The following is a 112,357-nucleotide window of genomic DNA, read 5'->3' as shown; positions in this document are numbered from 1 at the left end:
CGCTGTGTACAACATCAGTTATGTACCGCTGTGTACAACATCAGTTATATACCGCTGTGTACAACATCAATTATGTACCGCTGTGTACAACATCAATTATGTACCGCTGTGTACAACATCAATAGTGTACCGCTGTGTACAACATCAATTATGTACCGCTGTGTACAACATCAATTATGTACCGCTGTGTACAACATCAGTTATGTACCGCTGTGTACAACATCAGTTATGTACCGCTGTGTACAACATCAGTTATGTACCACTGTGTACAACATCAGTTATGTACCGCTGTGTACAACATCAGTTATGTACCGCTGTGTACAACATCAGTTATGTACCGCTGTGTACAACATCAGTTATGTACCGCTGTGTACAACATCAGTTATGTACCGCTGTGTACAACATCAGTTATGTACCGCTGTGTACAACATCAATTATGTACCGCTGCGTACAACATCAGTTATGTACCGCTGTGTACAACATCAGTTATGTACCGCTGCGTACAACATCAATTATGTACCGCTGTGTACAACATCAGTTATGTACCGCTGTGTACAACATCAGTTATGTACCGCTGTGTACAACATCAATTATGTACCGCTGCGTACAACATCAGTTATGTACCGCTGTGTACAACATCAATTATGTACCGCTGTGTACAACATCAGTTATGTACCGCTGTGTACAACATCAATTATGTACCGCTGCGTACAACATCAGTTATGTACCGCTGTGTACAACATCAGTTATGTACCGCTGTGTACAACATCAATTATGTACCGCTGTGTACAACATCAATTATGTACCGCTGTGTACAACATCAGTTATGTACCGCTGTGTACAACATCAATTATGTACCGCTGCGTACAACATCAGTTATGTACCGCTGTGTACAACATCAGTTATGTACCGCTGTGTACAACATCAATTATGTACCGCTGCGTACAACATCAGTTATGTACCGCTGTGTACAACATCAATTATGTACCGCTGTGTACAACATCAGTTATGTACCGCTGTGTACAACATCAATTATGTACCGCTGCGTACAACATCAGTTATGTACCGCTGTGTACAACATCAGTTATGTACCGCTGTGTACAACATCAGTTATGTACCGCTGTGTACAACATCAGTTATGTACCGCTGTGTACAACATCAGTTATGTACCGCTGTGTACAACATCAGTTATGTACCGCTGTGTACAACATCAGTTATGTACCGCTGTGTACAACATCAATAATGTACCGCTGTGTACAACATCAGTTATGTACCGCTGTGTACAACATCAGTTATGTACCGCTGTGTACAACATCAATTATGTACCGCTGTGTACAACATCAATTATGTACCGCTGTGTACAACATCAGTTATGTACCGCTGTGTACAACATCAATTATGTACCGCTGCGTACAACATCAGTTATGTACCGCTGTGTACAACATCAGTTATGTACCGCTGTGTACAACATCAATTATGTACCGCTGCGTACAACATCAGTTATGTACCGCTGTGTACAACATCAATTATGTACCGCTGTGTACAACATCAGTTATGTACCGCTGTGTACAACATCAATTATGTACCGCTGCGTACAACATCAGTTATGTACCGCTGTGTACAACATCAGTTATGTACCGCTGTGTACAACATCAGTTATGTACCGCTGTGTACAACATCAATTATGTACCGCTGTGTACAACATCAGTTATGTACCGCTGTGTACAACATCAGTTATGTACCGCTGTGTACAACATCAGTTATGTACCGCTGTGTACAACATCAGTTATGTACCGCTGTGTACAACATCAGTTATGTACCGCTGTGTACAACATCAGTTATGTACCGCTGTGTACAACATCAGTTATGTACCGCTGTGTACAACATCAGTTATGTACCGCTGTGTACAACATCAGTTATGTACCGCTGTGTACAACATCAGTTATGTACCGCTGTGTACAACATCAGTTATGTACCGCTGTGTACAACATCAGTTATGTACCGCTGTGTACAACATCAGTTATGTACCGATGTGTACAACATCAGTTATGTACCGCTGTGTACAACATCAGTTATGTACCGCTGCGTACAACATCAGTTATGTACCGCTGTGTACAACATCAGTTATGTACCGATGTGTACAACATCAGTTATGTACCGCTGTGTACAACATCAGTTATGTACCGCTGCGTACAACATCAGTTATGTACCGCTGTGTACAACATCAGTTATGTACCGCTGTGTACAACATCAGTTATGTACCGCTGTGTACAACATCAGTTATGTACCGCTGTGTACAACATCAGTTATGTACCGCTGTGTACAACATCAGTTATGTACCGCTGTGTACAACATCAGTTATGTACCGCTGTGTACAACATCAGTTATGTACCGCTGTGTACAACATCAGTTATGTACCGCTGTGTACAACATCAGTTATGTACCGCTGTGTACAACATCAATTATGTACCGCTGTGTACAACATCAGTTATGTACCGCTGTGTACAACATCAGTTATGTACCGCTGTGTACAACATCAGTTATGTACCGCTGTGTACAACATCAGTTATGTACCGCTGTGTACAACATCAGTTATGTACCGCTGTGTACAACATCAGTTATGTACCGCTGTGTACAACATCAGTTATGTACCGCTGTGTACAACATCAATTATGTACCGCTGTGTACAACATCAGTTATGTACCGCTGTGTACAACATCAGTTATGTACCGCTGTGTACAACATCAGTTATGTACCGCTGTGTACAACATCAGTTATGTACCGCTGTGTACAACAAAGAGAGGTCGGTACAAAAGTGCCACCCTGGCCAACTCCACTTGTGGCCAACTCCACTTGTGGCCAACTCCACTTGTGGCCAACTCCACTTGTGGCCAACTCCACTTTTGGCCAACTCCACTTGTGGCCAACTCCACTTGTGGCCAACTCCCACTTGTGCCACTTGTGGCCAACTCCCACTTGTGGCCAAACTCCCACTTGTGGCCAACTCCACTTGTGGCCAACTCCACTTTTGGCCAACTCCACTTGTGGCCAACTCCACTTGTGGCCAACTCCCACTTGTGGCCAACTCCCACTTGTGGCCAACTCCACTTGTGGCCAACTCCACTTGTGGCCAACTCCACTTGTGGCCAACTCCACTTGTGGCCAACTCCACTTGTGGCCAACTCCACTTGTGGCCAACTCCACTTGTGGCCAACTCCACTTGTGGCCAACTCCACTTGTGGCCAACTCCACTTGTGGCCAACTTCCACTTGTGGCCAACTCCCACTTGTGGCCAACTCCCACTTGTGGCCAACTCCCACTTGTGGCCAACTCCCACTTGTGGCCAACTCCCACTTGTGGCCAACTCCCACTTGTGGCCAACTCCCACTTGTGGCCAACTCCCACTTGTGGCCAACTCCCACTTGTGGCCAACTCCCACTTGTGGCCAACTCCCACTTGTGGCCAACTCCCACTTGTGGCCAACTCCCACTTGTGGCCAACTCCCACTTGTGGCCAACTCCCACTTGTGGCCAACTCCCACTTGTGGCCAACTCCCACTTGTGGCCAACTCCCACTTGTGGCCAACTCCCACTTGTGGCCAACTCCCACTTGTGGCCAACTCCCACTTGTGGCCAACTCCCACTTGTGGCCAACTCCCACTTGTGGCCAACTCCCACTTGTGGCCAACTCCCACTTGTGGCCAACTCCCACTTGTGGCCAACTCCCACTTGTGGCCAACTCCCACTTGTGGCCAACTCCCACTTGTGGCCAACTCCCACTTGTGGCCAACTCCCACTTGTGGCCAACTCCCACTTGTGGCCAACTCCCACTTGTGGCCAACTCCCACTTGTGGCCAACTCCCACTTGTGGCCAACTCCCACTTGTGGCCAACTCCCACTTGTGGCCAACTCCCACTTGTGGCCAACTCCCACTTGTGGCCAACTCCCACTTGTGGCCAACTCCCACTTGTGGCCAACTCCCACTTGTGGCCAACTCCCACTTGTGGCCAACTCCCACTTGTGGCCAACTCCCACTTGTGGCCAACTCCCACTTGTGGCCAACTCCCACTTGTGGCCAACTCCCACTTGTGGCCAACTCCCACTTGTGGCCAACTCCCACTTGTGGCCAACTCCCACTTGTGGCCAACTCCCACTTGTGGCCAACTCCCACTTGTGGCCAACTCCCACTTGTGGCCAACTCCCACTTGTGGCCAACTCCCACTTGTGGCCAACTCCACTCGTGGCCAACTACTGTCTCCTCTAAAACATGTCCATAACGTATTTATTACTGTAACTTTATCTCGTGTGTGGCTCAGGTAGTTGCTGTGGTTGTGGGGATGTAACAAACGTCAAACAAAGAAGATGATTGTACTAGGTGTGGTGTAAATCTAAGAAGATGACTGTAATAGGTGTGGTGTAAATCTAAGAAGATGATTGTAATAGGTGTGGTGTAAATCTAAGAAGATGATTGTAATAGGTGTGGTGTAAATCTAAGAAGATGATTGTAATAGGTGTGGTGTAAATCTAAGAAGATGATTGTACTAGGTGTGGTGTAAATCTAAGAAGATGACTGTAATAGGTGTGGTGTAAATCTAAGAAGATGATTGTAATAGGTGCGGTGTAAATCTAAGAAGATGATTGTAATAGGTGTGGTGTAAATCTAAGAAGATAATTGTAATAGGTGTGGTGTAAATCTAAGAAGATGATTGTAATAGGTGTGGTGTAAATCTAAGAAGATGATTGTAATAGGTGTGGTGTAAATCTAAGAAGATGATTGTAATAGGTGTGGTGTAAATCTAAGAAGATGATTGTAATAGGTGTGGTGTATATCTAAGAAGATGACTGTACTAGGTTTAGCGTAAAAATGATTTTATTTTTTATTATAATGTTTATTCAGTCCGAGATAGATTCAGTGTCTTTAATCTGAACACAAATCTAAACCAAATCGAAGAAATCGATCTCAACTGTAAACATGACCTGATCTGTAAACATGACCTGATCCTATCAGAAAATGGAACATGAACTCTGCAGACCATGAAGAAAGTAGCTGGCATTATTTATTGAACACACGTCATGAACCACAAGTCTAATTAGTTACTGCAAGTCTTTGATCGAACTGGTTTGTTATCGAACTGGTTTGTCATCGAACTTGTTTGTGATTTAATCTACACATGCCACGTACAGAACAAAGCAAAGTTGTACATTTTTAATCACATTTTCTTTGACAGATATTTGTAGTTCGAGTTTTGAGATACATCAATGATTTATTTCATATTTTTAAAGTAGTTTTATGTTAAATTTCTGACGATATTGTAATGCAACCTTGTCAAATTTAAGACGTGATGTAATCTTGTTTTATATCTACAGTAGCTGCAATGTAATCTTGTCAAATATCTGAGGTTATTGTAATGTAATCTTATACTGCTTACATTTACACGATATCTTAGTCAATGAGATAGGCCAATTCGCACCCTCGGGCCAGGCTCGGTACCTGGAGACGACAACCAACCTATTCTATTTCAGGTTGTTACTAGCAACAAATGTTAAAAAAATATGAATTCTTAAACACTTTATTAAACACTGATTTCTTAAAACTGTATTTATTAGAATATATTAAAAAACACGGTGCACGTATAAAAGAATTAATCAGTCAAACACATTTAGCAGAGTTTAATTTCTGTACATTTTTCAATTTGTCGACTAGTCTTTATGTATAAATCAAGCTCAAGTCACTTTAATTTTCATCTCCTTTTTATTCCAAAGTGTCACTATCTGTTTGATTGCCTGTCAACAGTGTTTCTTCCAGACTTTTCTCGGGGGGTGGGGGGGGGGGGGCGGACACTGTTAAATGTATATATTTTCTATATAAATTCCATTTCGTTCGGGGGGGGGGGGAGGGGGTAAACTTTTTTTTTTGGGGGGGGGGGGATGCCTGTCATTACCTAATCTAAAGAGGTCTAATTTTCATCTCGGTTTGGTCTAAACTTCCATAGTCTCCAGTGATAGCCAGCCATTCCATCCCCTTGCCGAACTCCGTACTGCCGTAGATACCGTTAAGGTTGGTGTAGTGACAGCCGGCGTACCACCAGGCGCCGTGGAAGTTCACGGCACAGTTTCTGGCGGCGTCAGCGTCATTGTCCCTGTCGAACGTTGAAAATTTCTGGTTGTTGTTCAACAAACTGAGAGAGTCGCTGGTGTTTCCGGTAAATCCTTGCACTGACAGTTTATAGAAGTCAACCTCCGAGTAGAACTTAAACCCTGAGTACAAGGCGTAGTAGCCTTGACCTTTGTACTTCATGTCAATCCTCAACACGTAAGATTTATTAGCAATCAGACAGTAAATGTTTTCGTTGCCCAGGTAAAATTCCCCAGCGTCGAAGTCTCCGAACCCGTGTTTGTATTCCTCCCAGTTGCGGTAAAAGTCCACGACACCGGAGACGCGACGTTGGAAAATTGTCCAGCCCCCTCCATCTGTCACTGTGTCACACATGACGACAAGACCAGACGACAGTTGTAAAAGTTGTCTGGGGTTGCTGGAGTTCTTGACGTCCGAACAGGATTTATAAATAGTTGGGTCATAGAGCACATTTGAATTCTTTCTTGCTATGTTTTGCTGTTCTGTGGTTGAAATATAAAATAACTTGTCAACGCAATCTACTAAGAGCTTCATATTGAGACCTGATGTTATAGGTTACAGAACTAAAGATGTATTACTGTGGCCAAACCCTACCTAGACAAGCAGCAGTGTTACAAGATCCCATACCTAGACAAGCAGCAGTGTTACAAGATCCCATAGACCAACAGCAGTGTTACAAGATCCCATACCTAGACAAGCAGCAGTGTTACAAGATCCAATAGACAAGCAGCAGTGTTACAAGATCCCATACCTAGACAAGCAGCAGTGTTACAAGATCCCATACCTAGACAAGCAGCAGTGTTACAAGATCCCATACCTAGACAAGCAGCAGTGTTACAAGATCCCATACCTAGACAAGCAGCAGTGTTACAAGATCCCATACCTAGACAAGCAGCAGTGTTACAAGATCCCATACCTAGACAAGCAGCAGTGTTACAAGATCCCATACCTAGACAAGCAGCAGTGTTACAAGATCCCATACCTAGACAAGCAGCAGTGTTACAAGATCCCATACCTAGACAAGCAGCAGTGTTACAAGATCCCATACCTAGACAAGCAGCAGTGTTACAAGATCCCATACCTAGACAAGCAGCAGTGTTACAAGATCCCATACCTAGACAAGCAGCAGTGTTACAAGATCCCATACCTAGACAAGCAGCAGTGTTACAAGATCCCATACCTAAACAAGCAGCAGTGTTACAAGATCCCATACCTAGACAAGCAGCAGTGTTACAAGATCCCATACCTAGACAAGCAGCAGTGTTACAAGATCCCTTACCTAGACAAGCAGCAGTGTTACAAGATCCCATAGACAAGCAGCAGTGTTACAAGATCCCATAGACAAGCAGCAGTGTTACGAGATCCCATACCTAGACAAGCAGCAGTGTTACAAGATCCCATACCTAGACAAGCAGCAGTGTTACAAGATCCCATACCTAGACAAGCAGCAGTGTTACAAGATCCCATACCTAGACAAGCAGCAGTGTTACAAGATCCCATACCTAGACAAGCAGCAGTGTTACAAGATCCCATACCTAGACAAGCAGCAGTGTTACAAGATCCCATACCTAGACAAGCAGCAGTGTTACAAGATCCCATACCTAGACAAGCAGCAGTGTTACAAGATCCCATACCTAGACAAGCAGCAGTGTTACAAGATCCCATACCTAGACAAGCAGCAGTGTTACAAGATCCCATAGACAAGCAGCAGTGTTACAAGATCCCATACCTAGACAAGCAGCAGTGTTACAAGATCCCATACCTAGACAAGCAGCAGTGTTACAAGATCCCATACCTAGACAAGCAGCAGTGTTACAAGATGACATACCTAGACAAGCAGCAGTGTTACAAGATCCCATACCTAGACAAGCAGCAGTGTTATAAGATCCCATACCTAGACAAGCAGCAGTGTTACAAGATCCCATACCTAGACAAGCAGCAGTGTTACAAGATCCCATACCTAGACAAGCAGCAGTGTTACAAGATCCCATACCTAGACAAGCAGCAGTGTTACAAGATCCCATACCTAGACAAGCAGCAGTGTTACAAGATCCCATACCTAGACAAGCAGCAGTGTTACAAGATCCCATACCTAGACAAGCAGCAGTGTTACAAGATCCCATACCTAGACAAGCAGCAGTGTTACAAGATCCCATACCTAGACAAGCAGCAGTGTTACAAGATCCCTTAGACAAGCAGCAGTGTTACAAGATCCCTTAGACAAGCAGCAGTGTTACAAGATCCCATACCTAGACAAGCAGCAGTGTTACAAGATCCCATACCTAGACAAGCAGCAGTGTTACAAGATCCCATAGACAAGCAGCAGTGTTACAAGATCCCATACCTAGACAAGCAGCAGTGTTACAAGATCCCATACCTAGACAAGCAGCAGTGTTACAAGATCCCATCCTGCCATTGCCGATGAAGTTGACCGTCTCATTGACTTGACAGAACTTGCCCAGCGAGAAGAGCGTTGACTCAGCAGCTGACGGTTGTGGCACTAATTCATTGACCGAGTCTTTTGGTAGAATCCAATGACCTTGGAATAACTTTATGCCATTATTTTTTTACTTGTCTGACATGAAACTAATTTCCCATTGCTAGTTCCTGATAGCACTGAACCCTAATTATAAACCCCTTTAGACCGGTGACGTTGCTCCCTCTATAGAAAACTTTCAACTGTTATCAGCCAGGTTTCGTAACCCTGCCTAAAAACCTACATAAAACCTATCTAAAACCTACCTTAAACCTATCTAAAACATATCTTAAACATACATTAAACCTACCTTAAACCTATCTTAAACCTATCTTAAACCTATCTTATACCTACCTAGACTGCAGGTTCCGGTTGCCTGATCAAACATGAAGTTCTGGCAGTCGTTCTGGCTGAGTGAACACAAAATGGCACAGTCAAGGTCACCCTCGGCATGGTGAAGGTCATCCAAGGGCAACATTCTGACGTCAGTTTTATTTCGCCAGCTAAAGTCCTTGTCTCTGGTCTCGGCACAAACCAGTTCACCTAGGGCAGATTATTGTTAGTCTAGCACTTCCCCTTTCCCTCTACATACACCCTACTTACCCACTCTACTTACCCACTCTACTTACCCACGCTACTTACCCACGCTACTTACCCACTCTACTTACCCACTCTACTTACCCACTCTACTTACCCACTCTACTTACCCACTCTACTTACCCACTCTACTTACCCACTCTACTTACCCACTCTACTTACCCACTCTACTTACCCACTCTACTTACCCACTCTACTTACCCACTCTACTTACCCACTCTACTTACCCACTCTACTTACCCACTCTACTTACCCACTCTACTTACCCACTCTACTTACCCACTCTACTTACCCACTCTACTTACCCACTCTACTTACCCACTCTACTTACCCACTCTACTTACCCACTCTACTTACCCACTCTACTTACCCACTCTACTTACCCACTCTACTTACCCACTCTACTTACCCACTCTACTTACCCACTCTACTTACCCACTCTACTTACCCACTCTACTTACCCACTCTACTTACCCACTCTACTTACCCACTCTACTTACCCACTCTACTTACCCACTCTACTTACCCACTCTACTTACCCACTCTACTTACCCACTCTACTTACCCATTAGAAGCCACGTCAACACTACCACTAAAGGACACATATCACAACCTTTTTGTTCTGTTGGCAAATGGTAGATATAGAACCAGAAAAGAAGAGTCGGTTAAAGTAAATCTCTGGGCAGTACACAAAATCTCTGGGCAGTACACAAAATCTCTGGGCAGTACACAAAATCTCTGGGCAGTACACAAAATCTCTGGGCAGTACACAAAATCTCTGGGCAGTACACAAAATCTCTGGGCAGTACACAAAATCTCTGGGCAGTACACAAAATCTCTGGGCAGTACACAAAATCTCTGGGCAGCACACAAAATCTCTGGGCAGCACACAAAATCTCTGGGCAGCACACAAAATCTCTGGGCAGCACACAAAATCTCTGGGCAGCACACAAAATCTCTGGGCAGCACACAAAATCTCTGGGCAGCACACAAAATCTCTGGGCAGCACACAAAATCTCTGGGCAGTACACAAAATCTCTGGGCAGTAAACAAAATCTCCGGAAGGTAAACAAACTAAACACAGTATCAAGCAGCTCTTGCACGTCAATGCTCGTTCAAACTTTTCTCTGACAGAATGATCTGTTTTTGTTTCTTTAGCTCGATGTGAAGTCTAATCAATCAATATTAGCTGTGAATGTGAAGTCTAATCAATCAATATTAGCTGTGAATGTGAAGTCTAATCAATCAATATAAGCAGTGAATTTTTATTTTTATTTTATTTGCATTCAGTTGATTCCCCTTGACACTTTATCGTGAGATCTGTGGTTATTATTTATTAGTTTAATCTATAGGCCGACTCACTGTTTTTGTTGCTCTGGCTTGACGCGTGTATGCACAAACATCAACACAAATCATTCGGTACAAAACACAAACACCCATCACAAACCACCATCTTTGTGTGCGACATTGTTTGACTTCAAGTGCGCCACTTCGCTAAACAAGGACTCAACTTTTACCAGCCACTTCTCTAATTAAAGAGACAACTTTTACCAGACACTTCTCTAATTAAAGAGACAACTTTTACCAGACACTTCTCTAATTAAAGAGACAACTTTTACCAGACACTTCTCTAATTAAAGAGACAACTTTTACCAGACACTTCTCTAATTAAAGAGACAACTTTTACCAGACACTTCTCTAATTAAAGAGACAACTTTTACCAGACACTTCTCTAATTAAAGAGACAACTTTTACCAGACACTTCTCTAATTAAAGAGACAACTTTTACCAGACACTTCTCTAATTAAAGAGACAACTTTTACCAGACACTTCTCTAATTAAAGAGACAACTTTTACCAGACACTTCTCTAATTAAAGAGACAACTTTTACCAGACACTTCTCTAATTAAAGAGACAACTTTTACCAGACACTTCTCTAATTAAAGAGACAACTTTTACCAGACACTTCTCTAATTAAAGAGACAACTTTTACCAGACACTTCTCTAATTAAAGAGACAACTTTTACCAGACACTTCTCTAATTAAAGAGACAACTTTTACCAGACACTTCTCTAATTAAAGAGACAACTTTTACCAGACACTTCTCTAATTAAAGAGACAACTTTTACCAGACACTTCTCTAATTAAAGAGACAACTTTTACCAGACACTTCTCTAATTAAAGAGACAACTTTTACCAGACACTTCTCTAATTAAAGAGACAACTTTTACCAGACACTTCTCTAATTAAAGAGACAACTTTTACCAGACACTTCTCTAATTAAAGAGACAACTTTTACCAGACACTTCTCTAATTAAAGAGACAACTTTTACCAGACACTTCTCTAATTAAAGAGACAACTTTTACCAGACACTTCTCTAATTAAAGAGACAACTTTTACCAGACACTTCTCTAATTAAAGAGACAACTTTTACCAGACACTTCTCTAATTAAAGAGACAACTTTTACCAGACACTTCTCTAATTAAAGAGACAACTTTTACCAGACACTTCTCTAATTAAAGAGACAACTTTTACCAGACACTTCTCTAATTAAAGAGACAACTTTTACCAGACACTTCTCTAATTAAAGAGACAACTTTTACCAGACACTTCTCTAATTAAAGAGACAACTTTTACCAGACACTTCTCTAATTAAAGAGACAACTTTTACCAGACACTTCTCTAATTAAAGAGACAACTTTTACCAGACACTTCTCTAATTAAAGAGACAACTTTTACCAGACACTTCTCTAATTAAAGAGACAACTTTTACCAGACACTTCTCTAATTAAAGAGACAACTTTTACCAGACACTTCTCTAATTAAAGAGACAACTTTTACCAGACACTTCTCTAATTAAAGAGACAACTTTTACCAGACACTTCTCTAATTAAAGAGACAACTTTTACCAGACACTTCTCTAATTAAAGAGACAACTTTTACAACAACCTGTTGGAACTTTTTATTTTTTGCACACTGGGAGCACAATGAGGGACCAAAGCAGTTTTATAACAAGCGGTAGCTACGTCAAAATGTTTCACTCATACTTGAATGATTCCCTTGTCCTAGTCATACGTGAGTGATTACCTTGTACCACTCATACCTGAGTGATTCCCTTGTCCCACTCATACTTGAGTTATTCCATTGTCCTAGTCACACGTGAGTGATTACCTTGTACCACTCATACTTGAGTGATTGTCCCACTCATACTTGAGTGATTCCATTGTCCCACTCATACTTGAGTTATTCCATTGTCCTAGTCATACGTGAGTGATTACCTTGTACCACTCATACTTGAGTAATTCCATTGTCCCAGTCATACTTGAGTGATTCCATTGTCCCACTCATACTTGAGTGATTCCATTGTCCCACTCATACTTGAGTGATTCCATTGTCCTAGTCATACTTACACCCTTATGTCAGTGATATATGACTGACAATGATATACCCTTACTGACACCCCACATACGCTTACTTACACCCCACATACCGTTACTGTTGTCTCAATAGGATCTTGACGTGATCCTCTTGACGTGATCCTCTTGACGTGATCCTCTAGACGTGATCCTCTTGACGTGATCCTCTTGACGTGATTCTCTTGACGTGATGCTCTTGACGTGATCCTATTGACGTGATCCTATTGACCTGTTCTGGTTTGTTACTTCTGAGTATAGCGTTTAAAATTTTTCAAGGTTAGAAACCAATGTCAAGGTGACTTGATAAGAAACCAAGTTGAAATACGCTAATGTTGCCGTCGATTTTATCATCCATTTTCACAACATTTAACTTCTAAACATTATAGAAATAAAACTAGCATAAATACTTTCATAACAACAAGTTTTTAAATGTTTTTAGAGTTGATGCAAATATAACAATAAGCATTACTTACTTTAGCTATAAAAATAAAAACGTTGGTCGTCATGGCAACCGATCATTCTCCCACCATCCCTTCTATTGTATAATGACAGCCAATAAAATCGTCTGATTATTTTGTTGTGGTACATTTAAAAGCAAGTTATTATAAAGTTTTTTGACTGGTTTTTTAAATAATTTTTTGATCGACGATTTCCATTTTCAAATCAGACAAGAAAACATGAAATGAAAGGGGAATAGGTGCCGTGTGGAATAGTAGGTTCGGATCTCGTTGGTGTCTGACTGCTAATCTTTACTTGGACTGTTTTCTGTACCTTTGTCTACCCTTGGCGTTGAAATATCATTTTCTGTTAATATTGCTATTTCAGTTACAACGCCTGCTTCCACCCCCTCGACAAGAAAACATATAGTCTTGTTGTTTGACTTTTTCTTTTATCCCCTTCAATTTTTATATTGACCGTTTAGCCTCCATTAACATCTAGTAATATAAGTACATTATTCTTTTTATCATATATCAATGTATATTGTGTTAAAGTTTTTTTTATGTTTTTTTCCAAAGCTCTAAAATTTCCCATTTTATAAAGAATATATATATATATTTTTGTGCAATAAGTATATGGTTACTTAGCTACGTTTAAATTCTTAAGGCAGCGTATTCAATTATCTCTTGATTGTAATAAAAAAAAACTCGACAGTATTTCAAGACTAGTGCCCAATTAGATTTTATTTATGTGATTGGGTGGGCTGACGTCTAAGGCGGGATGTCGAGGGGGTAGAGGTGATGTCAGGGGTGTCAAGGGGTAGAGGTGATGTCAGGGGTGTCAAGGGGTAGAGGTGATGTCAGGGGTGTCAAGGGGGTAGAGGTGATGTCAGGGGTGTCGAGGGGGTAGAGGTGATGTCAGGGGTGTCGAGGGGGTAGAGGTGATGTCAGGGGTGTCGAGGGGGTAGAGGTGATGTCAGGGGTGTCGAGGGGGTAGAGGTGATGTCAGGGGTGTCGAGGGGGTAGAGGTGATGTCATGGGTGTCGAGGGGGTAGAGGTGATGTCATGGGTGTCGAGGGGGTAGAGGTGATGTCAGGGGTGTCGAGGGGGTAGAGGTGATGTCAGGGGTGTCGAGGGGGTAGAGGTGATGTCAGGGGTGTCGAGGGGGTAGAGGTGATGTCAGGGGTGTCGAGGGGGTAGAGGTGATGTCAGGGGTGTCGAGGGGGTAGAGATGATGTCAGGGGTGTCGAGGGGGTAGAGGTGATGTCAGGGGTGTCGAGGGGGTAGAGGTGATGTCAGGGGTGTCGAGGGGGTAGAGGTGATGTCAGGGGTGTCCATGGGGGTAGAGGTGATGTCAGGGGTGTCCATGGGGGTAGAGGTGATGTCAGGGGTGTCCATGGGGGTAGAGGTGATGTCAGGGGTGTCAAGGGGTAGAGGTGATGTCAGGGGTGTCGAGGGGGTAGAGGTGATGTCAGGGGTGTCGAGGGGGTAGAGGTGATGTCAGGGGTGTCGAGGGGGTAGAGGTGATGTCAGGGGTGTCGAGGGGGTAGAGGTGATGTCAGGGGTGTCGAGGGGGTAGAGGTGATGTCAGGGGTGTCGAGGGGGTAGAGGTGATGTCAGGGGTGTCGAGGGGGTAGAGGTGATGTCAGGGGTGTCGAGGGGGTAGAGGTGATGTCAGGGGTGTCCATGGGGGTAGAGGTGATGTCAGGGGTGTCCATGGGGGTAGAGGTGATGTCAGGGGTGTCCATGGGGGTAGAGGTGATGTCAGGGGTGTCGAGGGGGTAGAGGTGATGTCAGGGGTGTCGAGGGGGTAGAGGTGATGTCAGGGGTGTCGAGGGGGTAGAGGTGATGTCAGGGGTGTCGAGGGGGTAGAGGTGATGTCAGGGGTGTCCGAGGGGGTAGAGGTGATGTCAGGGGTGTCCATGGGGGTAGAGGTGATGTCAGGGGTGTCGAGGGGGTAGAGGTGATGTCAGGGGTGTCCGAGGGGGTAGAGGTGATGTCAGGGGTGTCCGAGGGGGTAGAGGTGATGTCAGGGGTGTCCATGGGGGTAGAGGTGATGACAAGGGTGTCGAGGAGATAGAGGTTGTGTCAGGGGTGTCGAGGGAGTAGAGGTAGGGCCGGCTTATACTTTTTTTTTTTCAAATTATAATTTTTACTTTCTCGTATATACGTAGTATAGAGAAAGTATTGTAATCGTGCAAAAAAAAAAAATCGAGATTTTTACAAATCTCGACGTTTTACACCTCACTGATACGGAAAAACATAATTTTGCAATCTTGTCCGTATGTCTGTGTGTGTGTGTGTCTGTCTGTCTGTCTGTCTGTCCGTGTGTAAACACGATAACTTGAGTACCGTTACAGCTAGGTTGATGAAATTTCATATATAAGTATTTTATCAAAATCGTAGATCCGTATCAACTTTTGAGCGATTTCCGATAACCGGAAGTGGTACTTTTCCTACTTTGAATTTTTTAAAAGCCTATAACTTGAGTACTATTTCAGATAGATAAATGAAATTTCACATGTAAGTAAAAGATCTAATTCTCTACCTTCTGTTAAATTTTGAGTAATTTCCGTTGACAGGAAGTAGTAATTTACGCTACTTCCGATTTCTCAAAAAACTAATGTAAATTTTAAAAGTACTAATAATATTGCGCACTATTATACACACCTTTATTAGGCGTTCGCTTGGTGCGCAATTGTTTTTTACTGAGATTCTATTCTATTTTTAAAAGTTTTAGTATTTAAAATGGATTAAAAATCATAACTATATCCCCAGTTACCATCCCCTGTTGTTTTATATAAGAATATTCGAGAAAGTTTAGGGGAGATCACTACCGGTTTATTTTTATAAATAATCAAAAATTCTAGCAATGTCTAAGACAGTTACCCGTGTTTGATATTTTTGAAAGGCGTCCCTTTATTTATGGGATCTAAAGTACAAGACATTACCTCTGAAGTGTACTATAATTTATGTCATGAAAATTGAATCTAAGTATCTTATAATAAAGCTACCATTTTTAGACTTTCAATCAAAACCTGCAATTAAGTATTCAATATGTAAAGTATACTTTTTCACAAGGTTACATAGGTAATATAAAAGATTTGTTATGACTATTACGTAATGAAATTTAGAGCGTTTCGTTTTATTGTGTTTTTCAAGCATGTCTTAGTTACACTTGGTTAATTTAGCTGATCTTGTGAAAGTTATTTCCCTTGATTAAAATTTCGGTATTTGGATTTTCAAATGGGAGATAATTCGTTGCTTAACTTTATATTCATTTCAAACTCCTGCAACTTAGGTTGACCGCTTACATATAAATACAACTTTAAGTTATTATTTGCTATTGTAAAAATTATATAGAGCTTAAGTTCTAAACAAAATAGTTTGGTAGGTTTTTTTAAGCATTATCAATTTGAAAAACAAATACATCAGTAGCGTTATATATTGCAATATTAAATGTTAGTAGACATACAGTCTTAGTTGTAAATTAAACATCTAGTTAATTGTCTTTTCAATTTTTTAACCTCTCCCAAAGGATTCATATATAACAATTTTAGGCTGGAATCTATAACATTTATAACCTTTTATTTTTTTTTAAAAGTCGTTACATAAACACACAATATAGACATTTTACAATTATAACTAAAGACAGTCAAGCTTAAAATAGGTAAGTTCCGTTTTGGAACTCACATTAGGAGGACTGCAGAGAGCCCAACCTACAAGAACTTTTTTAGTGGGGTTTTTTCCAGACTTTTTTTCTCCCTGGAGAGGTGGGGGGGGGGGAGGATGAAGAAATCCGCTCAAAGTATCACCTGATGATATACGAGATATATATAGAGATATACGAGACAATCCACATGTATACCCGACTACCCAGAGATATACGAGACAATCCACATGTATACCCGACTACCCAGAGATATACAAGACAATCCACATGTATACCCGACTACCCAGAGATATACAATCCACATGTATACCCAACTACCCTTAGATATACGAGACAATCCACATGTATACCCGACTACCCAGAGATATACAAGACAATCCACATGTATACACGACTACCCAGAGATATACAAGACAATCCACATGTATACCCGACTACCTAGAGATATACAATCCACATGTATACCCGACTACCCAGAGATATACAATCCACATGTATACACGACTACCCAGAGATATACGAGACAATCCACATGTATACACGACTACCTAGAGATATACAATCCACATGTATACCCGACTACCCAGAGATATACAATCCACATGTATACCCGACTACCTAGAGATATACAATCCATATGTATACCCGACTACCCAGAGATATACAATCCACATGTATACCCGACTACCCAGAGATATACAATCCACATGTATACCCGACTACCCAGAGATATACGAGACAATCCACATGTATACCCGACTACCCAGAGATATACAATCCACATGTATACCCGACTACCCAGAGATATACGAGACAATCCACATGTATACCCGACTACCCAGAGATATACAATCCACATGTATACCCGACTACCCAGAGATATACAATCCACATGTATACCCGACTACCCAGAGATATACAATCCACATGTATACCCGACTACCTGGAGATATACAATCCACATGTATACCCGACTACCTAGAGATAGACAATCCACATGTATACCCGACTACCTAGAGATACACAATCCACATGTATACCCGACTACCTAGAGATATACAATCCACATGTATACCCGACTACCTAGAGATATACAATCCACATGTATACCCGACTACTTAGAGATATACAATCCACATGTATACACGACTACCCAGAGATATACAATCCACATGTATACCCGACTACCCAGAGATATACAATCCACATGTATACACGACTACCCAGAGATATACAAGACAATCCACATGTATACCCGACTACCTAGAGATATACAATCCACATGTATACACGACTACCCAGAGATATACAATCCACATGTATACCCGACTACCCAGAGATATACAATCCACATGTATACCCGACTACCCAGAGATAAACAATCCACATGTATACACGACTACCCAGAGATATACAAGACAATCCACATGTATACACGACTACACAGAGATATACAATCCACATGTATACCCGACTACCCAGAGATATACAATCCACATGTATACCCGACTACCCAGAGATATACAATCCACATGTATACCCGACTACCCAGAGATATACAAGACAATCCACATGTATACCCGACTACCTAGAGATATACAAGACAATCCACATGTATACACGACTACCCAGAGATATACAAGACAATCCACATGTATACCCGACTACCCAGAGATATACAATCCACATGTATACCCGACTACCCAGAGATATACAATCCACATGTATACACGACTACCTAGAGATATACAATCCACATGTATACCCGACTACCCAGAGATATACAATCCACATGTATACCCGACTACCAAGAGATATACAATCCACATGTATACCCGACTACCCAGAGATATACAATCCACATGTATACCCGACTACCAAGAGATATACAATCCACATGTATACCCGACTACCAAGAGATATACAATCCACATGTATACCCGACTACCCAGAGATATACAATCCACATGTATATTGACTACCCAGAGATATACGAGACAATCCACATGTATACCCGACTACCTAGAGATATACAATCCACATGTATACACGACTACCTAGAGATATACAATCCACATGTATACCCGACTACCCAGAGATATACAATCCTCATGTATACACGACTACCCAGAGATATACTAGACAATCCACATGTATACACGACTACACAGAGATATACAATCCACATGTATACCCGACTACCTAGAGATATACAATCCACATGTATACCCGACTACCCAGAGATATACAATCCACATGTATACCCGACTACCCAGAGATATACGAGACAATCCACATGTATACCCGACTACCTAGAGATATACAATCCACATGTATACACGACTACCCAGAGATATACGAGACAATCCACATGTATACCCGACTACCCAGAGATATACAATCCACATGTATACCCGACTACACAGAGATATACAATCCACATGTATACCCGACTACCCAGAGATATACAATCCACATGTATACCCGACTACCAAGAGATATACAATCCACATGTATACCCGACTACCCAGAGATATACAATCCACATGTATACCCGACTACCAAGAGATATACAATCCACATGTATACCCGACTACCAAGAGATATACAATCCACATGTATACCCGACTACCCAGAGATATACAATCCACATGTATATTGACTACCCAGAGATATACGAGACAATCCACATGTATACCCGACTACCTAGAGATATACAATCCACATGTATACACGACTACCTAGAGATATACAATCCACATGTATACCCGACTACCCAGAGATATACAATCCTCATGTATACACGACTACCCAGAGATATACTAGACAATCCACATGTATACACGACTACACAGAGATATACAATCCACATGTATACCCGACTACCTAGAGATATACAATCCACATGTATACCCGACTACCCAGAGATATACAATCCACATGTATACCCGACTACCCAGAGATATACGAGACAATCCACATGTATACCCGACTACCTAGAGATATACAATCCACATGTATACACGACTACCCAGAGATATACGAGACAATCCACATGTATACCCGACTACCCAGAGATATACAATCCACATGTATACCCGACTACACAGAGATATACAATCCACATGTATACCCGACTACCCAGAGATATACAATCCACATGTATACCCGACTACCTGGATATATACAATCCACATGTATACCCGACTACCTAGAGATATACAATCCACATGTATACTAGACTACCTAGAGATATACAAGACAACCCACATGTATACCCGACTACCTAGAGATATACAATCAACATGTATACCCGACTACCCAGAGATATACAATCCACATTTATACACGACTACCCAGAGATATACAATCCACATGTATACCCGACTACCTAGAGATATACAATCCACATGTATACCCGACTACCTAGAGATATACAATCCACATGTATACACGACTACCTAGAGATATACAAGACAATCCACATGTATACCCGACTACCCAGAGATATACAATCCACATGTATACCCGACTACCCAGAGATATACAATCCACATGTATACCCGACTGCCCAGAGATATACGAGACAATCCACATGTATACCCGACTACCTAGAAATGCGTGTTCTAATGCTGTACTTGAATGTCTATTTAAAGATTGGATTATACGAAGTTTTTTACGAGATTACGTCATATTCTATTTTAGTCACCAGACAACACAATCATACACAATCACTGGGTTGTCCTTAGTTTTTTTTTGTGAGTGATTTGTGTGAGTTTTGTTTGAGATTTGAGTGGGTTTTGTGTATGATTTGATTGGGTTTTGTTTGGGACTTTTGTGTGTGATTTATGTGTGATTTCTGTGTGTTTTTTGGATGATTTCTCTGAGATTTGTGTGTGATTTGTGTGTGATTTCTGTGTGATTTCTGTGTGATTTCTGTATGATTTCTGTATGATTTCTATATGATTTCTGCGTGATTTCTGTGTGATTTCTGTGATTAGTATATGACTCATATCTTGAGATCATCAAATCACAAAAGACAATCGGCGCTAAAAATATCTTTCTGACACCGACAAAAATGTAACCACAAAACAAATTATTTGTATTAAATATTTTAATAGATCAAATTATATTTTAATTTTAAATATTTAGAATACTTTCTCACTCAGAAGCGTAGGTTTTTTGTCTGAAATTTTTTTAGACGAACAGATATATTTACAGTTGAAGAAAAAATGCTGACACAATATTCTCATCAGCATGATCGTCACACACAGGCAGACGATAGAGGGTATCAGAAGACTGACACCTCAAAACGTTCTGGAATTTTCCAGCTATTAAATATGTACAGGGCTTAGAGAGTCGATTACAGGAGATAGATCTGTCAACCCTTTTCTAGAAGAGTCAGCAGAGTTTCAATACTTGAGATTGATTTCGTGGGGGTCGAACAGTTTAAACTTAGAAAATGTTTAGTGGGGTCGAACAGTTTAAAGCTTAGAAAATTGTTTAGTGGGGTGAACAGTTTTTAATGTTTGATTCACTTCATTTATTAATTTTGTTTCTCAGATTTAGAGAAAACATCTGGGATGTTTGGAACACAAATTTACAATTTTACACACCATTGATGGCGTTTTACATTTATTGTACAACTCCAAAAAAATTATATAATGCAACTATATATTAATATATATATATATATATATATATATATATATATATATATATATATATATATATATATATGATATAGATATATATAGGTATAGATATATATATATAGGTATAGATTGAAGAGCGTGTAAAGTTGTGCAGCGCATCATTTTGTAAAAGGCATTGTTGTGTTACAGTTGGGCGATCGTGTACACAAATAGGTATGTGTACAATACATGTACAGATACAGAAATCAGTACACAACACAGGTATACGTATACACAGGTAAGTGTACAACATGTACAGAGATACAGAGGTTACTACACTGCACGTACACATATACACATGCATGTCTACAACACGTGTACACAAATACTGAGGTTAAAATACAGTACACATATATGCCCATAACAGATACACGCATACACTGGTACGTACACAGCACACAAACATACGATGTAGCTGACACATGTTTGTTGATTTATAAAAGTTACTTGTACATAACACATTCTGTAAGCCAGAAGTCATAAGTCATATTATCCATGATAACATACATAAGTCACAAGACACCAGCCGTAGTCTCGTCATCTGTCATTCGTCTCAAATCATGTGTGGTAAAGTCATCTGTCATTCGTCTCAAATCATGTGTGGTAAAGTCATCTGTCATTCGTCTCAAATCATGTGTGGTAAAGTCATCTGTCATTCGTCTCAAGTCATGTGTGGTAAAGTCATCTGTCATTCGTCTCAAGTCATGTGTGGTAAAGTCATCTGTCATTCGTCTCAAGTCATGTGTGGTAAAGTCATCTGTCATTCGTCTCAAGTCATGTGTGGTAAATTCATCAGTCATCCCATCCGACAAAGTCAGCTGCTACTGTGTAGAGCTGTGACAGTCCAACAAAAAAATTGAGAGTCCATCATAAGCCCGTGTGGTACACACGTTACAGCAGGCAGATCACGCTGTGATATCACGTTGTCAGATCACGCTGTAAGATCACGTTGTCAGATCACGTTGTTAGATGACGGTGTGAGATCACGTTGTCAGATCACGCTGTGAGATCACCACATTATTCTCTGTTGAAAACACACACACCTTGTCTAACTTCCTTAATCAATTGTCACATAGTTAATTAGTCAAGCGACGTTTCGGCATCGACATCAAACTGTTCTCATCATCATGTATCAAAATACCGTGGACTTGTATCGTCCCACATAATACTCGAGTATCCTGTAAATTTATCCTGTAGGTATCGGTATCGTCCATGTGTATGAGTGCTGGAGTATCGTCCAGATATTTTAAGATCGTGACCCAAAGAACATACCATGACACATGTAGACTGGGGGGGGGGGGGGCTGTACACAAACGATACATGACGTCACCATGATAAAAAGTGTGGGTAACCACACGTCGTGTCGTGTGGGTAACCACACGTGTAGTGTCACGCTGCTGGATGAGGATGTCACGTGAGATGCAGTGACGGCGTGATGTTGTCACGTTAGCAGGTGAGCAGGTAAAGTGGTGTCGAGGGCTCTCTCCCAACAACTTTAAACTCCCCTCACGAGTAGCAGGTAACTTCAGGCAACTGCAGGCGACATTCTACAGGTAACAGGCGCATCTACACAGACGACTGGTCTCGTCACCTTTAGTCCCTAGTCACATCGAGTCACGGTTGTGTCACTTTCAATCGCGTTTCAGCTCTAGTCACGTGTCACCTCTAGTCAATGTCACCTCTAGTCACCTGTGTCACCTCTAGTCCCCTGTGTCACCTCTAATCACCTGTGTCACCTCTAGTCACCTGTGTCACCTCTAGTCACCTGTGTCACCTCTAGTCACCACTGTGTCACCTCTAGTCCCGTGTCACCTCTAGTCACCTCTAGTCACCTGTGTCACCTCTAGTCACCTGTGTCACCTCTAGTCACCTCTAGTCACCTGTGTCACCTCTAGTCACCTGTGTCACCTCTAGTCACCTCTAGTCACCTGTGTCACCTCTAGTCACCTGTGTCACCTCTAGTCCCGTGTCACCTCTAGTCACCTGTGTCACCTCTAGTCACCTGTGTCACCTCTAGTCCCGTGTCACCTCTAGTCACCTGTGTCACCTCTAGTCCCGGGTCACCTCTAGTCCCGTGTCACCTCTAGTCGCGTGTGTCACCTCTAGTCACCTGTGTCACCTCTAGTCACCTGTGTCACCTCTAGTCACCTGTGTCACCTCTAGTCCCGTGTCACCTCTAGTCGCGTGTGTCACCTCTAGTCACCTGTGTCACCTCTAGTCACCTGTGTCACCTTTAGTCACCTGTGTCATCTCTAGTCACCTGTGTCACCTCTAGTCACCTCTAGTCACCTGTGTCACCTCTAGTCACCTGTGTCACCTCTAGTCCCGTGTCACCTCTAGTCACCTGTGTCACCTCTAGTCACCTGTGTCACCTCTAGTCCCGTGTCACCTCTAGTCACCTGTGTCACCTCTAGTCCCGGGTCACCTCTAGTCCCGTGTCACCTCTAGTCGCGTGTGTCACCTCTAGTCACCTGTGTCACCTCTAGTCCCGTGTCACCTCTAGTCACCTGTGTCACCTCTAGTCCCGGGTCACCTCTATTCCCGTGTCACCTCTAGTCGCGTGTGTCACCTCTAGTCACCTGTGTCACCTCTAGTCACCTGTGTCACCTCTAGTCACCTGTGTCACCTCTAGTCACCTGTGTCACCTCTAGTCACAGACGTGTCGCCTGGGCTGCTTGTTACGTGAGCCTGTAAGGTGTGTCGTGTTTGTGGGTGAACTGTTCCTGCGGTTCAGGAACCTGCACCTGTGAGACAAACAGCAGAGGTCAAGGTCACTCACTAACTAAATAACTGACTGATATAAAAACCGTTAATTACTTAAACCCACTGTCCCTGCAAGCGATCACGTGACCACAACCTGAGTGGCCAGGGTTCAAACCAAGGATTTATCTGAGCCCATTTAGCCCTAATCAGTACTCGTCAATAGCCTATGGTGGACTAGGATGGGGACTTTTTAAAAAAGGTGAATGGAATTTGAGTGACTGAGTCGAAATACCCCGCCAACTTTTCGTATCGACTCGTACACGAACCACTTATAAACCTAAAAAGTCTCGATTTATTACATTTATTCTACGAAAATTAAAATACCCTTCTTTCATTTTTTAAATTCATTCTATAGTTATTTCTTAAACAATCTTTTTTCAAATTTGAGTGGGTGGGGGACGGATGGATGTATTAGTTACCGTTTGGTGGACATCGTGCGGGTGGCCGTTTGCGCTAGCAATGTTTCTCTCAATGCTCTGCATGTATCTTACAACAATCAGATAACTTTTTTTTTTTTTTTTTTTTTTTTATGAGATAACTTATCAAACAAAAATCAAGTACCACATGTGATTTCCTTATTCCTATCATTATTACATGAACATAATTTTTTAAATTTAAGTTAGTTGCCATAAATCGTACAGTCGATAATTACATGAATTATAGTATAATTTATACCCTGTATTTTATTTGTTTATGGGAATTTTAAAAAAAAAGATAAGGGTGTGTATTTATCAAATTTGTCTCGTTTAACAATTTTTTGCTTTTCTTTTTAATCGATAGAGCAGAAGAATTCCATTTTTTTCTTCATTTAATCTTTGAAATCTTGTAAGAGTAGCTTCCCTTTGAGTCCCGCCTACGTGCGGCCAAGTGGGGGGCGCTGGTGGTAGATAAGGGGCGAGCATTGCGTGCACAAAGTTGGGTAACTCTTTATCCTGTCCGTTCAATTTGGTATATGAAAAATGAAAGGGAATCAACTCTTCCCATGAGTAGCACTAAGAATAAGACTATTTCTCTGCCGCTCTGTTTGAGTTGGCTCGACTAAAATTTGCGAAATTCGTGGTAAAATGCGAAACTAGACAGGACAGATGTACGGGTTGAACGTGTAGGAATTTCCTTGATTATCACATACAGCGGGGAGGGGCGGGGGAGGAAATATCTCAAGTTATCTATTTAAATGTCGAAATAGATCTGTGCAAAAAAATAATAATTCCGGGTGTTTAATTCAATTGGTATTTTTTAAAGTTGATCATTCGGTCGTCTTCCATGTCTGATCTACTTTATAATGGGGAAATCCAGCTATCTGGATCTATCCAGCTTCACCAAGGGAGGTAACAATTAAAATACATCGTCCGTAGGGCATAGGTTGTAACGAGATGGTGGGAGGACGGAGTTAACGTTCCTGTCTTTTGTGCTAGATTTATACAAGTCAAAACTAAGTCATTTTTGTACGTGCTATTTAAAAGGGTAAATATTTTAAGTAAACAATTCTTGACTGGAAGTAATTTTTTTATGCACGTGTCTTTCTTTACCTATAAATCACGTGTACGTTTACCTCTAACCTTTAACCTAAGGTGAAAGGTCGTATACTGACCTGAAGAGGTTGACGCACATCTTCGTGTTTACCTCTAACCTTTAACCTAAGGTGAAAGGTCGTATACTGACCTGAAGAGGTTGACGCACATCTTCGTGTTTACCTCTAACCTTTAACCTAAGGTGAAAGGTCGTATACTGACCTGAAGAGGTTGACGCACATCTTCGTGTTTACCTCTAACCTTTAACCTAAGGTCGTGGACTGACCTGAAGAGGTTGACGCACATCTTGGTGTTGAAGCCGGCGTAGATGATGGGGTTGGCGGCCGAGTTGAGGGGGGCCAGGCTCTGGATGAAGGTGGAGAGGGCCACGGTGTCCTGGGTGTGGGGCACAAACCCGTACACGGTCAGTAGGTCGTACACAAAGTAGGGCGACCAGCAGATGATGAACACTGGGGGGTGGGGGGGGGGGGAGAGTTAGAGAACAGACGGTCAGCAGGTCGTACACAAAGTAGGGCGACCAGCAGATGATGAACACTGGGGGGGAGGGGGGGAGGGGAGTTAGAGAACACATTACTTGCTGACATAATATAGTCTCACGTTAGAGATACTAAAGGCGACTGAGAAAAGTGCTGACCACACTATATCCCTGTATGTCGAGGTCATTTAAACAGTTGAACTCTACTTCATCTGCCCCATGCACAAAGGGTAACTTATGCTAATGATTCCATGTCACGTGAGCTCATCACATCGTACACCCTGTCTACAGCCACCATCACATCGTACACCATGTCTACAGCCACCATCACATCGTACACCATGTCTACAGCCACCATCACATCGTACAACATGTCTACAGCCACCATCACACCGTACACCATGTCTACAGCCACCATCACATCGTACACCATGTCTACAGTCACCATCATCTTTGATACGACCCATTAAATGTCAGCTGTAAACAAAGCCTAGCAAGACAACATTTAAAAACCCGACTTCTATCTCGGCTTGCCACGTGACTCCCGTATAGAGTTACCACGTAATGTACTGCATACGTCACGTACAAGGAATCAGTTTCAGTCTTTCAAATTCTGTTTAGACCATAAAATGTTTGGTGAGAAATAAAGCTTTTAGAGAGAATAATGGATGCGATCAGTTGTCTCCCACTCACCAGTAACGATAACCAGTGTCATTTTGATTGTCTTGATCTTGGCTCTTGGAATTACGCCCCTTGAGCTGGTCGAACAGTCACGAAAGCGAGCATTGTTGGCTGCTACGTAGAGTTGTCCCCCTGTAACACAAGTACTGGGGGATTAGGGTTTTCTTCACGCTAATCCACTGGAGGATTAGGGTTTTCTTCACGCTAATCCACCTACTCTTATTTCAAGTGGGATATATATATATATATATATATATATATATATATATATATATATATAATGTGTGTGTGTAAAGCCAGATTTGGATAAAGAAAACTATATTTCTGTACGAGACAATACAACTGTACGTCCCAATCCCAGGGGCTGGGGACCCCAGGGTCAAATAGAACACGTAGGTCCCAGAAAATCTTCTGCTAAGATCCTGCCGGTGCAAGAAATGGCGGGCTGCCGTGGACAGACAACTCAGCAGACGGATAAGTTGCAAGGTTAAGGCCCTTGCTTTGGTTAGACTCACGTGTGGGAGACCCGTGGGGGTTATGTAGAACTTGGTGAGTCGTTTCTCTTTCTGTATCGGCGCGATTTGTTCTTGGGCAGACGACGGCACGTCTGCTTCTGTCTGAAGGTTATTTGATGGCAGGGTAGGGTAGTGGGGTGGTAGGGTGGTGGGGTGGTTGGGTGGTAGGCTGACGGGTTGCTAATGAATTTTTTGTTAATTGACTGCTTAAATCTCATTTTTTAATGTACATGTGCTAAAAACTCAGAGTCTTTTTAAGCCAACCTTACAAAGCCGAAATTTACCTGCAATATATAGTCGTATTTAACCTATCACATATAGCCGTAGTTAACCTACCACATATAGCCGTATTTAACATACCACATATAGCCGTATATAGTTCTATTAACATTGAGGGGAGACAAGACACATTTATCAAACCCAGAGTTACCGCTCTTGACTATCCTAAAAAACAGGAACGTGACTTGAACAAACAAACTTACAAAACACATCTTCCCACAAGTAATTGACTTACTATAATAACAAACTTACAAAACACATCTTCCCACAAGTAATTGACTTACTATAATAACAAACTTACAAAACACATCTTTCCACAAGTAATTGACTTACTATAATAACAAACTTACAAAACACATCTTTCCACAAGTAATTGACTTACTATAATAACAAACTTACAAAACACATCTTTCCACAAGTAATTGACTTACACTAATAACAAACTTACAAAACACATCTTCCCACAAGTAATTGACTTACTATAATAACAAACTTACAAAACACATCTTTCCACAAGTAATTGACTTACTATAATAACAAACTTACAAAACACATCTTTCCACAAGTAATTGACTTACACTAATAACAAACTTACAAAACACATCTTTCCACAAGTAATTGACTTACTATAATAACAAACTTACAAAACACATCTTTCCACAAGTAATTGACTTACACTAATAACAAACTTACAAAACACATCTTCCCACAAGTAATTGACTTACTATAATAACAAACTTACAAAACACATCTTTCCACAAGTAATTGACTTACACTAATAACAAACTTACAAAACACATCTTTCCACAAGTAATTGACTTACACTAATAACAAACTTACAAAACACATCTTCCCACAAGTAATTGACTCTAATAACAAACTTACAAAACACATCTTCCCACAAGTAATTGACTTACACTAATAACAAACTTACAAAACACATCTTCCCACAAGTAATTGACTTACACTAATAACAAACTTACAAAACACATCTTTCCACAAGTAACTGACTTACTCTAATAACAAACTTACAAAACACATCTTTCCACAAGTAATTGACTTACTGTAATAACAAACTTACAAAACACATCTTTCCACAAGTAATTGACTCTAATAACAAACTTACAAAACACATCTTTCCACAAGTAATTGACTTTAATAACAAACTTACAAAACACATCTTTCCACAAGTAATTGACTTTAATAACAAACTTACAAAACACATCTTTCCACAAGTAATTGACTTTAATAACAAACTTACAAAACACATCTTTCACAAATAATTGACTTTAATAACAAACTTACAAAACACATCTTTCACAAATAATTGACTTACTCTAATAGCCGGTCAAGGTTAACAACAAAACGGAAATGCTTCATCTGGCTATAAATAGATGCGACTTCAAGAACTCACAAAAGCCTTGCTACTCAGTGAGGTAATTAAGTCAGATGGGTCATGTTTTATTGGGAAAAACTTTGACCCAGGTTTGTATCTAAATACTGGGTCTGGGTCAGACCAAATTCAATTTCAGCACTCCCCCCCCTTCCACACACACAGACACACACACACACACACACACACACTTTATCCTCTGTATTCACATCTTTTCTATTTTTTGAGTTAACTTCTACGTTAAAAAAGCCACTAAAAGTTAACTTTCAAGTTTGGATGGTCTTGGGGGCAGGTGAAGTAGACTAGACCTATTTCTACGACGTGAAAAGCAAAAGTGGTCAGTTCGAATCCCAGCCACCTGAGGGCAGGTGAAGTAGAATGTGATAAGTTCAAATCCTAACCACCTGTATCATCCCTGGTGTGTGCGCTGAATTTTGTTTTTGGTGGATAAAAGTGTAGGTCAAGGACATTTCTGGTTTAATTAACGAGACTTCTGACCTAGTTTATGTAAGCTATGACCTAGTTAACACAACCACTGACCTATTTTATACAACCACTGATGACCTAACCAACTGATAAGATTTGTATTGTAAATGACCAGCCTGGGGCTTGCTGCGTCATATGTGAGGTGCTTGTGGGGTGTGTGAGGGAAGTGTGTGAGTGAAGTGTGGGGAGGAGAGTGTGGGGGAGAGAACGACGTGGGAGGTAGTGTGTTGCGAGACGATGGGGGGGGGGGGTTGGGTTCAGAGGGGGGAATAGCGTTAGGGTGTGACGTGTAGGGAAGGGGGGGCAGTGGTCCAATATTTCTTTCAGACTTTTTTCTCCGAGGGGTGTGGGGACACTGGTAAAATTATAAATTTTCTGTATAAATTTTATTTCGTTAGGGGGGAGGGGGTAGACATGAGGGGTGTTGAGGTTAGACAGATGGTCTAATGTGTACTCTAGCTGTTAGTGGGGTTGAGGTGAGACAGATGGTCTAACGTGTACTCTAGCTGTCAGTGGGGTTGAATGGAGAAGATCAAAACACTTTATATCCCACTTTAAGACGACGGCCCTACGGTCATCACGTGGTCAACTGGTGTGGTCAGTTTTTTGTGACTGGTTACTTATGGACAGTGTACTTTCGCTCAGGGCAGCAACTATTTTTAGCTCTTGAACTTCAATTGCATTTCATTTAAATGTCCATTAGATTATACACAAATTTACATTACATTATTTACAAATTTACATACAGCGGATATGGTGTTATAACCTCTCGCTTTTTTCAAGCGAAAACGTTGAATTAATGTATTAGGCTAAAAGGTAGCCTAAATGCGTGTGCTACCTCTTGCTTGCTTCAAGCAAAAAGGTAGCCATAATGCGTGTGCTACCTCTTGCTTGCTTCAAGCAAAAAGGTAGCCTAAATGCGTGTGCTGCCTCTTGCTTGCTTCAAGCAAAAAGGTAGCCTAAATGCGTGTGCTACCTCTTGCTTGCTTCAAGCAAAAAGGTAGCCTAAATGCGTGTGCTACCTCTTCAAGCACTGAAATCTGTCTTCGAGACAAGGGATTAAAATCTCGCGTTAAATTACGACATTCCGCCATATTAGTTTTTGTCATTTGACCAGCTTTTAAACGGTAGATTTTCCTCTAAAATCCCCGGTTAATGTTTACTAATTATTAAATATTCAACGATTTCCTTTTATCATGAGATCAACACTATTCTAATCCGTCATTTAATCAAAGTATTATAATTCTCCGACAAAAACACCCAGCCACTAAATCTAAGGTTAGACATTTGTACAAAATATCCGCCCATCCTAGCGCGTTATTTTGGCGGGCGCATTAGAAACTGCGGCAGACGTCGCTAGGAAGCGCGCGCCGGTCCGGCTGATCGCCATTTGTAGATGACCTGACTACTTAAATCTCTGAATAGCCCCTAGCGGTGAAAGCCAAATTTTGTTTCAATCTTCCCATGAGAAAAACATCCACACCAGCGAGTCTAGCTGGAGCAATATCTAGCTGTAGAGATATCTAGCTATAGAAATATCTAGCTAATTCAATCAATGAACAGCGATAGAGTGTGTTCTCTTGATAGATGCTTTTGGGGGGCCTCCAGCTAGGGGAGGTAATTGCTTCACTAGATCTACATACATTTAGACTTCCGTTTGTGAGGATCGTCTCCCCGAAATAAGACCACCGTCAGCCATTTCAAGGTTGTGTCCCCTTAGACAGAAAAACTAGATCGCTATTTATTTTGATTAATCGTGTTTGAGTCGATTGAATTAATCACTTGAAATTAGCTTTAAGTGGACAGATACGTGTGTGGGTAGCCTCCCCTGATACTGATCATGCACAGGCCGATGTGTTTATAATCCATTAAAATTATCGATTTTTTTAAAATGCCGATGTCCTCCGTTAACTCAATTTATAATTTTTTTTTTTAAATGACTCGTACAACTTGACAATGTTATCTAGTTATAGGTCATGTTTCTGGTCTAGTCTAACTCCCCGTAGACGGTGTCTAATTTGTAATTTTGAAGACCGGTGTGAAGGTACTCAATAGACTTTTAGAGATTTGTCAGCTTGACTTTTTAGAGCGGTGTGAAGGTACTCAATAGACTTTTAGAGATTTGTCAGCTTGACTTTTTAGAGCGGTGTGAAGGTACTCAATAGACTTTTAGAGATTTGTCAGCTTGACTTTTTAGAGCGGTGTGAAGGTACTCAATAGACTTTTAGAGATTTGTCAGCTTGACTTTTTAGAGCGGTGTGAAGGTACTCAATAGACTTTTAGAGATTTGTCAGCTTGACTTTTTAGAGCGGTGTGAAGGTACTCAATAGACTTTGAGAGATTTGTCAGCTTGACTTTTTAGAGCGGTGTGAAGGTACTCAATAGACTTTGAGAGATTTGTCAGCTTGACTTTTTAGAGCAAGCAGTGGCCGAGGGGAGGGCGGAATACAAGGAAACCAAACGTGAATCTTCCTTTATAGACACTGGTATGGGGAGTAGAAAGGGTTAGTTTGGCATACATCGGATAACTATGTATCCTTGACTTTGGGCATATTACATCAGTATGAACGTCATTATCAATGTCCTTATGTTTAACTTTGTTTGTCTATATTTATCTGTGCGTAGGAATAGTCGTTGAAACTTGTTTTTGTAAACCCGTGTAAGTTTGTCTGTCTACGTCAATGTAAGTCTGGTCTGTATGTCTGTATGTATGTCTGTATTTCTAGACATACCACCCAACACAATCTACCCCTCACAAACCACCCAACACAATCTACCCCTCCCATAAATTCTAAAGACTTGTCGTGATGCCGAGCTTGGAAACGCCGTGATATAATTTCTCAAAATGTTTGTGATAGCCCATTTCTGCGGGATTCTCTTTTCTTGTGCGTGTGTGTGTGTGTATGTGTGTGTGTGTTTTTGTCTGACGGGTATAGATGTGAGGCTATCTACACAACAGTGCGAGCTATTTACACACCCATGCTACCTCTCCCTCCCCCGCCCATTGTACTCTAAAAACCAATTTGCTTAGAGGATTATTGTCTGTAATTGTTTCCTAACATTCAAATGACAATCAACCTGTTTACTGTTGCGTCACTATAGTGTCTCCCTCACAAAATGTGAAGCCGTTACGTTACGCCTGTTTGTCGCTGCTTTACGTCTGTTTGTCGCTGCGTTACATCTGTTTGTCGCTGCGTTATGTCTGTTTGTCGCTGCGTTACGTCTGTTTGTCGCTGCGTTACATCTGTTTGTCGCTGCGTTAGGTCTGTTTGTCGCTGCGTTACATCTGTTTGTCGCTGCGTTACATCTGTTTGTCGCTGCGTTACATCTGTTTGTCGCTACGTCTGTTTGTCGCTACTTTACATCTGTTTGTCGCTGCGTTACATCTGTTTGTCGCTGCGTTACGTCTGTTTGTCGCTGCGTTAGGTCTGTTTGTCGCTGCGTTACGTCTGTTTGTCGCTGGGTTACGTCTGTTTGCGGCATGTTTTTTGACATTGGCTTTGTCCGCCTACAAGTTTGGGCGAGGAAATTTTTTTTTAAAAAGAAATAAAAAATATTTTTTTAACTTTTTTTTTCAAAATATATGAAAATTGCGTAACTTTTTGTAACGCTATAGAAAAAACGTTTGTCGCTTATAAAATATATAAAGTTCTTTATTATATAATATAGCAACCTATTTTTTTATATTATATAAAAAGTGCTTTATATATTATATTTTTAAAGAAAATATATATTTTTTCCCTTTTTTTTAGTGCACATATCAAAGTTTGTAGTTAGTGTTTCTTCCAGACATCTTCCACCCCCCCCCCCCTAACGTAATGGAATTTACATAGAAAATATATACTTTCAACAGTGTTCGCCCTCTCAAAAAATTTTAGTCTGCCCCCCTCCCCCCCCCCCCTAAAATTTCAAGTGCCTCCTCCTCTTCCCCCCCCCCCCTCCAGGAGAAAAAAGTCTGGAAGAAACACTGTTTGTAGTCATTAATGTTTTAATGATTACTTTCTTTTTTTTTAGAATCTTTTTCGCTAGTACAAAAAGTTTGTATCATAACCATGTCCTGCACTTTAGTACCGGCTTCAGCATGTCCGGCACTTTAGTACCGGCTTCAGAGGCTTTTGTGTGGGCGGTGGGATGTAAGATTAGCCGGCATTCGGTAGAGTAGTACGGTATTCATGGCTTTAGCCGGCATTCGGTAGAGTAGTACGGTATTCATGGCTTTAGCCGGCATTTGGTAGAGTAGTACGGTATTCATGGCTTTAGCCGGCATTGTGTAGAGTAGTACGATATTTATGGCTTTAGCCGGCATTCGGTAGAGTAGTACGGTATTCATGGCTTTAGCCGGCATTGTGTAGAGTAGTACGATATTTATGGCTTTAGCCGGCATTCGGTAGAGTAGTACGGTATTCATGGCTTTAGCCGGCATTGTGTAGAGTAGTACGATAGTTATGGCTTTAGCCGGCATTCGGTAGAGTAGTACGGTATTCATGGCTTTAGCCGGCATTTGGTAGAGTAGTACGGTATTCATGGCTTTAGCCGGCATTGTGTAGAGTAGTACGATATTTATGGCTTTAGCCGGCATTCGGTAGAGTAGTACGGTATTCATGGCTTTAGCCGGCATTGTGTAGAGTAGTACGATATTTATGGCTTTAGCCGGCATTCGGTAGAGTAGTACGGTATTCATGGCTTTAGCCGGCATTGTGTAGAGTAGTACGATAGTTATGGCTTTAGCCGGCATTCGGTAGAGTAGTACGATATTTATGGCTTTAGCCGGCATTCGGTAGAGTAGTACGATATTTATGGCTTTAGCCGGCATTTGGTAGAGTAGTACGATAGTTATGGCTTTAGCCGGCATTCGGTAGAGTAGTACGATAGTTATGGCTTTAGCCGGCATTCGGTAGAGTAGTACGATAGTTATGGCTTTAGCCGGAATTCGGTAGAGTAGTACGGTATTCATGGCTTTAGCCGGCAATCGGTAGAGTAGTACGATATTCATGGCTTTAGCCGGCATTTGGTAGAGTAGTACGGTATTCATGGCTTTAGCCGGCAATCGGTAGAGTAGTACGGTATTCATGGCTTTAGCCGGCAATCGGTAGAGTAGTACGGTATTCATGGCTTTAGCCGACATTCGGTAGAGTAGTACGATATTCATGGCTTTAGCCGGCATTGTGTAGAGTAGTACGGTATTCATGGCTTTAGCCGGCAATCGGTAGAGTAGTACGGTATTCATGGCTTTAGCTGGCAATCGGTAGAGTAGTACGGTATTCCTGGCTTTAGCCGGCAATCGGTCGAGTAGTACGGTATTCATGGCTTTAGCCGACATTCGGTAGAGTAGTACGGTATTCATGGCTTTAGCCGGCAATCGGTAGAGTAGTACGGTATTCATGGCTTTAGCCGGCATTCGGTAGAGTAGTACGGTATTCATGGCTTTAGCCGGCATTCGGTAGAGTAGTACGATAGTTATGGCTTTAGCCGGCATTCGGTAGAGTAGTACGATAGTTATGGCTTTAGCCGGCATTCGGTAGAGTAGTACGGTATTCATGGCTTTAGCCGGCAATCGGTAGAGTAGTACGATAGTTATGGCTTTAGCCGGCATTCGGTAGAGTAGTACGATAGTTATGGCTTTAGCCGGCATTCGGTAGAGTAGTACGGTATTCATGGCTTTAGCCGGCAATCGGTAGAGTAGTACGGTATTCATGGCTTTAGCCGGCAATCGGTAGAGTAGTACGGTATTCATGGCTTTAAATTTAAGCTGGGATTAGAGTTGTTCGGAGTTTCATTGATGAGTTGTCTTCCCTCACACCGACACATTAGAGTTGTCTTTCTTCACACCGACACATTAGAGTTGTCTTCCCTCACACCGACACATTAGAGTTGTCTTTCTTCACACCGACACATTAGAGTTGTCTTCCCTCACACCGACACATTAGAGTTGTCTTCCCTCACACCGACACATTAGAGTTGTCTTCCCTCACACCGACACATTAGAGTTGTCTTCCCTCACACCGACACATTAGAGTTGTCTTCCCTCACACCGACACATTAGAGTTGTCTTCCCTCACACCGACACATTAGAGTTGTCTTCCCTCACACCGACACATTAGAGTTGTCTTCCCTCACACCGACACATTAGAGTTGTCTTCCCTCACACCGACACATTAGAGTTGTCTTCCCTCACACCGACACATTAGAGTTGTCTTTCCTCACACCGACACATTAGAGTTGTCTTTCTTCACAACGACACATTAGAGTTGTCTTTCTTCACACCGACACATTAGAGTTGTCTTTCTTCACACCGACACATTAGAGTTGTCTTTCTTCACACCGACACATTAGAGTTGTCTTTCTTCACACCGACACATTAGAGTTGTCTTTCTTCACACCGACACATTAGAGTTGTCTTTCTTCACACCGACACATTAGAGTTGTCTTTCTTCACACCGACACATTAGAGTTGTCTTTCCTCACACCGACACATTAGAGTTGTCTTTCCTCACACCGACACATTAGAGTTGTCTTTCTTCACACCGACACATTAGCAGACTGAAACTGATCATTCCCATGTTGTGGCACTGTTTCAACAGGATCAAAATCCACATTCTGTGAAATATCTCTAGACCTGTGAAATATCTCTAGACCTGTGAAACATCTCTAGACCTGTGAAATATCTTTAGACCTGTGAAACATCTCTAGACCTGTGAAATATCTTTAGACCTGTGAAACATCTCTAGACCTGTGAAATATCTCTAGACCTGTGAAATATCTCTAGACCTGTGAAACATCTCTAGACCTGTGAAATATCTTTAGACCTGTGAAACATCTCTAGACCTGTGAAATATCTCTAGACCTGTGAAATATCTCTAGACCTGTGAAACATCTCTAGACCTGTGAAATATCTTTAGACCTGTGAAACATCTTTAGACCTGTGAAACATCTCTAGACCTGTGAAAAATCTCTAGACCTGTGAAACATCTCTAGACCTGTGAAACATCTCTAGACCTGTGAAACATCTCTAGACCTGTGAAATATCTCCGGACCTGTGAAATATCTTTAGACCTGTGAAATATCTCCGGACCTGTGAAATATCTTTAGACCTGTGAAATATCTCCAGACCTGTGAAATATCTCTAGACCTGTGAACTGTGTCACCATGAGCACGCTCCACATTCTGTGAAATATCCTTCTATAATGTGCAGTCGACCAGTCTAGCCTTTAGCTCAAAGATTCGACTACTGCTCTAGTGACGTAATCAAGTGTTTGCGCCTGACCAAACCTCGTTGATAGAAAAAGAAGTCAAGATGGCGTGCTCTGGCGCACAGCCACTGAACACGTTCATTATTAGTGACGTCATTTCCTATCATTTCCGGCGTGTTTGGGTAAAAAAAATGGCGTCTGCAGTAGCTTTTTAGTCAGATTTTTTTTCACCAACAGCACAGAGAGTCAGCGTCATTGACTGGTGCAAGTTGAACACTGACCATGTAGACTTATCAGTCTGGGAGTCAGTGTCATTGACTGGTGCGAGTTGAACACTGACCATGTAGACTTATCAGTCTGGGAGTCAGCGTCATTGACTGGTGCGAGTTGAACAGCTAAGCCACGAATGTGTTTAACACAAACTAGAAAAGTATGGAGAACATCAAATCGGAATTAGCACTGGGCAGGATTAGGGGCTTTATACTAGGGCTGGTTTAATGTACACAGTATGGCAACATATCATACAAGAACCATTATATATATATATATATATATATATATATATATATATATATATATATATATATATATATATATATATATATATATATATATATATATATATATATATATATAATATATAATATATAAAGTTGAAGTCAGCGTTGACTTAGACTCAGCGGTCTGATTTAGTTGACTAGAAAATAAAAACTAAAAACTAAATATTTAAAGCAACACTCCTAGACAAGGTGAAATATTTCCAATCATGGCGCAGTGTTTGATTGGATAAAATCGATAGGCTTGGGTGGGTCCGTACTTAGGTAGTATCTGATAACCTGAGGAATTGGATATTGATTGGTGTAAGGAGGGGGGAGGGGGCACCCTGCCGTAGTGTCTGGGAGGGGGAGATAGCAGGTGTGGTTAAATTGGTCAGTGATTGGTGACCGATCGGTGACCGATTGGTTGTTGGGTTATTGATGAGTGGTGATTGATTTCTGAGTGCCGCTGTGTTGGCAGGTTTGACTGGGTGTCAGGGTAGACTTGCGTCAGGACGTCAGGGTAGACTTGCGTCAGGACGTCAGGTTAGACGTGCGTCAGGACGTCAGGGTAGACTTGCGTCAGGACGTCAGGGTAGACTTGCGTCAGGACGTCAGGGTAGACGTGCGTCAGGGCATCAGGTTAGACTTGCGTCATGACGTCAGGGTAGACGTGCGTCAGGACGTCAGGCTAGACGTGCGTTATGACGTCAGGTTAGACGTGCGTCAGTGTAGGACGTCAGGTTAGACGTGCGTCAGTGTAGGACGTCAGGGTAGACGTGCGTCAGTGTAGGACGTCAGGGTAGACGTGCGTCAGTTGGACTTGTGGCTGTTGATGTTTGTTGATTTGTGTGTTTGTATATGTCTATCTGTGGCTGTCTGTGGATGTCTATTTGTTGATGTCTTACTTTCTGTGGATGTCTGTCGGCTAATGTTAGGATGACACTGAGTTTTGACGAGAATCGGTGTGGTGCAGAGATTAGGTGATTAACTAAACCAATTAGTGTTGAGCATTTGCTAATTAGATCCTAGTTGTTTAATTAATCCAACATCCAGTTACTTCATTGCTTAGGTAGTTTTATAAGTTGTTCTGGTGTAAGGATTGATCAATTATAGTCTGGTGTAAGGATTGATCAATTATAGTCTCGTGTAAGGATTGATCAATTATAGTCTGATGTAAGGATTGATCAATTATAGTCTCGTGTAAGAATTGATCAATTATAGTCTGGTGTAAGGATTGATCAATTATAGTCTCGTGTAAGGATTGATCAATTATAGTCTGGTGTAAGGATTGATCAATTATAGTCTGGTGTAAGGATTGGTCAATTATAGTCTGGTGTAAGGATTGATTAATTATAGTCTGGTGTAAGGATTGGTCAATTATAGTCTGGTGTAAGGATTGATCAATTATAGTCTGGTGTAAGGATTGGTCAATTATAGTCTGGTGTAAGGATTGATCAATTATAGTCTGGTGTAAGGATTGATCAATTATAGTCTGGTGTAAGGATTGATCAATTATAGTCTGGTGTAAGGATTGGTCAATTATAGTCTGGTGTAAGGATTGATCAATTATAGTCTGGTGTAAGGATTGGTCAATTATAGTCTGGTGTAAGGATTGATCAATTATAGTCTGGTGTAAGGATTGGTCAATTATAGTCTGGTGTAAGGATTGATCAATTATAGTCTGGTGTAAGGATTGATCAATTATAGTCTGGTGTAAGGATTGATCAATTATAGTCTGGTGTAAGGATTGATTAATTATAGTCTGGTGTAAGGATTGATCAATTATAGTCTGGTGTAAGGATTGATCAATTATAGTCTGGTGTAAGGATTGATTAATTATAGTCTGGTGTAAGGATTGATCAATTATAGTCTGGTGTAAGGATTGATCAATTATAGTCTGGTGTAAGGATTGATTAATTATAGTCTGGTGTAAGGATTGATCAATTATAGTCTGGTGTAAGGATTGATCAATTATAGTCTGGTGTAAGGATTGATTAATTATAGTCTGGTGTAAGGATTGATCAATTATAGTCTGGTGTAAGGATTGATCAATTATAGTCTGGTGTAAGGATTGATTAATTATAGTCTGGTGTAAGGATTGATCAATTATAGTCTGGTGTAAGGATTGATTAATTATAGTCTGGTGTAAGGATTGATCAATTATAGTCTGGTGTAAGGATTGATTAATTATAGTCTGGTGTAAGGATTGATCAATTATAGTCTGGTGTAAGGATTGATCAATTATAGTCTGGTGTAAGGATTGATCAATTATAGTCTGGTGTAAGGATTGATTAATTATAGTCTGGTGTAAGGATTGATCAATTATAGTCTGGTGTAAGGATTGATTAATTATAGTCTGGTGTAAGGATTGATCAATTATAGTCTGGTGTAAGGATTGATTAATTATAGTCTGGTGTAAGGATTGATCAATTATAGTCTGGTGTAAGGATTGATCAATTATAGTCTGGTGTAAGGATTGATTAATTATAGTCTGGTGTAAGGATTGATCAATTATAGTCTGATGTAAGGATTGATCAATTATAGTCTGGTGTAAGGATTGATTAATTATAGTCTGGTGTAAGGATTGATCAATTATAGTCTGGTGTAAGGATTGATCAATTATAGTCTGGTGTAAGGATTGATTAATTATAGTCTGGTGTAAGGATTGATCAATTATAGTCTGGTGTAAGGATTGATCAATTATAGTCTGGTGTAAGGATTGATTAATTATAGTCTGGTGTAAGGATTGATCAATTATAGTCTGGTGTAAGGATTGATCAATTATAGTCTGGTTGTTTGCGACATTTTAGTCTGGCTATTTGTGACATTTTAGTCTGGTTATTTGTGACATTTTAGTCTGGTTATTTGTGACATTTTAGTCTGGTTATTTGTGACATTTTAGTCTGGTTATTTGTGACATTTTAGTCTGGTTATTTGCGTCATTTTAGTCTGGTTATTTGTGACATTTTAGTCTGGTTATTTGTGACATTTTAGTCTGGTTATTTGTGACATTTTAGTCTGGTTATTTGTGACATTTTAGTCTGGTTATTTGTGACATTTTAGTCTGGTTATTTGTGACATTTTAGTCTGGCTATTTTGCTGGGGGGGGGGGGGGGGGGTTAACGGAGGCTAGGTGGGTCACGGGGTCTATTATGGGGATCATAATAGATAGATCACGTGGTTAATGTGGGGGTCGGGTGGGTCATGATAGATGGGTACAGATATATGAGAGGGTCTAGATATTGTGTAAAGAAACGGGTTTTAAGTGATTAAGTGATGTATACTGTTAGTGGCTTGTTTCAGCTAGTTAACCAAACGTTTGTAATTACTGCTGATTAGTTAAATTTCAATTTCTCCTGCTCGGGGTTTAATGTCAGACCTACAACATTTGGACATGGACGGGTTTAAGATAAAAAGGGTATCAAAGGGAAGCTACCCACCGTTCTGTACAAACTGAGTTGTCTTCTCCGAACTTTCGCTGAGCGTTGTCTTCCTCCAGATGATGACGACGATGATGATGTAACAAACGGCGATGATGATGGCGGGGATGAAGAAAACGACGACACATATGCAGGTCATGTAGAGCTGTGAAAAGAAATTAGTCAAGCGATAATTAGATGGGAGAACAATTTAGCCAAGTGCTAATTAAAGTGCTAATTAAAGTGATCTACATGCGCACACAATAATTTAAGATTATTAATCAAAGAAAATTTAGAAGTGTTGGGGAAACACTTCTATATTGTTTTGTCTTTGGGGTATTTTAACAGATTAAAACAACAATTATGTGATTGCTTGACACGTTAAAGAGCTAAGAATTGATTGGATGACACATAGCACATTTGTTCCGTGAATAGATCGGCTGATTTGATTGGTTGATGTATGTAATTTTGTCATTGGCAAACTTCAAGTGTTGAAATTCGGCCGTTTACAGTACAATTTTAACCTTACCCTGTTTTTTTTTTTTGTAAACGTTGGACAATGATCAACTTAAAAACGTTTTTGGTTCTACCGTCACAGAACTGAACCCACCATCAACATCTCGTCTGCTAACCCAGCGCCACTACCTAACTACTTTCACCATTTTGTAACTTTCTGACCTACTTGTGCATCATATTGTAACATGCTGACCTACATTTACCGCCCCTAGTAACAACCTGACCTACTTGTACATCCTCATGCTGACCTACTTTTACCTCATCTTGTAACATGCTGACCTACTTTTACCTCATCTTGTAACATGCTGACCTACTTGTCTCCTACTGGTTTACGTGCACCGTCTTGACCTACTTGCAACATTTCCATCCCCACCCTCACCATCTACCACCAACTGACCTACTTGCAGCACCGCCGTTACCATGACAACCCAACAACCAACCACCGAGTTCCACGTCCCCCGTCACGTGTTACGCTTGTATTACGTCACCGGCCCTCAACTCTCCCACCCTCCCCGTCCCTCCCAGCATGATTATCTCATCAGTTGATTTATCTCACACTCCGCTCAATGCCTTCACGTCGCTAGTTATTTCCTCACACTGAGTGCTTTCCCTTTAAGCAGTATCTCCCCTTGTATGAGTTGCTTCCCTTCTTTAAACACCAATACCTTCTTTTATTAGCACATTTTTGTAAGCCGCATTTGAGAATTATTTGCTGTGTTAAAAAAACCGTTTTCTGACCTTTTTGCACATAAAACAAGTTATCACAAAAACTTTCAAAAATTTCTTATATTTTTAAAGTCACATTCTTAGAACATAATGTTGATGAACGTATGGATATTTTTTTTTAAAATCTAATTTTTTCCATTTTTTCTAAACAACCAAAAACTCATCTTTAAGAATCCCTGACTGACGACTAACACACACACATAACTCAACGTTTTACAAACACAAACCTAATTACATTTACATTGACCTATTGTAGACAGTAAACAAAAAGTTCAACACTGGACCCATGTACAAGTCTTCTTGAATGGCATCCGTTTTGTAAAGACGTACTGTGGATGAACTTGCTAATGACGTCATACACAAGGAATAGTCGTTCACATATAAGACAAACCTGCCACACGACGTACAGACGTACAAACCTGCCCCAGGACGTACAGACGTACAAACCTGCCCCAGGACGTACAAACCTGCCCCAGGACGTACAAACCTGCCCCAGGACGTACAAACCTGCCCCAGGACGTACAAACCTGCCCCAGGACGTACAGACGTACAAACCTGTCCCAGGACGTACAGACGTACAAACCTGGCACAAGACGTACAAACCTGTCCCAGGACGTACACACCTGCCGCCCCAGGACGTAGAGACGTACCTGCCAGACCCACTGTTCAGGGAAGTTGATCCAACACTGCCACTTGTCCCCCACCAGAGTCAACTTGTTGATGATCAACATGGGCACTGAGAAGACGAAGGCGAAGCTCCAGGCCAGACCAATCAGGAGGCGGATCCTCAGCCCTAGCAAACACAATTAGCTGAGGTCAAGGTCGCTCATTTATACAACACTCCTGTCCATTTCTACAACACTCCTGTCCATTTATACAACACTCCTGTCCATCTATACAACACTCCTGTCCATTTTTCCCACCGTTTATAATGTTCTAGCTGTCAGAAACTGCTGGCTAGTAAAAATGTTCTGTTTAAAAATTGAATTTAACAAGAATGAACCAATAAAATATTTTTTATAGTTGTCAGCTCCAGACACCTTTAATTCCCCCACCCCATTCCACATCACCCCCGCCCCCACCTCCAATCAGCATCTGATTTGAAACTAAAAGTATCCTTCATTAGTTCTTGAGATCGCACAAAGATTGGCTATTTGAATACAATCATTCCTCTGTTGGCAGTCAATTTTAGTCCGATGACAAAACTTGCCATCACGTGTGTTTTCTATTTCTCTTGTGAAATGACATCTGTGTGGGACAGAGTGACATATGTGTGTAGGACAGAGTGACATCTGTGTGTAGGACAGAGTGACATCTGTGTGGGATTTGGGATGAGTCAGATGACAAAGTGACCTGTCCTACTTCTTCTTTTCTTCTTCTTCGTTCTTAATGTTTAGTGTTGGAAGGGATCGAGCCTTATCTGCCAGAGGATTTTCTTTCTTCTTCTTCTTCGTTCTTAATTATTAGTGTTGAATCATGAATGGGATCGAGATTTATCTGCCAGTGGGTTTGAACTCGAGACTTCGTTCGAATTTATCAACCATGAGCTTTTTTGCCGACTCGACCACGCCTCCAACACAATTAAGCGTTACGTGTCAACTGGTTATGCGCCATTGAGGCCATTGACTCCGATTTCAGCCTGCTTTTCTTTTTGGATTTGCTTCCATAGCCTTTGTCCAACCAAGAACAAACTACAAGGCAGCAGTTGTTTTAATTTTGGAGTTGTCTCTCCTAGAAGAGTGGCTGTCCCCAGCTAACGAGCCTCATCTGCCCGAGGGTTCGAACTCGAGACTTTTCGGTTTAGCAACCATGAGCTCTACCGACTCGACCACCCCTACCCCTCCAGAGGATTTGAACTCGAGACTTTTTCGAATTTATCAACCATGAGCTTTTGCCGACTCGACCACGCCTCCATCACAATTAAGTATAAGTGTCAACTCGTTATGCGCCATTGAGGCCATTGACTCGGATTTCAGCCTGCTTTTCTTTTTGGATTTGCTTCCATAGCCTTTGTCCAACCAAGAACAAACTACAAGGCAGCAGTTGTTTGATTTTGGAGTTGTCTCTCCTAGAAGAGTGGCTGTCCTCAGCTAACGAGCCTCATCTGCCCGAAGGTTCGAACTCGAGACGTTTCTGTTTAGCAACCACGAGCTTTAGCGACTCGGCCACGCCGACCCCACCTGTCCTACAAAACTTTCTCCTAAATTTAGACATCACGTGATACTCTGGTTTAACACGTCGCTCTACTAGACAATTCTGTTTCATCTTTTTACTACATACACACTGACTCCATCCAAACACCATCCCTACACTACCCTTACACCATCCACACACCGTCCACACAGTGGCAGACTAGAACAAATTCCGACTAGAGACGTCTCCGACTAGAATGACTTCGGGAGACGCCCAAATAAAATGTGGGTGGGGTGATTGCCCAAGGACAGAGACGCACTTCTCCGGGAATTCCCAGATACTTTGTTTCTGACAGCTCGTTTTATGCCTTGTGAAATCTTGGAATCTTTCAAAAGGTTTCCTGGTCCAACACCCCCCTATCGACCGGAAATGATTGGACTCGTCTGCTCGGAAGTGACTTGTGCCGCCATATTGCAGACAAGTCGCTGGTGGCAGAGTGAGTTCATGTCTTGTCCAGATTTTTGGTGAGTTCATGTCTTGTCCAGATTTTTGTGAGTTCATGTCCTGTCCAGATTTTTGTGAGTTCATGTCTTGTCCAGATTTTTGGTGAGTTCATGTCTTGTCCAGATTTTTGGTGAGTTCATGTCTTGTCCAGATTTTTGGTGAGTTCATGTCTTGTCCAGATTTTTGTGAGTTCATGTCTTGTCCAGATTTTTGTGAGTTCATGTCCTGTCCAGATTTTTGTGAGTTCATGTCTTGTCCAGATTTTTGGTGAGTTCATGTCTTGTCCAGATTTTTGGTGAGTTCATGTCTTGTCCAGATTTTTGTGAGTTCATGTCTTGTCCAGATTTTTGGTGAGTTCATGTCTTGTCCAGATTTTTGGAGAGTTCATGTCTTGTCCAGATTTTTGGTGAGTTCATGTCTTGTCCAGATTTTTGGTGAGTTCATGTCTTGTCCAGATTTTTGGTGAGTTCATGTCTTGTCCAGATTTTTGGTGAGTTCATGTCTTGTCCAGATTTTTGGTGAGTTCATGTCTTGTCCAGATTTTTGTGAGTTCATGTCTTGTCCAGATTTTTGTGAGTTCATGTCCTGTCCAGATTTTTGTGAGTTCATGTCTTGTCCAGATTTTTGGTGAGTTCATGTCTTGTCCAGATTTTTGGTGAGTTCATGTCTTGTCCAGATTTTTGTGAGTTCATGTCTTGTCCAGATTTTTGGTGAGTTCATGTCTTGTCCAGATTTTTGGAGAGTTCATGTCTTGTCCAGATTTTTGGTGAGTTCATGTCTTGTCCAGATTTTTGGTGAGTTCATGTCTTGTCCAGATTTTTGGTGAGTTCATGTCTTGTCCAGATTTTTGGTGAGTTCATGTCTTGTCCAGATTTTTGGTGAGTTCATGTCTTGTCCAGATTTTTGGTGAGTTCATGTCTTGTCCAGATTTTTGGTGAGTTCATGTCTTGTCCAGATTTTTGGTGAGTTCATGTCTTGTCCAGATTTTTGGTGAGTTCATGTCTTGTCCAGATTTTTGGAGAGTTTTGTCAGCTGCCACTACACTTCCTGCTGCTAAATCTGTCACCATAGAATTTTGTGTAACTTGCTTAGGTTCAAAATGTAATGTTTATTTTTACTAAACGATTGACTTAAGTTATTTCACTATACTTTACATCAAGTGTAGGCATGAGTATGTTATATACTATGGCGGGACACACGTGACTAGCTTATTAAAATAACTGTGTATATCATGTTGTAAACAGAGGCCATTGGGAAGCAGAAAGCGGCCGCTCCACATTAGAATATTTATAATGAAACGGTGTAGTTTTGCTTAGTATCATCAGGTAGAAATGAGAACCTACTAACATTACAAAAAACCCTAGTCTAAAAACAAACTCAGGGTCTGATCTCTGGAGTATGGGCCGACCCCCCCTTAGCCCCCCCGAGGGTGTACAAAAAGCAACTCACGGTCACCGCTGAAACTGAGGGGCCGGGCGATGGCGTTGAGCCGCCCCCCCCCCCCCCCGAGGGTGTACAAAAAGCAACTCACGGTCACCACTGAAGCTGAGGGGCCGGGCGATGGCGTTGAGCCGCCCCCCCCCCCCCCCCCCGAGGGTGTACAAAAAGCAACTCACGGTCACCGCTGAAGCTGAGGGGTCGGGCGATGGCGTTGAGCCGGTCCAGGCTCAGGGCCACCAAGGCGTAGGTGGAGCCGTAGGTCACGACGCCCTGGCTGTACCTGACGATCTTGCAGCCGACACTCCCAGCATGCCACTCGATCGTGTTTTTCCAGACGATGTCCGTCAGCACGTTGACCAGACCGGCAGACAGATCTGAAACATGGGGGAATTTTTTTATCAACATGGGCGGGGCTTTGTTTCTGCTGAACTTTAATCAACATGGGCGGGGCTTTGTTTCTGCTGAACTTTAATCAACATGGGTGGGGCTTTGTTTTCTCTGAACTTTAATCAACATGGGCGGGGCTTTGTTTTCTCAGAACTTTAATCAACATGGGCGGGGCTTTGTTTTCTCAGAACTTTAATCAACATGGGCGGGGCTTTGTTTTCTGCTGAACTTTAATCAACATGGGCGGGGCTTTGTTTTCTCTGAAATTTAATCAACATGGGACTTAAGGACTGGTTAGATAAGTATTACTTCGCCTCACTCACTCTCTGCCCCCCCCACCCCACACCCCGCGGTTGAACGTGACATCCTGTTATTTTCGGTACCAGACACGGAGTTCTAGTATTCTAAACTAGTTTTCACCCCTCGCATGTGAACATAGGGCCTACATGTTCTAGAACTTCGGTCTTGTTCTTTTAAATTAAGTTCATCATGACCTAAGACTGCATAAAGTCTATGTCATGACCTAAGACGGCATGAGGTCTATGTCATGACCTAAGACTGTATAAAGTCTATGTCATGACCTAAGACGGTATAAAGTCTATGTCATGACCTTTTGTAAGTCTTGGCGTCTATGTGAAGACTTGTGAGAGCTACTAAACCGAACGGCTCAAAAAATGTAAAGTACATTTCATTCAATCTGCTAAAACTTGACATCTTTGTCCCTGCCCCAAACTCCCCCCCCCCCCGCCCCTGTCCCAGCCCGACTGTCGCCTCACCCCCCCCCCCTCACCCCCCCCCCTCCCCCCACCCCCCCCATATCCTGCTTATCCAACCACTCAAGGGATGCAACCCTCTCAGACTTTAATGCCTTTTACACGCATGCGCACTCGATGCAGTCATTGTGCACGTGTGGCCCAGACGACAGGAACGTTTTGTTATTCCCATCGCTTCCAGTCAGCCAGCTGCAGCCAGCCAGCTAGCGACAGTCAGCTAGCTACAGACAGCTAACTGCAGCCAGCTAGCTAGCGACAGTCAGCTAGCTGCAGCCAGCCAGCCAGCTACAGTCACCTAGCTGCAGCCAGCCAGCTAGCGACAGTCAGCTAGCTGCAGCCAGGGACAATATTTCTACGTCATCAGTCAGGTGAAATGCGATTGGTCGAAACGTTTTGATAGCCAGGCTTTCATCGCTGGTATCGTTTGTAATAAACACTGACTGACATAATATACAATAAACACTGACTGACATGGTATACAATACTTGGTCTATAATATAATGTCCTACACACGTCGTCTGTCATACAAATAGATTGTCCAACATTCAACTTTTTTCAATGGCTACTATCCAAAACGACAATAGCCACACACACTACAATTTTTTTCATAATAAACGTTTTAATAACAAGCGTTTATGTAATAATGCACTAAAAAGTAGAAAATAAATTATACACTACTATTCAAATAAATATAAAGAAAATCGTGGATCACTTTAGTATCTATTGGATACCTTTACTAATGTTTAGGAAGAGACCCACGCTTTTCTTTATAGCCACACCGCCACACCCAACCACACCGTCGCACACAACCACACCGCCACACCCAACCACACCGTCGCACACAACCACACCGCCACACCCAACCACACCGCCACACCCAACCACACCGTCGCACCCAACCACACCGCCACACCCAACCACACCGTCGCACACAACCACCCAGCCACAGTTTACTTCTGTAAAGATTAATGTATCTCTCAACCCCCTCCATCAACTCCCCCCACCCCCACCCCCTCCCCCCCACTCCCCCCACCCCGCCTCCCACCCCCCAACACTAAAGTCTATCAATCTAAATCTGGCTGTACTTGAATGAGAATTAAGCTCACACTTTTAAACTCTGGAGAGGGTGAGCTTAAATCGACGCGATGTAACCGACCCCAAAGTGAACCCCGGGTTCAGGTTCGTTAAACCCTGCTCCAGCGATCATCGATTCATCTCTCCCACCCCCTCCCCTTCCACCCCCACCTAAAGCGTCATGTCCACGGCAGTTTGACGGCCAAAAATTGTGTAAAAACGAAATTCGAGCGCCATCAATGTTTCGAAATCTCGGGAAAATTTTCTATTTTTTAAGCTCATTAGGTAAATAAAAAATATCCCATAATTAGTACATAACGATCAGCTAGAGGAATCTATGTGACGTGACATTTTTAAAAACAAATTAGGTTTTCGAATTTTTGAGTAATTACAGTACAGGACCAGTAGCAGACTTGAAGTCAAAGTTTTGATCCTAACGGCAACTTCAGGGGTCGATGGACGCTTCTAGAAGGAGTCATCTACTTAAACTAGCGGGTTAAATTTAAACCTGGTCCAATTACCGGGTTTTTCATCAAATTTACATGGTCCAATATGCGATTATTTTTCAGCAGAACACTTTAAATCAGGGTTCTAATAAATCTTTTATTGTTTACATTTTCTGTTTGTATTGTCATTTTTTATTGTTCAAATTAACATATTTTATCGGATCAAGTTATGCGTGTTCACAAGATGTGTAATGACCTGCTATTGACCTGCTTCTGACCTATTACTGACCTGCTATGGCCAAGTTGAGGATGATGTGAATGACCTACTGACCTGCTATGGCCTAGATGAAGATGTGAATGACCTACTGACCTGCTATGGCCTAGATGAAGATGTGAATGACCTACTGACCTGCTATGGCCTAGATGAAGATGTGAATGACCTACTGACCTGCTATGGCCAAGTTGAGGATGAAGATGTGCATACGTGACCTTCGTGACTTTGTGACGCAGATGGCGATGATGACCAGAGTGTTGCCCAACACGATCAGGGCAAACAGGATGTACAGGAAGGTCAGCTGTTCTTCCTGGGGAGAGAAGGTCAATGGTGGTCAACCTGGGACACGTCAGTGACCTACAGGTCAAAGTTTGACAAGTCAGGTGACCTACAAGTTTGACACATTACATCACGAAACAAATTAGACAACAGCAACAGCAGAGGGTCAATATAAAAAAAAAAATGAGATAAACTTTCATCAACAAACGTGTGACGACATTCTTCGTGTAAGAGGATCCAGCTCTATGTAGAGTCGAGGCTGACTCTCACAGTATGTAGAGTCGAGGCTGACTCTCACAGAAATGGCGAGTCAAACAACTCAAATGACTCTATCAACAGTAGCTGACCGCTGACGTCATGTCCAGTCCACAGTAGAATGATTACTCGACAAATTAACCCCCACCCTCCCCCACCCACCACGTGCCCGTGTAGAATGGAGGTTAAGTCAAGAGCAGAACAAGATGGCGTCATGTTGACCGCTGGCCCCTCGTGTCCAGTGAAGGACGAAATTGACCACATCCTTTGGTCATCTCCTCCCCCCACCCTCCCCACCCCTCCCGACCCGTTTCAGATTCCCTCACTCCGTTCGTTGAACAAAAGTCCCCAATGTCCGCCTGAAGGTCAAGCTATTCCGGCCATTATTCTAGACTATCGAACGTAATTAAATCTCATCCAATCATATCAAGTCTATCAGACATGTCTTCCTATTACAGCCAATCAAAACTTACTTTTCTTTATAGATCTCGTGTCTTAGGTGTAAGGGCTGATTACTTTAAGATTACAGTCGTGAGTACCCGGGTCCAGGGCGCTGTCCCCCCCCCCCCCCCCCGACTGGTCAGTTATGACAGACCGGATGTGACCGTTTAGTTCCACGGTGCCAGAACTCTTGGAGAGTTGTTTACATAACCCAGATCCTGGGTGTGTTTGCCTGGCTACCGTCTGTATCAATACGCCGCACTATGTTATCTAACTGTATCAATACGCCGCACTATGTTATCTAACTGTATCAATACGCATAGTTATGTTATCTTACTGTATCAATACGCCGCACTATGTTATCTAACTGTATCAATACGCCGCACTATGTTATCTAACTGTATCAATACGCCGCACTATGTTATCTAACTGTATCGATACGCCGCACTGTTATCTAACAGTATCAATACGCCGCACTATGTTATCTAACTGTATCGATACGCCGCACTGTTATCTAACTGTATCAATACGCCGCACTATGTTATCTAACTGTATCAATACGCCGCACAATGTTATCTAACTGTATCAATACGCCGTACTACTTTACTGTCTGTATCAATACGCCGCACTATGTTACAAAAATGTATCAATACGTCGCACTACTTTACTCTCTGTATAAACACATCACTCTATTTTACCTGACTCTCTGTAACAACACGCCGCACTACTTTACTATGCTGTCTGTATCGATACGCCGAACCACTAATTGGTCCGCCGCACTATTTTCCCTCTATAAATATTGTATTTCTCAAGGAACCCAACTTTATTCTCGAGGTTGTGGAGTGGCCGGTTGAGAACGTTCGAGTATTTTTTGTTCCTGTCCAAGTTTGGGCAGAAATGTTCTGGTTGGGTGCTCACACGGGTGGCCCGTGGTTGGGGAACGGATGGCCCGTGGTTGGGGAACGGATGGCCCGTGGTTGGGGGTTTTAGAACATAGAACAGCTCTTTTGTTTCCTTTGATTTGTTGGGGTAGGTTATTGTGTTTCAAACTGTCTCTAACTCATCCAACATGAGCGATAAACTTCAGATAAACATGACCCAGTAGCACATGAAACAGTAGCACATAAAACAGTAGCACATAATGACGATCGTATCAAATGGTTTACTCTGTATCTCCCCGTGATGACGACAGTTTATCCATTACTCTAGCCTGCATCAGGAGTCAGTAAACGATAAACAAGGTGTGAGCACAAGGTTCAATTGCCCAAGATTACCAGCTGTTTATAAACAGCTTCAAGACGGGAATTCAACAGACAAAAGACAGACTTTGGAATATGGGCTACTTGAGATAGCGGCCAAACATTTACATTGCCGTGCAAATAGTTTTAGTTGGGCAGGTAAGATGCTACTTTATCTTCCATTAGAGCGAGAAAGTATTTGGCTAATTTAACCACCTTCAGTGTCTATCAGGATATGGCTAATTTAGCCTTCACCAAGTTCAAAGTCCTAAGGTTTACAGATGTGAAACCAAACACAGGGGACGTAACCAAACAATTTTACGTTAGATTGCTGCCGCGAAAAATGTGAAAGGTTTCTGTGTTTTTGAATGTTGAGTTTACTTGATACAAACAGCCAAGTTCACAGGCCACTGGGTATAGAATGGTTTAAATAACCCTAACACAAATCTTAAACCTTTATCTAAAACAACACTTTACAAAAATGGCGTCAAGTTTATGTAGGTAAATATACATCACAAGAGAGATTAGCCACTGATCTAAATGGTTTTTGTTAGATTTCACCGACTGCTGATGTAGCATACACAGGGTGGTTGATGTAGCATACACAGGGTGGTTGATGTAGCATACACAGGGTGGTTGATGTAGCATACACAAGGGGGTTGGTGTAGAACAAACAGGGTGGTTGATGTAGCATACACAGGGTGGTTGACGGAGTGACAGTGTAGGGTAGAAACTTGATATATCAAGACATGTTATAGAAACTTGATATATCAAGACAGGTTATAGAAACTTGAAATATTAAAAGACAGATTATAAAAACTTGATTAAGACAGAAAATAATAGCTTGATATTTAGACAGATTCTAAAAAGTTGATATATGAGACAGATTCTAAAAAGTTGATATATAAGACAGACTATCAACTTGCGGGGAAACCTGTGTAAAATGTGCGTAGGTCAACCAAGAAGAGAATATTCTAGAACTCAATTAGCCCTTCACATTTCTCTAGATATTTTGTTCAGGTCATTTTTGTTCAGTTAAAGGTCAGCTCAACACACATCTGTCTACCTAACACTCTGGTGTCCTATGGTAGCCAGATCATGTGAAACACAATTCTCAAACGGATTGGTTAAAAAATCCCATTATAAAGTAATGAATACCAAAAACATTTAACAGCGAATTATTCCCCTTGATTCTTACGAAATAAATCCAGTGTATAGTAATGTATCCACAGTTTTAACATTAGAATCATCCACATGTATCACAGCTATGTTGATCTCAAATGTCGAGTAGTTTCTTTCAAACCCCAAAACAGAAATATCGCCGACCTTTTGTATCAGCGATATTTTAAAATCGATTCCTACCGGAAATAAAAATTTCCAGTGTTTTGTCTTCTACAGGAAAGTTGATTTGTTTAAAATAACAAGAAAAATTCAGACATGTTCTAAAGTGTTAGCTTTTTAGAAGAATTTTTTTTTACAAACTACATGTCGCAATAAATTGTAATTTATTTTTTAATTACCTTTGCTATCTACGTAACATACACCACCCTAATATCGTCTACCTGCCGCAGTATTTAAAAGGACAAGACGACGTCTGCCTCCCCTATAATATCAAGTTTTGAGCAAATCGCTAAAGCATCAAGTTTTTTAACCCATGCTACAGAAATAGCTGGCAAACTTGATTAGCTAATAAAATCCACGCTCAATAATTCCAGAATTATAGATCTTGTTATAGATAGAACATGCATGAGCCAGGAGACAAATTTTTGGAGCATGGAACAAATTTTTGGAACATTGAACACATTTATGGAACATGGAACAAATTTATTCATCATGGAATAAATTTAGTGAACAAGAAACAAATTTATGGAACGTGGGTGGGGCTGGGGGGGAGAATTAATTATTGCTGACTCGAATCGAACTCAGCATTTTCTGGTTAGCAGTCGTGTACTCTACCACGCGACCACGCCATTCCTGTAAGAGCCTAGACATTGCCTGGTGCCAACACTAACAATAGTTTTCTTTGAAACTGACGGTACATTGGACAGGTGAAGCAGAGTTCACCTGTTTCAGTGACCTCGGCTAAGTCGACCCGTGATCGCCCACCAGTCGTTGAACTAAAGTCGAATCAAAACATCAGGCCAAAGTTCTCTGCTCGTTAGCATAACTATCATTCCACTTCCGGCCATGCCACGTGGCTAATCACGTTGGGTATCAAGATCATCACCGCTCTAGGATCTCGGCAGGATGTGAATTACGGCGACATTAGCCGGCCAATCATTGCGGGGACGAATCCACGCTGGACACAAATTGTAGGCCACGCGAGAATCAGATACGGACCGAGACAAAGTTATAAGCACGTGACCTTTGATGACGTCAGCTAAGCACGTGCTGTATAATAATTCGACGCATGCGCATTCATAACTGTCTGGACCCAATCTCCAGCTCCAATTGCAAGAGCCCAATGAAGTCAATATTTCCAATCATATCGATATCTAGCCATATCGATATCTAGCCAGTTCATAACTGGCAAATCACTGCTAAATATATTTATCATAAATTTTATGCAATACGCATCTCTAAAAGGCTGAAATCAATATTTTCTAGCCCTTGCAATGCACTTGATTACAATAATTGAGGCTAATTAAGTCACTGTCTTGCAGTTTTATAAACTTTCACAGTAGTGTACATGACATTAGTGTACTTGACATTAGTGTACTTGACATTAGTGTACATAACATTAGTGTACATGACACTTGGTGCGGTAAAGTTAAGCCAATGAAGTACTTTGTTTCTAATGACATGGGCCAATGGAGTACTTTGTTTCTAATGACATGAGCCAATGAAGTACTTTGTTTCTAATGACATTAGCCAATGAAGGCCCAGCTTATAACGTGCCCATAACAATTTGTGGCCAAGTGTGACAGTGTTGGCCACTGAAGATTCTTGCATCAGACACAAGACACTCAAGTTGGCCAAGTTTCCAGCAGACATTTTGTCTGACTCGATGTGCCAGGCTGTCTCGCCCTGTGTGGGTATCTGACGTGAAAAATCTGGTCTGTCCTCTCGAGGGTGGGATGCGCATGGAGTGGGGGTGCTGTCACTTACGTAATTAAATGTTGGGGTGTGGGGGAGGGGGCTGATTCAGAGTGAATTTTTGGGGCCACAAAGGCTAATATAAAAAAAACTTACGGCAGAGAAAATTTGAAAAAAACAAATGTTTGTTTACCTATGTGAGTTTGTTTTGTTGGTGGACTTTCTTCAGTGATAGGTGATGTAATGTTTGTCTGTACTCTTGATGTTGTAAAAGAAATTATATCAAATCATTGTCATATATATATATATATATATATATATATATATATATATATATATATATATATATATATATATATATATATATATATATATATATATATATATATATATATATATATATATATATATATATACAGTCTATATATACAGTCTATATATAATGTGTGATTACCTCTGCCTGATTGAACACATTAACACGTATCACTGTACGTCTTATAAGATTCAATACATGACGTTAATGACGTTCATTCACACCCATCCTTATAGCCCCCCCCCCCCCCCACCCCACTCCACCCCACCCCCTGCATCCAACTACAATCAAATATTTTTTACAATCGCTTTTAAACAGGAATTAAGCATGGAATCTGGGGGGGGGAGTGAATTCAAATAATCCCCCCCCCCCCCCTCCAACCTTACATTGCTGAATAGGAGGATTGTACCAGGGGATTAAAAACTTGAAATCAATTAAAGTTGATCCATTCCGGTCTTTCTGTTTGAAATCCTGCCGGCCGGAAGCCGGTCAGTTTTTGTAATTGCCCTCTAAATGAAATCCTCCCCCCCCCCCCCTATCATGTCAACAATCAACTCTCGCTGGTCACGTGATTGCCGGGAGAGTTAGACGTTGGGGGTGGGGGTGGGGGTGGGGGCGAATAACGGGAACTCTTGCAGCCAACAAGTCGTGTCTGTAATAAAACAGTCAGGTACACTCTTGGGGCGAGTCACAATAGGTGGGGGGGGGGGGGGGGGGGGGAGATTTTTTCTGAATAATGTGGCTGGAATTTTCAGGATGGGATGGAGTAAAGAGGTGGGTTACTTTACGTTGTCTAGGTCCAAGTTTTTGGTGGGTGGTCCTAGACTTTGGGATGGGAGGTACTAGACTTTGGGGTGGGTGGTCCTAGTCTTTGGGGTGGGAGGTCCTAGACTTTGGGAGGGGGGGTTCTAGACTTTGGGGTGGGAGGTCCTAGACTTTGGGAGGGGGGGTTCTAGACTTTGGGGTGGGAGGTCCTAGGTGGGTGGTCCTAGACTTTGGGAGGGGGGGTTCTAGACTTTGGGGTGGGAGGTCCTAGGTGGGTGGTCCTAGACTTTGGGAGGGGGGGTTCTAGACTTTGGGGTGGGAGGTCCTAGGTGGGTGGTCCTAGACTTTGGGAGGGGGGGTTCTAGACTTTGGGGTGGGAGGTCCTAGTCTTTGGGAGGGGGGGTTCTAGACTTTGGGGTGGGTGGTCCTAGACTTTGGGGTGGGAGGTCCTAGTCTTTGGGAGGGGGGGTTCTAGACTTTGGGGTGGGTGGTCCTAGACTTTGGGGTGGGAGGTCCTAGACTTTGGGAGGGGGGGGTTCTAGACTTTGGGGTGGGTGGTCCTAGACTTTGGGGTGGGAGGTCCTAGACTTTGGGATGGGAATTCCAAGGTTTTGGGAGATCCTAAAGTTAAAAGGGTGTCCCTAAGTATTCCTGATGTTAGACTACAGCTATCACGTCTGGGTTTTGTTGCGTGTGTTGGCAGCGTGTATGATGAAATCTGTTGCGTCATCGTTTTTTGATGAAATCTGTTGCGTCATCTCTCAACCTATAACTTTTACGTCATAGCCTGACGTCACACACCTACGTCAGTCGTCATATCCGCCAGCTGATCACGTGGTAGGTCTGGTGTCTCAGATGTCTCACTTGGGCTAGCAGACATTCCAAAACAGCAGACATTCCAAAACAGCAGACATTCTAAAACGGCAGACATTCCAAAACAGCAGACATTCCAAAACAGCAGACATTCCAAAACAGCAGACATTCTAAAACGGCAGACATTCCAAAACAGCAGACATTCCAAAACAGCAGACATTCTAAAACAGCAGACATTCCAAAACAGCAGACATTCCAAAACAGCAGACATTCCAAAACAGCAGACATTCCAAAACAGCAGACATTCTAAAACAGCAGACATTCCAAAACAGCAGACATTCTAAAACAGCAGACATTCCAAAACTACAGATATTCTAAAACAGCAGACATTTCAAAACAGCAGACATTTCGAAACTGCAGATATTCTAAAACAGCAGACATTTCGAAACTACAGACATTCCAAAACTGCAGAAGTTTCACAATGTCAAGCCACCTTTACTTCCCCCTAACCCCCCCCCCCCTCCTTCGACACAAATTTTCTCATTACACCAAAACCACTGACAGGATATGACGTATTTCTTAATTAACCAATCAGAAACAACAGCTTAAGGGAAACCTACCACGTCACGGTCTGTTGAGTATAACAAGGTAGGGGGGTGGGGGTGGGGGATGACTGGGGGAGAAGAGATATGAGGGGGGGGGGGACGTTGCGCTACAGTAGGGGGACAAGGACACTCCCTCAGTATACGTGTGGGAGGGGGAGGTACCGCCGAGCCTAGCAGAGCCAGAAGTCTGTTCCAGGATAAATACAAACGGTATCTGCAGTGAGGTCATGCAATTAATATTAAACAGACAGTGGAGAAAATGGAGACAGTATTCCCGTGGCTTACCACTTTAATAAGAGTGAACAAAAAACTGACTTTTGTGTGTCCGCTAACCCCCCCCCCCCCCATACACTACGCTCCAACCCTACCCCTACACGTTGTCCAAACGTTCCAAGCAAACAATGTGTGTATAAAAGCGCGGAATAATACTATGCCTACTATATAAATTCATATGCAATGTTTGAGAAATCAGAAATTGCGTAAAGTACTACTTCCCTTAAACGGAATTTACTCAAAATTTGACAGAAGGCAGAGAATTAGATCTTTTACTTATATTTGAAATTGTGTCTATCTATTTGAAACAGTACTCACGTTATAGGCTTTTGAAGAACTAAAAGTAGAATAAGTTCCACTTCCGGAAATAGCTAAATAATCGAGACAGAACCTCAAATGTGATATAATACTTATAAATAAAATTTCATCAGACACATACACACACACATACACACACACATACACACACACACACGGACAGAATTGCAAAAACCCAGTTAAAAATAATTATGAGGAATAGCGTGGGTCTCCTCCTAAATATTAGTAAAGGTATCCAATAGATAGATAATAAAGTGACCCACGCTTTTCTTAATAGTTATTTAAAGAGTAGTGTATTATTATATATTTAAAGAAAATCATTTATTTTCTCCCTTTTAGTGCAATATTACATAAAAGCTTGTTATTAAAACGATTTTTATGCTTTTTGAAAATAAAATAATACCGATGAAAAAAAATAATGAAAGATTATTTTTTACGTACATTTTGTAGCAAATTATGTAAACATAATTAAGTTCTGAGAATATAAACAAGATCTAATGAGACAAAAACTGTCGCCGCAACATTTTTATTTGAAAACATTTTGGGCTAGGTTGTCTGAGGTCGTCTCAATTATTTTTGTCCAAGGACGAATTAGATCCCATGTTAGGTCCCTACAAATATTGGTCCCCGCTGAAAGGTCCCAACTAAAAGGTCCCATATTGACAGAGCTGCCAGCTACTTTGTTACATTCAGCACTTAACGCAGTGTAACACTAGTTACATTCAGCACTTAGCGCAGTGTTACACTAGTTACATTCAGCACTTAACGCAGTGTAACACTAGTTACATTCAGCACTTAGCGCAGTGTTACACTAGTTACATTCAGCACTTAGCGCAGTGTTACACTAGTTACATTCAGCACTTAGCGCAGTGTTACACTTGTTACATTCAGCACTTAGCGCAGTGTTACACTTGTTACATTCAGCACTTAGCGCAGTGTAACACATTAGCCATCTTTAAAGCCATCTTAATTAATTATTCTAATCCACTTCAAACACAATAATTAACATTTCAACAAATTAGTTTTATTACGATTTTGCTTTAATTACCTGACCTCAGCTTAATTAGTTCAAATACGTTACGTTTTTTTTAATTTAAGTGTATACAGCCATGTTAAAGTTGTCTAATTAAAGCGTTAATCACGTGTCTAATTAAAGCGTTAATCACGTGTCTAATTAAAGCGTTAATCACGTGTCTAATTAAAGCGTTAATCACGTGTCTAATTAAAGCGTTAATCACGTGTCTAATTAAAGCGTTAATCACGTGTCTAATTAAAGCGTTAATCACGTGTCGAATTAAAGCGTTAATCACGTGTCGAATTAAAGCCTTAATCACGTGTCGAATTAAAGCCTTAATCACGTGTCTAATTAAAGCGTTAATCACGTGTGACGTCTAACAATCCACGCGACACACTCAGCTAATAATGGTTGCTGGCATAAGTTGGTCTTTACAATTTTAAAATTAGTCTAGATTTTTGGGACCCGAAGATTTTGAAATCTTTTTAGGGATTTCGTTTCTTATCTGTTGTAGTGATATGCAATTGTAATACTCCTTATACATTTGTCGAGACTTCCCCTTCCTGTGTTGACGAGTGCATCATGGGATTAACGAAATATTTACAATACACGTGCTGGAAGTGGTTTGATAAGATGGGGACTGGGGATTGTTTTTGTTGGAGTGCTGTTTGGTTTGGTGGGGCTGTCATGGTGGTAGGGCCGGCGCCACCCATAAGGCGAACTAGGCGGTCGCCTAGGGCGCCATCCCCAGGGGGCGCAAAATGGTTAATCGCTATTATCAAAAAGTACCTAGATCTAATAATTAATAACTTTTATAAAGGAGTAGCGATCTATTTCGGCACCCAGGACGAATTATCAGTTTTGCACCCCCACCCCAAAAATAGGACTATATAGGCCTATATTTATTCGCGATGGTGAAAATGCAACCCCACCTCCCTAATTTGTAAAGGTCGGGGCGCTTTTTACCAGTCACATTGCCTTTTTAATTTGGTGTCACATAATTGATGTAGAAAACATTTAATAAATTCGTAATTTAGATTTCGAACATTTCAAACGGTTATCTAATTTTAATAGGGCTTGTAAGTCTCGTTTTCTCTTACTGCGAATTAGAAATCTGTTCTGGTGTATTGAGTTTTGTAATGACGGGGTGTTCAAAGTATTGTACTTGTTTCGTAATTTTTTGGGAGTAACAGTAGAAGGCTATTGCTGATATGGTTTCGTAGGTATAAAATATCGAAGTGTTAAAATGTCATAATTTTTATTCGACTGTTTTGTAGTTGAATCTAATGTAATCTGGTAATAGTTGAAAAATCTTTAGTTTTTTAGGTTTTTAGGAATCTATATTACCAGACTTAAAGTATTAATATATAATATTAAAAAGGATAATATTTATAACTAACGGTCAACTTTGAAATTTTTCAATTTCAATTTTTTTTTATATAATTAATCAATGTTTCTAGTAATGACTAAAACAGTTACAGTTAAACGTCTATATAAAAAAATATTTTAAAAAAATGGATCCCCTCCTTATATTGAAAAAAAAATTTACTGAGGGGATCCAAAGGCACAAAGAAGCTAATGAATACTGTAAAACGTATGTCATAATTGTTGAAGAGAAGAATGTTATAATAAAGCTACGGTTTTTAGACTTTCAAACAAAACCTGTAGTTAAGTATTCAATTGGTAAAATATATGTTTTTACAAGGTTACATGGTTAATATAAAAAAATTGTTATAATTATTATGTAATAAAATTTAGCACGTTATATTGTTTTTTTATCAAGCATATTTTAGTTACACTTGGTTAATTTAGCTATTCTTATAAAAGTTATTTCCCTTTAACAAAAATTTTCCTAATTGGACTGAAATAAGAGATAATTCGTTGCTTAACTTTACATTCATTTAAAATTCCTGCACCTTAGGTTGACCGCTTACATATAAATACAACTTTAAGTTATTATTTGCTATTGTAAAAGTTATATAGAGCTCAAGTTCTAAAGAAAATAGCTTGGTAGTTTTTTTTAGCATTATCAAGCTGAAAAACAAATACATCAGTAGCCGTTATAGATTGCAATACTTAATTAATGTTAGTAGACATACAGTCTTAGTTGTAAATTAAGCATCTAGTTAATTGTCTTTTCATATTTTTCACCCTCTCCTAAAGGATTTATATATAACAATTTTAGGCTGGAATCTATAACCTTTTATTTTTCAAAAAAAAAATCGTTACATATACACACATTATAGACATTTTACTATTATAACTAAAGACAGTCAAGCTTAAAATAGGTAAGTTCCGTTTTGGAACTCACCTTGGGAGAACTGCAGAGAGACCAAGACTAAAAGACCTTTTGTAAGTGGGTTTTTTCCACGTTTTTCTCCCGGGGAACTTGAAATTTTCTAAAGGGGGGGGGGGGGGGGGGCTATGTCGTAAAGTACAAAGTAGACTCGTGGACTTAGCAACATTTTCAATAAAATGTGATTACGCTTGCAAACTGGAAATGAAGGAATTGAAGGCACTGCGTGGTGGGCGGTGTTGTGTTTGACTGACTTGACGGCCGCTTTGACTCGGCGAATGTAAGTCATCCAGTCATCCAGTCATCCAGTCATGCTGTCATCCAGTCATCCATTCAACCAGTCTTCCACATCCAATCCTCCTTATCCAGTCATCCAGTCATCCAGTCATCCAGTCCTCCAGTCATCCAGTCATCAAGCAGTAGAACTAACGGCGACTGGACGTCATGAGGTGGTCAAGCAAGGAGAATTTGTGGGACACATTCATGGGCTACAGGGTGGGTATGAGTTGGGAGGGGGGGGTTGTATGGTGATATGGCTAGTCCAGGGGAGGAGGCGGTAAAGGAATGGTCAAAGATTGGGCAGATAGTGGTGAGAGGGTGGGGTGGGGTGGGGGTGGGGTGGTTAATAGGACGATCGAGTGGCGCGAGGGATAGGTGGTTGGTAGGTTTACTGGCTTGTTGGATTTACTGAATTGGTAGGTTTAATGAGTTGGTGGGTTTAATGAGTTGGTGGATTTTACAAAGGTGAAATTACGTTTATATTATTAACTTCAGTTTAGAGCATACATTTTACGGTATGCTAATAATTGTATTGTGCAACCCCACGTTTCCGTGGTGAGGGGTGGGGGGGATTTGACATTATGAGAGTATGGTGTTAGAAGTGCTATCACATGCCCCACTACCTACCCAGAGTTCTGAGGAATTTCCGAAAGTCTTTTAATTTAACCCAGCTCTATACATAAAAAAAACAACTCATGTTTCCATCAGCTACACAGTCATACCGTCATAACTTTTATAACGGAAGTCATTTTGACTTAAAAGCCGCCATATTCTAAGCTGACTTGGACAAACTTTGATGAGTGGAACGCGAGTCAACATCTGGAGTCTTGAGTTTTAGCAGCGTCACTAATTATTCATCATATCCTAAGACACTGGCCGGTGTGAACTAATGGCTCTTTCAGCCAATTAGACGCCGGGGGCGGTCAGATATCGCTCAGGTTTAAAGCGGCGTTAATGCAACACCCCACCCCCACACACCCATCCCCACACACCCACCCCCACACACCCATCCCCACACACCCACCCCCACACACCCACACACAAACGCCATAAGCACACAAACACGCACACACAACACACACACAACTTATAAATCTCGAGGACACTTTCACTCGTTCTCCCCCCCCCCCCCCCTCAAAAGGTTTCAATGGCAATTCAAAATATTGGGGAAAAATGACGAGCATAAATTCAAATTTTTAAATAATTAAAAAAAACCAGCAGTTCGGCTTATTAGAAACTCATCTTAAAATTATAAATTATTTTAGTTATTTCATGTTATAAAAGCGTGAGTGGAAAATTATTATTTCATACATTTTTCCCAGTGAATACATAATAGCAAACAATAAAAAAAAAATAATAAACCGGGAGTGATCTCCCCTAAACTTTCTCGAATATTCTTATATAAAATAACAGGGGATGGGAACTCGGGCTATAGACATGATTTTTAATCCATTTTAAATACTTAAAGTTTTAAAAATAGAATAAAATCTCGTAGACAAATTAATTGCACACCAAGTGAACGCCAAATAAAAAAGCGCATAATAGTGCGCAATATTATTAGTACTTTTAAAATTTACATTAGTTTTTTGAGAAATCGGAAGTAGCGTAAATTACTACTTCCAGTCAACGGAAATGACTCAAAATTTGACAGAAGGTAGAGAATTAGATCTTTTACTTACATGTGAAATTTCATTTATCTATCTGAAATAGTACTTAAGTTATAGGCTTTTGAAAAATTCAAAGTAGGAAAAGTACCACTTCCGGTTATCGGAAATCGCTCAAAAGTTGATACGGATCTACGATTTTGATAAAATACTTATATATGAAATTTCATCAACCTAGCTGTAACGGTACTCAAGTTATCGTGTTTACACACGGACACACAGACACACACACAGACATACGGACAAGATTGCAAAATTATGTTTTTCCGTATCAGTGAGGTGTAAAATGTCGAGATCTGTAAAAATCTCGATTTTTTTTTTGCACGATTACAATACTTTCTCTATACTTCGTATATACGAGAAAGTAATGACATAAGAATCAGATATTTGCTTTAAAGAAAGATCCAGGTCACTGGCAGACGTGAGCCCTAGCAGACGACAACCGTGGGTGGGGATCCTGGGGGGGGGGGCGACTGAAGTGATCAGAGTACCGAGGGTGTTGTGACATCAAAGATCCAAGTGGTCATAGGATGGGACCACGTGATGACCGTAGCAAACACATCAAAGTTAACACAAGTTTAGCTCAAGAACCCGAGAGTTTAGCTCAAGAAACCGAGAGTACAATGGCGAGAGCTGTCGTCAGAGTGTTAGACCGAGATGATACTTCAGGCAGACCACAACTCTACCAACAGGGCAGACCACACGACCACCACCACACGACCACCACCACCACACGACCACCACCACATGACCACCACCACACGACCACCACCACCACACGACCACCACCACACGACCACCACCACCACACGACCACGACCACCACCACCACCACCACACGGCACAGGCCATACGACCAACACCACACGACCACCACCACCACACGGCACAGGCCACACGACCACCACCACCACACGGCACAGGCCACACGACCACCACCACATGACCACCACCACCACACGACCACCACCACCACCACCACACGACCACAACCACCACCACCACACCACCACCACCACACGACCACCACCACACGACCACACATACCCCACCTGACCCAAGACCGGCCTATACAGATATCGATTTGACCATCGCTGACAACCCCAGAGATCAAAGGACCAATTCAAGGGGAAGCAACTAGAGCAAAAGATGAATGCGTCATTAGGTGTCCGCCCCCACCCCCACACACACACGCACACCACACAGAAGTGAGGTGGAGATGGCGAGTTATGACACTGTGTGTGTGAGATGATTTGTGTGAGAGTGTACACGCCAGTCAACCCACACTCATGGTAACACAGGGACTCAGGGAATGTCGTGTGTGTGGGGGGGGGGGGGGGGCGGGTGGTGACAGCAAATATGACAAAATACAAGGAGACCAATTGTCAAGATGTCACACCGTGATCTGTCACAACAGCACGGCCACACCACATCACACCTAAGGCGTGCTCCCAACAGCTAATCAGCACTAATTAAAACATTCCTCAGTCGTTATGTCCAGTCCGTCTCCCCCCCCCCCCACCCCACTTATCTGTGAGCGATAACTCTTGTACTCGTGGCCAACTCAACAACTGAAACAGCCGGCGTTACTGGCAGCTATTTATAGACATCAAATATGTATCAGCTTATAAAACCATCACATATGTGTCGGCTTATAAAACCATCACATATGTGTCGGCTTATAAAACCATCAAATATCTGTCGGCTTATAAAACCATCACATATGTGTCGGCTTATAAAACCATCACATATGTGTCGGCTTATAAAACCATCACATATGTGTCGGCTTATAAAACCATCACATATGTGTCGGCTTATAAAACCATCACATATGTGTCGGCTTATAAAACCATCACATATGTGTCGGCTTATAAAACCATCACATATGTGTCGGCTTATAAAACCATCACATATGTGTCGGCTTATAAAACCATCACATATGTGTCGGCTTATAAAACCATCACATATGTGTCGGCTTATAAAACCATCAAATATCTGTCGGCTTATAAAACCATCACATATGTGTCGGCTTATAAAACCATCACATATGTGTCGGCTTATAAAACCATCACATATGTGTCGGCTTATAAAACCATCACATATGTGTCGGCTTATAAAACCATCAAATATCTGTCGGCTTATAAAACCATCGATATGGTTGATGGAACTAGACGCTGCCACCTGCGTCCAACCCCACATACAGCGCCCCCACATAGCACCACACACATCCCCCCCCCCACATAGCTAAAAGTCAACATGGCTTCTTACAGGCCCTCAGGGTTTCTTTCGGACTTTTTTTATGGGCACGAGGGAGGGAGGAGGGAGGAGGGGGAGGGCACTTAAAGCTTTCTATAGTGGACGCTGGTTAAAGTATAGATTTTCTATTTAAAAAAACTTTATTTGAATTTGTGTGCCCGGAAGAAACTCTACTTTATCTCAAACTCTACTGCCTCTGGTTAAACCTAAACCACAACCTTCACCCTCCACCCCTCCCCACGTATTTAATTATAGGATTCGCAGTCTGGCCTTGACCTTCATCCACCATTGTACAAGAGCAGACGTGATGAACATTCTCGCTCACAGTCACATGACCTGCTCACAGTCACATGACCTGCTCACACATGACCTGCTCACACATGACCTGCTCACACATGACCTGCTCACACTTGACCTACTCACAGTCACATGACCTGCTCACAGTCACATGACCTGCTCACAGTCACATGACCTGCTCACACATGACCTGCTCACACATGACCTGCTCACACATGACCTGCTCACACATGACCTGCTCACACATGACCTGCTCATACTTGACCTGCTCACAGTCACATGACCTGCTCACAGTCACATGACCTGCTCACACATGACCTGCTCACACTTGACCTACTCACAGTCACATGACCTGCTCACAGTCACATGACCTGCTCACAGTCACATGACCTGCTCACACATGACCTGCTCACACTTGACCTACTCACAGTCACATGACCTGCTCACAGTCACATGACCTGCTCACAGTCACATGACCTGCTCACACATGACCTGCTCACAGTCACATGACCTGCTCACAAATGACCTGCTCACACATGACCTGCTCACACATGACCTGCTCACACATGACCTGCTCACACATGACCTGCTCACAGTCACATGACCTGCTCACACTCACATGACCTGCTCACAGTCACATGACCTGCTCACACTTGACCTGCTCACAGTCACATGACCTGCTCACACTCACATGACCTGCACACAGTCACATGACCTGCTCACACATGACCTGCTCACAGTCACATGACCTGCTCACAGTCACATGACCTGCTCACACATGACCTGCTCACACATGACCTGCTCACAGTCACATGACCTGCTCACACATGACCTGCTCACACATGACCTGCTCACACATGACCTGCTCACAGTCACATGACCTGCTCACACATGACCTGCTCACACATGACCTGCTCACACATGACCTGCTCACAGTCACATGACCTGCTCACACATGACCTGCTCACACATGACCTGCTCACAGTCACATGACCTGCTCACAGTCACATGACCTGCTCAAAGTCACATGACCTGCTCACAGTCACATGACCTGCGTCCTAAACAACAGACGACCCAACCAGAAGTGACGTGTCACTTTCTACGTCACTTTTCATTGACTCAAAAGATAGTTTTAAAAATAGTTCACTTCCGGCTAGACTAGATTGAATCTGGGGGCTCTTTGCCTCGGTACGTCGGGGTCAATATCGGTCAATTTTTTGTCAATATCGGTCAACATTCGTCAGACTGTAGTAACTAGGCGAGACGACGGGAAGACACGTAGTGGGGAAAGTAATCAGGAGTTATCTACCGTAGTCAGGAATTATCTGCCGTAGTCAGGAGTTATCTACCGTCATCAGGAGTTATCTACCGTAGTCAGGAGTTATCTACCGTTGTCAGGAGTTATCTACCGTAGTCAGGAGTTATCTACCGTAGACAGAAGTTATCTACCCTAGTCAGGAGTTATCTACCGTAGTCAGGAGTTATCTATCGTAGTCAGGAGTTATCTACCGTAGTCAGGAGTTATCTACCGTAGTCAGGAGTTATCTGCCGTAGTCAGGAGTTATCTACCGTAGACAGAAGTTATCTACCCTAGTCAGGAGTTATCTATCGTAGTCAGGAGTTATCTATCGTAGTCAGGAGTTATCTACCGTAGTCAGGAGTTATCTACCGTAGTCAGGAGTTATCTGCCGTAGTCAGGAGTTATCTACCGTAGTCAGGAGTTATTTGTTATGACGTCATAGCAGTTAATAATTATTTAATTATTTAATAATTATGTAATTAAGTGTATTCCTTACACGTTTAGTAGCCGAGCACTTGGACGGAACAAAAATTCCAGGTATCGACTAACACGTGTCTTTGACTGAGGGTGAAGTAGAGCTGGACTGTATTGATACAAAACTCACGTAACATAAAATTAAGTAGGACTTCATACAATCTCACGGCCTAAAACGGACAGTCTTTGTATGTGTGTGTGTGTTGCGTTCTTGCATGTATGCTTGTGTATATGTGTGTGTATGTGTTACGTTCTTGCATGTATGCTTGTGTATTTGTGTGTGTATGTGTTGCGTTCTTGCATGTATGCTTGTGTATATGTGTGTGTGTATGTGTTAAGTTCTACCTACCACACCCCACTACAATCTTGTGGATCTGCTTAGTTCTACTTCCCACACATCCACACCAATTCTACACGCCTTACTCCATCGTACAACCGTCACGAACTCTGAATACAATCAAAACATTCTCCCCGTCATTTGCCTAATTAGGTGCCACCGCAAATAGCCCGCAGCGGATAATTAGTTCAAACAAATCTTCTCCAAGCGCGACCAGTTTGTATAATCAACCACATTTTTTTTCTGTTCTGGTCCAACGTCGTAGTCAGCTCTACTCTACATCAAAACGTCCATTTTAAATTTTTATAATTTGTTTTGTTTTGTTTAATTCCAGCAGACAAATTAAAGAAACATTTTACTCAACGTCGAGAAAGGAAATTTGATATTCCACTTACATTGACATAAAGTAAGTTGATAGTTCTTTCAAAAACAGATCAATAAAACGTGATACTCATTCAAAAACAAAACTCTTTCCATTATCTGCAAGACATAAACCTTGACATGTCTCTCTTAGTCAGGTTAACTTGATTTTTGTTATAGCACGGGAGAAAGGAAACTTGATATTTGTGTCTAGCCTCAAAACTGAAACTTTTGATGTAGGGGAGGTAAGTTCGTGATGGAGGGGAGGTAGGTTCATCTAGCGGAGGTCACTAGGACTGGGAATCTTGTGTCCTAGTGAGCGTAGGATTGGGGCAGATTAGACAGACATTTAGGGGGTGGGGGTGGGGTGATCAATTTTTTTCTAATAGTAAAACAGCATATTCCACCTTCAAAACTCCACCAACAACAACCATAACCACCATCAAGACTCCACCAACTACCATATACTACCAATAAGACTCCACCAACAACTACCATATACTACCATCAATACTCAGCCAACATTAAGAGCCGAACTGTATCCCTTTAGATGAGGAATAACCCACCTACACCCTACTACATACACACACATACACATACAACCACATACTCTAGTTGAGCTATTGCCCAAACAACCGTCCATATTAAAAAAAAAACATCCGACGATGGTCGACTATTGTAGAAAGAAACTCGCCCTACAAACGCCAACAAATCCCGCCATGTATCTCCATGACAACAATAAGCCTTGCGGGATCAGCAGACGAATCAATCACGTGACAACTAGACCTATAGATCACGTGATACCCATCCGACCAATCGTTGCAGCTATTGGTGATAAGATATACACGTTGTGTTGAAAAGATATTTTTTGTCATTGCGAAACTAACGAGTTTTTGTCTACGAGTATTTTAGTTACATTTGATTAAAGGTTTGTGTGAAGACTGGCAATTACCTACTCATTAGAGACGCAGCAATTAGACTAGGCCATCCCTAACATCATCGCCACAAACATCCCTAACATCAGCACCACAACCATCCCTAACACCACCACAACCATCCCTAACATCAGCACCACAACCATCCCTAACATCATCATCACAACCATCCCTAACATCATCACCACAGCCATCCCTTACTTTAGCACCACAACCATCCCTAACATCAGCACCACAACCATCCCTAACATCACCACCACAACCATCCCTAACATCATCACCACAACCATCCCTAACATCAGCACCACAACCTTCCCTAACATCAGCACAACCATCCCTAACATCAGCAGCACAACTACAACCACCCCCATCAAACTCCAATGAAGTCTGTTGTAGCATCTTGCAAAAAGATCAGAACAAAACCAATAACAAACCATAAACAAACAGAATTGACGATATTGTTTCCCCAACAGAAGCCAAGGTCGACAACCCTAACAAAAAGAAATTAAAGTGTGTTCGTGGGGACGAAAGTACGTTCAACAAATAAAATACAATCGCATTGTGTGGACTGAAAAATATTTCGCGCCCGCGTTAAAAATAAAAAATAATAATTTGATTAAATTATTCGCTGATAGAGTTCAGTTCACAACAAAAATATCGAGTCAAGAAATCTTAATTCTCTTAAATCCTTTTTTTTTTATTTTTTTTTTTTGGTCGCGTTGTATCTGGAATGTTTGGTTAGCCTCTAACTCAGGAAAATATCTGTGGGAGATAGCTTGTCTAATTGATGCAGATAATATCTTGATTACAAACTTACAGATAGACAAACAGACATATTGTCCAAAGAATCATCTTGTAAAAGGAAAACAAACAGGAGTGAATTGAGCTAAACTCTAAACCTGTCTGAAATAGATATTCAAGTGTGTGTGGCGGTGTGTTTAGATGTAGAGATGTCACTGAAACTGTATTCTCTAGTCAATTGTTTGGTGTGTGTTTAATCGCATGTGCTGGTTGTGTGAAGTTGTTATAAATGGTGGTAATCAGTTACAACAAATTTGGAAATATTTTGTAATTCTAGAGGATCACTTAGTCTTACATATAAGATTAAAGTAGAAAAAATAATTTATAATCTTAAATATAACGGCTACTTTATTTATAAAAACAGAGAATTGCACAACTTCCAAACAGCTCTAAATATTACATACGAATGTTTTAACCTTTAACCCTTACCTAAATTGGACATAGTGTTTGAATTACCGCGATATTATTGCCGTGGTTCTAGGCGACTTATCTGTAGAAAGGTCACTTTTATGTATCGCTAACGACTAGCAAACTCTGGCTATGATGCTCTAACGACTGGCTAACTCTGGCACACAAGTTTAATTTAGCGCGAACTGGGAGCAGTCGTTGGTAGAAACACATTAGTCGTGAGTCTTACGGCCCCTGGGTGGGACGCGGGGGTGGGGGAACTAGAGATTGCTTCCTGGTACGTGTTCGCTGTAGCGAGGAGGGGGGGGGGGGGTGAAATGAACTTATTGGGCGGATTTGAACATGAACAAGAAATATCCGTGTTTAATGAATGTGTCGGCGTAGTAATAAAAGGAAGATCTCGCAACTTCTCGGCCCTGGTCCAAATGTCGCGAGATTTCAAGAGATTCTCTGGAGATTGGGGGGGGGGGGAGGGAGACAAAAGATTTCGGTCGTTTCATTCAGACATTTTTCTTCGTTGTTTTTCCCTCCTCTACATGTGGATAACTCTGTTCTCTCCACCCCAACACGGCTACACGGCTGGAGCCGGTATCGATCAACCGGCTAAATCAGTCAATCAGCCGGTTGGCAGACGACATCATTTAACATCACGCCTCCCGCCACACGACCACTTCCGGTTTGACCTTCCCGACTTGCCGTGCGCCATTTTCAGCTGGAGTTCCTGACGTCACACAGACGGATACAAAACATCGCGCGCTTCACGCACAATGCTCCACACCAAACCACATCCACACAAAACCACATCCACATCCACACACAAAAACATCCACACACAAAAAACGTCCCCACAAATCGGTATCCAGATAATTCCCCACAAAAAGTCAGCAGAAATACCTCAGATAACTCAGATCATAAATCTGAGGATGACTGGAGAAACTCAATCAGATGTTCAGTTGTTTTTTGTTTTTTTTTTAATTTTTGCCATGTTTTTTTTTTAAAAGCCAAAACATGAAATATTATTTGGCTTCAGAGAATTTCAAACACAGGAACTGGCCAGGAAGTGTAATGTCGTTTGTTTTACTTGCCCGATTGGCCGAGATCTTTCAGGTTCAACTGATACAGTGGGCTTGGGGTCACTTCATGGGATCACTACATGGGGTCACTGGATGGGGGTCATTGGATGGGGTCACTGGATGGGGTCACTGGATGGGGTCATTGGATGGGGTCACTGGATGGGGTCACTCATCTGTGCCTAACTGATGGTCAAGATGTTCACCTCAAAGATGGACTTAACAGAGTCTCCTCGCCTTGTATTTATACGAGCATATTTCAATTTAAAACTTGTTACGCCACATTTTACACGAGTGCTTTGTTCTGTCAAAGTTCTTTAAACTAATTTGATTCGCCTTCAACTTTTTAAAAATTTGACTCCGTTGTACGTGTACTTTAGACCATCCCTGTCCAGAGTCTATCATTAACCCCACATAACCTGTACTTTACCCACCAAAATCTCCACACGATGTTAGCGGCGTCTCTAAACTGGCCGGACCTTGAACACATCCATCACCACATGACGCGAGATTTGCATTGTCCAAAAACCTCACAGACAGCCCCACTGTGGTGTGTGACAGACAGCCCCACCCCACACATGTGGTGTGTGGCAGACAGCCCCACCCCACACATGTGATGTGTGACAGACAGCCCCACACATGTGGTGTGTGACAGACAGCCCCACACATGTGGTGTGTGACAGACAGCCCCACCCCACATATGTGGTGTGTGACAGACAGCCCCACACATGTGGTGTGTGACAGACAGCCCCACACATGTGGTGTGTGACAGACAGCCCCACCCCACATATGTGGTGTGTGACAGACAGCCCCACACATGTGGTGTGTGACAGACAGCCCCACACATGTGGTGTGTGACAGACAGCCCCACACATGTGGTGTGTGACAGACAGCCCCACACATGTGGTGTGTGACAGACAGCCCCACCCCACATATGTGGTGTGTGACAGACAGCCCCACACATGTGGTGTGTGACAGACAGCCCCACACATGTGGTGTGTGACAGACAGCCCCACACATGTGGTGTGTGACAGACAGCCCCACCCCACACATGTGGTGTGTGACAGACAGCCCCACACATGTGGTGTGTGACAGACAGCCCCACACATGTGGTGTGTGACAGACAGCCCTACACATGTGGTGTGTGACAGACAGCCCCACCCCACACATGTGGTGTGTGACAGACAGCCCCACACATGTGGTGTGTGACAGACAGCCCCACCCCACACATGTGGTGTGTGACAGACAGCCCCACCCCACACATGTGGTGTGTGACAGACAGCCCTACCCCACATATGTGGTGTGTGACAGACAGCCCCACACATGTGGTGTGTGACAGACAGCCCTACCCCACACATGTGGTGTGTTACAGACAGCCCCACCCCACACATGTGGTGTGTGACAGACAGCCCCACACATGTGGTGTGTGACAGACAGCCCCACACATGTGGTGTGTGACAGACAGCCCCACCCCACACATGTGGTGTGTGACAGACAGCCCTACACATGTGGTGTGTGACAGACAGCCCCACCCCACACATGTGCTGTGTGACAGACAGCCCCACACATGTGGTGTGTGACAGACAGCCCCACACATGTGGTGTGTGACAGACAGCCCCACACATGTGGTGTGTGACAGACAGCCCCACCCCACACATGTGGTGTGTGACAGACAGCCCTACACATGTGGTGTGTGACAGACAGCCCCACCCCACACATGTGGTGTGTGACAGACAGCCCCACACATGTGGTGTGTGACAGACAGCCCTACACATGTGGTGTGTGACAGACAGCCCCACCCCACACATGTGGTGTGTGACAGACAGCCCTACACATGTGGTGTGTTACAGACAGCCCCACCCCACACATGTGGTGTGTGACAGACAGCCCCACACATGTGGTGTGTGACAGACAGCCCCACACATGTGGTGTGTGACAGACAGCCCCACCCCACACATGTGGTGTGTGACAGACAGCCCTACACATGTGGTGTGTGACAGACAGCCCCACCCCACACATGTGGTGTGTGACAGACAGCCCCACACATGTGGTGTGTGACAGACAGCCCCACACATGTGGTGTGTGACAGACAGCCCCACACATGTGGTGTGTGACAGACAGCCCCACACATGTGGTGTGTGACAGACAGCCCCACACATGTGGTGTGTGACAGACAGCCCCACACATGTGGTGTGTGACAGACAGCCCCACACATGTGGTGTGTGACAGACAGCCCCACCCCACATATGTGGTGTGTGACAGACAGCCCCACACATGTGGTGTGTGACAGACAGCCCCACACATGTGGTGTGTGACAGACAGCCCCACACATGTGGTGTGTGACAGACAGCCCCACACATGTGGTGTGTGACAGACAGCCCCACACATGTGGTGTGAGACAGACAGCCCCACCCCACACATGTGGTGTGTGACAGACAGCCCCACCCCACACATGTGGTGTGTGACAGACAGCCCCACACATGTGGTGTGTGACAGACAGCCCCACCCCACACATGTGGTGTGTGACAGACAGCCCCACACATGTGGTGTGTGACAGACAGCCCCACACATGTGGTGTGTGACAGACAGCCCCACACATGTGGTGTGTGACAGACAGCCCCACACATGTGGTGTGTGACAGACAGCCCCACACATGTGGTGTGTGACAGACAGCCCCACACATGTGGTGTGTGACAGACAGCCCCACACATGTGGTGTGTGACAGACAGCCCCACACATGTGGTGTGTGACAGACAGCCCCACACATGTGGTGTGTGACAGACAGCCCCACACATGTGGTGTGTGACAGACAGCCCCGCCCCACACATGTGGTGTGTGACAGACAGCCCCGCCCCACACATGTGGTGTGTGACAGACAGCCCCACACATGTGGTGTGTGACAGACAGCCCCGCCCCACACATGTGTTGTGTGCGGCAGACAGGAGAAGCCGAAACGGAAGACAGCGCTTCTAGACATAAATAGACCAATAAAGACATGGCGATTTTTTTCTTCGGACAGATTTATTTCTGGGGGGGGGGTGGAGGGGGGGGTGTGGAGGGGTGTAGGCCTGGACTAGCTACACTGACGTACAAGTGGACAGACTGACCGACACAACGAGAGACTAACAGACAGACTGACCGACACAACGAGAGACTAACAGACAGACTGACGGACACAACGAGAGACTAACAAACAGACTGACGGACGAACATCATGATACAGCTTCTAGCTTTGACAGCCAAACAAAACGAAGACGGCTTGATTATAAAAAAGTAATTAGTTCAATTAGGGATTAGATATCTGTGGCGAGGGTTCAAACGACAAGTAACAAAAACCACTGGCAAAATATAAACACGACATTTGTTGTTTGAATAAACTGAAATTTGATGAGCCATTAGTTTAATAGGGAGTGGTGGGGGTAAGGGGGGGGGGAGCAGCAGGCCCAAGACAATGGGGGGGGGAGGGGAACTTTCAACAGAACCACGTCAAATCACATCACGACAAGTTTCAACACAACCACATCACAAGTTTCAACACAACCACATCACGACAAGTTTCAGCACAACGACATCACGAAAAGTTTCAACACAACCACATCACGACAAGTTTCAACACAACCACATTACCACACGACAAAGTGAAGCCCACTCTACGTTGGAGATCCCCAATTAAAAAGATTGATCTATTCGTAATTAAGTTCTTAAGTTACATTTTTCTCTGATGCGAAATTTCAAAGTTTATTCCCCGAGTTTAACATCGTAGATTTTCTCATGTAATTGCTATCGATGTCCTAATTATTCATGTTTAATTATTCTAAGTATTCGATTCTAAGTATTCGATTCAAAGTACTCGATTCTAAGTATTCGGGCTTTGGTCTGGGTAGATCAGAAAATCTTTCAGTTGCTGAATTTTTTTTTAACCTCTTTGGATCTGGTCACGTGGTCAGTCTAAGCTTAGCGTGGGTGGTGTAGCTGACTTAAGCTCAGTCATCGATCACTTCCGGTTTTACTCGAGCATCGATCACTTCCGGTGTTAGAAAAGAAATTATAATGGCGGTGTTTGTGCAATGTTTCCGACGTTTCGAGCTGTGGTCCGTTGTTTGGCCTGCTGCTGGCCCGAGGTTTGACATAGCTTATAGCTGACCTTGCTCAAGGTCATACATATGCTCAAGGTTGTTGGTCTTTCGCTTCTAGTGGCCACACAAAAGGTCATGACCTTGCTTTTATTAAGAAATTTAAAATCTTTTTTTTCTTTTCTTTTTTTTTTCTTTTTTTTTTCTTTTTTCTTTTTCAAAAACTTCTTCAATTATTTTTTTTTTTTCAGCAGTCTTTCATTTTTAACATAGAATTTATTCACATGTTGGTATTTTATAATTTTAAAATCACTGTTACATCTTGTACTGAACTTGATGAGTAAAATTATAACTTTCTGTACCTCACAGAGGAGCCACTATAAATAGCTTCACTGTACCACGACTCTCCTGTAATTACATGAAGACATCGGCTCTTACCTCCCTTGTCTAATGGTATCAGTTCTGTCCCTTGTTGAAATAGTTTTACATCGAAGTATAAGGCCTGTTCAAAGCTAGAGAGGAGTGGTCATATTTTTTCGTGACGTCGATTTGCCCAAAACTTCAACTGACAACGGTCAACTTTACTTAGTTAACATCAAAGTTTACCGACCCAAGGTGTTGTCAGCCAAGGCGGATTAGAGGAATAGAAAACTTCTCAAGGCTTAAGTTAACCTTGTGACCTTTTACCCAGGGTGGTATCAAAGAGTCATGACAAGCCTTGCTTTGATTTGAAATGCTTGAGACGTTTTTTTCCGCAGATAATTTTTCCGCAAATAATCGAGGTTTAATTGCATGTCTTCTAAGTTCAATTAATACAATAAAGCTTTGTATCGATACTTTAACAGGATTTGTATCGACTGGTCAACAACAGTCTCGATGTATTAAGTAATCGTACACACTCCTTTTCAATGAACCCTAGAATACTTGAATCGCAAGCAATTTTTATGTGCGCAATAAATATAAATAAGCTGCGTGTTTTATAGCGCATCTCGTGTGCGCATGAGCATGCACGTGTATCGAAGATAAAATGTCCTCCACCGAGAATCGTGTCATTCATTAACGAGTTAGCTTGATCGAGCGTTGCAGATTTTATTTATTCCAACGTGGCAACTAGCGGCCAGTCTGGCCAGGTTTTCTTGCCATCTCGAGATCTCGTTTTAAAAGCGAGATTTCACGTCCGCTTTAAGATGGTCATCTGCCGGGCACAGGTCACCCTAGGGCGCGCGGGGCGTCGTTTGCAAATCCGTCACGGGCGCCGAGTGTCTTGCCGGCAGAGCCGGCAATAAATCGCCGGCAAAGTGTGAGTACGGTCTGATTGATTGGTTGGGAGCGGTCACGTGGGGGAAGATATCTCCATCTGGAAGTTTTCAACGACTAATTTGTTTATTTAGAGAGAGAAAAAATGTTGAGGTAGAAAGGAGTGGTTTAATTTTCTGGGTTTCCACAAAAAATGTTGAGGTAGAAAGGAGTGGTTTAATTTTCTGGGTTTCCACAAAAAATGGGCGAGCACTTGTGCTGGCGTGATCGCTGATTGGCGATCAATTATCGGGAAATTCCTGCGCCTGCAGTCTCAGAGTCAGACCTACGTTCTATCATTTCTTACTTCCCCTGGATCCCGGAAGGTCGGGGAAAAAATTCTATTAAAAAAAACTAAAACGTTGCTTTCAGTCCTTGTAGTTGAGTAGTTTAAAAGTGTGGCAGTTTATTTTAAGTCCTTCGGTTGTTTGATGCAGACAATTTAGACTAGAGTTTATATTTCAAGGGCATTATTAGCAGTCTGTCTTACTAGTTTTTTACAGTTTTAACTAATTAGTTGACCTCAGTCTGTTCATTCAAGGTCACTGTACTGATGTTCTTTGATGAAAGAACATAAAGGCCACAGTACTGATGACGTTTTCCTGGTCCTAATCTCATTTCTCTAAATTTTGAAACTTACCGTAAAACTTTCGTCGCTCGTCTTATAAAAGAAAAGCCTTAACTCTGGTACTAAACATGTGTATTTGTACTCACGATAAAACAACATGTCCTTACAACATACATTTGTACTCACGATAAAACAATATGTCCTTACAACATACATTTGTACTCACGATAAAACAATATGTCCTTACAACATACATTTGTACTCACGATAAAACATGTCCTTACAACATACATTTGTACTCACGATAAAACAATATGTCGTTACAGCCTACACAAACACCCCCGTTCTTAGCCTCAAATAGAAAAAAAACAGCACTGAAAAATGTCGCCCCATTCTAACCCCACTCTGACAGAAGGTTCAATAATTTTTTTCTCGTACTATCAAATTTTTAATGAATTCCTTCACCAGGTGTTCGTGAAACTATTTTAAGAATTCAATTTGGGTTTTATACGCTTGAAACGGAATGACAAAAACTTTCTCGGTCGAGCGGTGAATTTCTAGATTTTGTGTTAATAAACAAACTAAAAGGTTTTCATAAATGTGGCCTTGGGTTGAATATTGGCCATGTGTCTGTCTTTAAATTCTGACCAATGGGGTTAATTATTAGAGCGCTGTGTTTAAATTCTAACCAATAAGATTAATTATTGGAACGGTTCCTATGGATAATAACTGAGGTAAAGCATTGATTTATTGAAACGTGGGTTTTGACGTCTTAGTACTTACGTCATGGAATTGATTTTTTGGTGCCTTGAAAATGATGAATTGACAGTGATAACTGTACACAAATTATACTTTAATTTAATTAAGTGCACCCCCCCCCCCCCAACCAAGTTTCCAGTGCCTCTCCCCACGGAGAAAAATGTCTGAAAGAAACACTGACGTTTAAGAGGTCAGAATGGCCTACTGTCTAATTAGGACTACATTCTATCTACTACCACTACAATTAGCACCATAAGACTCAGAAATCCCCACTCCATCCCCAAGATCCAACGACTACAGCAGTCAGTCGCTAATGCTCTTAGGGCGGGTTTTATTTGGGTAGTATAATGTATCAGGTCTTCGTGTTTGAAGTCAAATTTAAAATGTTTATGTTTATAGTTTTAACCATGTTAACTCGGGCGTTAATTAGCATTAAAGGGAGCAGCTAATTAATTCATGTTAGGTCGGAGCTACACAATTTGTATGACGGTTTCTTGCCGACATGGTACGTGATGGTGTCGTCTGCAACTATCTAGTGGGCGTCAACCACTGCTCACCTACAAAAACAGGGCAGGTAACTTTACACTGTCGGCTAATATTTTCTCAATTCGTTCACAATTATCTCCCTTGTCTGAAGGACATTAACTGGGCTGTTATCTCCCCTATCACGTGGCACAATATTACCATCGTTATCTCCCCTCTTTTCGTCTACTAATAGACAACTAAGTGTAGGCGGGACTACAGATTAGCCCACTTTTATAGACGTTTATAGGTTGAACGACATATATGTATATATATATTTATATATATATATATATATATATATATATATATATATATATATATATATATATATATATATATATATATATATATATATATATATATATATATATATATATATATTGACCCTAACATGGGAACCCATCAGAGCTGGGTGGACTCAGGGACGTTCCACTGATTTAAACTCGAGACTCTCGGGTTAGCAGTCTAGCTCTCTACCACTAGGCCACACCGTCCCTGGTTAGCTGTATAGCACCTGGTTATCCTAACTATGTAGGTTAGCATAGCTACACCAGGTTAACGGCTAATGACAGCTGGTTATTGGCTAATTGGCTAATTCTACCTGTTTAGATACGATGACACCTGGATATGACCCAGGTGAAGTGACGCGTGACCGTGCGTGACGCACCGTGACAGAGGTCACGCATCAGTGAGCACGGCGCCATGGTTGATTGACCACTGGGCGGGATGACGTGTCGCCGTTTGACTGGAATCATCCAGAGATTAAACTAGCTTCAAATTAAACACATTTTTAACACCGCTATAAATAGCTTCAATTTTAACACATCTTTAACACCGCTATAAATAGCTTCAATTTAAACACACTTTTAACACCGCTATATATATAACTTCAATTTAAACACATTTTTAACACCGCTATAAATATCTTCAATTTAAACACATTTTAACACCGCTATAAATAGCTTCAATTTAAACACAATTTTAACACCGCTACATGATCGCGATCAGAAATTAAAACAGTTACAACTACGTTACAAAATTACGGGTAACCTGATATTTTAATTTTCTAATGTATGAAATCATTTTTTTTTAAATAAACTTTTGATTTTTTGTACAGCAGACAGACTAAAGTTAACTCTAATTGTAATTTAATCAACAAACAAGTAGCAAAATGTTGCTAAGGGGCAGATAATCAAAAGACTTTCTTGAAATCCTTCACGCCATCAGACCAACATTTACCTTACCTGTTATAAAAACTTCTAAAATGACCTACTAGACGACCATTAGATAGACCTTTTATAAGACCTAAAGAAGACCTACTTGAAGCCCCTCTAGAAGACCTATAAAAGACCTAGCAGACGATCGAATACGAGACAGACCAGATTAAAGCGGCTGAGCTAAAGTAAACTGACCTACTCAATCCATCAAAACTAACCTCTATTAAACCAGTTAATCCACGGCTTTCACGCTAATCCCTGTTCACTAATCCAGCCTCTCTATCTGTCTAGATGCTGGTAGAATTACACGGCAAGAGAACATTAGTTTTTACTGGTCTTAAAAGACAATCTGTCTCAATCCCTGTCGCGTTACCTGTCTTATACCTAGTCTCACCACACGTCTCACCACACGTCTCACCACCTGTCTCACCACGTGTCTCACCACACGTCTCACCACCTGTCTTATACCTAGTCTCACCACGTGTCTCACCACCTGTCTCACCACGTGTCTCACCACTTGTCTCACCACACGTCTCACCACCTGTCTCATGCCTAGTCTCACCACACGTCTCACCACCTGTCTCATGCCTAGTCTCACCACGTGTCTCACCATACGTCTCACCACACGTCTCACCATACGTCTCACCACACGTCTCACCATACGTCTCACCACACGTCTCACCACCTGTCTCATACCTAGTCTCACCACGTGTCTCACCACCTGTCTCACCACTTGTCTCACCACTTGTTTCACCACACGTCTCACCACACGTCTCACCACCTGTCCTGTCTACCGAAGCATCAGTTGATTACTGAAGATGGGGCCTCGTTTGATTCTTGTCTAGCTTTCACAACAAGCCAATCTCCATGACTGGATTACCGCGGTAAGCAGAATCAGACAAGTCGGACATTTCTAGACAGCCGTCGACTGGTGTCCGGACAAGTCGGACATTTGGTGACGGGAACCAGCGGAAGTTAATTATCATTAGCGGACAATACGGACTTTTTTTCGTGGTCTGTTTTTGGAGGATTAGCGTTAAAATCGACTCTCTTTTTCTGAAATACAACGGCAAAGATAGCTATTTAAAAGACCAGAATAATGCCCTCCAACCAATGCTGGGAACTCACTGGGAGCTGGGTAGGCTCATTATGTGTCTACTGAAACCAGTCGCTAATTCTACGACAGTTGTTACACTACACAGCAAGTCCGCGCTGGGTACTAACCTAACTGGCTTTATACGTCTCTTTAAAAATCTGAATCATTTGATCAGAAGAAATAAACTTTGATCTAGGTAAAGATGAAATAAATCAAATAGTCTCTCTAGATTCCCAACATTGTCTTCAAGTAATTATGGCGGCAGCTGTAGGGCGTGAGTTCCTGATTGATACACGTAATTAGGGCACAGAAACTGATGACAACTTCCTACACGAGGCGGCTATAAATAGACGACCCATCTGGACTGCGGTTGTCTTGGGGGCTAGAACAATATCACTTCCGGTGAGATTAGGAAAATGTAGGTCAGTGATTAGCGGCTTTTGTCGCTGATACTCGTTCGATCAGCCGGCGGACAATCAGCCGGCAGACAATCAGCCGGCAGACAATCAGCCGGCAGACAATCAGCCGGCAGACAATCAGCCCCCACACGATCAGCCGGCAGACAATCAGCCGGCAGACAATCAGCCGGCAGACGACGATCCAGACGTCACCCACACGATCTTTGATTGCCAGCCGATCGTCTGCTCCAAATTGCCAGACATCTGTCACATGGTCACGTGTTTCCCGTCATTCAGCGCGTGCAGACAAAAACAGTTTGGGCAAGGATTAAAGGTGACTTGGTCAGGTGACTTGGTCAGGTGATTTGGTCAGGTGACTTGATCATTGCGACATTTCAAGGTTAAACTACAACATATATCAATCATATAATACTTGATCCTCCTTTTCCGAACTCTAATGGAGTCCGCCAACTAGTTTTGTAACAGAAAATGTAGAATTTTTTTGATTTAACAAAATGTTGTATGGTGAAGTACCTTTAAATTTACCATTCAAGTAAATGGCATTTCATGATACCAAATTTTGAAAACTAGCCGGTTGACTCTGTTAGAGTTGGATCAATGATTTATAACATCAAAATGTATGTTAGTTTTATAACCTTGCAATCTTCACAAAAGTTTTTTTTTCTTTTCAAAATGGCCGCCGTAGCGATGGTAACCATACTTTCAGAAGAGTCCCTGGTGCATGCAAATGTTTTTCTTTCAGTAATCTAACTTAGATATATACACATTAATAAATAATTATTAATTAAGGGGTTTTATTCCAGAGCCTACCTCTTTAAAAACATGTTTAAGTTAAACATTTAAGTGAGCGTCATCCACGATAGGGAGCTAACTCAGCTTTGATGAGTATCAAGCATGTTAAGGAAAGGAGACCAGGCATAAAAATAGCACCACAATTGCTTTATACGCCGAGGTCAAGAAATCATGTGAAATCTAGTCCATTTGCCTAATTGACTGCCAAATCCGAAACTGTGCTTTTCGGAGAGAATGGCAAATATATCAGTCCGTAGAGGTCAATAATACGTATCAAAATTATTTTTTCACCATTTTGTTTCAGAACCTGACACCCTGCATCTATTTCTGAACTCGAACAAGGGACAAGGTTGTAACCCCACACCTAAATCACCTTCTGGCGTCGTCTGCTGGCACTGGTGCTGTTGGTGGTGGTGATGGTGGTGGTGGTGGTGGTGGTGGTGGTGGTGGTGGTGGTGGTGGTGCCTGAAGGAAACCCATCAGAAGAAACCCTACCTCCGCGGTGGGGCGTTTGAAGGATTTCATCACTCGGTGAGATCAGGACGTGGTGTTACGTCATTAGAAAAATACCCGCCCACCCCGCCCACCCCTTTCATCCTACCCCCACTCCCCCACTCCCCCCCCCCCGTCAAATTTTTGCTTGACTTTACCAACGTTGGACTCTAAAAGTGCTGGTAAACAGGTCAAGGTCATGACGTCACACAACGATTTCCGGTTAAAGAGCGCCCAGTTCCAGGCGAGGGGTAAGTAATGTGTTGGAGTTAAGGTTACAAATTAACGCGATAAATAAATGTGCCGGCCTATCAGATCGTTTGGTGCTAGCTCAATTTGCATTATGGGATTCATCAACTTCGTTCGAGATGTTTTGGCGGGTGGGGTTGGGATGGTGGGTGGGGGTGGTGGGTGGGGGTGGTGGGTGGTGGGTGGGGGCGTCAGGGTCGCGGAGTCGAATAATTTGGTGTCAAAAATGTAGGTCGTTGGTAGCGAGAGCCTGGACAATTAGAGGGACATTATAGGGACATAATGGGGTTGGAGGATTAAATGGACATTAGTGGGTGTCGGAAGATTATACGGACATTACTGGGTCGGATAATTACCTATCAACTACAACTATTTGGTCATCTTTTAATACCCCACGATATTTCTTCATCTCTTCATAGACCTTTGTTCCTCTCCTGTGGCCCCACTATATTTCTTCATCTCTTCATAGACCTTTGTTCCTCTCCTGTGACCCCACTATATTTCTTCTTATAGTCACTCTAAACGTCTAAACGTTGATATCTTCAAAATAAAAGTGACGTTCTCTGCAATAGCAGTTCCCACACTTTGATGTTCTGTCGTTGCCATGACAACCGTTGCCCCAGGTGTCGCTAAAGGTTTGAAACTCAGTTGCCATGACAACCGTTGCCTCGGGTCTTGCTGAAGGTCAGCCCCCTAGTGATGACCCTCCGCCATAAATGTGTTCGTTTGGCCAGCTTAGCCTTCAGACGGCTGCATAATTTCCAGCAAATATTCGCGACTTCCGGCCCAGAGTCGATTGATTTGCTACTGCTGACGGCGGTGTTTAGAGGAAGGGATCAAAATTTGGGGCCTCTCAGGGGAGGCAACAAAGATCTACAGTAAGTGGGCTTTAGGGGCGGTAATCTAATGAATATCCATCGGATTTTATCCCCTTTGCTAGATATATAACCACGGAGATAGGATAGTTTGTCGATTATATTCGGCACCAAACCACACGGGTGAAATAAGCATCAATTTTATTTTCTAACTTGACTTGAAAACATTACTTTACTCGCGTTGTAAAGTTACACGATTTTATGGATGGAATCTGATAATAAATAAATGTAATGATTGACGAATGTGAAGTGGCAATTAGAGATGGATTTGTCACTTATTGATTAATTTAATGAGACAAAACTTTAGCCTTCTTTTGCTACAAACGAATATACCGAACAGCCACATTGTATCATACAACCATATTGTATCATACATCTACATTGTATCATACAGCTACATTGTATCATACAACCATATTGTATCATACAGCTACATTGTATCATACATCTACATTGTATCATACAGCTACATTGTATCATACAGCTACATTGTATCATACAGCTATCCTATACCAATTATTGACTAGCCTCCCTTTCTGCTTGAAGAAGTCTTGACTTTGAAACAAAGAAAAACAATTTGATGATTTATGGTGGTAGGATGGGGGGGGGGGGGGGGGGGGAGAGAGAGATAAGACAAACTTCTACCAAAAAAAACTTTCAGACCAAAATGTTTTTCCTACAGTCACACTGGGCTGGTCGGGGTTTTATTTAGGTGTAAACATTTGATGGTGCGGTGTGTCCGAACAGTAGAACACACGTTGGCTAACCCAAGTGTCCCGTGTTCGAACCCCGTGTGTTGTGTCTGTACACGTCCCTGGGTCCAGTTAGATAAGTGCTGGGGTCGGTGGGCATGATATTGATCACACCATCTGCAACAGCTCAACTCTACTTCCTCTTGAACATTCGGGTCTGAAAGTCTACTGGACCTCATGTTGCTTGTGTACAGTATTGTATCTAATTTTAAATTTGTTTTTTTTTTTATTTTTAACTCGCTAAAAATTTAAAAACCTCAACTTAAATTGATGTTGATCCGTTGACAGGTTAAATAGACTTGTAGAACCTGACTAGTTCTGAGAGTTTTAAATACATCTAGCATCACAGACTAGTAAAACCTGACTAGTTCTGACAGTTTTAAATACATCTAGCATCACAGACTTGTAAAACCTGACTAGTTCTGAGAGTTTTAAATACATCTAGCATCACAGACTTGTAAAACCTGACTAGTTCTGACAGTTTTAAATACATCTAGCATCACAGACTTGCACAAGTTGACTACATCTGACGTTTCCTGCCCAACACCCATTACAAATCGCCAGCTTGCTAGTTTTATCCCACGTATTTCCGATGAGTATTTATAGAGATCGGAAATTCCCGTAAATATCGTCGTAGACCGAGCTGCCAATGCTAATCGAACGGCGAACAAATCTGTAATCGATTCCTGCTCTAGGATCTCCTAGGACGAGTAACGACTCACTTAAAGGACGAATACGTGTCTGTTACACACTGCTTGGTCGAGGTGGGTGTGGGGGGGGGGGGGACAAAAAGGACGAATACATGTCTGTTACACACTGCTTGGTCGAGGTGGGTGTGGGGGGGGGGGGGACAAAAAGGACGAACACGTGTCTGTTACACACTGCTTGGTCGAGGTGTGGGGGGGGGGGGGGACAAAAAGGACGAATACGTGTCTGTTACACACTGCTTGGTCGAGGTGGGTGGGGGGGGGGGGACAAAAAGGACGAATACATACGTCTGTTACACACTGCTTGGTCGAGGTGTGGGGGTGGGGGACAAAAAGGACGAATACGTGTCTGTTACACACTGCTTGGTCGAGGTGGGGGGGGGGACAAAAAGGACGAATACGTGTCTGTTACACACTGCTTGGTCGAGGTGGGGGGGACAAAAAGGACGAATACATACGTCTGTTACACACTGCTTGGTCGAGGTGGGTGTGGGGGGGGGGGGACAAAAAGGACGAATACGTGTCTGTTACACACTGCTTGGTCGAGGTGGGGGGGGACAAAAAGGACGAATACGTGTCTGTTACACACTGCTTGGTCGAGGTGGGTGGGGGGGGACAAAAAGGACGAATACATACGTCTGTTACACACTGCTTGGTCGAGGTGTGGGGGGGGGGGGGACAAAAAGGACGAATACGTGTCTGTTACACACTGCTTGGTCGAGGTGGGGGGGGACAAAAAGGACGAATACGTGTCTGTTACACACTGCTTGGTCGAGGTGGGGGGGGGGGACAAAAAGGACGAATACATACGTCTGTTACACACTGCTTGGTCGAGGTGTGGGGGGGGGGGACAAAAAGGACGAATACGTGTCTGTTACACACTGCTTGGTCGAGGTGTGGGGGGGGGGACAAAAAGGACGAATACGTGTCTGTTACACACTGCTTGGTCGGGGTGGGGGGGACAAAAAGGACGAATACACGTCTGTTACACACTGCTTGGTCGGGGTGGGGGGGGTAGTGTTTGGAGGGGGGGTTATTACAGGTTAAATTGTCAGGTGTGTTGAGTGGGTGTTCACTGTCTCAGGCTGGTGTAGGTTGTTGCACGGAGAGATGGCGCTGAGTGGTTTTGTGTCGTGTTGGATGACTTGATGACTTGATGGACAGATGACTTGATGACTTGATGGAGAGATGACTTGATGACTTGATGGAGAGTTGACTGGATGACGTGATGACTTGATGGAGAGTTGACAGGACCTCGTACTTAGGGCGATACAAGTCAGTAGTGACTAGCAGAAATACTTTAAGTCAAGCTCTATTGTATCTGGAGATATCCTGGATATGGCGCTTAGTATCGAGGAAGGATGATTTGGGATATACACCAACATGTAGCTGATAGCTGAAGACAGAGGTAGGTAACACACATATGTCAACACACCAACATCAACACACCAACATCAACACACCAACATTAACACATCATCATCAACAAACAAACATCAATACACTAAATACAAACATCAACACACCAACATCAACACACCATCACCAACACATCATCATCAACACACCAGCATCAACACACCAGCATCAACACGCCTACATCAGCACACCAACATCAACACACATCTCACTAAAAAGTTAAAATTTAACATTAACCAACTTTTGTAAAAATCCATCTCTGATTAAAAAAATCACGAGCTCTCTATATGAGCAGGAAATCGCTGTGAGAATCTTGCAAAAAAAAAAAACCACCAAAGGGTCTTTCACCATAGACTAGACAGACAATTCACCGAACAAAAAAAATTGAAATCTCTATAAATACCTTATTAAAATATCTTCGAGTTTTTCAAACGCAAAGGGGAGGTTATTGAAATATAGTTGCATGCAAATCAGGGGCGATAAACAAATATAATGACACGCGTTCTAAACTAGACTCAACTAGATCGATATTCTAAATCGATCAGGTCTCTTCCTGTACTTTTCTATAACCTCTCTCAGTGACCGTTCCTGGTAACAAGTTTCGATTTGAAGTTTTATTTAATTCAGGCTTAATTAGCATGGTATCTGGAGATGGGATCAAAGATGATTAAATATTAATTAGGTTAATTGGTGGTCAACTACTGGTCCTGTTCTTAAAGGACAATGGCTATGCACTTGTATGAGAGGCGGATTCGTCCTTTTAGGACAATAGATTGGTACTTTTAGGACAATAGATTGGTACTTTTAGGACATTAGGTTATAGATATCAAGACTATAAATATTGATAGAATAGATTGACACCACTAGACAATAGATTGGCAGAATAAACGAACACATCTAGACAATAGACTGACACATCTAGAAAATAGACTGACACATCTAGACAATAGACTGACACATCTAGACAATAGACTGACACATCTAGACAATAGACTGACACCACTAGACAATAGATTGGTAGAATAGATAGAATTCTGCAGGGCGGTGGTTAATTAATTAGCACGGGAAGTGACGTCAGTGGCGCCACAACAATTATGTGTACGTGAAGTATGAAAGGGATCGTGAGTGAAAGCCGACATAAATTCAAAAGTCAACGCGGCGGAATGCTTTTAGTTTATAGCCGACGGCCCAAATAGCCGACATCCCGAATAGCCCGCCACAGTAGCATCGCGACCTACCCCGGGGGTCGGGACCCATAAGTTGAGAACCCTTGCTTTAAAGATCTAGCAACTGTTTTATTCGCTACGCCCAGTCGTTCCCTCCCCACCCCCCCCCCCCACCCCCACCCCCCTCCTCTGAGCTATACATCTTTGTTGGTGCGTGTGTGAAATAAATGTAGCTGAAACAAACCACGGAGTCGAACAAAAAGTTATCTTGTGCAGCGATCCCTACAGAACAAATAATTTTTTTTTTAAATTTAGAATCGTCAAATATCTGAACCAGAGTTTGACAAAAACAAAGTGCACCAATTCGGTATCTGCGCTATTTCTGTCCCTTTGTTTCCGGACACGCCCACATTAGCGGCCATGTTGTGAGGATCTCTGGGATATTATTTTCATCGGGGACTGGCCGTTTCATCAGGGCAAGTCACCTCATCAAATACCTCTCTTGACTTTATAAATACAAGAGTTGACTTTACAAATTGACTTAGAACTAAGGACCACCAGTATGAAACCAAACCTCGTTAGTAAACAACCTGTTTGATTTACTGAAGAAAGACGGAAAAAATTATTTTTTTCATAACTAGTAGTGATGGTCCAGTCGTTTGTCTTTTATATGGCTGTGTTCGGACATTAACTAGCAGGCCATGGGTAAGCTAAATTAGGACTAGGATTTAAAAAACTTGCTTAACATGTCCGAAATGTGTCCCACAAGTCCTGACCAATATAACTTGACCTACATCACGTGACCTACACCACTTGAACCACACCATATGACCTACACCATATGACCTACACCACTTGACCTATCACCAGATGACCTACACCACGTGACCTATCACCACGTGACCTACACCAGGTGACCTACCAACAACGTTAGCCAACCTCTGGCTAACACGAATGTCCACATAAACCTCCACTCGCTACCCAACGAATGTCCACATAAACCTCCACTCGCTACCCAACGAATATCCACATAAACCTCCACTCGCTACCCCAAATAACCGAGGGCTGACAGTACAGACCACACTGGTCCTACCTACAAAACGACGGGTCCTGTAACCGGACCAAGAAAAAATTCTGTAAAACTTTTTTTTTAATGGCAGTGGAAGAAGAGTTTCATAACCGGGTCGTTTTTTTTTTAACTATAAATTGTGTTCTTGACTTTTTGAAACTTTTGTTCATATAATTGTTCACACAATTTTGTCACTTCTCATAATGATGTCATCTTTTGGGGGAGGGGGATAGACTTTTGGGGGAGGGGGATAGACTTTTGGGGGAGGGGAATAGACTTTTGGGGGAGGGGAATAGACTTTTGGGGGAGGGGGATAGACTTTTGGGGGAGGGGGATAGACTTTTGGGGGAGGGGGATAGACTTTTGGGGGAGGGGAATAGACTTTTGGGGGAGGGGAATAGACTTTTGGGGGAGGGGGATAGACTTTTGGGGGAGGGGGATAGACTTTTGGGGGAGGGGGATAGACTTTTGGGGGAGGGGAATAGACTTTTGGGGGAGGGGGATAGACTTTTGGGGGAGGGGGATAGACTTTTGGGGGAGGGGGATAGACTTTTGGGGGAGGGGAATAGACTTTTGGGGGAGGGGGATAGACTTTTGGGGGAGGGGGATAGACGGGGGAGAGGGGTAGACTCGGGGGTGGGGTGGTATTTTCTTGGTTAAATCAACATCTTAAAGGAATTCCCACCGCCAAGGACAGGCAAACCTTTTTACAAGGGGACATATATGCCGGCAGTCGGCACATATGCCGGCAGCATAACCGGCAGTCAGTATCTCCGGCAAACGACAGATGTACAGCAGTTAACACATCATTGATTGACAGGGGGCGGGGCTTATGTCTGACATGATGGTTGCATAAAGGGTAGATAATCTTTAAAACTGCATGACGTCACTCTAGTCGTGATTTTTTTTTTCGTTGTTAGATGGTCAAAGCGCTACTCGATGGGAAACTGTTTTTTTAATTGGGTAACATCTGCTACAGTCAGTGTTAGGGTTAGTGTGAGGCTCAAGGTAGTGTCATGGTGTTGTTCAGTGTTAGAGTCAGTGTTAAGGGTAGGGCAAGAAATAGGACTAGGGTTAAAAAAACGCCCTTGGTGATCTTTGTTAAACCACCCTAGATTAGCTATCTTAAACCACCCAAGGATATTTTTGTTAAACCACCTTAGATTATCTTTGTTAAACCTTTGTTAAACCACCCTAGATTATCTATCTTAAACCACCCAAGGATATTTTTGTTAAACCACCTTAGATTATCTTTGTTAAACCTCCCTAGACTGTCATTGTTAAACCTTTGTTAAACCACCCTAGATTATCTATCTTAAACCACCCAAGGATATTTTTGTTAAACCACCTTAGATTATCTTTGTTAACAGTGTTTCTTCCAGACTATTTTCTCCGGGGAGGGCACTTGAAATTTTCGGGGGGGGGGGGGTAGACTTTCTTCGGGGGGGGGGAGGGCGGACACTGTTAAAAGTATATATTTTCTATATAAATTATATAAATTTCATTCCGTTCGGGGGGGGGGGGGGGGCGGTAAAAAAAAATTCGGGGCCCCCCTCGAAAAGATGCCTGGAAGAAACTGTTTGTTAACCCACCATAGACTGAGCCAAATTTGAAGTTAACCAGAAATTGATTCTGTCGCGTAAAATACAGTCCACAAAAAGCCATTACACTTCCACTAAATGGCTCTAGACACAACAACAGACGTCTAGACAAATTGCCACAGTGGCCAGCAAAAGTTGTACAAATACTCAAACAGAAATGTTGGATGTATCAACTTGCTGGCAATTCATCAGACTTGCCACGTAGGGTTTTTTAAATATTTTTATTTGCACAGTTTTTATATTCGATCATTTAGAGATTTAAATTAAGATGAATTAAATTGAGGGGTGGGGGGAGGAATTACTGATTTTTAAAAAAAATTATTTACTGCCTCTTCTGTCCTCGAGGGTGGGGTGACGGGGTGGGGGGTGATGAAAAGATTGTAGGAAAAAAAGTCACAGGAAAAAAAAACACAGGAAAAAAAACACAGAAAAAAAGTCACAGGAAAAAAAGTCACAGGAAAAAAAGTCACAGGAAAAAAAGTCACAGGAAAAAAGTCACAAATATATATTTGCATGATACTTGTTAATACTTTTATGTATTAAATATTCAGAGAGTGCAAATTAACTTAGGATTAATTAAATGTAATGTAATGTGTGTAGGCTGTATACGCATAGGAATTTTTATAATTCATCTAAAAATATTTAGTATGAAGTATGTAGATTGTAATTATTTTAAACTTAAGATTAGTAGCGTTTAATAGAATGCTCCAAAGTCCACGCTTTTAATCCTGTTTTTTTTTTTAAATACCAACATTAAATTAACGTGAAATGGTAAGTTCGTCTGACTTGCTGCCCTCAACTCATGGCCACAATAGTTATGTTTAGATGTTTAGTTCAACCACCTTTACTGCCCACATTTATCACGCTCATTACATAACAACACTTAGGATCAAAAAAGAAAGCCGACAAGGTTCAAATGCTGTCATTGACGCATGACGTCAACAACACAAAATATGTTCGGACAATGCCTACTGAGGAGAGGCCGACCAGAGAATAGCCTACGGCAAAATTTCTTTTATAATTAAATTTTCTACCGCGTTTTTAACTAAATACGTAACAAAAGTTGAGATTGTTGTGTAAATTATATTAGAGTATTTTTACTTACAATTGATATAAACCATAATGCTTTTAACGTCTATAAATAATTTATGCTATAAAAAAATACAACCCACAACAATAAACATACACAATTTTACATTTCTAAACAAATAAAGAAAATATTTCAAAAAATATTTTTGTGACTTTATTTCTGTGACTTTTTTTCCAAAATTTTTTTTCCACTGTGACTTTTTTTCTGTGACTTTTTTTCCTAGCAAAAACTGACTTTTTTTCTGTGTTTTTTTTTCCTGTGACTTTTTTTCCGTTTACCGATGAAAATGGGGGCGTGGAGGTATCAAATAGTTGAAAAATTTGACTAGGTTTCGAACTCAGGACGTACAATATAAAGCCGTAAAACTCTGACCACAAACTTAAGGAAACATACAGATTATAGACGTGTAGCGACTAGCGACGTGTAGCGACTAGCGACGTGTAGCGACTAGCAAAGAGCCTAGCAAGCTACTCACGCACTGTTGCACTGTAGTGGTGGGACAACGTGGTCGGGTGGTAGAGCGTTCAACTGCTAACCTGAAAGTCTTGAGTTTGGATCTCGGGCCTAGATTGGGTCTGCTGGAGAGTCCACCCGGGAGAGTCCACCTCATTCTGGTGGGTACTGGACTCAGGCATGGTGCTGACCACAGTATCCCTTCATATGTTGAGATTTAAAAACTCTACCTCACCTGCAGTACGAATCGATAGATCTAAAACTTTACCTACATAGTGTAGGAAATAGATCGTGTAATGTAAAACGAACACGTATTCGCACTCAAGACCCAAGCATCACATGACTAGCGCTCACACGACTGCTGACCACAAATCTAAGCTCCGCTTTAAGAGCTAGTCAGCTAAAGTCACTTGTTGTGTTGCAGCAAGTTTAGATTCACCCCCTCCCCTTTAGCTTCCCCCCCCCCCCCCCCCCGTCTGAAGCAAGAGCTCAAGCTCCCTGAGTGGAGCTTATCTTTCCCGGGACGAAATTGAAAAAAAAATTCCACCAGATTGTCTGTGGGTAAGGGGAGGAAATCTATCCCTGATCTGGATAACGATGGAGATATCGGATTCGCGAGTTGATTATGTCCCTTGTCTGTCGCCACTGTAACCACGGTTCAGAGGTTAAGAGTGCAAAGGTCGCTCAAATGTTTCTTCTTTCTTCACTGTAAATTGATCACACTAAACCACATTAAATCTATGCATCAGTTGTTCGTCTGCCGATTGAACTACTGATATCGAATTTTGACGTCAGTCCTAAATATTGATCTTAATCAAACTTTAAAAAACTTTGCTAAGGGAAGATAATCTCCCTGGATATGTTTATTACCTCCCCTTGGTAAAGTTTTTACACCATATTCATCGCTCTAACGCCACCTGGTGTGACGTCTGCCCATAGGACGTGTTTTACGACACATCTTGCCAGGTTTTTTAGCCTGTTGTTGCCATAATTTTTATAAGCGGGGCTGGGAATTTATTTTTTTTACCCCAAAATTTTGACAGCTCTAATGGACAGATAGGAGAAAATAGGCGGAGTTAATACTGTATGTACACAGGGGGGGGGGGGGCGGAGTGAATTCTGTATGTACACAGGGGGGAGTGAATTCTGTATGTACACAGGGGGCGGAGTTAAAACTGTATGTACACAGGGGGGGCGGAGTGAATTCTGTATGTACACAGGGGGGGAGTGAATTCTGTATGTACACAGGGGGGGGGCGGAGTGAATTCTGCATGTAAACAGGGGGGGGGCGGAGTGAATTCTGTATGTACACAGGGGGGGGGCGGAGTTAATACTGTATGTACACAGGGGGGGCGGAGTGAATTCTGTATGTACACAGGGGGGGGGGAGTGAATTCTGTATGTACACAGGGGGGGGGGGCGGAGTGAATTCTGTATGTACACAGGGGGGGGGCGGAGTGAATTCTGTATGTAAACAGGGGGGGGGGGGGCGGAGTGAATTCTGTATGTACACAGGGGGGAGTGAATTCTGTATGTACACATGGGGGGGCGGAGAGAATTCTGTATGTACACAGGGGGTAATTTTCTGTTTGGCGTCACGGGTGATATTAAGATTTTGACTGTGAAAAAAAATTTCTCAGACGGTCAAAATATTTTCTGTAAGACATTAACTAATTTTAAATTCGATATTTCGATAACTAGGATTCGATTCGAACGTAATTTCATCGCTGTTGACCAATAAATCATGCAGCGAATCGATGAGCTAACCGGAAATGACGATGAGATGAACTTTGATGACGCGGCGTCCCGTACAGGTGCTCTGGCTAAAGATGTCTGATCACGTGACCTCGCTCAAGTTGTTGTCATGACAGACATGTGTCTGGCACGCAACCAAAACCTCCGTCAAAGTCAGCTGTTGACAGCAGTCCATCTGCAATCTATTTCCCATCGACAGTGTTGTATGTGACAGCTCTTTATATATATATATATATATATATATATATATATATATATATATATATATATATGTGGTATATTTGAGCTCACTATAGTCATGATATATTTGGCATATATTTAGTCACGGTGTAAGGGACAGCGCTAAAGTTATAATGTGTACAGAGGCGTAGCGACAGATGCCGGCGCCCGGGGCGGATTAGCCGCGGACTATACATTTTGCGCCCCTCCCTCCCATTCTATTAATAGTTATTCCTGTCTTTGAAATGGCGCCCCCCCCCCCCCTTTTTAAAAGCGCCCCCCCCCCAAAGGTAAATAAATAAACAAATTGGACAGGTATGTTGAGCTTCTTACCAGTTACTATCCCATTAGATTTTCTATTTTGGTGCCACAAAATTGATATAGAAAAACAGTTAAATCAACGTGAAACGCCTTGAAGTCGTTTATTTTCGTAACTTTGACTGTATATAATTTAATACTTCAGCTTAAAATTAGCTTTTTAATTAATTTTTATCTAACCCTTTTGGCACCCCCTTAGGGTCGGCGCCCGGGGGAGTCACCCCACCCTCCCTCCCCTAGCTACGCCACTGAATGTACACACTTCTGGCGAGCCAACAACCCCCGCCAATGAGTCACAGGTGTATTATCAAACCGCCCACGGGATAATCCTAAGCCACTAGCCTACGACGCCTAGAACATTCTTTTTTTTTTAAGAATTTTTTTTTTTTTAAGTTGGGTGTAAATTAGTTTTCACAAAATCCAATGTCATCTCTGAAAGATGGTAGCATATCAATCAGCATTAGAACCGTCTAGAAAATGTGTCATTTGACACCAGCCGTCTGACATCTAATGGAGGCGAGTGATGATATATCAAGTGACACTCATCTACCCAAACAGTGACACGTCAGTTTTCTGACAAATGGCGAGCCGAATCTTTGATCACATGTCTTATCTAGTCTAAGAGGTAGAAACTGAGATAAACGTAAATAAAAGATGAAGTGGGAGATTTTATTCGAGTTATAAGACATGGGGAATGAGGAAGTAGGATTTCAACAATCGCATTATGGTGTGGTGTTTGGAATGGTGTACGGTATTATGTTGTATGGTGTGTGATGTGTTGTGTGGTGTGGTTTGTTGTATTGTGTGCTACAAAACATATGGTGTGGTGTGTTGTACTGTATAGTGTGTGGTGTGTGGTAATAGTCTGGTGTGTGGTGATAGTGTGGTGTGTGTGGTGATGGTGTGGTGTGGTGTGTGGTAATAGTGTGGTGTGTGGTGATGGTGTGGTGTGGGTGTGGTGATGGTGTGGTGTGTGGTAATTATGAGCAGTGAGTTAGAGGTGTAGTTTGGTTGTAGAGCAACAAAGATGAGATTTGACAAGGTGGGATGTAATATAAAAAAAGGGAAGTAGAGCAATGGATGAGACAAACAAACCTGATTCATTATTTAAAGCTTTTCAAATTGAACACGGTTTTAGTGACAAGTGTTGCATGCTTACACAGCGACGGTTAATGCGATTATCTAACACCAGGGCCTCCCACGTGTTTTGGTATTACATCTGACCAGAGAGCCAGATATTGACAGATAACTTGTAACAGGCTAGCACAGGACACCATCAAGGTGACAAGAGTGGGAACCTCTGACATGTAAATATGACACACAGATGCTCCTGAACAGAACCTCAGACATGTAAATATGACACACAGATGCTCCTGAACAGAACCTCAGACATGTAAATATGACACACATTAGATGCTCCTGAACAGAACCTCAGACATGTAAATATGACACACATTAGATGCCCCTGTACAGAACTCCCAGACATGTAAATATGACACACATCGGATGCTCCTGTACAGAACCTCTGACATGTAAATATGACACACATTGGATGCTCCTATACAGAACCTCTGACATGTAAATATGACACACATCGGATGCTCCTGTACAGAATCTCTGACATGTAAATATGACACACATTGGATGCTCCTATACATAACTCCCAGACATGTAAATATGACACACATTGGATGCTCCTATACAGAACCTCTGACATGTAAATATGACACACATTAGATGCTCCTGTACATAACTCCCAGACATGTAAATATGACACACATTGGATGCTCCTATACAGAACCTCAGACATGTAAATATGACACACATTAGATGCTCCTGTACATAACTCCCAGACATGTAAATATGACACACATTGGATGCTCCCGTACAGAACCTCAGACATGTAAATATGACACACACTGGATGCTCCTATACAGAACCTCAGACATGTAAATATGACACACATTAGATGCTCCTGTACATAACTCCCAGACATGTAAATATGACACACATTGGATGCTCCTATACAGAACCTCAGACATGTAAATATGACACACATTAGATGCTCCTGTACATAACTCCCAGACATGTAAATATGACACACACTGGATGCTCCTATACAGAACCTCAGACATGTAAATATGAAAGACGTGGGTTAGATCTTCCTGCACTGCCGCTGACAGCTTTACTCTGCGGGGTTTTGTGTCAGATGTAAGAAGCGAGCTGTCAGTAGTGTCACGACGAGCTGTCAGTAGTGTCACGACGAGCTGTCAGTAATGTCACGACGAGCTGTCAGTAGTGTCACGACGAGCTGTCAGTAGTGTCACGACGAGCTGTCAGTAGTGTCACGACGAGCTGTCAGTAGTGTCACGACGAGCTGTCAGTAGTGTCACGACGAGCTGTCAGTAATGTCACGACGAGCTGTCAGTAGTGTCACGACGAGCTGTCAGTAGTGTCACGACGAGCTGTCAGTAGTGTCACGACGCGTGCCAGATGTGACACTAGCATGCTGACCACGGGCTGTGAGTCCTTGAGGCGATTAGGTCTAGAAACAGGACATCTGTGTCTGACCCCAGCACGTGTGTCTGACCCCATCTGATCCCAGCATGTGTGTGAATTACATCAGCACGTGCGGGTGATTACCACGAGCCCGTGTGCTCAATACTTGCGTGAGCGGCTTTTGACGCTCTGAGACTCACGTGAAAATAAACTAAAGATTTACTGAAACTTTGTATCCTGGCGGAGAGTCTAAAACTACACTGCCGTGAAAAAAATGTTTAATGACTACATGTAGACAGTAGCACCAAGTTGACTACATGTAGACAGTAGCACCAAGTTGACTACATGTAGACAGTAGCACCAAGTTGACTACATGTAGACAGTAGCACCAAGTCACAAAAAGTTCGCTCACTGTGAAAGACTTGAGACATACCAGGACACTAAGATTGAACCACCAGGGTGCTACCAATTTAAAAATTCTAAAATTAAAACCATTCTTGTGGCATCAGGGTAAAATGTGTGGCAACAGTACGTCAGCACTGGCCATTTTTTATCCAACTCATCAAATTCTCTCCTTAAATCGATGCGTTCATTCTGCCCAGATTTTTCTTTAATGAATCAAAGAAAAATAACTCTTGCATGAAAACGTAAGGGAGGCCACTCAAGAATTGTTGTAATCTGTGTTTTTTTAACTTGTGATACAAGAGCCAGACACGACTTTATATTTGACAAATCACCCCAACAAGATTCTCAGACTTGCGGGAAATTTAGAATTTAGAGGAGTTTTAGGTGATATTTTAGAGGAGTTTTAGGTGAGATTTTAGAGGAGTTTTAGGTGAGATTTTAGAGGAGTTTTAGGTGAGATTTTAGAGGAGTTTTAGGTGATATTTTAGAGGAGTTTTAGGTGATATTTTAGAGGAGTTTTAGGTGAGATTTTAGAGGAGTTTTAGGTGAGATTTTAGAGGAGTTTTAGGTGAGATTTTAGAGGAGTTTTAGGTGAGATTTTAGAGGAGTTTTAGGTGAGATTTTAGAGGAGTTTTAGGTGAGATTTTAGAGGAGTTTTAGGTGAGATTTTAGAGGAGTTTTAGGTGAGATTTTAGAGGAGTTTTAGGTGAGATTTTAGAGGAGTTTTAGGTGATATTTTAGAGAGGAGAGTTGGATACAGTTTTAGTATTTTTAGCTAGGGGCTTTATACAAGATTTAAGATAAGAATTTGAGAAGTTTTAGAGAAATGTTTTTACTTGAAATAGACAGGCGTCAGTCACAAATCACATCAAGTTGTCACAAATCACATCAAGTTGTCACAAATCACATCAAGTTGTCACAAATCACATCAAGTTGTCACAATCACATCAAGTTGTCACAAATCACATCAAGTTGTCACAAATCACATCAAGTTGTCACAAATCACATCATGTAGTCACAAACCACATAAAGTTGTTACAAATCACTTGTCACAAATCACATCAACTTGTCACAAATCACATCAAGTTGTCACAAATCACATCAAGTTGTCACAAATCACATCAAGTTGTCACAAATCACGTCATGTAGTCACAAACCACATAAAGTTGTTACAAATCACTTGTCACAAATCACATCAACTTGTCACAAATCACATCAAGTTGTCACAAATCACATCATGTAGTCACAAACCACATAAAGATGTTACAAATCACATGTCACAAATCACATCAAGTTGTCACAAATCACATCAAGTTGTCACAAACCACATCACATCAAGTTGTCACAAATCACATCAAGTTGTTACAAATCACTTCACATCAACTTGTCACAAATCACATCAAGTTGTCACAATGTCACAAATCACATCAAGTTGTCACAAATCACATGAAGTTGTCACAAATCACATCAAGTTGTCACAAAAATCACATCAAGTTGTCACAAACCACATCACATCAAGTTGTCACAAACCACATCACATCAAGTTGTCACAAATCACATCAAGTTGTCACAAATCACATCAAGTTGTCACAAATCACATCAAGTTGTCACAAATCACACCAAGTTGTCACAAATCACACCAAGTTGTCACAAATCACATCAACTTGTCACAAATCACATCAAGTTGTCACAACTCACATCAAGTTGTCACAAATCACATCAACTTGTCACAAATCTCATCAAGTTGTCACAAATACATCAAGTTGTCACAAATCACATCAAGTTGTCACAAATCGAGTTGTCACAAATCACATCAAGTTGTCACAAATACATCAAGTTGTCACAAATCACATCAAGTTGTCACAAATCACATCAAGTTGTCACAAATCACATCAAGTTGTCACAAATCATGTTGTCACAAATCACATCAAGTTGTCACAAATCACATCAAGTTGTCACAAATCACATCAACTTGTCACAAATCACATCAAGTTGTCACAAATCACAGACTTACCTGGTAGAAGTAGAACACGCTCTCCCTGGTGGTGTTGGGTGTCACCGTTGTCATGGTAACCTCCCCCACAAGCCCCTCCTCCATGTTGGCTGGTTCTCGCGGCAGACGTCTGTCACGGCCGTGTAAACAAAACAAACATTAATGGCGGCACAAAATTAATGGCGGCACAAAATTAATGGCGGCACAAAATTAATGGCGGCACAAAATTAATGGCGGCACAAAATTAATGGCGGCACAAAATTAATGGCGGCATAAAATTAATGGCGGCATAAAATTAATGGCGGCACAAAATTAATGGCAGCACAAAATTAATGGCGGCACAAAATTAATGGCAGCACAAAATTAATGGCGGCACAAAATTAATGGCGGCACAAAATTAATGTCAGACGGAAATTAAAGTTGTGTGCAGCGATGGCTAGATAAAGTGGTGTAGACTTGGAGGAGGGGGGGGGGCAGCACGAGAGGTAGGCTTCGATAAATGTCCTGTTGTGTGTTTGTTTTTTTAAAGTTTGAGATCTCGTGGTAATTGGGGCTGCAGATATTGTTGTAATGGCCGAATAGGAAAATGCCCAATTATATATTGCTTAACGATTTTCAAAATGTAAAATTGGTGTTTATATGACATTAAAAATCCTAATATATAAAAGCCCATGTAAGCACCTCTCTCTTTCTCTCTCTCTCTCTCTCTCTCCCTGTAACGTATTTACCGAGGCTATTAGATCAATATCTTCAGAAATGTATGGTCAATTTAAAGATACGGACTTTTGTTGTAAATAATAGGGTGGATCTATTAAACGTATCAAATGAATTCTATTTAAAGACGGCAAATAAAAGTTAAGGCATATTTGAATGTAGTAACACCATAATTTTTAATTTTGCAACCGGAGAAGTGTTTATGGTTGTGACAAGAATGCAGTAGAGAATATATATGTAGCACAAAAACTATCACTAGCAAAAAGAATGACGTTACATGAAACAATTAGAAAAATATATTTACGAAACAATGTTAATAACATGTTTAAACTACGGAAAGTACACAACACTAATGGAGTCATTGATTGTAGGATAAAAATAGAATGAAACCTCGAATCTCGTAAATGATACACAATATTAATGACGTCATCTTCGATAAAATTTGCCTCCCACATCTTCCAATTTTAGAAGATGAAGAAATGAAGAAATGAAGAAATGAATTTTTTCATTCAGATTTGATTTAGATCTATAGATATATTTATCAAGATGTACGCTACAAAATGTACACAAATTACTCGCCAAAAATTAATAAAAATAAATTAGTTGAAAAACAACATGAATACCTTTGAAAAGCTGGGTTTTTAACGGAATCATTTAAGTCAGTGTGAGCATTTAATATGGAGTTGTGTTGACTAATAATGGATAGATTTTGTTTTAAATGTGTCGGATTTTTATTTTCTTGCTTTGTCACTAATATCGTTCAACGTGTAGTAAAGCACATAGCGTTTTGACCAATAACTATTTTATGAAATATTTTTCTCAAACAGGACAGGTATAACATTTTTAAATGTTGGCCTCTAATTCACGTGTAAATGGTACCCATGGTAGTGCACCGTCACCAAAAGTCGGACAACAAGAAAGATTTTTTTTGTAACCTCTAATGCTTGTGTGCCTCATTTCGCGCATGGCTGAAGATAGAAACACGTAACTCAGTGAAATCAGTGGCGGCCACATATCGCAAATACGCGAAATGAGAATGATAATTCTCCATAGTGTACGGGAGGGAGAGGTGTGTTTCTAACCAACTTAGCACCCCTGTCTATAGGGCTTGTAAGTCTACGGTCTCGAAATCTACTAGCAAGTACTAGAACGAGAAGTTGTGACCTACTTACAAGCTCTATAGCACTGATCTTACAGCCCATGGTTAAATGTGAACTGATATTTCAGTTGATCAGTTTATTGTACATGTGTATTTAGCAGGCTGGTATACATGAAGGTAGGGGTTCTCTTGTTCTGTTACCTGGGGGGGGGGGGGGGGGTCGAGGGAGAGTGGGGATTTATTCGGGCGGGGGGGGGGGGGTATCATGTTTAAATAACTTTATCAGCTCGGCATGGTTGGTAATTCAATCACTCACTAGCTCACTCACTCACACACTCACTCACTCGCTCGCTCAAACACTCACACACTCGCACACTCACTCACACACACTCACTCACTCACTCACTCACACACTCACTCACTCGCTCGCTCACTCACTCACTCACTTACACACTCACACACACTCACTCACACACACACTCTCACTCACACACACTCACTCACACACACTCATACACTCACTCACACATACTCATTCCCACACTCGTCCCCACACTCACTCACACACTCACTCACACACTCACACTCTCACGCACACACACTCATACACTCACTCACACACACACACACTCACACACACACTCACTCACACACACTCATACACTCACTCACTCACACACACTCACACACACTCACTCTCACACACTCACACACTCACTCTCACACACTCACTCACACACACTCATACACTCATTCACTCACTCACACACACTCAATCACACACTCACACACACACTCACACACTCACTCACACTCCTTCACTCTTTTACTCCCACTCTTTCACTCACACACTCACACACACCCACACGCCCCCTTATCCCCCCCCCACTCACCACACACCCACACATGATAATGTATGACTCGCCATCACCCCCCAAGACGCCACCTCGCCTCACCCCGTTTGGTTATGGAAATGTGGAGTCAGATCACGTGACCAGCAGGATCAGGGGGTTAATAGTGGGATTATTTTTTAGTGGCGGACTGATACAGTATCTAACTCGAGGCTCATGTCTTCATGTCTCCGGGTGGCGGAGTGATATAGTGCTGGTCTTGCTGTCTAGGGTGTTCCAGGGTGACCGGGGGGGGGGATTTATACCGTATGAAGATGTAAAGCAGAGAGATTAGGAAATGGAACTTTTGTTTTCGTGCGCTGTAAAATATTTTCTTTGCCCAATCTTGTCAACAAGTTGTTCCAAGTGAGCCGCAATTGGCCCTTCAATGAGCCGTGTGGGTTACGGAGCCGCAGGTTGTTATACAGTGAGCCATAATGGCCCATAACGATTTGCTTTTTGATGCAATTAAAACCTTGTAATTATAAAAGATTCAAAACTGTTTTATATCTACTTGTTAGTATTTTGATAAAGACAAATGAAAAAGTCGACACTTAGTGTTAAAAACAGTTTTGTATTTATTTTTTCACGCCGCTGACTCTACACCCCACGTGACCTAGTTCCTAACTCTACACCCTACGTGACCTAGTTCCTGACTCTACACCCCACGTGCCTAGTTCCTGACTCTACACCCTCGTGACCTAGTTCCTGGCTACACCCTCACGACTAAGCATGTTTTCTTACACCCGATACTTTACGTCCTGAGATTTCCTTAACCCTTTTCAACTTGTCTCCCCTTAAGATTTGTAAACATTCGTCGTGAACACCAGATTGAAAGAGCAATGGCAGCTAACTAGTTATCTCCCCTTTTGATATTGAATAATATATTGATCTCAAAATGTATGTATCAAGACTAATCTAAGATCTAATTTTATTGTAATTTAGCTATTCTGAATGTATTATCGGAAATGCAATTTTCGGAAAAGCTAGAAAGAAATCTCTCCAAAATTGAGTTTGTAGAATCGACCAAAATCCTGCCTCAAGACAGAAAACCATCTTGGTGTGACCCTGGCTCCCAACACGACACCCCCTTCCCTCCCCTTCCCCTGTGTCTCATATCTGATGGTCGTGCTGTTTAAAGGTTTGTGAATCCCTGCAGTAGTGTACTTAGACTTTAGAGTGTACGTAATTAATTATTTAATCCCCCCAGTCCGCTAGAATCCAATTATCAAATGCGAGAAGTCTGACATCCAAGGTTTGACTTTTTAAAATGACGACATGGTATTTAAGCCGATTAGATTGATCATTTGAACCAAAGTGTCTTGTCCGGGAATTAGGTCACGTATCAAAGTAATTTCCGGAACGAAAAATGATGCCAACAGATCAAATTATGACGTAGGCGACTGTTGAATATTTCGGCTTTTGTCTGCATCGAGCTTAGTGTTTAAATAAAAAATATTGACTTCAACCTTTTTTTGTGGGACTGTAAAAATAAACTAGTCATCGATATTGCTTCGTTGAGGAGGAGATACGACTTAAAGCCCGGACACACATTCATCCATACATTCATTCATTCATCCATCCATTCCCAGAAATGACGAGTTAATAAACGCAATTCTCCAGAATGGAAATTGCGCTAAAAACTTTGTAGTCTACATATATACAAATATACAAATATATGTATATATATATATATATATATATATATATATATAATATATATATATATATATATATACATATAGTATATATACATATAGTATATACCGAGGCTCCGCCTTATACAATTATCGGTTTATCTAAGAGAACCACTTGCCTACACAGACACTAAAATAATATTTGTGTTTCTCATAAAAAAAAGGTTGGACTAGCGATAGACAAACGGACGGATAAATAAAACCCTAAATAAACTTGGTTAGGTCCCCAGTGAAGGTCTTTCTCCCACACATTGCTTCTATTGAACAATTTCTCCCAACAATAATTCATACTTGAAGACTAGTTTAAGTGTGCTGACTTTAACATAGAAAAGGTTGAGTTTTTTGTGTCTGTCGTTCTGTTTGTAGCGAATCTTGAAACTCAATTCTGACCTACTTCTTAGGTAGCGACTTACAGATACTTTCGTCCCCGATGACAACGCAAAAATATATATAATTTTTTTTTCTGATAAGATATTAAACTAGCCATTAAAATTAATTTAAAGATTATTATAATCACTAACAAAAGTAGAGATAACAAGATTAAGTGCTCACGATAACCCAATCGACCAAAAGACGGTCAGGGGACTATCACGGTTGGTTGGTTCCGTCCATGCCTCGATAAGGGACAGATAACTGTCTTCTAGCGTTGGGATCGCGGCTACTAATTAGGTTTTAAAGCAATTATTTTAGGTAAAAAAAATTAAAATTTTACATTTTTTTGTTAAGTTTCCAATGCCCTTTTTAAACATTTTAAAAATAGCTGTCTTGAGTCAAGGCATTAATCGGACGTGTAAAACAGTTTATGCACGACATATACGTTTACTAATAACATAATGGTCGTTTTATTTTCCTATTTTTAATGCGTTAAAAGGATTGTTATCGTAAAGTGTTTTCAATATTTGTTTTTTTTTAACCCAAATCACCCCAGCTGTACTGTGATATTCTTTAACCGGTACACGTGTGGTGGTAACACGGACAACCAACTTATTGTAGTCCCCAGCTGGAGCCGTTAAACAAAATGTACTTTCACAGAAGCGCAAAGTTCCATTATAACTGATAATTATAATGTGTAGGTGTGTCTAGCTACGTCAAACATGTCCGAAGTAGTTGTGTTATTGGGACGAGGTGGGGGGGGGGGGGGAGATTGAAGAAGTAGGGGGTAGGTATAGGAAGATTGTTAGGGTATATTTCATCTGTTACGTATGTTACATTCTACAGCTCATTAATGCTACTGCAGATAACGTAACTAATTTAAAATTAAGCTCTTAAACGCCTTTTTAGATGTTGCGAAAAAATAAACAAAAAATGTTTAAATTAGATGTAACCAAATTCGTTGGATTCATTACTTTACTTATGTATTTTATTTTTTTGTTTAGCTATATTATATATATATATATATATATATATATATATATATATATATATATATATATATATATATATATATATATATATATAAAGACCTTTGATCTGCGGGTGACATATTTCTCCACACACTTCAGCTAATGCAACAAAAAAACTATGACAGAAAACTATGACAGAAAACTATGACTACAAGTATACTGACAATGTTGATGTAATTTAAAATTATTTTTTTTCAGAGTTAAAATTACCTAGAAGTTTATTATGCGATTTTTAAAATAACTATTTAAAAATACTTTTTGTACATTCCGAAATTTTTGTAAAATTGTGGTTTGAGAATAACATTCGGTTGTAAGATGGAATTAAGTTTTTAAAATTTACAGGAAAACGATAAAATATTTAATGTAATTAAACTCTTAAAACTTACATGAAAAACATTACAATATTGAATCTAGCCAAACGTTTTAAAACTTACACGAAAATCGTTAAAGTATGTAAGTAATAAAAAGCTGTAAAACTTACATCAGCAAATAATCCTCATGGTTGTATATTAATCTCACTTAATCTCACTCACATTATCTCATCATGTGCTCTACATCAAACCACAATGGTCACGCCGCTAATGTTAATTAGCTTGATTGAATTCTTATCTTGATGAAAAAAGCCAAACAATGTGTACACAAGTTGTCTCGCACAATCCACAACAAGAATGGCACCTGATTAACTTGAGGACAATAAAAAAATTAATCAATTCATCCAATTTTTCCAATTGACATGCAAGCGGTGAGGTGAAGGAATCCTACTAGGCCGACATTGACGCGAACAAATTTTTTTCGTATTAACAACTGATTAGCAGCGAACACACACTAGCCCGCGCGCGAGCTCTAAGCGCGAGATCTCGCCCACCGCGTGAGATCTCGCCCACCGCACGAGAGACGTCTGGTCAGCATCGTGTGCCTCACCCCAGTCGGGTATTGGACCACTGGTTGTATACTTCCGGTCAGGGTTTTCTGTCAGCATTTGCTGTCAGTTTTCTTCGAGAGTTGTCTGTCATAGTTTTCCGTCAAAGTTTACTGTCATAGTTGACTGTCATAGTTTTTTCAAGAATTGTCTTTCATAGTTTTTTTATATAGTTTCCAGTCCTGATTTGACGTGTTTATTCAGTCAGATTTATTTCAGCAAATGTTTTGTCTCCTTGTTTAGTTAGCCATACCAGCTAGCAGACGTTTTTCTAAAGGCTGTCTTCTGGTCAAAGTTACCTCCCCTCCAGCCTACCCACTTTAAAATATTTATCTGGCAACTCTTCCCAAATGGTAAACAAAAACAAAAAGCTGAATGAAAAAACAACTTGAATAAAATAGTGATCCCTAGGTCCGGTCTCGTCTAGATATTCATTGGAAAAACACAGTACATCAACAGTAGAAAAACCTTTTCAAAACAAAGTACACCAACAGTAGAAAAACCTTTTCAAAACAAAGTACACCAACAGTAGAAAAACACAGTACACAAACAGTAGAAAAACACAGTACACAAACAGTAGAAAAACACAGTACATCAACAGTAGAAAAACCTTTTCAAAACAAAGTACACCAACAGTAGAAAAACCTTTTCAAAACAAAGTACACCAACAGTAGAAAAACCTTTTCAAAACAAAGTACACCAACAGTAGAAAAACACAGTACACCAACAGTAGAAAAACAAAGTACACCAACAGTAGAAAAACCTTTTCAAAACAAAGTACACCAACAGTAGAAAAACCTTTTCAAAACAAAGTACACCAACAGTAGAAAAACCTTTTCAAAACAAAGTACACCAACAGTAGAAAAACACAGTACACCAACAGTAGAATACCCTTTTCAAAACAAAGTATACCAACAGTAGAAAAACCTTTTCAAAACAAAGTACACTGTTCAAATATAAACAACCTATTTTTCAGGAACCTACAATGTTATTAGAGAAAAAATATGTTCTCCGTTATTGTTTGAGATCGTGAGTTGTCATAAAATGTAGTCGTGGCGAATAGAATTTTGGTGGACTTGTTTCCCACTAAATATGGCGAATGTTTAGATCGGGCGAACGTTTAGATCTGGCGAATGTTTCCCTCTAGATCTGGCGAATAGAATCTTGATGGACTTTTTTCCCACTAAATCCGATTATTCTTTTCTTATGTTTCACTTGTGCGCTGTTTCTTTTTTAATCAATGATAAAAACATAAACCTGTATCCCACCCCGGCTCTAACCCCCCACCCCCCACCCCCCATCCTAATTCCTTATTTAAAAACCAGATCTCCCCCCCACCCCTCCTCCCCATCCTCCCAGCAGAATGAAGCCAGACGACAACCTCTGGCACCCGTAAGAAAATATTTCAGCAGATTCCAACCTTGAGTCGTCTAGATGGACACGACACACAAGCCGATTGGGGGAAATTTAAATGATAAATCGGGGGCTTAGAATCTAGAGATGATAGCAGTTGCATGTTCGTAATGTTAGGCGTATATAGCTAAGTAACTTAATTAGCGGCATCAACTCACTTCAAACCATTAATAGATAGTTCCCCTGCCCATGTAGATAGTGCCCCTGCCCATGTAGATAGTGCCCCTGCCCATGTAGATAGTGCCCCTGCCCATGTAGATAGTGCCCCTGCCCATGTAGATAGTGCCCCTGCCCATGTAGATAGTGCCCCTGCCCATGTAGATAGTGCCCCTGCCCATGTAGATAGTGCCCCTGCCCATGTAGATAGTGCCCCTGCCCATGTAGATAGTGCCCCTGTCCACATGTGGGTAACCACAAGGACGGACGTACAAGGTTACCACACCAATATTGTGTGGCGTATTTTTGTGTCTTCTCATGTATCAATCACGTGACAGATTTGCATATGAGTACCCCACGTGACACTCCCATATTTATACGACACTGTCGTGAGAACCTGCCCACACGTTTCAATGACGTCATGTTTTTATGGGTTGGGTGGGTGTTGGGGGTGGGAAACTTTAAAACATAGCTGAGAGCTGATGGGTGCCATCTTACAACAAAGTGCTCTGTGGGTGGAGATTTCGAAATGTTGGATATTTTGACGGGGACGGAGTGGGGGGGGGTGGTTTAAAATTTTCTGATGGAAATATTGTCTATGGTTATAGCTGCTTATGGTTGGTCTAGTAGGTTTGTTATTTGGGGCTAAACTAGTATCGTTTGGTGCTAGAGTAGTATCGTTTGGTGCTAAACTAGTATCGTTAGTGTTGGAGTAGTATCCTAACGATCGGACACACTTAACGATAGGACACACTTAACGATAGGACACACTTAACGATAAGACACACTTAACGATAGGACACACTTAACGATAGGACACACTTAGCGATAGGACACACTTAACGATAGGACACTACGATAGGACACAACAATAGTACACACTTAACGATCGGACACACTTAACGATAGGACACACTTAACGATAGGACACACTTAACGATAAGACACACTTAACGATAGGACACACTCAACGATAGGACACACTTAACGATAGGTCACACTTAACGATAGGACAATTAACTATAGGACACACTAAACAACATGATACAACGATAGGACACAACGATAGGACACACTTAACGTTAGGAAACACTTAACGATAGGTCACATTTAACGATAAGGCACACTTAACGAAAAGACACACTTAACGAAAGGACACACTTAACGATAGGACACACTTAACGACACTTTTCATCTGTTTTCAAACCTCTTACATCCATTACATAATCTCGCGTGAACAGTGCAAGCTGAGATGCATGTAATCAAATTTTTTTTTTTAAACTTCCGGTTTAAAAACAATTCCAGCATTCTGTACAAGACTTGTATTTCCTATATGGGCGCTTTGTTTAACGGTTGAAATACGAAGATGTTTTGTTTAACCGACACTGCCGATAGTAAAAATGGCAAGAAAGTTTATGAAATATGATTAAATAAATCCTTCTTTAATATCCTGTTTTTAATCTTCGATACTCGGTGAAATGCAAAAAAAAAAAAAGCTGATAAAAAAAATTGCAACGACATTAGCCAATCAAACAGCAGTTTTTTGTGACACGTGATGTAGAACGTTTCTCATTGGCTGGTAGCAAACATTTTTAGCAGCGCGCGCTGTGGGTTTTGTTGATAAAAGATCATAAGGTTAATGGAGTTCCCTCCCATGGATGGACATACTCTTTAAAATATTAGCCAAAACTGTGCAGGGAGACGACATGGTGCGGGGGGGGGGGGGGGGGTCTCTGCTGTTTATATTTTTGATGTGGCGAGTACCGAGACATGGGACACATTCAACATGTTGACTCAAATCTCAGGTTTTTCTACACAATCGTTTTCTCTAAAATCTAAAGCAGCGGATTTTTTTAAAGAATACTTGTTGAAAGATAAATTAATAGTAGGTCTTCCCACACCAACCTACATCTTCCCACACCAACCTACATCTTCCCACATCAACCTACAACCTCGAGTTCGATCCCTCGGGCAGATGAGGCTCGTTAGCTGGGGACAGCCACTCTTCTAGGAGAGACAACTCCAAAATTAAACAACTGCTGCCTTGTAGTTTGTTCTTGGTTGGACAAAGGCTATGGAAGCAAATCCAAAAAGAAAAGCAGGCTGAAATCGGAGTCAATGGCCTCAATGGCGCAAAACCAGTTGACACGTAACGCTTAATTGTGTTGGAGGCGTGGTCGAGTCGGCAAAAAGCTCATTGTTGATAAATTCAAACAGTCTCGAGTTCAAACCCACTGGCAGATAAATCTCGATCCCATTCAACACTAAAAACTTAAGAACGAAGAAGAAAGAAGAAGAAGAACCTACATCTTCCCACACCAACCTACATCTTCCCACACCAACCTACATCTTCCCACACCAACCTACATCTTCCCACACCAACCTACATCTTCCCACACCAACCTAGATCTTCCCACACCAACCTAGATCTTCCCACACCAAACTAGATATTCCCACACCAACCTACATCTTCCCACACCCCACACCACCTACATCTTCCCACACCAACCTACATCTTCCCACACCAACCTACATCTTCCCACACCAACCTACATCTTCCCACACCAACCTACATCTTCCCACACCAACCTACATCTTCCCACACCAACCTCGATTTCCCCACACCAATCTCGATTTCCCCACACCAATCTCGATTTCCCCACACCAACCTAGATTTCCTCACACCTCACACTAACCTAGAACTTAACACATCACTTAACGCCCACACAAAACTTGACCCTCGCATCGTATCGATACATAAACAAGTAATCGATTACAGACTTTCAAATCAATGACTATATCGTGCCCACGACCTTTTAAACCTATTCAAATATTAATCTTGTCAATAGACAAGCTCAGTGTTTGAGGCTGAATATTAAATGGATTCAATCAAAGATTGGAAGCCTCTCCATAGATATACAACTTTTTCTTTTCATTCGCCTAACCTGATTAGCTGAAGTGAGCTGAATTATATATAAAGAGTGGGGGCGGCTGCACCGAAATCTATAAATAGCCTAGGGATGTTTGAAATATCAAACAGGCACTGTCGGCATTTATTGTGTGAGGTAAGCCTTCATTGTCGGGTTAGACGGGTTAAACACTGGCGTTAAACCCTGTCAAGGGGTGTAAAACAAATTCTCCAATACCCGTACAGTTAAACTTTAGCGTTAAACCCTGTCAAGAGGTGTCAAACAAATTCTCCAATACCCGTACAGTTAAACTTTAGCGTTAAACCCTGTCAAGAGGTGTCAAACAAATTCTCCAATACCCGTACAGTTAAACTTTAGCGTTAAACCCTGTCAAGAGGTGTCAAACAAATTCTCCAATACCCGTACAGTTAAACTTTAGAGTTAAACCCTGTCAAGAGGTGTCAAACAAACTTACAGAGTTAAACTTTAACAGTGGAGAAAGTAGGTCAACCGGAACGGATTAATGACATTTCAATTAACTTCTAAGGTGAAAATTGCTTTGAGATACGAGCAATTTTAGGTAGTGAATTTTTTTGAAGGCATTAATTTCGCATCTCGAGGTAGCACTGTATAAAAATAGCTTTTGTGTTACTAAGTATGCTGTTTAAAGGGTACTCTTAGTTAAGTCTTTCAATCTTTATCGAAATAGCTATCTGTATGCCATTACGATATAATATCAAGTGAGACTTTATGGGTTAACTTAATGTTTATAAAATTTGTTTAACTTTATAAAGCTAATTTTTAAAATGTGCAGTAAAGCATTTGTTAAACATCGAAGCCAAAAACAAAAAAACATTTTTTTCTCACATTTTTTGAGTTCCTCGGAATATTTTTCCTCAACATTGCTGGGCTTCTATTGCTGAGAATTTTTTTTTTTCGAGTTTTAACTTTTTATCTTTTTAATTAAACTAGAAACGGAATACTGCAGTTTTTAAATGTCAAAGTTCGCACTTGAAAGGCCGCGTAAAGTAAGCGTATTCCAAGAGTTTGGTTTCTGTGTGTGCAGTTTTGGAAATTTGACACGTTGGGTGAGGGGGGGGGGGGGGTCTAGGGTGTCTATAATTTTGAAATACGTAGAATATTTTGTTACATGCACTGAGCCGGCGTTATAACTTTGTGAAACTCTAGAACTACAACGTCGGCTGGCACTGGTCATGTCTCTCTGGGAGATGGGTGGGGTGGGGTGGGGTGGGTGGGCGTCTCGCAATGAGCAGGTCTCTCTGGGAGATGGTGGGGTGGGTGGGCGGCTCGCAATGAGCAGGTCTCTTTGGGTGATTGTAAGGTGGGGTGGGTGGGTGGGCGGTGGGTGGGGTAGGGGTGGAGTGGGGTCTACCAGCTGTTGACTTGAAATATTAGAGTTCTATTGCTTTAAACTTGGCAGATGAAGAAACTTTCACGAAAGATTTTTAGCGCAATTTCCATTCTGGAGAATTGCGTTTATTAACTCGTCATTTCTGGGAATGGATGGATGAATGAATGTATGGATGAATGAATGTATGGATGAATGTGTGTCCGCAGCTTTAAGTCGTATCTCCTCCTCAACGAAGCAATATCGAGGACCAGTTCCAAAAGCAATTATTTTAAGCAAGTTACGAGGATGATCATAGGCCAAAAAAATTCCGGGTTTCTTTCATGAATTTCCCGGAAAAGCCAAAAAACCTCGAAAAAAATGCAGTTTTTTGCCCATATCTCGGCAACCAGACCACTTAGCGACTTGAAACATGTACCAATCGATTTCTGCCATAATTTAGAACAATATTGCCGAAGAAAGTTTTCAAAAATATCCTTTCGTTCGGTCACAAATTTTTTTTTTAATTAATTAAAATTTGGACCGAATTAGAAGGCATTTTATGCAACCACACCACACGCGTCATCACGTTCAATAGCTGCGCCATCACGTTCAATGGCTGCGTCATCACGTTCAGTAGCTAGGCGCGCAATAGTTTTTAGTCATGTAACTCTATTGTATATAAAACATGTAAAATACTGAAAAAAATTAATAAAATACGTTTTAATAACTAACCAATGGTTTTACCAACCCTGCTCTTGATTTACGCTACGACAGAGCTATTTTTAGATAACATAAGGAAATTGCGCTAAAATTGTCACTAGACTTTTTAATTACCTTGTTTGTTTTGCGGAGAATGTAAGAACAAGTCCAACATACAGTATATAGTGAGGTATGGGGGAGGGGGATCTAGGGTGGTGCCTCATGTTGCCTGAAGTTCTAGAGCGGTGTCTATGTACAAACCTGAATATCTATCCTCCAAACATCCCCAACCCCACCTCACCCAAACCCTGCACAGGCCAGAGAGTGTAACACTTCTAAATATGTTTTCGCGTTACCTTAAGGAAACTTCCGTCCTACAAGACAATGGATTCAATGATTTTTTTTCAATAAGTTTGAGGGAAAATATAAGTATTACAATAGAACGTTTATTACAACAGTTACGGTAGTACACAAGACGGCCAAAAGTGGCTGTGTCGG

The 112,357-nt window shown here is 41.7% G+C and overlaps 2 protein-coding genes across 2 annotated transcripts; both read right to left on the bottom strand.

The window, feature by feature from the left end:
- Positions 1 to 5,946: 5,946 nt before the first annotated feature.
- LOC131947015 (techylectin-like protein) lies at positions 5,947 to 9,089 on the bottom strand. Its single transcript, XM_059308097.1, has 3 exons — positions 8,966 to 9,089; positions 8,534 to 8,653; positions 5,947 to 6,677 (listed from the first exon to the last, which is right to left on the bottom strand). Exons 1-3 carry the CDS (start codon positions 9,087 to 9,089, stop codon positions 5,947 to 5,949), a joined length of 975 nt encoding a protein of 324 aa, XP_059164080.1.
- Positions 9,090 to 24,077: 14,988 nt separating this feature from the next.
- Positions 24,078 to 98,692, bottom strand: LOC131947014 (cardioacceleratory peptide receptor). Its single transcript, XM_059308096.1, has 8 exons — positions 98,631 to 98,692; positions 49,150 to 49,285; positions 46,198 to 46,395; positions 42,595 to 42,737; positions 40,724 to 40,868; positions 26,894 to 27,013; positions 25,991 to 26,174; positions 24,078 to 24,174 (listed from the first exon to the last, which is right to left on the bottom strand). Exons 1-8 carry the CDS (start codon positions 98,682 to 98,684, stop codon positions 24,078 to 24,080), a joined length of 1,077 nt encoding a protein of 358 aa, XP_059164079.1. The 5' UTR covers positions 98,685 to 98,692.
- Between the last annotated feature and the right edge of the window lie 13,665 nt (positions 98,693 to 112,357).

Source organism: Physella acuta, unplaced genomic scaffold (genome assembly GCF_028476545.2).
Source record: "Physella acuta isolate Inbredline_101_S28 unplaced genomic scaffold, ASM2847654v3 ptg000579l, whole genome shotgun sequence".
NCBI lineage: Eukaryota > Metazoa > Mollusca > Gastropoda > Physidae > Physella > Physella acuta.
The sequence above is the reverse complement of the archived record's forward strand: the minus strand, read 5'-3'. Positions and strand labels throughout refer to the sequence as shown.

What these genes read in the sequence shown, in the direction of transcription:
- LOC131947015 (XM_059308097.1), bottom strand. Translation starts at nt 9,089, where the DNA reads ATGTTGCCCTTGGATGACCTTCACCATGCCGAGGGTGACCTTGACTGT. An exon ending in AACCGGAACCTGCAGTCTAG is followed by an intron (nt 8,654 to 8,965) that starts GTAGGTATAAGA and finishes TTCTACCAAAAG; the next exon opens with ACTCGGTCAATGAATTAGTG. An exon ending in CAATGGCAGGATGGGATCTT is followed by an intron (nt 6,678 to 8,533) that starts GTAACACTGCTG and finishes CTATAACATCAG; the next exon opens with GTCTCAATATGAAGCTCTTA.
- LOC131947014 (XM_059308096.1), bottom strand. Translation starts at nt 98,684, where the DNA reads ATGACAACGGTGACACCCAACACCACCAGGGAGAGCGTGTTCTACTTC. An exon ending in CCTCAACTTGGCCATAGCAG is followed by an intron (nt 46,396 to 49,149) that starts GTCAGTAGGTCA and finishes CCCATGTTTCAG; the next exon opens with ATCTGTCTGCCGGTCTGGTC. An exon ending in GACACTGGTTATCGTTACTG is followed by an intron (nt 26,175 to 26,893) that starts GTGAGTGGGAGA and finishes CCCACCCCCCAG; the next exon opens with TGTTCATCATCTGCTGGTCG.